General features: G+C 32.3%; 1 protein-coding gene across 1 annotated transcript; it reads right to left on the bottom strand.

The window, feature by feature from the left end:
• Positions 1-26,296: 26,296 nt before the first annotated feature.
• On the bottom strand, positions 26,297-129,165 carry Myo81F (Myosin 81F). The gene is given in 21 exon segments (XM_040727964.2): positions 26,297-27,153; positions 27,214-27,417; positions 27,470-27,709; positions 27,842-28,318; positions 28,379-28,686; positions 28,750-29,403; positions 29,472-29,799; positions 29,904-30,102; positions 30,167-30,537; positions 30,599-31,757; positions 31,850-31,891; positions 31,953-32,414; positions 32,472-32,504; positions 32,506-33,086; positions 33,148-33,273; positions 34,635-35,042; positions 36,465-36,874; positions 56,453-56,705; positions 65,301-65,363; positions 115,864-115,970; positions 128,951-129,165. Coding segments are annotated over 21 exon segments (6,561 nt in total). The 5' UTR covers positions 128,982-129,165; the 3' UTR covers positions 26,297-27,048.
• Between the last annotated feature and the right edge of the window lie 15,014 nt (positions 129,166-144,179).

The raw sequence follows: 144,179 nt of genomic DNA, 5'->3' as shown, positions 1-144,179 counted from the left end.
CCTCGATGCAAAAGTATTTTTAAGAGTTTGAAGTCGGCTCCAGCCCTGACTTGTACACACCACACTGATGGCCTTCTTCAATTAGCACTGGGAGGTCATAAGCGATGAGGCTATCTACAACGGGTGTGCAACCTTTAAGCGCCACCTTAAGGCCATTATCACTTTGAAGGGATACTGCATCGATAAATAATTGTTCTCAAGCTTTTATTATTATTATTATTCACAGTTCATTAATTCGTTCATACATAAAGCCGAAGCTAATGCGTAAAATCAGATACATGAATAAATGTTATACTAAAATTTCAGCAAAACATTAAAAAACAAACAAAAAATAACTAACCAATCAAAAACACAAAACGGACTAAATGGGTTTGTTTAATTTTGTTATTATGTTCCGTATAATCTTTTTGTATTAAAAAGCAAAAAGATTATAAAGCTATCGTCCAAGAATCGTCGTTTCCGAAGGATGGTATTTTTAGCGATAAATCTGCATATCTTGCTACAGTTGCTAGTAAAATACTCCTGAATTCGTAGGGCTGTAGCGATACGTGTGATCTTTACTGCAATAAGAGACATTGCATTGAGAATGGTGAGCTCTATTGCTTTAGCATCTGAGGTAGTTCCGCGGCCTCCGAGTCAAAAAAGGATAATACGCTTTCAAGCATTCGATGTGCATTTTGAGATGTCTTTCAGATTATACATTACAAAACGCTTTAAAATACTGACTGCTTGGCATTCCACAAACGTATGGAATGTCGAATTGACGATTTTACCACTGAGGATCTGTTGAAGAGTTATAAGTGAAATTCCTTGTTGCACTCGGACTTGAATTGAGGATCGACATCGGAGAAAGTACTCACTATGTCTTCCTTTAATCTGGAGTGGGGCTTGCATTTATTTCCTTTTTCTCATCGCTAATTGAAGTTAATATAATTAAACATCTATACAGTTAAGCAGGGGGGTCAGCAGGATTATATATATATATATATTTTGGGCCTGGAGGGGGAAGGAGGGAGGCTTAGGTTTTTTGATATTTTTGAAAAAAATATCAAAATTTATAGCTATTTAATGAAAATTTAATACAAAATTAACCACAAACTAGTTTCCTACATTTTTTATAAATTTTATTTCTGGAATTTCTATTGTATTTTAATTGACAACAAACTTTTTTTACGATTGCAGAAGTAGGATCAGGCTGGGATTCGGTGGTTTGATCAGATAGATGAGGTTTCACTAGATTTTTTAATTCGCGGAACAATTTTAATAATTAATCACGCAGTGTAATTTTATCATCTGTCCCTTCATTGTATTCAATGACATAATTAATTGCAACTAAATCAAGTACATTGCAGAATGCTTGCAATGGACAGCGTTGTAAGATAATTTGATTGTGTATAAACGTGCCTTTTAGTCTATCATATCTACTCCATATTTTGTTTGGTTGTAATATTCAATACATTCAGGCGTTTTCTTCTGGTTTTCTGAGGAAGATACAGTTCCATTTACTGTGCTCAAAAGCAAAACATTATTGAACGGCTTGAATTGATAAACTGTTTAAATTTTGGTTTTTTAGGATTATGCTGGAGTACGGCGGAGTTTTCATTGATTTTAATTCATTTGGTATATATCTCCTGATCTTGTTCATGGTTCCAACGATGCTTGTCTTCTTAGCATTCAATTGCTCTGATAATCTCAAAGAAGTAAAGAATGTGGTATCATTTCGACCTTTTTCAGCAAATGGTTTGATAAGTGTGAGAACAACAGGACTTGGCATTGATCGGTTGGCTGGGCGACGATCATCTTTTCCTAAATAAGGATATCCATTCAACCAATATGTTGTTTAGCTATCTACGGCCAACCAGAGTTTGATTCCAAATTTGTCCGGCTAATCCACAGATTGCCCTGGAATCCATACATTTTTTCGGTAGAAGTACTCCAGTCTGCGTTGCCTGTTTTGGAACGAGCCTCGACCATTTAATTATGGTATCAACAATGAATTTGTCAATAAATAAAGAAAATGTATTAACGGCATCTCTTTGTACAACAGTCCTCTTGGCGTAGGATGTAGGGGCAGGAGCATCTTTCATTACATTATGCGAAGCAGAACGTCCAATTACAATATTTGAAGAACTAACTTCCCATTTTTTATCCATATTTGCCTATGAAAACAGACTATCAGTAACTGACTTTTCTTCTGGAACATATTCCTCTTCTGATGAACTGCAATGTGGTTGGATATATTCGTCATCACTGTTCATTCCTATATATTCTTCTTTAGATCCAGAATATGGTGTAGGATGCAGAATTTTCAGTAATTCCCATTCGGATAGATGTTTCTTTCCAGACATGTTTGTTCTATTTTTCTAGTATAGAAGAACTGCAAGGCCCCATGTACATTGTTTATACATACAGGGAGCAGGGATCAAATTTTCGCCTACTTTAAACCTTGATAACTTGAAGACGGCATTATCAAATAAAAAACCGGTTACCAAATAGGAAAGCTATTCTCGTCAGCTGACGATACGTAGTTCAGTTAGCATCATGCCGACATCATATGAGGAGATGAAGAGCTATAACTGGAACGAGGAGCTTTCGAGGTCCGCCGTAGTCATGGCATTGTTTAATAATGGAGGTGAAATCTCCAAATCAACGATTGTTTCAACCTTAGTAGTGAATTTACGGACAGTTCAGCGTATCTGTAAGAAGATAGAGGACACCTGGGATGTTGATCCCACCATAAAGAGGGCACCCAAGGAGGAGGGCGCCAACAGGAAGGTCAGGGACACCGACTTTGTCGACAAGGTGAAGAAGAGGGTTGAGGATGACCCTATCAGGTCCATGAAGGCTATGGCGAGGGATCTGGGCTGCCATGAGATGTAGCAACAGGACTCAGCACCCTGCCATGTGTCCAAAATCTCCATGCAGTGGTTAACCGAGAACTGTTATGACGTCGTAACCAAGGATTTGTGGCCTCCTAACTCTCCCGAACTTAATCCTTTGGACTATTTTGTCTGGGGCTATATCGAGAGACATACCAACATACATCCCCATAGCACCAAGGCCAGCCTGATGAACTCCATCAAGGAAGTATTCGGCAACATGGACAATGAGATGGTCAGAAGAGCCTGCGGCCGGTTCAGAGGCCGTATTGAGGCTGTTATTGATGCCAACGGTGATTATATCTAATGAATGGCTACTCTTTACCTATATGCTCGTCATAGTTTTGATTTTCAATAAAAAAGTTCAAAATGTATATTTTGTGTTGTTTTTGTAGAAAAATATTTTGGCGACAATTTGATCCCCACTCCCTGTATATGGTAGACGATGCCACGAACATTTCAAGACAAGATAAGAAGTGTTGAGGGTTTATCTCTTTGACTCTGCTACGTGTTGATACTAGTATCAACTTCTGATGCATTGACATTATTTAATAATATAAGTTATGTCAAAATGACATCTCCGGCCCTTATAGTTGGTAATGTGTTTTTGCAGGATGTATAACTTCACACAAATAATTAGAGTAATCATTAAAAAAATAAGAGTAAAACAAGTACAAATTCATTGGACGATTACTTGTTTACTAATGTAATATTGAACTAGTAATCAGGATATCATTTGGACATACTCGCCAATCTAGCGTTATTTTTCTTACTCATTTGTGCTAATTCTTTTGTTTATTTTCTTATTATTTTTTTAAGATCAAACTATATGTAGATCTTAACAAAAAGTATTGTTATGAAGAATGGGGAACTAAAATGAATTGTCACCATGGTGAGAATTCCCATTTTTTACTTGTTGTTTCTATCATCACAATATATCATCATCATCTTCTGATCCTTTTTATTATTTTCATATCGTTCAATTTGAGAAACGACTTGACTTCTAAGTTACACTTATACTAGGATGTTATCCCCTTCAGAATGAAATAATAATGATAAAAACTTCAGAAAAAAAATATAAACACCGTTCGGATTGATAACACATTGACTAAAAAGTCCTGGGCTTAACAAAAATAAAACACGTTTTTTTCCCTTCAAAATTGGCTTTTAAAAAAATTAAATTATCACAGATAATATTTGTATGGAAATATGGATAAATACTTTTTTACAGGTTTAATATTGTCTTACTATTAACCATATATCTTTCTAAATTATTAGCATTTTTTTACAAACATAAATATTAATAAATTCAATTTCAAAACAGTATCATCTCAAAATCAAAGTATGCATAAATATACATCAATTTTCATATCAATTTCCCTAGACATACCAATAATTAAATTACAAACAAACCCCTAAAACCACTAAAATATATATCTAATAGTAAGAACAAAATTGTACTACCTTGCTTTTTCAAGCTCCTTATCTAGCAACCCTCGAAATTCAAATTGCACGAATATTCTCTGCCACTACGGGGTCTACTATTAGTTATATTTTTTACTAGATAACCCGTCACATTTAATAAAGGATTCTCTATCGATATAATTTTAGGAGTATGATATTTATTTTTCGATGATACGGCGAACACAATTATTGCCGTAATTTTATCAACATTATTGTCATCCAGATCCCTCAGGTTTGAACTAATAATGATCTCAGAGTGTGTAGCTGAGGGCATTCAAAAAAAGTGTCTCTAATGGCCTTGAATAATTTAACATAATCTTTAGACGGAGTGCTGAAAAATATAATTCCTGTGGCTATTTGAAATTGAGTGGTGAACATTCTTCAATCAGCTATTCGGGGAGTTGATGACATAATCTTTCATAATGTATTCAATTAATAAGTAGATTAAATTCCCTAATCCATCTATTACATATATATATATATGCTAAAAAAGAAAGTAGTAATCCAGACAATTTGAGAACGATTGAAAGAAGAGTAGCTTAGCTGTCATGAAATTTTGGTTATATAAGTTGCGAGCAGCTAAATGATGAAGGACATATATACCGTATATTTAGGTTGGACTTACTCCAAAGTCGATTCTTAATTCTACTCCGAGTCCTACACGGACTTACAGTTATGACACCCAAGTAAACCTTTCATGAGCAAACCCACTAATTATTACTTTATATTTGGATGTTTTGTGTTCAAGGATTAAATAATAATGATGGAAGCTTTGGAAAATAAAGATAAACCCCACACAGATTGACGATACCAACTAAAACTTTTGGAGCAACGAAGTTCAGTGTACAATGTGCTCGGGAGAAACTATTCTCTTGAATTCAATGTGCCTATGTTCAATTTACGATCGTTCTTAGAAAAGTAAACATACAATATATAGATAAATGAAAAATTCTGTGACCCCTTTTTTTCGAATTGGTAATCTGAAGAAGGAATTTTCTTTTGCATACTTGCTTTCATTATTATTTAATTTTCGTGTAGTAAATATCACATAAAGAAGAATTGAGGATCAACATTAGAGTAATTCAAGCCTATATGGTCTTGGTATATACGGAGTGTGATTCGTGTTAATATCAATTATCTTATAGCTGCTCACAGCTAATTTAATGAAGCTGTTCTCCTTCAAAACATTCCTCAAATTGTCAGAAGTTTTTTGTTTTGTTTTTTATTTGAAGAAAGTTTTAATGCATCCCAGTCTATCGTTATAACCATACACATAAATCCGTTGTGTTTTTAGCTGGCCCGGGAATTTGTAATTGGAAGTATAAAGAACGAATTTTCTTTTCCTTAGCAGTTGTCATTATTATTTAATTCTTGAGTAGTGGACATCCTTTTCTAAATTGATTAAATTATATTTAAACCCTGATTGAACATTCGTATTTTTCATAAAAGACGGAGCGTAACCCTCAAGATTTCTTGCAGAGTTGTAATTGTAAGTCCTACATGGACTCAAAGTAGAATTGGGGATCATCATCAGAGTAATTCTTCTCAATTTCCTTGTTTATTTCCTTCTGGCCCTCCAGCCTTGTCCTAGGATTAATTATACTTAATCTGACAAAAGACAGGTTCATTAAAAAAATATTCAACTTTGTATATTGCAAAGATATAAGCAAGAATTACTCAGTTATCGATCCTCTTTTTTACTCTGAGTCTACCACAAGCTTACACTTAGCATTACTCTCCGTGGTTCATGAGCAACCACACTCTTGATTGCACTTAATACTTAATTGTTTTCTACTCAAGAATGAAGGAATAATGATATGATAAAGGACTTAGAAAATAAAAAACATTGCTCAAGTTGCCCACAACAACAAAAACTCGCACTCCAAAAAATGTTTAAGATTGACAATCATACATTTTCTCATTGAATGTAATTTCCCTTATTCTGAACATCTTGACAAATCATTTTTGTATTCCTTGTTGAAGATGTCATTTTTGTACAGAAAAAATGAGTGCTAGGAGAAGGCGGAAGGATACTTATGGTGATGTTGCGGGGAGAAAATGAATTACTGCTAAAAAGAGTAGAACCTTCTACATTTAAAATAATTTAGTGCGGGGAAATATCATAATTCTATGTCAGTTTATATATATTAATTTTATAATAGATTTTAAAATAATTGTAAAAACATTTGTTGTCAAAAAATTCAGTTTGTGATGTCGTCGAATTCTTGATTTGCTCCACACAGGGGCCCTGTTTTGTGAGGTGGTCAATATGGCTAAGTGAACAAGTCCACTGTTTTGAGGATCAGGAAGACATTTGAGGCTAATGACACCTATGAACGGAAGCCTAGAGGAAAGAGCAACAGATTAAAGCAATTGCAGGAGTTCATCAGGGCCTTGGGAGACAGTATTGAGGCAAATCCTCGTACGTCAGTCCTCGAGATCGCAAAAAAGTACACCATTAGTGAAGGTAAGCTCAGGAATGCTGTGAAAGACATGTACCTCAAAAGCTATGTGCGGTGAAAACGCCAGCTCATTGCAAGAACGGTTAAGGACACCAAATTAAACCAAAGAAATACTAAATTGGATGAAGGAAAATTTCTGGCACTGGACATAGTGGCCTCCTTCTTCGCCAGTTCTGAACCCACTAGACTCTGGTATTAGAGGCACCATTGAGGCCAAGGCCTACACTATCCCAAAGAATCACTGTTGAGGTAAATGCCATCCATTAAGCGATAGTAGATGGTTATTTCTAATGAGTATGTCATTAAAGTATGCAGGGCCTTCCGACCTTGCTGTAGAGGCGTCAATTGAGGCTAAAGTTGGACATTTTGAGTTTTAAAGAAGGAAGATGTGGTTTTTCACTAGTTAATAAATTTTATCATATTTGAGCTCTTGATGAATTTGTTAATGTTGTCCGCTATGATGCATTTAGGCTAGCTCACACTGTAGATTGTCTTTTATATTTTGTTCAAACATTCGTACTAAAGGATAAATCTGATCATATTTGTAGATAATGTGTGTACTGTCGCTTCTAGTTTATCTCCACAGAATGTGCAATTATTACTCTAATTCGTTCAAGGTCTTCATTTGATGGTGTGGCTGGGACCCATACCGCTGTCAGAAATTTCTGTATCGGATAAAAAATTAATACTAATGATTGAATGACGTAAAAGATAATGGGACTCTCATTATGGACCACTTCTACTATCAATATTTGAATGTGAAACATTACCCTTTTATATTAGTTTGACTGATTCCCAAACTATTAATAGAAATAGGCCCTAATATAAGTAAAACTAAATTGTCCACATCAAATAAAAGAAATAGTTTTTCAAACGATGTGAACTATCAAAATATTTCACTCCTTTTATCCCACTATTAATATACAACATTAAATTCCTTCCTTTTATTTTGCATCCTTTTATTCTACGTTAAAACTGAGGCATAGTTTCAATTTGCTTTTAAAATCTTTTAGAAAACAAAGACAACATAAATGGATGTGATGGATTAGGAACTATAAAGAATGTATCTTTAAGAATCAATCTAATCCGGAAAATGTGTTATCTTTGCTTTTTAATATTGAAGATCCATCTTTGTGTCCATATTTTTTCCTTCACATAATCCGATTTCTTTTTTTGCAGATTTACCATTACGTACAACCTTAAATTGAAGGTTTTATCAATAATATACAAATATTTGCTTTGCTAAACAAATTAACAAAAGTCGAGATTGTCAACAATCAAAAAGGCTTTTGAATCAATGATGAGTGCTTGCACAACAGCAAACACTCTATGTAAAATTAACCATATACGTGACCTGAAATGAAATTTTAAATATATAGATTTTATATTGTATTTAGACACTTGATGTTTGACCGATGTGATGAGCAAATACAAAAAACAATTTTAAAGAAAAATCAAGAAAATGAGAATCTCGCAATTGATTTACTTTGCTTAATATTGGGGGAAAAGTAATTTCGTATTTTTTGCTTTATTTCAATGCTTTGATAAGAAGTGTTCTAATCATTTGATTTAAACCAAGTACTCCCTGTTCTCTTATATATCTTGTTGCCTACAAGAATCCAACTTCATAAGCCCCTTCTCGTAGAAACCCGTACAACCAATCTTCAAACCCCTATATTGAGGCCAGACTTGTACGTCCAAGCCCATTGTCCATAGGTAGGAACAGGTGGTAGTTACTAAGTAACAGGTCCGGACTGTCATGTGGATGTATAAGAACTTCCTTTCCGAGCTCCTGGAGCTTCTGTCGCGTCATCAAATATGTGTTCGGTCCAGCGTTGTCTAGATAATATCTTAATGTCTCTATTTCACCAATGTTGGCGACTTCTGTTCGATCGCCAACTTCAAATGATCAAGTTGTTCACAGTAGAGGAGAGAATTACATATAAACTTCAAAAAATATCTTATCTACACAAAACTTGGGTGTCATGACCCCTCCTCGGTCTCGACGGCCCTACAATCGATATATGACCAATGCTTAATACAGAGTGGCGGAACACAATCTTTTATGATAAAACTCGTCTGTGGCAAAAAAAAAAAAAAAAGGTTAGATTGTAATCTCAAAACAAAACTTCAAGCGAAAATAAATTTAGATTTTGGATTTGCAGTCTGGATTTAAATCCTATTTAAAACTGCTGTAGATAACTTTTCCCTAAAGTGTATGTGAGTAAACGCCAATTTGCTACAATTGCCGATCTCAAGAATCCCATAAAAAATATTGGATTAACCTTTATTTGGAGTTGCTCCATAACTTCTGGAATCAATTTATTGAAGAAAAAAAGTGTGTGACATTAAGCCCCAAGGCTAAACGGTTTTTGACATGTTGTGAGTGTGTTGTCCACTGAGTTATGTCGCTTCATTTCATAACTTTGTAAGTTAACAATGTACTGTGACAAATATTTCTTCATCTGAAATAGGAGTTATCTTTGAAGTCCTTAAACATAATTAGGAATGGGATAAAGGTTAAGTGCAAAGAAAAAGCCGGAGCGAAGCTTATTTTATAACTCAATAAAAATCCTCGTTACTATGAGCTGCATGATTTGGGGGAGAGGGGTGGGGAGAAAATGTATACTACTATAAAGAGGAGAAAATATTTTCACTTAAAATAGCATTCAATTAGTTTGTATTCATTTATCTATTTTATTATGTATTTTTATAAACAATTTACACAAAAGATTGGCGGGGATGCTGACTTTAGAGGGAGATTGTTAACACCACAACGTTCTATTAAATAATGAACTAAAAGGAAGAAAGAGTATACGGAACAACCATTTTTCTAATGACTAAACTTGGGTTCAAACCTACTCAGAGAATAATTTCTCCTGAACGCGTTGTCCGCTAAGTTACATCGCCCCATATCACAACTTTGAAATCAATAATACTTTTTGTGGAAAATAAGTTGTTGTTTTGTCTAAATTAATTGTCATATTTTATTTTTTTTTCAATTAAGAATTTGCAAAGATTCTTTAGACAAATTTTGTCTTTCGTCACTTTCCTAAAAGTTTATTTGTCAAATTTATCATTTATAAATAAAATATTAAATCAAAGATTTGTCAAAAAGCCCTTCCTCAACCTCCTAATGAAATATTCTTGTGTGTCCTTTTCTTATGGAAACATTTCAATTTTTTTTAAATGACTATTACAACCCGAATAAAACCTTAAAAGTAATTGTATCTGCTTGATAGTTTTATTCTTCATTAATTGTTTTAACAAAATACTTCTTCATTGGAAATTTTCATTTTAATACACTCTCTATTAATAATAATAATTAAGGAATGTTAAGTGCCCCTACCTTCTTGAATATATACATATAGACTTGTATAAGCATAATAGATGTGGTAACCTATCTTAAAAAGTATAATGGTAGCTACATTATTATTTTATATAGTACACGTAACCTCATCAAAAAGTGATAGGTACGAGTTTGATTCCCAAAATTCGCATAAAGTAATAAATATTTCATGAAAGTTTTCAATGAGAATGTAAATTTAACGTTTTTACTCAAATTATATCTTGCTCAAACACCAAATTCATGTTGTTTAGATGATTTTAATATAAAGATTTTTTTTTATAATATAAGTATTTTTAGCACTTTAATTGATTTTTACGAATGCAAAATAGATGGTTTAGTTAAAAAATGATACAAAATTAAAATGACATAATGATTATAAGAGTTAAACTGTTTATTATGTACATGGTTGCGCAGCAAAACGTGCACTCTCGAGGATCCTGGCCTTGATTACATATGTCAGAAAGTGACGTGGGATCCTTGTGTATGAAGACCCTCCTGATAGCCCTTGCAGCTATATTTGGTGGGAGTGTTTCTTCATCTTCGACTTCAAGGTGGACAGGAACTCAATATTTCTCTTTAAATTGTGACCTCCATTTCCTGCTTTCCTGAAAAGGTCTTCTCTATCATTCTTCATCTTGACCACCTTGAAAACCATATTTCAGAATGTCCATCATCTACGCTTCATCAACTTGAGCATCTAGGAGATCTAAGATACGCATTCTTTTGGTTTCTTGCTCATTGAAGTCTGAGACCGCGGTTTGGACCGAAATATTGGTCCAAATCGGTCTAGAAAAAATCACTTAAGGCAGAACTGAAAAAAAAATCGGTGCTGAACCCAGTTTCAACGCTAATAGCAATGTTTTCGTGTAAATCAAATATTGCAGGCGTGTTCATATAGCATCGAACGTGTATACAGGGTGCACTATATATACTGCTCCTTCATGTATTTCATACACATTTTTTTATATAAAGCGTTTAAAATATAAACGTTGGTATGTAAAAATAAATTTTATTTGGTTTTGTTAGTGAGTTATCTAAAGACTTATGTACTTATCAGTCATCCCATCGGATTATTCTTTTTTTTTCCTCAAAGTCTTTTTTTTTATTTTTTCATTCTTGAACCGAGGGAACCCTTTATATGAATTGATAAAAGTATTGAGTAGTTACATGTGAATGTGCTCATAAAAGACGCAGCGTAACACTAAGAATTTCCTGGGAAGTTATTTTCTAGGCTATTAAGGCTAAATTTGTATTTTAGTGGACTCTTAATTACTCCAGGCAATGTTGGTAAATACCGCTAGTCGATAAATAGTAATGTCTAACATTACAATTTAAACAAGATTGAACTTAAGGTGTGACGTAGCTCAGTGGACAACGCACTCAGAAGAAACTATTCACGGTAGCTTTTATAAAAGAAAATATACATTATGCATAACAAAGGGATCTTTTGCGGGAAAAAACTAAATTGAGCGATTAGAAAAGGAAACGCTAATATAGTTTTTAAAATCGTCGTGTAGTAATAACCACCTACTCAGCACTTTTTTTAATCTAATTGCATAAAAATTATTTAATATATCTAAGCCAATTTTTTTTCCGGGGCAAACTGTCAACTTCATATAAATAAAAAACGGAAAATTGTTTCAAAAATTATTCACGTGCTTGAGTTTGGTTCCGAGTTCTCATGCTTTGGGTCCAAGAAGAAATAAGTAACGTCATGACTAATGTCATTATTCACTTTCATCTTTACGATGGAATCTAAACTCTCAGAGAATATTCCAAAGATTATTGCTATAATGGACGGGACTATTCATTCCTTAACTACAAACTGTATACTTTGAATCTCATCGATAAAATCATTATTGGTGCTAAATGGATTCATGAATCAAAATCGAAATCATTGAAGCTAAATCGTCAAAGCTCAACAAGGTTTACACTTGTAAGGATGGAGGAAAATAATGTTAACTGCCACTTTGTTGAAAAGAAACGAAGATTAATGTGGTCACTAGACACTTTTATAGACAGCTTTTATATTAAGATGAAACTTCGTTTCTAGAAATGATATAGGCAGGAATTACTCCGAGCTTAACAAGGACATCTATCTATAACTTTGTAAGTATAACCAGGGATTACTTTACTTTATATGTTCTCTCTTCAAGAAAATGATAATAATAATAGCTTTGGAAATAAAAATAAAATATTTATTCAAGAGGCAACTACAAAATATTTAATCTATGCTTATAACTCCCCGAGCAAGCCCTCATTACTACTACCCATCTTTCATGAGTACATGGACTAGTGATTACTTGATAGTTAAATGTGTCTTGCTCCAAAATTAAATATTAGTCATCCCATCTTTGGAAAGTACCCTGTACAAATTGCAATGAGTAAAACCCCCTCCCACTGTCTTGGTCACGTTTAATACAACTTTGCTATTTGGTGGTTACTCATGAAAAGTGCAGGAGCATAGCTCGTAAAAACATAAGAACTCTAACTTACCTCGTTTGCTAACTAGCCCAACTAGCCCCTTATTATTCAGTCGTACCAATAAAAAAAATCAATAATAAAAGAGATAATTATTTTAATTGATTTTTGTCAGTTTATAATATATTTTTTTCATATATAGAATAAATATGGATGCATATCTTTTTTGTTCAAATATCGATGAGTACACAAACACTCTTAATGTATTTGATAAATAAACATTGTGTATACATACCCAGTACTCATATATATATTTATTTATTGATGCTTCAAGGCAAACTTTGAAGAAGTATTTGAAACCTAACTCTGAATATCTGCGTTTATTATAGTATACATTACACATAACGGGTGGTCCATCTAGCGGTTGCATTTTAAACTACCACTTTTTTGACGTCTGACAGCTGTAGTCACATTCTCATTGTGTCTAATATTTTGTAAAAGATTTCCGGTTTACGAAATAGTTCAGTTTACGCTTAAAGAAAATTGGAAAATACTGAAGACTTACTTCCAAAATGGAGAGTCTTCAAACGAAACTGCAAGAAAATTACGTCGGTCGAAATAAAGTGCCTTCCAGGTAGTTTGTGGATAAATTTGTGAAGAATGTGCGCGAAACTGGTTCGTTAATGGATAAACCAACGCGTTCCCATGTTCATCCAGTGCGCTCAATACAAAACATTGCTGATGTTGAGAAAGCGAAAAAAGGAGAAAACGAGCAAGGAGCTGCCGCTACGGTCAATGGTGAATGCTATCGGGCCATGTTCGAAGATTTTTGTTTCCCCAAATGGAAAAAGAACACATCGACGACATTTGGTTCCAACAGGATGTCGCTACGTGCCACACATCCAACGTGACAGCGGATCTTTTGCGCACTGTCTTCGACAATCGCATCATAGGCCTAAACGGCAACGTCAGCTGGCCACCTCGTAGCTGCAATTTGACTCCGTTGGACTATTTTTGTGGGGAACCGTCAAGGATAAATGTTACGCCAACAATCCAGAGACGATTGACGATTTGAAACACGAAATTGGAGTCACCATTGCATCTATTGAAGCTCACACAATCGAAAATGTATTGAAAAATTGGGTCGACAGAATGGGCTACAGTAAGGACAGCAACAGCGGCAAAATGAATAAAGTGGTACTCCATTATTAACTGGAATGTTGAGGCTTTCAAATAAATAAAAAATATTGAAAAATATCCATCGGTCTTTTTTTTTATAGCGATATCAAAAAGAAAAAGTTTTGTGGGTCACTCTTTATATTAAATTGATAGATACCGATATCAAACAGGCATCAAGTTTCTGTATCATTTAAATTATTTTATGAACCTACCCTTCTCTACATTGGAGTCATTAATTCCATAAAATAGTGGGAGATAAACCTACTTTCTGGTCGTTTTGAAAGCAGCACTGTTTTGTATCATAATTAATTCACCCAAGCAACATGTCATGTAGTTTTCTAAAGTATGCCAAACTTTGGTAAAGTAGTTAATCAACAATTTTTGTTTAAATGTTGAGCATGAACTACTAACTGTAGACACATCGTATTTATATTTTACATTGCAACCTTTCTTCCAAAAAAAAAAACTGAAAAAAATACCAAAATCAGTTCGTAATTATTGGTTAATTATTGAGAACTGTTGACTATTTATCATGAACTCATTTCTAATTCAACCACTCGACATTCAGAAATGATTCACTGATAAGTGAAAAAAGCAGAAATATCCATAGCTGACATCAAAATACACTTTACATTTTTAAACACGTGAGGAAATGTTGAACAGCATCTTTGATTACATACAATATATAATTGAGAGCGTTTGCAAGTGTAAATTGTTGAAAATCAGGGCATAGAAATAAGAGGCCTTATGAAATTTATCAAGAGCTAATTTGAAGTCAATAAATCAACGTTCAGAATACTGATTAATGTAAATAATAAAGCATAAATATTGACTATTGACAACAAATACAGTGTACATTTTTGTGTTTGTGTAATAAAACCCGTAGAAAGTATTTGTAAAAAGAAAGCAAGATAGGGGTTTAATAGTAGAATATATGTGAGACAAGTCTTGAGTGCCGAATTTGTAAAGGGTTGATATTTTTGTAGAAAAAAAACATACTTTAGCGGTTTAAAAATGAATAATGATTGGTACATATGCACTTTTTTCTTTTTGCCCGTCTGAGTGTTGATTAATGAATGAAGGGGCCCAATTCTGTTGGACTTCCTCCGTTGACACTTATAGTTACAGTTACAATAAAATTATTGTAGTATGTGTATAGTTTTATTGAAATCGTTGAACTTATTTGATGGAATCAATTTTCCACATTATTACTAAATATATTTAATAATTAATAGCATTATATTTTCAGGGCAGTTGAAGAAATATTTTTGGTTTAAAAAAATTTTGGCTTTTTCAATTTTCAACTTAAGCATTAAACAGGGCTAAGTTGGTTTAAAAAAAAATCAACTAAAAAAATCAACTGAATATATTTAATAATTAATAGCTTGAGGGGATTTAATTTTTTAGGTTCCTTAATAAATGATATTTTAAATTTAATTGTAGAATTTTTTTTTCTACAAAATTTCATATTTTGTAAATAGCTGTGAATTTTGGAGTTTTTTTGCAAAAAAAATATTGATATTTTAATTTTTTTGGTGAATAAATGTGGATTTAAAAAAAATAGTTTCAAAAAATTTAATTTTGGAATTTTTTTACTTTAATATTTTTTGAGCGGCTGTGGATTTTGATTTCCAAAAGAAAAATACAAAAACTATGCCCTTGCCCCCCTCCCCAAGGAAAAAATATAATTTTGCGGACGCCCTAAAAAAATACACATTTCTGAAAACAGGTTTTTACAAAAATGATAAGTTATCGTACAAAAAGCAGAAACAAGAGTTATTTATTGTTACACTTGTGTCTGGTTTTTTTGTGCTATAAATTATTATTTCAAATATTTACCGATGAAAATAGTAAAATATCATTAAAGTGTTTTTTCTCATACTTGCTCTTAAATGGTCGTATGTACCTTTATTCATTTTAGTAAAAAGATATTCACAAGTAACATAGTGATAATTTAACCCCCAATACATCAACTCGGCCTAAGTTTAAACTAGGAACTTATGACGCCACTGCATTTAAGGTCTCTTAATTTTCACTTACGAAAAAATTTATAGAAAAACTAAAGAAACTGGCAAGCTGATTTAGTAAACCAATAAATGATCTCAACTTTGTTTTATTAGTAGTTGTAGGAAATTCACGGATCCCTTTTAACTTATTTCCATCACAAGCGATACCATCCTTACAAATCTTGTAACTGACCAAATAAATATCTTCACACGCAAATTGGAACTTCTCTTTACTTAAGGTAATACCGTACTCCCAACATCTTAGCAAAACCTTCCAAACACTCTCCACGTGCTTCTCTAAACTTTTGTCATCCACCAGGACATCATCGGCAACTTTATGAGCGTTACTAATTCCTTCTAAGGCTAGGTTGCACAAACAATTGTATGAAACCCAGAAAGAACTCGTTTGAAACAATATCTTCGATATGGTGCTATGAACGTAGTCAACTTTTTGTTTCCTTCATAAAGAGGCATCTGTCAGTTTCCATTCACTGCATCAAATTTGGTAAACTATTTGGATTTTGGGTTAATTTCAAAGACTACTTTTTTTGGCATTTTCATTGAGTGAAATAATCTTCTTACTTGAGAGTTCAATTTTGTTCAGTCAATTGTTAAACGTATTTTTACATTAGGTTTTGGTACAACGACGATCAGTTGACACCACTTTGTCACCTCATCCTCAATCTTCTCCATCACATCCTTGTTCACTATTTCATCAAACATCCTCTTGACTTGGTCCCTGTAGCAAAAAGGGATATGTCTCGATCCATGTTCTATTCTCATCGGGGTAAACCCTCATTGTCATCACTGGTAAATACATCTGAAAACTCATCTATCAAGTCCTTGAGGTAATTTCTTTGGACTTCTTCGGATATGTTGTAATTTAAGGTACATTTAATATTTCAACAACTCTGAGTATTTCATACTGTCTTCCATTTTGTTCGGCAATTTAGCTTGGATATTTGGTTAACTTTGGCTCCCAACTTTGATTCAAGGATCCATCAAATCTTTTGATATATTTTTTTTATTTTTTCAGATTGTGTGTTGAAGGATCTTCTCTCGGCACCTTGAGATTTCCTCACAGTTGCTAACTTGGCAGTTTTCTCTTCGTCTGGCATACTCTCGCATATCTCAGGGTCTGTGGCGGGATCGATTTCTTCACCTGATATCTTACCCCTAAGCTTTAATTATAAGCTAAAATGTTTATTTGATGTACATATTTTACGTAATTGCTTCAGTATTTAAGAGTGTTACTACGTAATAATAAAAAATACAGCCCCATTTTCCCCAAAAAATTATTCTTCCAAATCAATAATTTTTTCTTGGTCAAGACAAAAATTATTTCATTTGTAGCAAGCTACAGTCCCATCCCCCCCTCTCCCTGTGGACGCCCCTACTAACACTTGTCCGACTGTCAAGTTTAGGAAAATGGCTCAGTCAAACGACGAGTTAATGGAGTGTATATACTCTCCAAATGGACAGCTGGTCCTAATTCATGTAGACTCAGTTCGTTTCGACATGTGACATAATTGTATTCTCGTGCAATCATTCGATTCTGCTATATTTGCAAAAAAATACATCGACAGCCATTATTTCCTGCTCATATTTTGCAAGAGAGGCTTGATTTTTTTGGGATACTTCCTGAAGTGATGGGTAATTCCTGGATTGGATATGTTTACGGTATAACTCATCGTGCGATTCAAATTATGTGACAAATTGGAGAAAAAAAAATGCAGAATTGACTTTTCAAGTTTTCTTATATAAGTCTGTGTCTATCTGGAAATAAGTTTACACACTGTATTTGATATATTTTCTGTAGAAGAATATTTACTTTATAAATGCATACAATTAAAAAAAGATACATATTTTTATTGGTAAAATTTCTTACTTTATAATTGTGAAAGATAAGTTAATTAAAAAAATAATTATGGAGTTTCCGTAAAGCTATTAAACACATATGTTGATTTTTACATAATAAATCATATTCCAATTACTTGATTTGGACAAACTGCACAATTTTAAAATTCTTGCATCACACCAAATCTGACTGCATCAAATTCAACTCTTTAGCATCATTATTCGTGGAGTTCTTGCAGTCAAATAATTTTTTAAATTTTATATTAGGAAAATGAATAGAAAAATCGTTTTTTGTATGTTAGAAATTGAAGCAATTAACATAAATCAAACCAATTAAAACTCAGTAGCTGAAATTTCATTGGTTTGATTTTATACAATATTCTATCAAATCGTTTTTTGTAATATTCTTTTCAACAATAAATGCACGTTCCTCAATATTTGAATGCATGATAGCGATTGACTGTAATTCCAAAAAAAACTTTCAAATAAATCTGCTAGAATAAAACCACTCCTACTATGCTAATAATTCTACAGCCTGATTGACACACATTATAAAATAGAAACATAGGCTGCTGCAGCCTATAAAAAAATAATTTTTTAAGCAACAAATTTTTAAAACCTTTTAAAAAAATATAATTTTTAAGATGCTCTTTTTTTTATTATGAAGCTGTAGATATTCACTATAAAACATATTACGATTATTATAAAAGTGAGGAATTTATTCGACTTAAAATCGACTCCGTCTCCGATTCCGAAAAAGATACCCAAATACGAGGGTCATTTGAAGAGTCCATGCAAAGTCCGAGATATAGCACTACTGGCGTGTATGGAGGTTATGTTTAGTTATAAACTGTTCTAATCGTAGGTGCAGAGTCCCATATACTGTTTATCAAGCTTCTTTTAGTCTTCTGAAGCGTTTCGTCTTTCATAAAGTAATGTTTAATCAACACACGAAATTATTTTTCGTTTATTTGTGTGGAAACATCTAATTACAAACTATATTCCATGATTTTTCTTTAATTTTAATCTTTCATGGGGACTAATAACACTAAATCATGCAGTTATTATAAAATATATATCAAATTGAAATTTGATCAAACTGTCGCCAAAATATTGTTCTACAAAAAGCAACACAAAATATACATTTTTTAACTTTTTTATTGAAAATCAAAATTATGGCGAGCATATAGGTATAGAGTAGCCATTCATTCGATATAATCACTGTTGGCATCAATAATGGTCTCAATACGGCCTCTGAACCGGCCGGAGGCTCTTCTGACCATCTCATTGTCCATGTTGCCGAATACCTCCTTGATGGAGTCCATCAGGCTGGCCTTGGTGCTATGGGGATGTCTATTGGTATGTCTCTCGACATAGCCCCCGACAAAATAGTCCAAAGGATTAAGGTCGGGAGAGTTAGGAGGCCACAAATCCTTGGATACGACGTCATAACAGTTCTCGGTTAACCACTGCATGGAGATTTTGGACACATGGCAAGGTGCTGAGTTCTGTTGCGACACCCAGGGCCTGTCTCCGGCCACCCCTTGGACCCAGGGCAGAACCACCTTCTCCATAACATCCAGGTAGACCTCTGTATTGACCTTTAGACCCGTTTCAAACATGTGGGGAGGCATAACATGACCTTCACTGCTGACCACCCCGAACACCATGACCATTGCAGGGAACTTGGTCTTCATTACCTTCCTCACATGGCTGGTGCAGGTGGCTATCCACCTGTTGTTCTACTTGTTGACCTTCTGATCTTGATAGAAATTCTTTTGATCAGAGAAAAACCACAGCATCCCGGGCTGCTTTGGGTGCTTGAGCTTGTTGAACAATTTTGTTGACTTCATCAGCCTATTGTCCTTTGCCTTCTGGGTCAAGATCTGGCCCACCTGCATCTTGTAGCTCCTGCACCTAAAATCCTCAGATACACAGTCCCTTATTATTTTCTTATGGCAGCCCAGATCCCTCGCCATGGCCTTCATGGACCTGGTAGGGTCATCTTCAACCATATTCTTCACCTTGTCAATAAAGTCGGTGTCCCTGACCTTCCTGTCGGCGCCCTCCTCCTTGGGTGCCCTCTTTATGGTGGCATCAACATTTCAGGTGTCCTCTAGCTTCTTAGGGATACGCTAAACAGTCCGTAAATTCGCTCCTAAGGTTGAAGCAATCGTTGAATTGGAGATTTCACCTCCATTATTAACCAATGCCATGACTTCGGCGGACCTCGAAAGCTCCTCGTTCCACTTATAGCTCTTTATCTCCTCATATGATGACGGCATGATGCTAACGGAACTACATATCGTCAGCTGACGAGAATAGCTTTCCTATTTGGTAACCGGTTTTTTATTTGATAATGTCGTCTTCAAGTTATCAAGGTTTAAAGTAGGCGACAATTTGATCCACGCTCCTTGTATTTATAAAAGTCACTTTAGACCACAAATGCAGAAAATTCGAGTTATAACAGTTATTCTCATGTTTTTGGAGGTAACATTAATTCGGAACACGTCCTTTCAATCAAAGAGCAACTAAGTTGCGATTTTGTTCTCTAGCAGTGCTATTCATAAAATTGTAGGTCATAAGTATTTTTGGTATGTAAAAATAAAAGAACCTAAAAATGGGCATGCCAACCTAAACCATTTGAAGAAAGTTTGAGAGGAGAGCAGCGTAGATCTCAAGATGGTTTTATTAGATCAGCTACAATCAGATGTGACGAGGGGGATAAGGAAATAAACAAGGAGTAGAAAATGGGCAAGAATTAATCTGAAGTGGATTCTCAATTCTACTCTAAATCTAACAAGAACTTACACTGTCTTCTATGTGCACACACGAATGTTTTGAATATATTTGAATGTAGTAGGAAAGGAAGTTCACTCTTCAGGAATTAAATGTTAATGATAACAAGATAGGAAAAGAAAAAAACATTATTCAGTTTAACCCTTGTCGGTAACTCTTCGTCCCAGCATTTTTGACAAGGATAGTATGATCAGTGATACCTTTTTATATTTCCTGAATTTGCTCCATCACTCTCCAGAAGCCTATTTTCCCCTCTTGGAACTCTGTCTCTCTCGATCCTGATCAACCAAGAGGTTATTTTGTCAACTTTGTTTAGATTATTGCTTATTGGAAATAAAAGCATCAACCCTGGAGGATACAATGTTTTCATTACTCTTACGTGGTGGAGTACTACTTTTTATTTCCTAATAATTAATTTATTACTTTTTATTTAACGTGATTTTGCATTTTTTATTTATGTGCCAGCTATTTATAGATAGTATATTATAAAACAGCTCACAAGGGACCGATAGTTTATCTTATGTCTAATTTTTTTAATACTCAAGTCATTAGTTATAACTAATATAAATTAAATATTTTAACAAGATTATATTTAATATCCTTCATTTTCTTTCATTTCATTTTTACATGTTAATCAAGTTGGAGCCGGATTCTGATTCTAAATTGTAATGAATGTTTATTACAAAAGGAGTTATAAATTCAAATATCATTGTATCATATAGAAAAATACACATAAAATTCGTTGAAAGAGCCTATAAATCACTTGTTATAGTTCTCATAATTTGTCTCAATATCCATTGGAAGTATAAATTCACAGTCCTTGATTTACAACTTCGAGAATTCGAGTCTTTTAGGTAATTACGTAATGCAGCTTGTTTCGTTATCTTTGCACAAGAAAGAAGGTTTATCAAGAGACAAAGACCATCGTTCTATTACAATTTCAGATTGTTCCAAATGTACTGAGCTTTCCAGTTTTCCTCGCACTCTCCAACGACTGGACCTTTGACTACCTGCCTGAATCCTCACAGTGGGTTGTCGTCCAACAGCCAACCAACTCTTCTTCTGACACATCCTGGATCCTAACGAAGTAGAAATCGCTGATTTTGCCTAGTATTATGCAAATACTTGTCCGTCAATCCAAGAGTCTTGTCCAATATTGTAATCCATCATGTCTAATGATATTATAATTGATAGCGAAGAATTAAGTGATTAAGACTTCTTCAATTGGAACATTACAAAAACGTCTAAAGCTATCAGAGTTCTCAGTCCAAAAACCCTGTTTGATAATCTCGTTTGAGGAAGACCCTTAATTTCTCTTAAAAGCAACGATGGTTGACCTAGTACTATGGTTAGTGAAAGAGCTAGTGCTAATACCAGCAGCTTCCATGCAAACTCTCAACTAGCTTGAGCTACCAGGCCCTTGCATGTATTAAAGAGGAAAGTGGCATCTTTCTTAACGGATTTTTGAAAAGATATTAGCTTTAAGATATGAGATACTGGGTTTAATCTTTCATTCTCATATTTTGGTATTGTTATCCCTCCTCTAAGATGTCTAAATTTGAGTTTTCTCTAGTCCTAAGAGTGGGATAAATAAACAACCATCTTTATTTCTTTTTACATTTGAGCCTAAAATGTTCAGTGAAGATACTCTGGAAATAAAGACTAGCGCTGTTAAACATAGAGTCTTTCTAGATAATTGTTCTAAATCTGGTAAATTTATCATATCCCAAGTTTCTAATATCTTTAAAAGAAGTCTGACATACCAAGTTATTCTGTATTTTGGTAAAGGGGGATATATATTAAATAAACCCTTCATAAATCTCTTTAAATTAGCGGAATTAGATCAGGTTCCTGAGTCTGTTTGAAATTTTACAATTGCTGCTCTATGTGATGCAACAGTAGAGAAAGATTTTCCCACGTTTACTAAACTACTTAAATAATTCATTAAGTATTCTGCAGGGACGTTAAAAGGATCTATGACAATGTCCTAATAGTAGACTATAAATCTATTAAAATTATATGAGTAAGGGTTTCGTGAAGAGACTTTAATGTCTTCTATCATGATATCAATTGATTTATCTGCTAAACCTTTTTGTTTAAAGTTGTTTTACAGATTTCCCATGCCATTAAACAATCCAGGTCTCCTGTTTGTGGATTCATTACCACCTCCTTGCCTAGATTCATAAATTCCTGGGCTAACTTCTTTATTTCTTGAACTCAGATTGACGCTACCCAACAAGGGGTTATTATTATCACCGGTCTTAGTTTCGGGTCTCTTAGTCTTATAAGTACTTTGTGAATAAGTGAAACTGGGGGAAAGAAGTAACCCTCTTTGTCCCAGTTTATCGCAAATGCATCTGCTGCAATTGCTGTGTCGTCCGGAAGCCAAGAATCATATTTTTCTATTTGATGGCATTCCCTAGCCGCAAAGTAGTCGCAATTTGCTTTGAACCAGAAACGCGTGATTTCCTGAAAAATCTGAGGCAATAGCGTGACTTTCCAGATTTTCTGACCCTGGAGTGATAGGAAATCTGCTTCCAGATTCTCTTTTGTCGGGATCCAAAAGAATCTCACTCTGTAGTTCCTTTTTATGATTTTCTTCCTGAACGTTACTGCTAAAGTTGACATGAATTCGTTCTTCGTTCCTCCCATTGCCTTGAAATAATATGAAGCTGTATATTTTCCGTAAAGAAAGTAATCGAAGTATTTTGAGATATTATATCTAAGCTATGAATAACAGTCTCATTTCCAGAATATTCATATGTTCTACTGATTCCCAATTATCCTGGATGCATCTCCGTCTGACGTAAAAAACCCATATCCGAAGAGTGAAACATCTGTGCGAATCTCCCAATCTGGATTGCTAACTCGCTGAATCGAACAAAAAAATACTGGGGCAAATTCAACGGCTACTCTAGAGCTTTTATGATTTTCTGGACGTCTTTTAGAGACCACTTATCTATTTTTCTGAGAGACGAGCACCAAGATTTTATCTGTGTTACTTTTTCCCTTGTTACTCGGACTAGATAGGTCTCGGTATCCCAAATAATTCCTAAGTGTTTTAGCGGGGATTAAGTTACATTTATGTCCACTTACATTAAAGCCAAGTTAGTGAGAAGTACAACTGTACGTCAAGCGTCTTGGATTACTGAATCTCTGGATACGCCTTATATAATAATATCATCTAGATAAATACTACATTATATATTTAAAAATGATCTAAAGTATTGAACTACGTCTCTCATTAATTTAGTGAAAATTCTGGGGGCACTGCTTAGGCCGAAACAAAGAATGTTAAATTTAAAAAAATTATCGCCCCATTTAAAAATAAGAAACCTTCTATGATCGCTATGATTAAGGAAAGAATGGTAAGCATCTGTTAGATCGATGGAACATAGAAAATAATCTCTTTTAATTCAAAGCTTCAATTTTTGAGGTGTTTCAATTTTGAACTTTGAGTGGACTATAAATCGATTTAGAGGTTTAAGATTAATAATCACTCTCCATCGTATTTTGTCTTTTCGTTTGACAGCAAAGGTGCTGGAACAAACCTTGGGACATAAGGATGAAAAATCCTAGACAGGGGTAATAGCACCTCCTTCTAAAAGAGATGAAACCTCCTTATTAATTGTTAAAGCCATGTCTTTGTCTAGAGTGGGGTTTCCATTATAATGCTCTTTTTAGGTCCCTGCCTAATAAATTGTAATTTGTAGCCTTCTTCAAATTATTCTTAATACAAATTTACTATTGCTTATTAATTTCCAATTGAACATACAAGGGTTAGTTTTTCCCGCCTTTATTGGATCATTAATTGGATTTATTTTATCAGATCAGGTAAAAGAAGAAAATAATAACTTCAAAATTTTTAACCGCGCTTAGTTTGTCACAAAAAGAGGAAAACTTTGAGAGCCAGATTGAGAATGTAAGAGAGAAACTCGTGAACCATAAAAGTAATTTAACTCACCTCTTTTGTTATAGTTAAAGCTCCAGTAATTCGGGGACTTTTGATCCCTTTGCTGGAAAGGTTTTGGACCTATGAGGTTGATGGAGCAGGTTGCCGGGGAGGATAGGGATTGAATTTGGAGTGTTTATTTTTAGGAACTGGCTTCTTCTTAGAAATTCCTTTACGCTCTTGACGGTAGAGGCGGCGTAAAGCATTTTCCTCGTCTTGTCGAAGGAGTCTTTCTTAGTGAAAACCGCCGATTTTATCTCTTGCTCTAGGGTGGCGGTTAATGCTCCTCTCCTGTAGCTGGTAATCAGGGACTCAATCCTTCTTTTGGCTTGTATGAGCTCCCAACCTCTTTTCTTACTTTCTCTGACAACCTTGTCAAGGTAAGAGATTGAATAGACACCCTTCCCAAGTCTGGCGGAGAGTTCAGCGTGTGAGCTTGCTAATAAATCCTTAGCCTCCCTTAAATCTAAGGTCAAGGAATCATTAGAGGTTTTTATGAGATTAGAAGACATTTTCAAAGCCTTGTTCAGCTCCTCATAGAGGGTAATGGAAGGTCTAAGGGGGTTCCTCCAGGTTTATGGAGGATGGCCCAACTGGTTAGGTTGGTCTCTGCCGCTAATCCAGATTAGCCTCCAGGATCTTTAACCTTTCATAATTCAATGAACTAAGGCCAAAATTGGCGATCATAAATACTTTAAAGTTGGAAGCGTTGAGTCTTGCTTCCGTTGAAAGAAGCTCTTTTTGAAAGAGTTCTAAAATCTTATCTGAAGGTGAGAAACTTAGGGGTTTCTCACCCACCCTTTCTCCAGTCTCAATTTCATTATTTGATGTTGGCGGCGGGCGTGGAGCTGTGTTTTCTTTTGATGAAAAAGCATTCACCATACCAGAATGGTAGTTGAAAAAGTTTTCCTTGTTCCAATCCATGTTTGGTAGAGCGAAGGCAAACATTGGGAAAAACATCACGGCTGGCGGAGTAGTCTGTGCCTGTGTTGATGACCCTGATGTCGATGGATTTGCGTCAGCACTTAAATTGTTCTGATTAGTCTCTGTCGATGTTCTTGGAGATACCGATTCCTGGGTAGGAGGATCCCTGATCCCCGTTGAGGTGTCATCAATAGAGCCGCAGGGATGATGTTTTTTTCTAATAAACAATCATCCACACAAAGTTGACAAGATAGCCCTCTTGATTGAGCAGGATCGAGAGAGACAGAGTTCCAAGAGTGGAAAATAAGCTTCTGGAGAGTGATAGAGCAAATTCAGTAAATATAAAAAGTAGATCACTGATTAAGAGATAGTCTAGCAAGATCACTTTACACACCATCTGGGATAGAGATAGTCTAAATTAGTTTGTCCTGATAAGATTCTTCTGTGATTTTCAGCTTCATAGGGAAGTCGAGATGGAGTCTACAAAGAATGAAAAAATCAGAAGATGTAAGATGAATTCAAGAAAGGAGCTATTCGCGAGTAATTAAATCTACTTAGAGAGTTAAAGTAGATACAGTAGAAAAATAAGAGGCTACCCACCATCTTAGGACAAGATCATCAATAAATATTCTTCTTTTTTTTTTATCGATGGAGTTTCTTCCATTTCTTCAAGCCTCAACTAAGACCAGGCCTATGATTCATAAACGTGCCACGATTCAATGAGTCCTTTCAAAATAGACTCATCATCCCAGATCCATGATTCATTTCTCCTTCTCCTAAAGTCATAATGTCTAAACAATACAAGATTCATGGACATCTCGAGACGTCCATGACAAGATTACAGATGACTTCTCTTTATCATTATTTCATCACCATTTTCTTTTTCTTCTTCTCCTAGCGATATAATTAATCTGATTGAGACACAACAGTATAGTTCGATCCGATATTTACAACCCTAGTTATTCATCATCTCAACAATAATAAATAAATAAAAAACAAGCGCATTTTCATAAATTAATTTATTTTATTTGTCTTTAAATATTTTTTTGTCAGATATTGATAAAATGAATAATAATTAATTAACGTTCATTAACTGAGATCAAAAAATACTATGATTTTTTCTTTTTTTTCTTCATAATTGTATGGAATATATGCTGTGTATATGTGGGTATGTATTTTATATATTTAGTTAAAACATTAGTTTAATCAATGGATTAAGAAAAAGGCGGCAAATAGTAAAAGGTAGTGTCAAAATAAAACAAATTTGAAAACCTATAAATTACTCAAAAATGACTTAGTCCAAATGAATAAAATAATAGGAATCAAACTTTGTTAAATAAAGTAAAAGCTATATGACTTAAGAAAGCTAATTACCAAAAATGAATTAAAAGGAAGGGAGACAAGTTGTATGTAGATTAGTGGGTTCAATTAACTTATCTCCAGTAGATACGAGGCAGTGAAATTTGCTTGAAATAATAATCTAATTTTCCACTTTTTAGAGCATTTTTAGTTTAGGTATAAATGTACATATCGTACATTGGAAATTCAAAAGGAAAAGCTTTTGGGGACTTAATAAATATGTAAAAAAAAACACGTTTTTTGCAGCTTTATACATATATAATATATATGTAAACTATTAGTAAATGAATGTGAGTAAAAAATATATATGAATGTTCATTCTTGATTATTAATAAATATCTTTCTCCGAGAGCTTAAGAATACCAATATAATTCTTGTAGTTGCTCCTACTAAATAATTATTCAATCACCATATCTACTATTTTTGGAAGTACGCCAGCAGTCTCATTTTTATGGTTTAAAACCTCAATATATTCTCTTATTAAATTAGCGATTTGGAATGCCTGAAATAATGAATTCGTAGAATATAATTACAAATTATTTGTCATATAAAATGAACATACCTGATTGGTATTTACTATTATTTTACTCTGCTTTTTATCACTCCCAGTTATAAGAAGCATGTGATTGAGCGAGGGAGTATAATCCAAGATAGATCCATATTCAAAGGATGTAAGAACATTTCTTGTTCGAAATTCCAATAAATGAACTCCTTTTTGATCTACGGCAAGCCAAAGTGTTTTGGGCCAATTGGATGTAAAAGATTGCTAGAAATTTGAATGTTAATAATGCATAATTTAGAATTACAAAAAATCTTACAGTAACATCAAATAAAGTCGCTTTGTGAAGGGGCCAACATTGAATCAGATTCAAAAACGCTTGTTTCGCCTCCTCTATGTTCATTGCTATCAAGGACTGATGATGCATGGCAACATGTTCTTTCTGAATGTTAACTAAATGACGAGGAGGAAGGCAATGTGTCATTACTTGCCGATAATCTCCTTCTCCAGAAGAATAGTCTCCTAGCTCGATTTGTGCTCGGAGCGCACAAAGCATTACCTAAAAAAAGTTATGATAATAAGAAATCAATTTATAATTAATGTTATTATTTATAGGGACAATCGAAATGTGATAATTATGTCAATTCCCCCATTTTTTAAATTATGCTACAAGTTATAATAGTTAACTTACAGCTTCCATATCTGTCACAGGGAATCGATCAGATCTCAAATCGCACAAAACTTGATAGTACAATAATTCCTTTTCAACAATATCCCTCAAGTCAATATATTCATCCAAGAAAAGATGTTTTTTGAAAAGGAACATGTGATGACGAGATTGTTTCGAAAGAGTTCCTCCTGCTGATCGATATTTTTCCCACTTAGACATAACATCTGCGACTTTTTCATCAGGAAGAAGACTACGCTCTTGAGCCCCAAGAACTTCATAAATAGCAAAACCCTGAGCTCCTTCACGAAGACCAATTTTTGCTTTGACTAGTTTCAGAACCTCTTCAGCCGTGGCACTTGGATCAAACTCAATTGCATGAAATTGTCCGTCCATAAAATGGAATCGGGCATATATGGGGCGACGATTTATTGTACATAAAATTTCCTGCTTTGAAGGAGGCCATTGGCGTCGTCGAGTTCCAAGCGTTTTGTGAAAGCACTTGAAATAAAAAATATTGATGATTATTAATGGCTGGAAGATACAAACGGAAATCTATACTTTTTCTGCAAATCTGGCATATTTTCCTTCCTCTGTAACAAAATCCGCTGAACATTTCTTGAGATGAGCCAATAAGTATTTTCTGACTAGTTTGTCCACAGGGAGAATGACAGAGCATGCCAAAGCAACCAGTGACCAATGTCTTAAATTAACCCTTGAGTTTGGTTCAGGATGATCTGTAGTTTGTTTGATGAGTTGAAGGAACAATTCGTTTACAAGACAGTCTTTCTTCATAGCTTTATCAAGCACGGATTGAATTAAAACAACATGGTCTTCCTCCTCTTTTGGTAGACCAGATAATCCTGGATCTATTCATAAAACGAAAGATTAAAAATCAAGGAATAAGATAATATCCAAAATATTTATTGCACCTTTATTGTTATTAGTTTGAGATAGCCCAGCATAAGTAAGAATCAAATTAAACACCTCGACTGCTTGAGCTTCATCACCTTCGGGCATAACCATAAGAGTTTGAGCTAATCCTGTCTTTGTAAACGCCCAATACGCATGCCCATATCCTTTGTAAATTTCTCCCTGCTCATTGGCAAGAGCTTCAGTCCTGAATTTTTCCAATTTCTTTGTACTCCATCTCCGCAATGTATTTTTAAAAAAATTATGGCCAGCGTCATCTCCCATATTGCAATACTTTTTAACAAACTCATTGTCAACAAGAGATCTTCTACAATTAACAACATTAGCATGAAGACGAAGGCGGTCTTCATTAGTTATTTGTTTAATGCGTCTTTTGTTTGCTCCAGAAGTTGCTGCCTCACGAATCCAATCAGCTAATGTTGGACAATATGCAGCAACTAGTGTTCCAATTGCAGTTTTGCGTTCAGTTTCAAAGACATAAAGTCTCTGTCTTTCAATATCAGACTTAAGAAGGTTCAAAGTAACTAAATTTTCAATAGGATCTAGAATGAGTGACTCAATTTCAGCATAAGGAAATTCGAACAGAATGAATTTGTCGTCGGGTTTTATCAAAAGAATACCGTCTGCATTTACTCCAATGACGATGTCATTACCTATGTATTTCAAAATAAAAATAAAGAAAATAGTCCCTTGGCATAGTCACAGATATAAAATAAATTACCATAAGACCAATATCCTCGATAGCAAGAAGGAAAAAATGTGCAGCCGTAGAGTGGATATTGCATAACACAGCTAAGATACCACACTTTAGCTACAACTTCTGCCTTTCCAGATCCATAATGTGTATGTGCTTCAGATAGAATAGGAATCCATTCACCGTCAGTGAGGAATCTAGCTTTTTTAATTCGTTGTGGTAAAAATCCATCAACGTCACGATACACTTCTTCTGGAGGTTGGTGGGCATATTTTTTGGGCTCTCCAAGTTGAACTTGGGCCTGGAGCCCTGCGAGTTGTAGAGCAACTTTTTCAGAAACTGGTAGATCATCGCACTATCGAAGTGATTATGAAAAAACAATTACATTATTAGTATATGATTAATATTTCACGATAAAAAGTCGTATTTTGTAAATAGTTATCTTCTCTGAGCTCTTACCTTAACAACACTATGTACAGCTTGAGCATAAAGCAAACTAACTTCGATAGGATCTGACGGAATTTCACGAGTATTAGTAAAGAGACGTTTTTTAAGAATGAATCTGTTATCTCCAGAGCCAAGATCGCGTTTCTTAAAAGAATTCCTGCGGGAAGGACTTAGTTTGTTTAGGGGCTGATTAGGCTGAGTTTGACTAGCTCTGAAATGTGAGTTAAGGAATATATTAGTAAAACATTAAATAAGGAAGAAAAGCTAAAACTTACAACTCCCATTCAGATATAATGTCATACAAATAATTATGTTGGGGAATATGAGAATCTCCATCATCAGGAAGGGATTGGTAAAGAGCCCAGCCTTCCAAAGACTGAAGACCAATTTTATCTGCTAATTTTTGTAAGACATCTTGAGCAGTGTCACAAGGATGTATGTCCAATGCTTTAGTTCTTCCATCCAGGAAAAAGAACCGGCAAACGATCGTGCCAAGACGTTTCATAGCAGTGATTTCAACAGTGGATGGAGGGTGTTTTCTCGTAGCAATTTGAATATGTCGACAATTATCAAGACACCATTCAACATACTGACGGCTTGAGCCAACAGCTTTATTAGATGAAATATTAAGAAACGACACAAAATACTGAAATGTATTATGAACAATAATATTGAGTATTTCGTTAGTTACATTATTACAAAAATACCTTAAAAAATGACTTGCTGGGAGGAAAAGCTACAACAACAAGACATAGGAGCAGCCAAATCCTTTCACACTGATCAGTATGTGGATTACCATTAATTTGTCGGACACATTGGACATAAATTTCATCTCGAAGTTCTTCTCGTTCTAGACCATGCCTGATTATGGTCTGGATCGCTGTTATCTCGTATTGGTCGCTTTTGAGGTCTCCTTTTGCTAGTTTGACTAAGTCCTTGAAAGTATTACATGCTATATTTACATTTTCTGGGTCAAACATATGAATATGAGAATTGGGAATAGAATTTCCTTTATAATACGCAATCATGCTGGATTTTGGAAGATATTCAAGGTTCTTTGATCGTTTAAGAGTTCCAACAATTGTTCCTTGAGGGGATTTTTCGTGATCATTAAAATAGTTCTCTGCAAATTCCAATAAATCATGATACTCCTCTTCGTCATGCTTATTATCAGGGCATTGACGGAAACCCCCATTTTCTTCAATTCTCTCTAGCTCTCTTCGTACTCTTTCCATTTTTCTTAGTTCTCGTTCTTCTTGTTTTGTGGTCTCTTTTTCTGAGAATCCGTACTCAGAACGTTCTTTATTTTTTTTAGGCCTATTTTCCTTGTACTCTGAATGTTCGATTAAATCGTCCTCACTACCAAGAGGCTCTGGCCGAGGCGTAATTGACTCATAGATGGGTTCTTTCGGTTTTTTATTTCTTTGTAGAGTTGACGTATTGTTATTGTTGTGAAAAGCATAGCCGTTTTGAACTGGTGGAGGTGGTGGAGGTCCCTCGGGTTCAGGTAAGGAGGGTTTGTAATTGACCATGGGATGACTAGATGCTGGAGGAGGTAATGGAGGAGGACTAGGCGTTCTACTTTCAGGTGGGGGAGGAGGTGGCGGTAATTCATCTATTTCCTCTTCCTTAATTGAGCATTGATCAATTTCGAGTTGGAGATCAGCCATTTGCTTATCGATTTCATCGAATATTATTGAGGCTCTATCTTGATTCTCAGATGATGATTTATTTGAAACAACTTCTCCTGAGAGAAAATTGAATAATTGATCGAGATCCACCACATTTTCAGAATGATTATCATGAAGTTTAGGATTAAGTTGATCTGCTAATTGAGAGAGCTTCATCATTTCATACTGAGCCTCACTAAAATCAAAAATATAAATATCATTAAAAGATGGGTAGGGAAGGAAATGAGATTTAAATTCAAACTTTGATATGAAATTCAATTATCTTACCCTTCGTCAATGTCAGCTAGAGATGCAAAACTATTCCTACGACTAAAAAGATCAAAAAATGGGGATTATGTATTTTTTTACGAAGTCATATTATAGGATTTACCTGAGAGTAAGCTCTTCACTCTTGTTGTCATTTTCTTCCATCTCTTTTCGTTTAGCTTCTTCTGCCAATGCCTTCACCTTTCGCTCTTCATCCAACTTTTCTTGCCTTCTACGCTCTTCTTCGACTCTTTTTGCCTCTCGAAGTGCCGCAGCAACTTCTCGAGCAAACATACCCCTCAAATGAGCCTGAATTATTAGAGCAGCACGACGCTTCTTAATAAATAATATTCGCAACTTCCATGTCAAATATCTCTCTTGTATTTTCTTTGCAGCATTTCGAATTTCAATATAAATCAGACGTTGTTTTTGACCTTTCCACGTCTTTTGTATCATTATAGCCCGGGTATTCAGAACCCAATTCCTTTTTTCCTCCAATGGTTCATGAACACAGCACCTCAAGAATATCTTATTTTTGCCGAGTTGCCATTCCATGGAAGGGAGCCCTTCCAATTGAATAAGTGCCCTAAAAAAAACAATTAGAAAACGTCCAGAGTTGGACTTAATGACAACTAAGACTTACTTGCAAGCATGTCGTTGATCAAGAGGTAATTTCTTTTTTTCTATGCAGACACTTATATCTTGATATAAATTCTTCAAATGGCATATGAATGGGAAATCCCTGTTTCCTTATTCTAATAATTTCCAGCATGCCCAAATATTTCAACTGGTCGAGTACAAGCTTAGAGTCATAATGATTCGACGCCTTTTCCATGTTTGGTTTGATACAACGAACATACCATGGATTTGTGGACTGTAAAACCTCCACAAGTACTTGAAGTTGAAGTCTAAAAGCATCGGAAACAGTTGGTTTAGCCTTATTGGTCATGACTCTTTTGACAGTTCCCTCAGCTTTGCTTACAGATTCTCCAAGTTGGGCTACCTTACTCAAAAGATCCTTGAATTCAACAAGCTCTTTAACGAATTCACATTTGGACTTTGCTAAAAAATCAAAAAACACATCTTGTTGGGAGTCTCTGTTTTTGTCAACAAATCCAGCAACTGAATAGGTAACTGTGCCAGCGTAGTGTCGAATTCCAAACTCTTTGTCCCATTTACGCCTATCATCACCTTTCACAAAATCTGGATGATAATCGAATTCAGATCTAATATTTGTCAGGTAAGCAGCATCACAACCCTAAAATAAACAATCATTATAGTGGTAACTTAAGCTATATTATGCCAAGTGTTCAATTTACCCCAGGCATGTGGCACTGTTCAGCTAAAAGTTTTAATATACACTTTGGAGGCTTTTCAATAAGTTCAACACAATGCGTATTATCTGTAAACGTAATGTGGGAAAATTGAATTTCTTCAACCCGGTACTGAAAGTAAAAACAAAATTAAGATTAAGTTTGGTATACAAAAATGTTTGAATGTATACACTGCAATTTAATCTAAGAGCATTACATTACAAATTAATATTTTTTACGTTCATTATAATGATCTTTGATCCATAATTTATAGGAGGCACCCGCATTATCTGGTTTCAAAACTGCGGAATTCGCATAACACGGTTTTTGGAATTATTCTGACTCACCGTATATTCCACTCATATCGCATTTTTTTTAATATGACCATAATAAATTATAAAAAACTATATATTGAGCTAAACAAGAATTTTTGTAGTTACTGATGGGTTCGTTGATACTATGCCTATATATTCATATTAAAGAAGTGTGTAATTTTCCATAGAGGGAAGGAGTGTAAGTTTTTATTTGATACCTAGACTTGAAACTTTTCACTTAACGTACAAACATCTGATTAAAAAGGTGGCCAAATAAATATTGGGTGAGTTCCGATTATTTAAATTTATTATAAATAAAATGTTTTTATCATGCTAACCATACTAAAAAAAAGAAAAAATTGTAAAAAGTAGACGGAAAAATAATTTTTCCCATTTTACGGGTTTAAGTACTAAAAGAGCCTCCATAATACGCGGGTTTTTCTTGTTCCAAAAAGCCGTGATAAGCGGGGACACCTTTATATTATTATTGTATAAAGCCTTTTCACTTGACGTCAAACTTGAGTATCTTGGAAATTTCGTGGGCCTAGACAAACAAGCTTTATAGCAATGAAAGTCATTTTTTCATCAATATTAAAGAAAATATTGAATGTTAAAATGGAACTAATAAATAAAAGGCGATTAGTTCTTGTTTTTATTAAAAATCTATGTCTCTAATGGATAGTTGCAATACGTATCAGTCACTAAAATGTGTTTAAAATATATTATTACAGCGTTATACAATCTTATTTCCTCATATAGATAAAAGTTAACTGTTAAAAAGGTAGGAATAAGATTTATTTATCTCATTATCCTACTTTTTTCGTCCCAAATGTACAAATCTAGCCATATTATGGGGATTTTCAGTAAATATTACTTTGACTTAATTAAAATCATGGTTAATCAATAATATCAAGTAGAGTTTAATGCAGGTTTTAAGTCTTTTTTTATTATTCACAAAGCCATTTGATTTAGTTGTATCAAGACTTATTGGAAATATGTCAATTTTATGTAGTAAAAATATCAATTAAGAGACCCCAAAATGGCGTCTCCTTCAATTATGAAAAAAATTATGACGTCAGTGAAAATCCTTCATAAAGGTTCATATATACATAAATGAATCAAAGATATTGTATGTAAAATAAATTATCGCGATGATACTTTGAAGATACGATTACATACCGCTTCTTGCTCTAGAGCAAATACGTAATGATTAAAGAATTTATGTAGTTTTTCATTCGTATAGTTAATGCATAATTGTTCAAAAGAGTTGGTATTGAAATTTTCAAATCCAAATATGTCTAAAATCCCAATGAACTGTGCCATATCCTTCCCAGGATTAGTACATTTATTTATGTGATTCACAAGCCATGCAAATGTTCTAGAGTAGAGAGCTTTGCTCATAGCATGACGATTTTCTCTAGCTTCTTGGTATTTTAAAGGGATTTCCGTCACATTTCCTCGTATGTTGATTTGTCTAAGAAGACTAACTTGTATAAGATCCTCTTTTAGCATTCCGAGAAGATATGCGACTTTTTCCAATATTATTCCATCCGCTTTTGTAATTTTAGCCTTCTCATTGTCGGTGTCCTAGAAAAAGAGAGCGCAATTAAAGATCGATTAATGATATGAAATAGATTTAACATAAAATATTAATTAATCAAAAATATCATGTTAACAATGAAAATCAAATATTGTTTTTAGCGATAAAGACATGTTAACACTTAAATATATTCATTTATAATTTAAGAAGTATAAATATATATTATATATATGGGTCAATCCATGCAAAATGATTACTTTTTATATATTTTTAAATCCGAATTTGATTAAACTATTATTTGAAAACTCAAAAATGGCATTTCAGATTCGTAACTCAATCTACTTCAAAGCTCCTTTTAATGATGATCTTGATCAAAAATCGTCTTGAAGACCCTTGTGCTTTGGATTGTAGTTTATAAAGCACTCATCTCTGATGAATGAATTTAGTACACCATTTGATATCTATTGAGTTATGCAACACCTTACTTTCAACAATTTTTGATTTATTCTGTTATAAAAAATTATTTGTGATCTTGATAATATTTTTTTACCTTAAATATATCTAACCTCATATACTTTGATTTTGATAAATCTTTTGTCAGAACAAGATAAAACTCATATTTGTAAAAATACAAAGTTATATCATAACGTTTTTCCGACTGATGTCTGACTTCCACCACGCTTCTTAATAGTGACGTCAAAGAGTATAATTATTGAGTAGCTATATATCACATTCATTCACTGTTACTATTAGAGTGTCGTTGGTATAATCTATGACGTCAAAATCTGTCCGTCTTGCCCCGCAGTCGGTACGTTACGTCAAATGAAAAATTCTAGCAAGTTCGATTACATGATGACATAGCCTTGTATTTCTTTTAACCTTTGATAAAAATAATAAATATCTTTAGAATAAAAGATTGAGAGAGCTAGGTCCATATGCTTGGGAGATATGTGAGGCTTAATTAGTTCATATAAATAAAATTTCATATATAACGGTTTTTAGAGTGGTAATTTATTTCTCAACCAAAGCCAATGGTTAACTTAAACCAGTTTTTTATGTAAGAAATAAATTCTAACATCAACCATTGATGTGTATGAATATTATCAAAATGTTATCAAAGGATATGATGTTTCAGATATTTTAGGTCAAATTCAACCATACTTTTTTATAAAAGAGAAAAAAATAATTATAATAAGTATTTGTTGCATAACTCTGTAGCTATCAAATGATGCATTATAATTTATATGCAATCATCAGATGAGTGGTTTATGAACTTCAATCCAAAATGCAAGGGTTTTCAACCCAATTTTTGATTAAATTAATCATGAAAAAGTGATCGATTGAGTTACAGATCTTAAATCTATTCTTTGAACTTTCAAATAATAGTTTATTTGACATACTAAATTTTATTCAATTCGAATTTTAAAAAAATAGAAATTTTCTACGTATCTAAAATAAAGATTTCTAACCTCAAATTCTAAATTTCCAAGCCAGAGTATAGCAGAAATCACAGAAAATATGCCATCAATTTTCTCCTTGGGGATTTGTACTACACCAAAGGCGAGTCTTAATGCATCAAATTTGGCAGCATCATCAACACCTTCGAGGCGAATACATCCAGAGACGTTGAGGTAGTTATACTTTGAAGCCGGTTCTATATGAAATCGAGTTGCAAGCTCAGAATCACGATAAGCTGCAGATGTCAGTTGATAAAATATATGATAGTTTCTTTCTTGTTCAGATTGAGTTGTGATTCTGGATTGTTCAAGGAGATAGTCTTGAATAACGCAACCTTTGATTTTATATTTTGAGTCAAAGCAAACTTGCATGAATCGTCCAAACCGGGAAGAATTATCATTTCGGATGGTTTTGGCATTTCCTGTAATTAATATATAGGCGTTAAACAGATGCTTTTTTAAGAAAAGGGGATTGGACAAAGTATGTATCCAATCAAATTCCTTATTATTTTGGAGTTTAAAAAAAAAAATTGTGAGGGTTTAAGCCCCCAAAGAACGCCTCCTTCTTAAAACAGCCTCTAGTGTTTGAGGTATAGTTGAATTTAGCCAAGTATATATATATTTAAACAAGTATGTATAGATGCATAACAAATAATAAAGATTATATTCATAGGCACTCAATCCAAAAAGTTAAAAAACCATTTTAGTCGTACCCTTAAGTAAATTTAATTATTTTATGAACATATTTAAAATATAGATATTATATTTAGTGCATCAACATAAAAATAACTTTTAACAAAAATACAAAAAATAAACAAAACCACATTTCGTTTTAATTAATATATACATACATACAGCCCAATATTTCATAGACATATTTGAGTCAGTTATAGGCTTAATATTCAAATTTGTGGAATTAATTAAGATGCTCAAGATTTTAGCTACAGTTTAAAACCTTTAGTTGATTGAAAATAATTATATTGGCCCCTTTCAAATCTCACAATTTATCATGCTATTATTGTGACGATAAATTCTGCTTACTTTAAGTGCAATTTGCAATATTGTTTTAAGATAAATAGTCGAAGAATATATAAGAAATACACACTCAAATCTTTGAAAAATCATTCTTGCTTGTTTTTGTGTTGACGGGCGACATATACAAACTAAGAAGATCCTTTTTATTTTAAAAAAACCATATAATGGCCTTTTTTGAAAAAAAGTTATTTAAAATCATTTTCTTAAAAAACTATAATTAAATAAAATATGGGGCAGATTGATTAAAAAAGACATTCCCCCTTTTCTAACAAGACCATAATAAAAATAAAATAAAACAATATCTCAATATATAAAACAAAGTTTGCCTGTATCAATGTATGTTTGAATAAAAAAAAACCTTTTTGATATAGTAAGTAACCATGTAGTTATATTAATGAAATCTCTCAGGGGTTTTGTATGTAGCATTGAGCGTGTATATAGTGATCCCTGGTGTATATCTTAAATATTTGTTTCATCTAAGAAATAACAAAGTAGTCATATTTATGAATTCTGGGAGGCCTTTTGTAAATAAAGCTCAGCCTGATAGTGCTCTAAAGACTAAAGAATTCATTGTCCCATCACATCATATTTTTTATTATTTTTTATCAAGCCGCTATTATTTATTATTCCCTTTTTGAAGAGAGAACATTGAGGTATTTATTCAGTAACCGTGTGATTGTGCTTATAAAAAATAAATATTAACTCATATGATTTATTGGGTAGCAATCTTCTAAATTAATACAGCAAAGTTTGTCTGTTTGACGACCCTAATAACTTCAGGCAATGCCAAGTACTAAAGAAAAAGAACATCTAAATTATCTCTAAGATCATACAAAATTTTGAATATTACTGCTAGTTTCCTATATAGAAAAGTAATTTGCTAAATATAACTAAAAATTTCATTAAAAAGACCTCCCGGTAAAAAATATATTATTTATCTCAAGAAATCAAAAAATTGTTGTGAAGAAAGAGTTTAAAATTTTTTCATTAACGTACATAACACCATGAATTACAATACTCATAGTTTATATTTTTTTTTAATATTTGAGAAGACCACCACAGAAGAAGGTTCTATGAATCAAGGTAACATTAACTTAATGGTGGAAATATATCAAATACTTTATCAAACAAACTAAACAAAGATATTTTTTAATTAATTAAATAAATATATACTGCAAAAGTTGGTTCAGTTTCAGCCTGGGATATTTTTTAAAGTCCTCTGGGTCTCTGTTTGGTCTTTTTGGAAAGAGAAATTCTTCTTTTCTAACGCTTCCGACTTCCTGATAGTATAGACGATAGTCCTGGAGACACCCAACTACTTGGAGTGCATGAATGGAAATTTGTTGAATCCCGTTCAAGTGTCATTTTCTCGACTTGAACGTAAGCTAGTTCAAGATTTTTTTTTTTTTTTAAATATATAATTTCAATAGCTCAACCTTCATTAATTATTGAATTATTAATTGTTCAGATTTCAATGGACCACCCAGGTAATAATATATTTCAATTCAAAACTTTGAATTAGAGTTTTAGGGATTATTCAACGACAAAAAACAACAACAGAGATTTGATAATTATTCTTTAATATTAAGAGTATCAAAGAAAAGAGCATTAAGAAAAGCAAAGAAAAGAAGCCATCAAAACCAATTAAAAATATTTTTAATTGCACAATGTAGTATATAGACATTTGACATAAAAAAGTTCAAAACAAACTTTATTAAACTGAATAAAAAGTCGTAGCATCGTCAAGGACCTGAGCATCGATCATAAAACCGTTTTGAACCATTTGCAGAAGGCCGGATACAAAAAGAGGAATTGTGTACCATCACAACAACACCAGGCCGCACACATCTTTGATGACGCGCCAAGAGCTCGGATGGGAAGTTCTTATGACTCCACCCTACAGTCCAGACCTGGCACCAAGTAACTAAAACTTCTTACTGTCTATGACCAACGCACTTGGGGCTACAAATTTGGCCTCAATAGAGGCCCGTGAAAAATTGGTTATCCGAGTTTTTTGCCAATAGGGACAAGGGCCTCCACAAGAAGGGCATTATGAAGTTGAATTATCATTGACAACAAGTTATTGAACAGAACAGAGTATTATACCTGGCTTAAATCGAATGAATAAAGTATTCAAATAAATCAAAAAATACGAAATTACTTTTTCCCCAACTTATTATTTAATTTATATATAATTGTATTATTTTGCTGCAAGACGGCGCCCCTCTCTGTTGCTTAGTTTGCAAACTAATATAAGTAAACAACGCTCATGGCCTATCAGAAAAGCTATTAAAATTGAATAAAATTAGTAAAGGCGTATTTTTAATAGATTTGTATCAATATTATTGTCAAAAAATGATTTTAATGAGAATTCAATATAGAATCTCTCTTAACTCTAATGGAAACAACATAAACTTTCCACGAATATACATACAGACATACAGTCAAGTGAATCATATAAATCCATTATATAATTTGTACCATACATAGATTGAGTGATTAATGATAAATGGCAGAATGAAAAGCCAAAAAATGTAATAGGCAACATAAAGAAAGTAACAGCGAAATAAAAAAATGCAAGGAGTAGTCCATTTATCAAATAGAGTAATACACACTCCATTATTTCGAGTAATATAAAAGTTGCAAAGTCATACTGTCATAAAATGCAAATAATTAGATTCATTTGGGACACATTGCCCCAAAAAAGATATACATACATATCTTCAAGAATAATGATGGCAGCTGTGGAAAATAAAACTATTCGAATAACAACTAAAAATATCTCCTCCTGTTCCAATCTCATATTTTTTTTACAAATAGAGCAAGAGCCATAATTGAAAATCACGATCAATGATACCCTGGTGATGCTAATAATACCTTGAAGAGAGAACATCTATGTATTAAGTATAACCACAAGTATGTGTGCTCATAAATGACAGAGCATAATACTGAGGATTAATTTGGAAGTTATATGTCCTAGTCGGACTCAGAGTAGAATTCAAGATCGACGAGGGAGAAATCCCCGTCTATGGTCATGCTAAATACAGATTCGAATTTTTTGTGAATTTCCTTGTTTTCATAGCCGTTGGAGTAAATTTAATGAAACGTCATAATAGCAAAGCGGCTCTCCTCCAAAAAATTCTTAAAAATATGACAATGAAAGATCGCATGCTTTTTGTAATTGCAAGCTGAATATATAGACTTTTTATTGTCCAAAGCTGTTATCATTCTTATTTTATTATTAAAGAATAAAATATATGTGTAAAGCAATCTCTGGTTCGTGAAAGTTAGGGAGTTATAAAGGGTAAGTACTTGTTGGATACGGAGTAGGATTTCTGTTTATTTCCTTCATATAATAGCTGCAAGGAGCTGATTTATTAAACGTCATGACAACTAAGCTACTCTCCTCACAAAAATTAGTAGGTTATATTATTTGAATATATTTGTTTACTATTGAAAATGAAGGTGTAAATGAAGTGATGTGGATCTGTTATTTTCTCCGAAAATAGTCAATCAAGATAATTGCTTATTTCAAATATAAAAATATATAGGTATATTTTTTTGCAAAACTATAAGATGTACCTTCACTGAATCTCATAAGATCAAGATAGACGCATGAAGGAGAAGATTAATAGTGTTCATGAATCATGCATGTAATTGTTAAAATGTTAATAAAGTAGACAAGCAATACATATACAGATATACCTATACATTTATAAGTATAGCCGTCAGCCCATATACGAGTATATGTGGGGTACAAATTGGAACCCAAATATGAGATGATGAATTTACTTGTGAGGATGATAACGTAATAATTAAATTTTTTTGGTCTAATTGGATGAAAATGAATTGATCAGTATTCTGAGACACATATAAAAGTCCAAATGCCCACGGGCATACAGGGTGAGCACTCAAAAATTAGAAAATTTTAAAATCGTTTTCATTTCTAGATATTTTTATTTTCTGCAATTTTTATAGCAAACTTTTGAAGCAAAAGTTAGTAGTTCAACAATTTTCTACACTTTTTATTTCATATGTCTCCCCTCCATTCTGAATGATGGCTTCAATACGGGGAAGAACGAAAGTACATCTGGCCTTGATGAAGTCGGAGGACAAGTTGTCCACTCCTAAGGGATCACGGCCTTCAGGGCATCGATATTCGATAGAGAAGTCTTGATCGGCTTGCCCTCCAAGTCACGCCAAACAGCAAAGTCCAAGGGACTCACATCGGGTGAGGACGAAGGACATAAGTCAGCCAGTTGGAAAGCAACTATGTTCTCCCTGCAGAAATGCTACAGCTTCCTGGACGTGAATGCCAGGGCCCCATATTAAGTAAACACATAGTTATACCTGGGGAACATGCTCATGGTACCTGACACCGACACCGACGACAATGACATGAGCTGGATATTTGGTCCTGAAGGTTCCCTCGACCTGAGGTCTTCATTCAGCCAAGAAGCGATCATTTCTCCTTTTCAGAACAGCGTTCACTGTGATCATCTTTTTTGTGGGATATCGACTTGTGCACAGAGGAGATCGCACACCCTCTGCCGTTTTGCTTGTTGCTCGGGCATTTTGGATCGCACAAAAACAACTCAAATATCAAATTGTAGCTTTTTATCAGTTCCTACAAATGGCGCCAAATACAAAATTTTAGAACTGAGGCTAGACCTCCTCGAAGAGGATTATAATTTTTGAGTCCTCACTCTGTTATACTTATAATGGATTTAATGAATCAAAATGAAATTATAATTATAAATATATTTATTACTAACGGTATTGCCCGACATTGCCCTGAGTGATCATACATCGAATAACATACAAGCTTCACTTTAATAATATAGAAGGTTAGAAATCCTTAGTGCCAATCTATTTTCATGAACACACTCACACATATTTACTTAATACTGATCAAGAATCAAATAATAATGATAACAACTAAGTAATTCATTTTGAATATTATGTGGTGAGCCAATTAGTACTTTAGTCTCTAGGCATTAAAGTACTCTCAACATATATCCTTCTTTTTTTCTTTTTAAATGGCACGCACGTTCGAGTAGACGTCGATTTACAGACAAACTTTCCATTTTAATAATGTAGAAAATAACTCCCTAACAAATCTTCAATATCACTCTCCATTTATCATGAGCAAACTCACACGTAGTTACTCAATACTCAGATGTTCTCTCCTTAAAATAACAGCTTGAGAAAATAAAAAAGATTATTCAGGTTGCCAACAACAACAAAAAAAAGGCTAAGAATTTACAACCCTAAGCATATGTTCTCCCCTTTTCTTTTCTAAATATAACGTTTGAGTAGAGATGGGATTTGAGTAAGAACACGAGGAGAAGGCTTGGGCGCAAACATATGGTATTATTAAATTAAAACCATCGTTAATATCAGCTACATGTTATATGATTTGAAGGGGAAAAATGAATTACCGTTATAAAGAGGAGAACCTTTTACATTTAAAATAGCATTAGAGCCGGAAAAATATTATAATTATATTTAAATCAATGTAAAGGGTGGCCCATCTAGCGGATAAATTTTCAACTACCACTTTTTTGACGTCTAACAACTGTAGTAACATTTTCATTGTGTCTAATATTTTGTAAAAGGTCTCCGGTTTACGAAATGATTAAGTTTACGCTCAAAGAAAATTGGGAAATACTGAAGACTTACATACAAAATGGAGTCTTCAAACCAAACTGCAAGAAAATTACGTCGGTCGAAATAAAGCACCTTCCAGGCAGTTTGTGGATAAATTTGTGAAGCATGTGCGTGAAAATGGTTCGTTAATGGATAAAACAACGCGTTACCGTGTTCGTCCAGTGCGTTCAATCGAAAACATTTCTGCTGTTGCCGAAAGCGAAAAAACGAGAAAACGAGCAAGGAGCTGCCGTTACGGTCAATGGTGAGCGCTATCGGGCCATGTTGGAAGATTTTTGTTTCCCCAAATGGAAAAGGAAGACATCGACGACATTTGGTTCCAACAGGATGGCGCTACGTGCCACACAGCCAATTTAGTAAAACTAGTCGATAGGCAACATTTGAAGCTCTACCATCCCTTTGGCCATTATAATTAGAGTATGTTCCTCCATCAACCAAAACAAAGATACATACTAAGACTAATTCGATAATTCTCAACTTCCCCTTTTTTAATTCGTATTCAATATACGTTTTCCCTTTTTCCGTTATTATAATATTTCGTTTTTTGGATTTTTAATTTCTTTGGTGCATTTTCGAATCCCATACTTTAAAAAACTTTAAGCCTCCGGGAATTGACCCTCTTCTATGAAAAAAAAATCATCTTATTTTTGAAAAAAAAAACAAAAAAACTTGCCCTCCACAGCCCTGGAATCTGGTGTGATCAGAATGAAACAAAGCTCTATGTACGTAACTCAGAACTTTGAACAACTTTTAGTTTATGTCTAAATTATTTATCTGTCTCCTTTTTTGAAATTTTGAAATTAATACCTTGTGGGTTTTTATATGCGGGCATACAATCATAATATTATATGATAGTACACACTCCTTACACTTTCCTTTTTTTTTTTTTTTTTTTTTAATATGAGCTTTAGGTACACATATTGTTGTTAAAAACAAGTTCTTAACTCTATACAGAACTATAGAGCTGTATAAAATATGATTTTACCTTGTAAAAGTTGATGCAGGCCACATGGTTGATAATAATTAAAGTTATAAATTCGGTAATCCGTAATTTGGCGGAAAACATTTAGCCGTCAGTAAATTTGATATTTCGTCTCTTGTAGATTTTTCCATACAACATATTCGCCGACTTTTTATCTTTATAAATAACTTAATATGTATAACTTGTACACAACGTAGATATATATATTAAACATGAATGTATTTATTTTTTTTCAAAAGAAACCAATAGTTATAATCAGAGTGGAATAGTGAGTCACTTTGATTTGTTTCCCTGAGTGGGTGTTTTTATCACCGATCATAAAATTCAACAATAAATAATAATACATATAGGTACTGAGTGCGTCCGTCAAAATGTCTGGTTGATTTATTTCATATTTGGTAACAAAATAGTCAAATATGTGGAGAATTTGTTAAATATTCTTTATTTAGAAACGATAAGGCTTCGTTGTTGAAAGTTTGATCTTTGACTAAAAAAAATAAACAGAAAGGAAAGGCAAAAAATGTTTGATTTTTTTTTTTTTGCAAATTTGGATATAAAGAGACAATCCCAAGATTGTTGGAGAGGAGGTATACTGTTGACCACTTTAATTCCCCAAACTTCAATTACTTGGACTATTTCTGTTTTACCGTTATTGAGGGAAATACTTATTCTGCATCTTATCCAAAAGTGGAATCCCTTTAAATATGTCATTACTAAGGAATATATCAAAAGTCCTGAGGATGCCATCATTGAGCCTACGTCAAGTATAAAACCATAGTCGAGGATTTGAGTAAAGCATTATGGACCGTCAACATAGAAGCAAGTTAGAATGATTTATTTCAAAATATGTGTATTCTTCAATAAAAATTATCGTCTATTTTCTATCCATAAATTATTGGGTGCTAAGGTACTAAACTATAGATAAGATTCTTGGGTATCTATACTTCTCCCACAAATTAGAATTTAAGTGTATAATAGACAAAAAATATGTCTATCAAATATTGGCCTGTAAGTAAAAATGCATCATGTATTAAAACTTGAATAAATTGCAAACAAATTAGCGTAGGGAAATGAAATATACATTTTTTGAAAGAGCAATCTTAAAGCCTACTTTTTACATCATACATTTTTTTGTAAACAAAGTAAGTTTTGTGATGTCGTTGAAGCAACATAGAGTGGCTAATTTTTCTACACGGGGCAGTTTCGGTCTATGAGGTTTAAAGATCAGGAAAACGTTTGATGCCGAAGCAACTATGAAATAAGCCTGGGAGTGGGTCTAAAACATTAATCGATCAGTGGAGTCAATGAGTGCCTTGGAAGACAATATTGAGGTAAATCTTCAAACCTCAATGCGTAAATTCTCAAAAAAGCACAACGTTACTGATCATAAATGCCGTGAAAGATATGGCCCTCAAATAGCAATGGTAAAGACCAAAAAATTCATAAATTCGATGAAGGATAATCTCTGGACCTGGATATTGTGACCTCCTTCCTCACCAGATCTGAACACACTTGAATATGGTATTTCGAGCGCCATTGAGGCCAAGACCTGTGTTGTCCTCCACAGAAATACTGTTGAGCTAAAGGCCTTTATTGAGTAAAATGGATGCCCATGTCTAATACGTATGTTATCAGAGCGTGAAAGGCTTCTGACCTCGTGTAGAAGGCTAAAGGTGGACATTAGAATTATAAGGAGTGAAGTTGTGCCTTTTCACTAGTTAATCAAATTCAAGGTGCTAACCTGTATCACGTTTGAGCTCTTGATGATTGTGCTAATTTTGTTCACTATCAAGCATGTTGTCTTACGCACACTCTACGTTTATAAGAAGTACAATAATAAATTGGGATTTAGGGTTTTCTTGATTTTTGTTTAAGACTGTTTTCGCGTTGACGCACCACATAAATAATAAATTTGCTTTAGAACTTATTTATTCAATTATCTTTTAACTTTCATGGTGATACGCCGATTAAATAAAAAGTTAAATGCCTTTAGGTTATATGACTGGACATTTCTGCGAACGCACTCTGTAGAGTATGAGTACATGATTTCATGGAAAAATATGTATACAATCACAAAAATTATGTTGAAAGCTGTAAAAGTATGTACACTGTACAGTTATATCCGGATTTACCTAATACAAAACAAGCATGTGTTGTTGTTGTTTTTTTCTTTGTTTTTTTGGGGAGGGGGGACTTGAATGACGAGCGAAAAAAATATCACATAATAATGGGTGTTTAAATCATTTCAAAGGTATACCTATGGGAGGTAACAAGTTACAAACAAATTATAGACATAGTATGTTGAATGATCTACAACTTACACAGTACATATATATATATATACTTATATATACAAAGGCAATGAAAAATGGGTCTCTAGGAATGACAAATCTTAGTACATACCATGTACATATTATATGGCTCGTCAACACAAAAGCAAGCTAGAGTGATTTTTCTCAAAATTAACTCTGGATTGAATTTGTGCTCTTCATCGTCCATTTTTACCAAATAATTATTCTTATTAATCCTTTGGGTGTGGCCCAAATTGCACTTAAAGTAGAAAAATTTGACAGTCATAACAAAAGAATAAGAAATTGATAGATTTTTATTTGAAAAACCACATTGGGGCCAAAATATGTCCCTTAAATCAATTATAGGTTCTAAAATATGTAAGACAACCCTCAAATTTATGAAGAAAAAAAAAAGAATATACATTTTTCTTTTATAAAAAAAAAATCATTCAATTACTGAGCAAACCCCTAATCCCAATAAAATTCGACATCCCCTATAAAGTACATATTTTATATTTGTGGCCCTTCAATACAAAAAGCAATCAAGAGGCTTTTCTGTGAATTACATTTGTATTCTTCGACGAATTAACGTCAATTTATATGAACAAATCCTTCCTTTGTACCCCTCGGCAGCGCCGCAAATTGCACTTAAAGCAACCAAAATTGATCTTCACAATGAGAAAAGGATAATTAGATTTGATTTATTTGAAAAGGACCATCATATCAGGGGCAATATAAGTCTATAAATCAAGTAAAATTCTTTGGTATCTTAACTCATCCCACAAATTTGATTAATCAGCCTATGAAATATTGGACTGTACGGGGTCGTACATTGCAATCTGAACATTTATTTACTAATCTAATAATTAATAAAGGTTGAGTGATTGAAATTAATTCATATTTTGTTATATTAAAACATAAACAATTAGCTATACAAATAAAACAAACCAAAGCTAGAGAGTTCAGCTTTGTTTTACATTCAAGTCGAGAAAATGACACTTGAACATGATCTACAAATTTTTTACATACAACCTCCAACAGTTAGGCGCCTAAAGGACTACCATCTACGCCGTCGGCAAGTCACAAATGCTGGAGAGGAAGAAGGGTTCTGTCAAAAAGGCCAAACTGGACCTGGAGGAGTATAAGAAAACAACCCAGGCCAAGCCCCTCAAGTCAATAATGTAAGCAAACTATGTAAACAATCTCGGGGTTTCACAGCCAACCGTCAAGAAAACTATCAAAAAAGTGTGTGAGAGGAGCCTTGTGATGGAGGAGAGCCTACTTACTTTTGATACCAACAATGAAAGAACCCTATCTCCTCCGTTGCAAGGCTCTTTTGAATGAGTCTTTTTAATTTATCTTTTATGTCAATTTTTGCCCCCCTCCCTAAAGTCCTGACACCAACCCCCTTGACTACACCTTTTTGGTGCATGTCGAGGGGAAGGCTTGTAGTCTCCGTCATCCAAACACCAAGGCCCTTAAAGTCACTGTCAGTCAGTACTCAACGACATGACTAAAGACTACATTTGGAGCGGTTATTAAGAGAGCTCATGCACACATCTATTTGTAGCATTAATTTTGTTGAAATTATATTATTAATTAATAAATTATATCTGGTTGAAGTTTAAAATTCAAAGTATTTAGATTTTAATGGACCACCCGGTATATATAGCAAAAAAACATATTAGGATTTTCTTCTTTTCTTGACTTTTGTTAAAACTGTTTTTATGGTGAAGTACCACATATGTCTGAATAAAAAGGTATAAGGGGGGAAGGGGACTTTTTTTTTTTTTTTTTTTCAATAGATAATAACATAAGAGCTTTAAAATTAGACAAACTATAAGTACGATTTAAACTAACGTCCATTAAAGTAACGGGGGGAAAAACACTGCTATGTATGTATGTAAATATAAAATAAAAATGCTGACAAAGAAAAAGTAACCATTTACAAGTTATTTCAATATTGAAATCCTCATCATTTTTTATAATTGCTTCTACATTATTAAATATACACAGTTGTGTTAGGGTTCGGTCGAAGTTTCCAAGACCGGTCTGAACCCGTTAAGATTTTTAACGAACCAAACTAATTCAGTTTAGATAAGTTTTGAAGAAAAATTTGCTGTGGATAGGTTTATTTAAAATTCAGGCTAGATCAATTCTATATATGGATTGATGATTATGTCAGTTGTGTTTCAAAATTGTAAACTTCCACATATGATAACGTTATATGAATTTGACAAATCAGGATAGGGAAAAAATTAACCTACATCGTGCGGTCGTTGTTTAACAACAAACTTTGTTGCTTTGGAGCTAGTCAGAAATGTTTGGGAGTCATTTTTTAAAAAATGACATCGATTCATCATGTATTTATTCCGCAATCGTGGAAAGGTAGAGTGCCTTCTTATAATCCACAAAGGACGATACAATGTTGAATATTGTATACTTATTAAACCATGTCATTTGTTTGGAGAGACAGGGAGGAACTAAAAGAGTCTGGAGGTGAAAAAGAATCTGTTCCATGCCAAAAAACAAAGAAAACGTTAATCTGGTTGTCAGAATTATTTTTTTTAAATAATTGAACCCATTATTTTGCCTCCAAGCTCACCGCCCCTCAACCCTTTAGACTTCTTTGAATGGGGTGCAGTTGAGCAACACGGCAACATATCCTCCTGCAATACAAAACCCGAGCTCATGTTCAGTATCCGGGAGGAATTACGGAATCTGCCAAAAGAAAACTGCTATACAAATCTGCTCCCGTTTCTGAGGTCGAGTTAAGTCTGTTATTGACGCCAAAGGCGATGGATATTGGAAAATATTTAGAAAAAAAAATGACTCAGCTTTCATTTGGCATTAGTTTTTCATTAGCAAATCGGATGATTAGTTTAGGAGAAAATCAATTTAAAAAAACAAAAACATGTGTTGGTAGTTAAATAGAGGTCGCATCCTGTATATATTGATACCAAAAAATCGGCTCACGATTTGAAAACGATTACATTTCAGTCTCCAGCAACAAGAAGCTGTGATGAGGGTGGAGGGTTAGAAAGGAAACAAACAAGGACATTGGCAAGATTGACTCCAATGTCGATCCTCAAGCCCAACAAGGATAACTCCGCAACAAAAAATCAGGGTTTCTCTCCGTCTTTTATGGGTACAAAAAAATGTTGTCTCCGGTTTTGTATATAATTTGATGACAATTCAGTAGATGAGGAATTAAATAACAAGTTTAAAAAAAGAAAATAACACTTTACAGTTCGCCAACTAGAAAAAACAGGCACTTGACTACATACAACTATAATCAGAGGTATAAAATATATCCTAGAACGCGGAACTGGCTTTTTCTAGTTGGGAATATGAGCAGGGCTTTTTTTTTTTATTTTCCAAAGCTGTTATAATTATAATTAAATTCTTGTAGGCAGAACATGTAAATATAAAGTAATAACCAGTGATAGATGATGATAGATGGAGAATAACAAGGATCCAGAGAGCGAAATATCGGTCCAAATCTCTATAGAAAATAATCTCTTAAGACCTTAGACCGAGTCTCAACACTAATACAAACATATAAAGAAATTATATTTTGTGTATTCAGTAAGGGAACATGATATTATGCAAGGAGTTTGTTATATGATACATCTATTGGGCATATACTCTTTTATTAAAGTGCAAACATGTGTATATAATTAGTTTATATTAGTAATTATAATGGGCGAGACAGAGAAATATGCTGACTTAAAGTTGTTATTATTCACCCATTGTGGAAGCTTAGTTGAATATTATTATTATCAAGAATCAACACATAAAACAAACTTTCACCTATTTTTTTGTCAAAACTGAGCAGGGTTATATTCAGATATTCTTAAAATATGTTTGAGAGGAAAACAGCTTAACTGTCATGGCGTTGTATAAGCTACAAGAAGCCGTGAGAGGAAGGAAATAAATACAAATTCCAACGAGTTTGGAATTACTAGGATATCGATCTTTAGTTCTACTCCAACTGCTGCAAAAACAGACCTATTGAAGAAGGTTGGTACACCAGCGTACACGATTCTTGTATTGGAGATAACCAAAAGTGAAAATCTAGTTTGGAATAGGCATGTTAAAAAAAAAGGAAGCCGAAATCAACATGTTAAGCCTAACAATTCGAAGAATGTTTTGGAGGAGAGAAAGAATAACGCTCATGACGTTTAATTAGATCAGCTGTGACAAGAGCGGAGGGAAAAAATGATATAAAAAAGGGCATTTGCTAGAATTACTCCGATGTCGATCCCCAATTATACTCTGAGTCCAACAAAGACTTACAATAATAACACTGCAACAAATCCACAGGATTACGCTACGTCTTTTATGAGTACACACTAACGTTCAATCAGGTTTTGAATATAATTTAATGTATTTAGAAAAGGATGTCCACTACTCAGGAATTAAATAATAATGACAACTGGTAAGGAAAAAAAAATTCGTTCTTTATACTTCCAATTACGAATTAACGGGCCTGCTAAAAAACACGACGGATTTATGTGTACGGTTATAACGATAGACTGGGATGCATTAAAACTTTCTTCAAATAAAAGCAACCAAAAATGAAGTTAGAACTTCTGACAATTTCAGGAATGTTTGGAAAGGAGAACATCTTCATTAAATTAGCAGCGAGCAGCTATAAGATAAAGGAAATTAACCCAAATCACACTCCGTATATACAAAGAACATATAGTGTGGAATTACACTAATCTTCATATCCAACAAGGACTTACACTTCTATCTACCGAACAAACCCTCATAGTTACTTTCCGTCTTTCATGAGCACGAGTACTAGTTACTACTTTATACTTCGATATTTTGTCTTTAATAATTAAATAATAATCATAACAACTTTGGAAAATAAAAATAAAAACCTGTCAGATTCCCAATTAGAAAAAACCGCTCCCGCTTCCTAGGACATATTTTTTACACCTCTGATTATAATTGTATGTAGTTATGATAATCGGTAGCATTTTTAACTCGCCCGTTTTTTGGTGTTGGCGAACTGAAGAGCTTTTCTTAAGCTATTAGAATTATTATTTAATTCCTGAGGAGTGAACTTACATTTCTACTACATTCAATTATTTTAAAAGTCTGATTGAACATTTCTGTATTTTCATAAAAGACGAAAGGGCACCATGAGGTTGTATTGCAGAGTTATAAACATAAGTCACAGTTGGACTCAGAGTCAAATTGAGAGATCGAAATCCAGGACATATTTTATAACTTCTGTTTATTTCTTCATTTTTGAGGAGAGAATATTTACGTATCAAGCGTTGGCACGAATTTATGCCCTTATGAATGACGGAGAGTAACACTGAGGAGCTGTTGGGGAGTTATATGTAGATATGAACATCGGGAGCATTTAATAGGTCGTCCGTTGCTTTGGACTTGGAGAACTGAAAAGTAAATTTCTTTTCCTAAGCTGTTGTCATTATTATTCTATTCCTGAGGATTGAACTTCCTCTTCTACTTCGTACAATTATTTACATTTGTGTGTAACCACAAAAGATAGAGAGATTGACGATGCTGATTTGTTGCAGAGTTATAATTAGAAGCCCTTATTGGACTCAGATCAATATTGAGGATCGAGATCGGAGAAATTCTCGCCTACGTCCTTGTTTATTTCCTTATACCCCTTGTGACAGCTCTCCCCAAACAGATTCTTCAAATTGTCAGGGTTACCATGTTACTTTTGGGTTACTTTTTTTTATAAGTCAAAAATCCTACCGTTTATATATTTTCTTCTGATTTACAGCTGAGTTATGCATAAAATATGTCTTTGTGTCTTTTTCTTTTCTTTGTGGATTATAATATGAGGTTGAAAGGTAGAAAATGACATTCCTAGTATACAAATATTTATTTAGTGTATGCGTGAGAGCAAACAAAATGATAATTAAGTTTTGCAAAATTGCGTCTTTTATCGCAAATTTATTTGCTCCTTCCGTAATAATATTTGTCACTGTTGGGTTTCAGTCGGAAAACCTTAGACCGGACTAATGATTTTTAGTGTTCCGAACTAATTTGCCCCTTTAAAAAAGTTTGGTTTGGAGCGCTCTCAAAGAAAAATTCCTTCTAGATCGGGCTTACCCAAAAGCCGGTTTATACCGATTCTATAACTGAGTATTTCTAGTTGAGTTATGTTCTAAATTATTAAACCTTAATGTGTCTGTTCGTCGGCGTCTTATAACACGGATAATAGTGTGTACTACACCCGTATACAAATATATATACAAACATCCAGATAAACTGGACTTTATAATCAAGATTAAACCTTCATTGCACATGACACTGTTGTCGAATTATAAATACAAGAGAATGCTAAAATGGACAGTCTTTAGAGTGCAAACCTTTCCATAAAATCAAATGGAGTTATTGTCTATCTCATTTTTTTACAAAGTTATGGTTGAATTTTTTATGTTTGGTATTACATTGACCTCTCAAAATGTACTAACCATATATAACCTTCGTACGAAGTTTGAGGAAAATCGACCCATAACGTTTGCCGTAATCCTTATGACTGACAAACAAACAGGGGGAAGAACATGACCTCTGTTCAATTTTATTGGCGGAGGAAATTACAAATGATTATTGTTGTGACAGCCCTTATTTATTCGATCCATTCCAGTCTTACGGCCAGTTTTTAAGACTCGGACTTCGGACTCTCAATACTAGAGCTTATGAATAAAATAAAGTGGAGTAAAGTCATGAAGGTCCAAACTTTATCAGTTTTAGAACTGATATGCAGGACTCAACTAAACAGGCCTGCAGGCTTCTGTCCTAAATAAGGACTCACACAACATTATTTATTCTTAAATTTCCTAGTAAAATGTATTAAGTAATAAAGAACTGGTGTTTGAGATCCTTTTATAATTGAGTTTCAAGCATAATAATTAGTATTTCTTTAGTATATGGAATTATAAGAAATTATTCCTTCAAGGGAAATATTAATAATGGAATAATTTGATAAAACACGTACACTTCCACACTTCCGTTACTTGGGTTGTTTCGTCCTAACTACAAGGACTTGAATTTAATAAGTATCGCTTATATGCAAAGAAAATAATATGTTGTTTATATGTATATTTTCTTTGTGTGTTGACTAGGGTGGCTCAAATTGCGTACTTATAAAATTAATGTTATTATTTGCGGTCTCTCAACGAAACAATTGGTTCTAATGGCAAGAAAAAAACATGTACCCAAAATTGTAAACTTTGAGCAGCATATCGAGATGGCCGTTCTTTGGTCTTCAATGTTTGACTAAAATGGTAAATTTATCAACATATGCACCCATTTTTATTTTTAATACAAGTGAAACTCTAACACGTCCGAAACGAGAAGAATGCACCAAATAATAGAGTTTGTAATTTATAAATGAAAATTAGTGAATTGCTTCAGTTTCTAAGATACAAAAAAAAAAAATTTTTTAATTCATTTCCATAATTTGAAATTGGCAAAATATTTTGAAGCCAAGTAACTCTACGGATAATGATACACGAGAGCTCAAATTTATGACAACAACTTGAAACGGGATTTATTTCGGAAAATCTAACATTTTTAAGAAGTAAATGAAATCGCCAATAATTAATTTTCTAATCAACCAATCATACAGAACCATACAATTAGATATGTGCCAATTAAATTTTCCATTTATTTGTATAAAATTAACTATCCCAAAAAAGAACTATCAATGAAAAGTTATTTAAAGAGAAACAAAACAAAAATGAAAAAATCACTAGGTAGTAAACTACCCAAGTACTTGTATATTCAGTATTTAGACAATGAAAACTGTGTACAACAAAACTTCAAAGGTGTACTATCATTAAAAAACAAAAATAAAACTTTTTTGATTTATAAAACTTGTATTTTTGCAAGGTCCACTATTAAATATGATATATATTCAAAAATATTTTTCTTAGCAAAGTTTTTTTTTTTTTTTAATGAAAGGAAGAAAAAGGATGAGACAAGTTCAAGTACAACATTGATTTTTAAGGGCCGCCCTATTGTAGACCCAAGAATAAGAACGTGCTTGAAAGAAAATATTTTAAATAATGAACAAAGAAAGGAGAATATATGTAACATGCATAAAAGTAGTTTAACTTCTTACTGTTTGTTTTATTCATGATACAAATGTGAATTCATAAAAAAGTTAAATTAAAAATTAAGTATGTATGTGAAAAAAGAGGAGATAAAACGTCCGGTGATGATATCATTTTGTAACAAATTAGACTGTAACATTAACAGCAGCGATGTCACAAGAACAAAATATACTTATTTTATAAGGATTTGATCTTCCAATTCCAAATATTCCCTTATTTGGTCTCTATTAGCCTCAGAGCCTTCAATAAAGGACCATTAAGTGACAACAATATAGAGCGTTTTTGAAGGATTTTTTAGCAATAGTTTATAGCCTGTATTTGATTTAAGAGACTTAATTTGACACCCATATCGCATTTTCAAATAAAATTTATCCATTTCAAATTCTTTTATTGTGACGGTCAAATTCGGCTACTTAAAGTGCCATTTGCAACATATACAAAGAGTTAATAAGAATAATTTGTTGATCGTAGTGAAGCTTCAAGTATTAATTCAAATATCAGTTATGTACATAAAGTACTATTTTATATGAGTCAGTGTCCCAGGGCCTCTAAAATGCCGGTATACCGCACCACAGTAGTAAATACATATTTGATCGTTTGCTATGATAACATCCACTGGTAAATTGGGGTATAATGTAAAAGCTGTCTCGAGTATTACAAAATGCTAAACAAAAAAAAAATGAATAATTAATCATTTTTTCTATTGTATATAACACATTTCTATGTTATAATAATCTCTATTTTTTTTTTTAAATAAAAGTAAACTGCACTCCTGACAACTTATAATTACATACACTCTTGCTTCCTTCGAGCATTCCTTAATGTTCCATTAATGAAGTTAAGGCATTTCATTAAGAGACTGTGAGATACAATTTTAGTATTCAGTGAGTAAACTGTGTTCTTCTGCAAATAAAATCTTACTAATTGTCGTAAAAAGTAACATTGATTCAACTAGAGAGTAAAACGTAACTTCAAAGCTTCCTTATTTTGGACTGATATTTCTTTTAATTTAAATGAATCTACGAGTCTCAAAATTTGTACATATGAATATACAATATAACATTTTTGTTTTAAAGGTAAAAAATGCCGAATTTTTGAACTTGCTCCACTGAGTATAGCTATAAATATTTATTTTGTGTTAATTCTATATTTCAAAAATTCGGCCGAGTAGATTTCAAATATCTCTCAACCAAATGGGCGAGTATCCAAATGAAGAAGCCGCGTTCATGTTCCAGAACAGGGAGTTTTAACTTTTTTTTTTTTAGTGATCAACCACTTGTACAATATTTATTTAACGCAAGTACCCCCTTACCAGCACAAACCATTTTTAACTTCAGTGACAGGGGCTTCTCCAGGATTATATTTTGGAGAGATGGATTTTTTTGGAAAAAAATCCAAAAATTAAATTTTTTAGGAAAAAATTTAAACAAAAAAATCAAAATACTAATTTTTTTCGAAATAAAAATCAAAAATCCTCAGCTACTCACAAAAAAACAAATTATTTGGGGGAAAAAAATCAAAAATCCATAGCGGTACACACAAAATTCAATTTTTGGGGAAAAAATTCAAATGTAAAAATTTTTGCAAAAAAAAAATTATTATTAGAAAAATTTATTGATTGAAAATCTTACGTATTCACAGAAAATTAAGTTAAATTTCAAATATTGGAATTTTTTTTTCCAAAAGTTCAAATATTAAATTTAATAAAAAACAAAAATTCCTTCATTGGGGGGGGGGCTGCAACCTCTCTTTCCCACTTCCTGCGGACGCCCTTGAGTTATGTACAACTTGTAAAATATTATTTTAAAGTCTCAAGTTCCCTGTGCTGTGGCTTTAAAGGGTACACGTTCCCCGTTCGTGAACCACTAGAAAGGAATACAAAGTTATAATTATAAAATATCTTACCGAATGACTCCAAAATTGTATTAGCTTCAAGGATTTGTTGTTGGACCCAAGTGGATATATTTGCAGTTACAGAGCATAGGTATTCCAGAATGAATTTTGTTGTTTCAGTTTTACCAGCGCCGGACTCACCGGATATGACTAGACTTTGATCCACACAATCTGCTTGAAGGTTCTTGTATGCAGCCTGAGCGATGGCGAAAACATGAGGAGGAAGGGCTCCTATTTTGGCTAGATGATATGAAAAGACACATGCCTGTAATAAATAAATAAAAATAATTATATAAACAGCTAAACAATCAAAACTCTTTTTTCCATTCATATTTAGAAAAATAGTAAACTATTAGATGTCAAAATTTGACCAACAAATAAAAGGATTTAAAACTTACTGTTTATCAAGAATAAATATATTCCTCTATTGCCAAGTTTTATTATTATATCTGATACCAATACTATCTATTAGATCGTTATACAATCTTATTTTCAATATGTAAGTATATAAAATTAACTATTCCAATGGAAAGAATAATATATTTTCCCTAATTAACCAGCTTTTCTCGTACCAAATCGATTTAATTTTTTTTTCGAAATTTAGCCATTTTTAGTGAATATTACTTTCACTTAATTCATATATCAGTGTTGGAACATATTCCAAACTTGTGTTAATGAAATTGAACGGATTTTAAATTTTCCCCCCTGTTTGTACGTTAACTTGTTAGTTTGACTATCTTTTGGTCACCAGGATTATGGCAATAGTTACAGATTGATTTTTACCTAACTTGGTAATATATGGTTATATATGTGCACAATCAGAGGCCATGCAATTATAAGAGGTCATGGTAATACAAAATGTTAAAAATACATAATCTAACGTAACTTTGGAACATATTGAGGTATAGAGCTCAAATTGGTGTCATTATGTAGGTTTAAAAAAGATGCTTCATTTAACGAAAATATCCAATTCAAGCATTGCACGCTTCTTGATGCAGGAAATATAATCTGAAAGATCCAGTGGATTCGGCCTATCTTCTCGTGCTCCTGCAACAAGACGGCGCTCCTGTGTACGCCTTTTGGTCGCGTGTAAAGTCATTAGGAAAGAGAACATACATCAGATGTGTCAAGCCTTCAAGAAGCGTCATGAGGTCATCGCGGACGCCAATGGGGGTACATCGAAGTTTGGAAGAGACAATATAGCCTTGCAGCTTATCTCTAAATATTTTTAGACCATGTCCAATGGCTACGGAAACATATCTCGTTAAAGTTGAAACTATTGATTATTCCTATTTCAACGACGCACTCGCTACAGTACTGACACAAAATAAACAAGAAAATCGTGAAGGGAGGATAACCCCTTTCCAGACAATATGTTATTGTAATATGTACTTTGTACATATATTGTCACTATTTTTGTCCCTTCTCCTCCCCCTTGACATACAAATATTGTATGTAGGTGTATGAAAGCAGTTTTGAAGTCATCAAAATTATGTCTACCTTACAATCACATTTATACTGTATTCTAGATATGAAACAATACAAGTGATATTCTTGTTTCCACTGATAGAACCTTTACACTGACGTCATAAATTGTATCATAATTATTGAAGGAGACACCATTTTGGAAGGCTCCTCAAAGTTGATACATATACTTAGTATTGCATTGGTCCTTATTTATTCGGTTCAGTCCAGTTTTAGAACCGGTCCTTAGGACTGTCAGTACTAGAACTGATTCAAAAAAGAATAAATACAGTTGAGTGACGTCATCAAAGACCAAACTTTATTACTTTTAGAACTGATAGGCAGGACTGAAATGAACTGGACTACCACCGTCTTCATTCAAATATCTATAATACAATAAAATTGACAGATTTCCTATCAATCTTGATTAAACTCCAATAAATGTCTTTATGAAGACTGGATTTTTGAATTATAAATGAACGCAAAGTGAAGAATATATTATACACCTTCCATCTAATTTTGTGAAGAATGATTGAGGTTTGGAGATTATAATATGAAAAGTCCTTAAAACTACATAGTCTATTGGCCTGTTCCAAACTTATACATGTATATTTACAAAATCTTAACAGATGTGCCCTTTATATTTATAATCATGAGCATTACTTCTTCAAGAAAAAGACTACTGTGGTTGAGAAACTATGTAATTTGTAAATGAATTAACAACAACAAAAAAAAAAAAGATGTACCACACCCGTGGAGTCGTATCAAATCATATTATGATGGACTCACTCCAAGTAATGTGTACTATTCAGAGAGAATAAGATTTTTATTATTAATATCAATTATAATAAAGCGTCCACGAAGGAGGAAAATTCTCTGTATTGTTACATTTATAATAATTTGATATTTTTATAGTGGATACACACAAACTATAAATTGGAATAACTTTCCTCCATGGACCCTCGTTCTCTCTTTTTTTTCTCCCACAAAAAATTTCCTCTTTTATACACTTTTTGAGTGATTTTATCATTTCTATATCATATAATATCCACCCTCCTCTACTCCTTATTCTTCATCTATATACCCATCATTCAACTCATCCAAAATTAGTGAAATGTAACAGACTATCGTCCTCTTTTCAAAGATGTATGTACCTAACCAAAATCTGAGCAAATGTTAGAACGATAATATTTGATCATACATCTCAAGAACAATCCAAAGGATTTTTTTTTTTTTTTTTTGGCTTGGCTAACAGAATTTTAAAAAAACAAGTTTTTTGAGAAAAAAAGTTTCAAATATTTAATTTTATTGAAATATTTTTTCAAAAATTTAGATTAAAAATATAAAACTTTTTAGGGAAAAATTTCAAAATCCATAGCTGCTCAGAAAAGACTTAAATTTTTGGAAAAAAATATCTCAAATCTATAGCTATTCACAGAAAATTAAATTTTTTTTTTGTTTACACAAAAATTTTTTTTAAAATAAAAAATTCAGAGCCGTTCAAAAATGTTTGAAAAAAATTCAAAAAAAACTTTTTTTCTAAAAATTTTAAAAGTAAATTTTTTTTTTTTAATATAAAAAAAATCTATAGCTATTCAGAAAAAATTTAATTTTTTGGAATTTTTTTAAAAAATCCAGGGCTGTTTACACAAAAATTATGGAAAAAAATTTAATTTTAAAATAAAAATTTTTTGGACAAAAATTTCAAAAATCAATGGCTATTCTCAAAAAAATGTTTGAAAATTAAATTCAAAATATTAAATTTTTTTCAGAAAATCTCAAAAACCCATAGCTATTCACAGACAATTAAATTTTTTACAAAAAAAATAATTTCTTTTCAAATATTAAATTTTGAAATAAGAATAAAAAATTCGTTACTTTTGGGGGGAGCCCTACAACTGCAAACGCCCCTGACAATAATAGATATAAACTTTAAATTTTACAAACTATTAAAGTTAAAGGTTTACGTCAAGGCTCAAGGAGAATAACTTATTCCCCTTGCTGAAGTTTTGTGTTTTCATGTCTGTATAGGGCTGTAATTAACTTCTTGATATTGTAGGAAGTTCGAATGCTTCAGAGCCTTCTTGACACTGACACCAGAGTGGAGGAGATTTGTTTTGTTTTTTGTTATTTCGGCGTCATTTTTACAAATAGAGACATGGGATAAAAACAAAACTTTTTTATTTTAGTTTCAGACTTTGGTTTCATAATAATTTTCAAATATAATTAATCATTTTTGTTTTCTTTAGTCGTGACTGGGATCTTTTTAGAAATTTAAGTTCAAAGATTAATCACAAAAATTTATTAATTTAAATAGTTTAAAATGTATGAAATTCAGTCAGATGATTCAAAAAGCAATTCATTGTCCATATGTTTGCATTTTTTACAACAATACCAAGTAAATAATTTATAAATTTTCTCATTTTTATTTTATGGTTATTTTAAGATATGAATTGATTTATTGATATCGATTTACGAATCCCTGAAGCGAAATAAACTACGGATTCTCAAGTTATCATTATTTATGGATATTATAAAATATGTATTTTCGATTCTGGAGCGTGATTTATAAGTATTACTATTTCAATTACCCGTTGTTGGGGGAAGAAGTATACATTGTATAACTTTTTAATTTATTTCATTTTTATTTTACCGATATTGAATCTGGTTATTGCATATCTCCAAGTTGACCAGTCAGATTCGTCACATTAGCATTTTTTAGCCTCCATCAACTTTTATCATCTTTTGACTCGAGAAACGGTCACTTTTATTCTGATTTGCAATATTGGAGATACTTAAGTCCGTACAAAGCAAACCTGGTATCTGTTGACACTTCCTAACTCTTGTTCTGTTCTTTAACAAATAAAAAAAACACTTATTTTAAAACTTTTTTCCTAATTGATAGAGGTAAAATTTTATCGCACCCTCACTAAAACTTTCAAATACTATTTTCAGAATACATACTTTTTTAACAACACCCGGTATTTATCTTAGATATCAGTTCATTCGTTCTATATAAATAAATTAGTATTAACAACATACAATATGACTAATTTTGCATTAATTAGCAATAAACAAAAGATGGCAACAAAAATATTAAATGCATTTTTGATTAAAATATAAAAAGATTCGTCAACTGAGAAACACTTTTTATATACTTATATTATTTCAATTAGTGGAGGATTCAATTTAAAACAATCGAGTTTGATCAAGTTCGATGTAATTGAATATCAAGTCGAAATTGAATTACAATATAAAATTATTAGTTATTATTAGGGATGTGCTAAATGCAGAGAAAAATAACAGTTTGAAGATTCGAAAAGATAAAACGGTTGATGATAATGTCTCTATTTTCTTCCTTGCTCCTTCTTTAATAGGATTCCCGCCTACTCTTGCTATGATTTAAAAAAATAAATCATAGTACAATATTAACGTATAATGTTTGAATATAATTTTACAATATTGTACATACACTAATGTTAGTTCAAATGTTGAAGGTTCTCCTTTATATATCAGTTATACATTTTATCTCTCAAATATTATATAAGAGACAGCTGATTTTAACAAGGGTCTTAACTCTGAAAAACTATAAGTATCTCTCACGCCTTCTCTGCTAAATCCCCACCCCTATCAATAGTAAGTTTCAAGGCCCGTTTCATTGTTCTTGAAACTATGCTTTCATGTATAAGGTTCGTTTTATGACCACTAAGCTGTCGTGAGCCGAACTAAATAAATGGGTTACCCTATTTTGGATACAAGCCCTAGTTTGGAGATCCATGATAAACAATAATATATTATGAAAGCTAAAAATGAGGGTGATATTTTTTTTTCTAAAATAACAAAGCAGAAAAACTAGGCGGCAATTAGACAAAAGAAAAATTGTCCTGTCAAAAATATGAGAATGAAATTTATTAAAAATGCCATACTCAATAAAAATGTAGGAACAACTGGAAAGATTTGATTACTCAACATCGAGTTTAGAGTAGTTATACAAATTTTATATATATTGTCCACTTTACTAAGATCGAGTTTTTTCGAGTTTGAGTAATGTTCGAGTCCAATAATATTTTTTCTCAAAAGAGACAAAATAAAATAACATTCTGTAAAGAAATAAAGATTTGTAAGAAGGAGAGAGATGGTGCTTCAACATTAAAATAATCTGAATAAAAAAAATGAGAAAATCCCAATTTTTATTTTTTTTACTTCTTTCATACAGACAGATCCTTATTTCATAGGCATATTTGAGTCAATTATAGGCTTTTTATCCAAATTTGTGGGATGAATTGATATACTCAAGAATTTTCGCTCTACATTAGTACTTTTATTTTGATTAAAAAGACTAATATTGGCCCTCATAGGACCCCTTTCATATAAAATAGATCCATTTCTTATTCTTTTATTGTGACGATTAATTTTTGCTACTTTAAGTGCAATTTACAGCACATTCAGAGGGTTAATAATGATAATCTGTAGATAGAAATGAAGAATTATTCGTAAAAGAATACAAATGTGATCCACAATCAATTTTGAGAAAAATCATTCAAGCTTACTTTTGTGTTGACAGGCTATGTGTGTATACTATATATGTTATCTTCATTTACGTATTAATGGACATGATCTTGAGTTTACATGTATATGTGTTATTTTTAATTAGAGGCATGTTAAATAAGTAGGCTATAATGTGAGAAGTCACTAAGCATAATGAAACTAAAGAGACTCTTAGGAAAGAGACCACAAACTAATCAATGGAGACAAAAAACAATCAAATTTAAAATTGTCTATTCTGCTATATAGGTCCCTGATAATGAAGAGAGTGTAGTGTGTCTTTTTGATAAATTATTCACATTTTAAAGGAAAGTTGTTTTTATGATTTTTTTTTTTTTTTTTTTTTTTTGAAGAGCGAAATTGGACAAAAAACCTTGACAACAAGATATCAATCACAGGGTGTACCCCATCCCCCAGTGACTGCACTAAGTTCATCTTTTGCTTCGCGTCATTGATAATATTTTTTGTAAAGCAACATTACAGTTTATTCTCCTCGCGCTCTACACAAGTCATATTCCTTGTCATTTTTTGATCGAGTGTGTGTAAATGAGTTAACATAATATAGATAGATGATTTTTTTTTATGTGCGCTAAATCACTATTCAGCAGTGTTTCTAGTCTGCCGTTAGAGTATCTTTAAATAACACAATATTGAACAAGACTATAATATGTTCAAGAATGCATCAAAAAGAATAAGGATTGATATCATGGTAGGAATAAATATATTTAGAGCAACATTCTATTGATTAATATTATTATGAATGTAATAGGAATTCCTGCAAATGTTATTAGATTAAATATCGTGGGCTTAGAGCCAAAATGGAAAAAGTCATTTTTTTAAATCTCCAACAAGTACTAATAGCCCCATGACTATTCAATTGAGCAGCTTACTATAAATGCAAACTAAACTGTTGCAACCTTACAGTATACGGGCTCCAAACTAAAGAGGATTCTGTTACATCGGGTATGAGGGAGAAGCATCTCGACGAACCAATGAGATTTCAAGCTGATTGCTGAAATATTTAAACAGATTGACAGCGAGGGAGGTGTGGCGAAGGCGATAATGTATAAACAGCGATACAAAGTGGAGGATAGAACCGCAACAAGATATTCTGCACCTCCATGATTCATTTCCTGACAACATCCACCAATATAAATGCCATAGAACATAAATGTTTTGAGTCCGGCCAGGGATGAGTAATGAAATAGGAGGAATATTGAGACAAATTTCTTAAGAGAAAAAGAGGAGGGAAACATGCTCTGAATGTGTTTTATAAATCATACTCAGAATCCATTCCACTGAACAAGGAAAAAAAAACTAACATCCTTTTGTTATTACCCATCTGCACTTCCAGACAGATGGCAACCCTGTTTTACAACAGTTTAAAATGTGACAATTGAAAAATTCAAGACTGTTCTCAAAATAAAAATATTCGAACTGCCCTTTGATAATTATTTTAGAGGCAAATTGTAACAATACCTCTACATGTAACGCTTTGCTTCTAATATCTTTTTTCTTCAAAATTGTGACCAGTGACATTTTGCCCAAGTGAACCCAATGACCTTATTTACAATTACTCTTTTATAGTGTGAATGAAAACTAGTAGTCAAAGATTTCTAATCCAGTGTGTTGAACTCAAGATTCAGAACATAAACTCAAACTTTCATTTACCTTTTACTCATATATGATCAATTGAGACTTGTTACATTTTGGCTCTAAGCCATTCCATGAGAAATTTTTGACGAGGAAACGAATTTGACTAAAATTTGGAATCTTTATTATTGACAATATACCATTGAATATCCATTGAAATATGAACATTTTGACAAAATTGTATTTTTAAATAATAAATTATATCTTGTTGAAGCTTAAAATTTAAAGTGTTTAGACTATAATGGACCACTCGCCACCAGTTTAAAATTTAAATTTCGGAAATGTAACTCAAACCAAATCTGAGTTCTGATGCCTTAAAGATGAAGAAATCAGCATTTTGACCACTATTTCATAATCTATAAGTCATAAATTTTTTACAACACAAATTTAACTTTTTCCTCTCTTTTTTTTGGTATCAACTTCATAGAAATTAATATGTGTCATGGAAAAACTTGGAATGAAAAATTTCCATGAGGATTTTTCCTTTTTTATGGGTACAAACTCTCAGCTCTTGCCAACATTTGTGTTCCGTATGTTTATTTTAAGATATATTTACCTCTGCTTTTCAATCATTACAGATTCATTTCGTGAGTGCCCCCCAAAAAAAAAAAAAAAAAAAAAACACTTGCTGAAAGATAAACTAAAATTCCTTGATGATCTTTCCAAAAAAGGATCCTATAAAACACAAGTTGCCTCAAAATTGGGAGTTTTAAAATCATTATAATTTACATAAGTATGCAAAAAAAAAATGCGGGTTTATATATATACATACTTCAGATATTTAAAAAAAACCTGGGTATTCAACTTTTCACTAAAAAAAAAAGCTGTTTCCTTTATCCGGATTTGAATGTATATGCTTTTTTTTTTAATTTTCTAAAGCTCTTAAGATATTTATAAATCACATTCAGCTAAATAAATTAACATCCTTTTTATCAAACTAACTGATAGCTTTTTAATTATATTTGCATACGAATCAAATATTCTTCAAAATCCAAATTTCTTCATATTTAAGGTCTCAAAACTCAGAATTGTATTAAGTTATAGATAAAAAAAAACTTTATTTATAAGTTCCTGTACTGTCAACAATACCAGATAGTAAATTTTAGTCAAGTCCGTAAAAATCCTTAAAAAAGTTATCATCCAATAAACCCACATTTATAATTTTTAAGGAAAGAAAGTAAATATAAAAATGCCTTACCGAATCATAGATTGGAAGTTCCTTGTACGGATTGACTGCGACGAGGATAGTTCCAGTATAAGTCTGTAAAAAAATGAAAACAAACAAATTAAACACATGTTTTAATATTTACTTAAGGTACACTATACACACACTATTCTGCTCAAGGGGATAAGGAAACAATATATGTAAACTAACAATGTTTTTTTAGAGAAAAAGAACCAACTTATTTCATCTATGAAATTAAGTTAAGAAATAGGTAACATCTGGAATTGTATAAAACATGACTTTTCTGTATGTTTCAAAAAAGAAACCAAAAATTAACAAGGTCAGTGTTGACTCATACAATTTGAAGAAAGTTTGGGAGAAAAGTAGCATAAAATGTCATTTCGTTTTATTAAATCAGCTACAAGCAGTTGTGAGATACGGAAATTGAGAGGGAATTACTCTAATGCTAATACTTCATTCTACTCTGAGTCCAATGGGGACTTGCACTAATAACAAGGGATGCAGATCGGGAGCTTTTTGGGCGTGCTAAAAATGAAATCGAAAATCAAAATGGTTACCGGACCATTTGAATAATGTTTGAGAGGAGGGTGGCAGCTTAGTTGTCATAGTAGTTCGTTAAATTAGCTACAATCAGCTGTAAGGGAGATGGAGAGGGAAATGAGGAAGGGCAAACGGATGAATGCCTTCGATGAAGCTCTTTAATAATACTCTGACTGCTACAAGGACTCACAATTATAAATCCTCAACAAATCCTTAGGGTGACTCTCCTTCTTTAATGAGCATATACAAAAGTTTTTTTTTATATATCAATGATATGGTGTTTCTAGTAGAAAAGGAAGACTTTAATTAATAATGAAAACATCTTAGGTAAATTAAATTCCCTCTACAGTTTGCCAAATTATAAAAACCCGGGTGAGCTTCAAAATCCACCCGATTTTCATCCCTAGTTATAATTCCTCAACTTAAAATTTATTTTCCAATATCTCACAGCTAATTTAATGAAAGATAATGACAGATAAGCTGATCTCTTTTCAAGCATTCCTTAAATTGTTTGAGTGCCAATGTTTAATTTCGGGTTTTTTTCTTTTACTTAACGAAAAGGCTTACAATTTGCTATCTTATCTGCCGGTCTGTAAAAATAAAAGACACCGAAAATTCCATGGTAGCCCATATATAATATATATTGAGACCGAAATAATCGGTCCTCGATTTAAAAAATAATTACATTTCAGGGTCTAGGATCGTGGATCGAATTTTTTGGTCAGGATGAAAAAAAAATCATGCAAAATGTGGGTAATTTTTTTTTTTTTTTTTTTTTTTTTTTTTTTTTTTTTAAACATTTATTTTCTTAGAAAAAAGGTCATGGGGTCAAATTATGTAGCAGAGCAATAAATTTAATATTTGAAAATTTAATTTATTGTAAATAGCTATGGATTTTTGTAGTTTTTTTCCAATAAATTTTATATTTGAAATTGTTTTTCAACTAATGTAAAATTTGTTATTTAATTTTTGCAATTTTTTTTCTAAAAATTATAATTTTTGAAATTAGATTCAACCAAAATAATGATATAATCATGCAGATGCCCTGATACTATTACTAAAACTAAAGGTATTTGATAAAGGATATAAATTATATTGATGCTAAGGTTTCCAATTTAATGGACCTTCAGATGTAAATACTAATGGAGTGTATAATTCAATTAGTTTTCAATGCGTGAAAAAATAATTGATTATCAAGTAATATCCACTATAGCTTCTGTTATTTTCTTAAGAAAGGATACTTTGTGAGAGTCTGTAGGTATGTAGGAGTCAAACGATTATTATTCAAAAGAACACTTAAATGCCTCTCGTATCATTAAATACACTATTTAGGGGGTTCCATCATTACTTCATTTATGGAGATTATAATTGAGCGTTTTCACGCGACGTCAGGAATGTTGAAATCACCATTTTGAATTTAAAAAAATAAATAACCATTTTTCAGTAATACTAGAAAAAATAGTAAACTATTACTATATATTATGTATGTTGTCACTTCTATTGTACCACGGAACCTTTCCTCCAAAAAGAACCAGAAAAAATGCCCACAATCACCTAATAATCATAAAATAAGTCAACCATACCAACTGTTATTTATTTCTTAAGTATTCCCAGACTATTATTGCCATATTATTTTTCCAGAATTTTTTAAGTGAATTAAATAACATACATGTATTTTATGATATTAATCCCTAAATGTTTTTTTTTCTTTTTTTTGCTCTGGAAATAATATTATCAGGTGAAAAACGGTTCATATAAGTAGGAAAACTTGAAAAAAAATATTCTTGGACTTTTATTTCCTAATATCTAATTACCTACTTAGCGTGTTTTACAATGAAAAAGTATACTAAAGTCTACTCACACTTAACAACAGAATTGTATGAGATGAACAAAAAAGTTGCAATTTGACACATTTTTGTTAAATATTATATGAAAATGTGTTTTTTCGGTACGTTGCAAGTGTGCAAACAAAAAGCAGTTACGGGTTAAAATCCTACAATGTACTTTATTCGATACTGTATTAAAATATGACTGATTAATAATTTAATAAAAGTGTAGACATTCCATTCGTATTTGTATAGATAGCAAAAATTACTTCATAGAAACAAAAGACGGCCTATACATATATATTTATATACAACGAAGAATCAACAATAAATTGTATTCCTGTCCTTTTGGAAACAGAGCATACATAAATATAATATTATAATTTATAACTTACTACTTTTTTATTTATCAAAAATAATAAATTATGAAATAGCCATTACGTATCATTGGAAGAAGTGGGAATCGACTGCAGACAACGAAATACATAGGGTATTTTTGAGTTCGCGAGGTAACGTCGTGATATAAGCCGATGGATCAACAAGAAACTGAGTTCCCTTCCATTTGGAAACGGAGCATAATTATAATAGATAGGCCTAACTTATTACTTTGTTTATTTATCAAAAAGATTACATTATGAAATAGCCATGACGTATCAAGTTAGATGAGGGAATCAACAGCGCACAACAAAATATATAAGGTATTTTTGAGTTCGCGAGGTAACGCCGCATTGGATGCCAAAATGGCACCTCCAAATAAAAAGAGCTAAAAGAGTTCATTTGAAGCGTAAATACTACGGGGTTTATTAACAAAATATTTGGAAATTTATCGAGGTTAAGTGCTAAAAATTTAAAAAATCCCGTGATACAGAATAACATTGAAATTAATCAATTCACAATTAAATAGGTAATTATTAGAGTTTTAATATATAATTTTATCAACCTTAATTCTTTTTTCAATTAAATTGAAAACAAATGATTCTTCTTTACCAAATTACCAAATAAAATAAATCGTTTCCGTCATTTACCTAGTTATATTATATTTCATACCTTAAAATGTATTAAAAATATGTAATTACATCGTTTCCATATTGTACCTAAAAATTGACTATTACAATGGCATGCATAGGATTTGTATTTGTAAAATTGTACAAATTTATACATTTCCTTGGGATTTTCAGTACATATTACTTTGATTTAATTCAAATATCCCGATTTATTATAGGCATAAAGAAGTATTCAATTAAGATACAGGTGTGCGCATCTAAAACTGAACACTCCTTTAACTTTTACGCCATGCACATATTCGTGATTTTATTGAGTTAACACCGGTTTATACTTCGAGGCAAGGGTCTTGACTAGTTATTAACTAAACTCCAGCAAAATCTAAATAGTAACAGTGAAACAACAGCCGATAATATGGAGAGACGTCGAGTCGCAATTTTGAAAAATCTCCCACTGAAATTGCCAAGGTTCTGAACTACAGCCGCACCACCGTTTACAGCGTGGTAGCCAAAGGGACTCCTGAGGCCACCACAAGATCTAAGTCAAGGCATCGAAGGTTGGACGAAATGTTTGCTGCCGTGAAAAAGTATGTCGAGGACAAGAGAGGCAGGGTCACCGTACGCAGCCTCTACAGGGAGTTTAACGTCAGCAGAAGGACCATGGACCGGCTAGTTAAGAAAGATCTTGGCCTTAAGGTCGTCAAGAGAACCCCTCGGCAAGCTCTCAAGCCTGTAGATAAGGAAAAACGCTTAAAATTTGAAGGAGTGTTCAGTTTTAGACGCGCACACCTGTATTAAGTCCATTTTTATTTTTCAAGCCATTTGAGGAAGTTTCATAAGGATTTATTGGAAATTTGTCCATTTGATGTAGTAAAAATATCAACTATGTATCCCTAAGATGGCGTCTCCTTCAATTATAATGTAATTTATGAAGACAGTAACAAACCTCTATAGAAACTATATTCCTTCCAAAATAATAGTGTCTATAATTGGATCCATTAATTAATACTTTAATTAAAACTAATTACGGATTCAATGTATCTACAAAATACCACTGTGTTGTTCCGTATTTATTCTTTAATTATATGAAATAAATTACAAATTAAATAATGAAGTTTCCTCCTTTACAAACAAATATTATCAAATATCATTATATATTTTTTTAAAGAACAGTGGGAGGATCACGGTATTTAAGCAAATTCAGTATGTAAAAAAAATCAAATATAGAGAACAAATTAATTCACAATTCATTACAATATCTGCAAAATAGAGATTAGTGTAATTTGGGATTATAAACTGATATTGGAATGGGTGGATGTAGCTCTCTTACGTCATAAAACAATTGGCCCGTCAATGACGTAAGCCTCAAAATTTCTAAGCCACTCCAAACACAATTGTCCATACAAAAGCAAATATTTTGCTTTTGTATAAAAACTCATCAATTATCTGAACTAGCCTTTATCTTTAATAAAATTTTTTTAAACGCCCCTAAAAATGTTTTTTAATTCCTAGAGTAGTAGAAACCATGATTTGCTGCTTTGCTATAAACAAAGAAACTGATCATCGATATGGTAATTAGTGTTGTGTCGGTCCTTATTTAGGGCCAAGGGCTGTGGTCCAGTCCACCCCACTTATTGGTCCTTAAAGAAGGTAAAATCGATCCCCCGTGACGTCAATGAGGGTGTTTTTCCTTCTTTTAATTATTCTGTTTTTTAATAGAATTAATTATATAACCAAGTAACAATATAATATCCTCGAATTATATTGTATTATCATGAAAAATATAATATTCCTTGCAAGATATATGCAATAATCTTAATGTATATTTAATATACCTTATTTGTCTTAATAATCCATCAATATTTTTGTAAAAAAAATCCAAGGACCGAGAGTTAAGTATCGGTACCGATGATAAACAGTTCTAGGTTACATAGGACCAGTCCTAAGGCTGGACTGACTGGCCCGAATAAATAAGTACCCACACAACCCTAATGGTAATCATGACAATTTGAAGAATTGACAAGGAAGAGGGGAGAATAACTGTCATGACGTTACATTAAATTAGCTTCAAGCAGCCGTGATAGAAAAGAAATCCGTATCTAACAATGACATAGGCAGTAATTACACCAATGTTGATTCTTAATTCTACTCTGAGTCCAACAAAGTATATTACTTATAACTCCACAATAAATGTTACTCTTCGTCATTCCTGCACTAGTGATTCCTTTATATTTATATTTACTCTCTTCAAGAATAAAATAATAATAAGAGCTTTGGTAAATAAAACCTTCGGAAGATGACCAACAAGAAAAAAAAATCAATTAAGTTTTTCGGTCATATTTATATTTATACAACTCTATGACTAACAAACTCTACATCTAATATTCATATTTAGCGTTGTAAATTCTAAGTATCCTTTAGCTCGTGAGTTTTTTGCTGTTGGCAAATGTTGAATAATATTTTTTCTATTTTTTCTAAAGTTGTTATAATTACCAATTCTTTCATGGCTAAGGAGATATAAGTGCAAGTCCAGGGGCGTCCATAGGACTATATATTTTTTTTTTGTGTGTGTGAGAGAGGGGTTGTTTTTTGAAGAAGAAAAAATCCAAAATTAAAAAAAAAAAAAAAAAAAATTTAACTTTTTTTTCAACAATCCAATAACAAAGAATAAAATTTATACTAAAAGAATTTAAAATGTTAATTTTTTTGGAAAAAATTATTACAAAGTCCGTTGTTATCCTCAAAAATTTCAAAAATTCAGAGCTTTTTACAAAAAATCAAATTTATTGGGAAAACTTCGAATATTAAATTTTTTTGGAGAGAAAATTGTAAAATCTACATCTATTTACAAAAAATTAATTTTTTTGGGAAGAAAATTTCAAAAATTCACAGCTTTTTACCAAAAATTGTATTTCAGATATAATTTTTTTTTTTTTAAACAATTTTAACTTCAACTTTTTGAGGAAAAATGTAAAAAATCCATAGCTTTTCTTCATTAGTTTTTTTCTTTTAATGGGGGTGCTATTACACCCGCCCCACACCCTGCAGACGCCCTTGAAGTCCTTTGTTGGACCCAGAGTAAAATTCAGAATCGAAATCATTCCTGGCAATAAAACACTATTCAGGTTGCAACTACAAAAATAACCGCACTCATTTTTCTACAACCATACAAATTCCATTAACGAAATTTTTGATTTATATTTGAAGTGTAACAAGTATTTAAAAGTACCAAAATACCAATACTCACAGTGATACTGAAACCTCAACAACAATATTGGTCTCTTGACAACATGAATAGATCAAATATATACTGCATTAATTATTGACGTTACGTATGTTAATGAACCAAATACGTAATATTTGCACTGTTTTGCAAACAGTAATATATCTGAAAAATACTAGGACTTATAATGTAATCAAAAATAACTAGCATATTTACAAACAATATGTAAATAAAATAAAAATTATGCAATTTTGTTTTGGAATGACAAATTTACATAAGTTTACCATATCCAAGTGTTGTTTAAAATATGATTTTAACGCGTGCAAGATGTTATTCTAGTTAGTTATATGAATAGTATTTTACAAAGCTGACATCAATAATTATTTAATTCTTGAAAACAGAGCAGCATTTAAATATGAAACAATCACTAATGCTTGTACTTAAGAAGACAGAGAGTAACAATGAGGGGTTGCTACTCGGGAGTTATAAGTGTAAGTACTTGTTGGAATCGGAGTAGAATAAAGGATCGATGTCGGAGTTATACCAGCCTATAAGTCCTGACTAGGGCTGTGAACTCGGACTCACGTATTTGCTGTTTTCTTAGGACTCACAGGGTAGGGTTGCAGGGCTATATAACATCCCCCCAAAAAAAAAAAAAAAATAAGGATTTTTTTATTCTTACAACAAAATTTAATATTTGAAAAAAAATTTAATTTTTCAATTTCTTTTCCAAAAACTTTAATTGTCTGTGAATAGCTTTGTATTTTTAAAATTTATCTCCGAAAAATGTAATATCCAAAATAAATTATATTTGAAATTTAATTTTTGAAATTTTTTTCCCCCTTTCATGTGAACAGCTCTTGCTTTTTGAATTTTTTTCGAAAAAAATTATTGTTTGGTGAATAGCTGTGGATTTTCGAAAAAAATTCCGAAAAAATTTAATTTTTGAAATTTTTTCCCAAAAAATTTAATTTTTCAATTATTTTTCAGAAAATTGTTGTTTTTCAATTTTTTTGCCAAAAATTGTTATTTTTATTTTTTTAGATATTTTTTTTTCCCAAAAAAAATCCAAAAACCCAGTCACACCACAAAAAAAAAATACTGCAGACTCCCCTGATTCGGATTCGCAATTGCACTAAAAGTATATAATCCTATCAGTGTTCTGAAATATTATTAATACAAAATAAGGGGAACCTAGCGTCGAATAGTCCATATTTATTTACAAATAATTTATATTTGGAAACTAAAGGGCATTGGCTTGGATAAAGTAATTTTAATCTATTATTTTCACATTAATTAGCGGTGTAGACCACTGAAAGTATATAATCCAATTAGATTTCTGAAAACAAAAACAATAGCAAAATTCCGGTTAGACTCGGAACTCCGCCTCGAAATTCAAGTCGGACTCAGACTCGCTCGGAAATGTAAGCGAGTCCAGAGCCTTGCTCCTGATTATTTGTGTTGATTTCCTTCGTTTCAAGCTACTTGCATTTAATTTAATAAAACGTCATGACGGCTAAGAAGCTCGTTATTTTTGGGTTTATTCATTGAAACATACCCCCAAGTCATATTTTTTTCAAATATGTACAAATGTATACCTATGTTCATGGTAGTAAATACTAACAATTTCTCAGCATGCAACTTGATTTGTTCTACAGAACCAGAACAGTGTTTTTGTTTGTCTTCTAAAGCTATTATAATTATTCTTTTATTCGTCAGGGCATCAAATTTTAGGTATAAAATGAAACCATGATTGTGTGTGACGTAGACTAAAGCTGTAAAATTATAGGTGCAAGTCCATTTTGGACTCATAGTAGAATTGAGGATCAAAAACAGTGTAATTCCTGTCTAGGTATATTGTTAGACAAGGAGTGGGATTTATGTTTATTGCCTTACTCTGAGAGCTGCTTGCAGCTGATCTAATAAAATATAATGACTTCTAAGATCCTCACCTCCAACAAACATTCTGCAAATTGTCAGGATTACCACTGAATGTACGGTTCATTTTATTTTTACAAAGGAGCAACATATATTTCATAAAACTTTTGTATAAACAAATGTTCCCTCTTATATTATAATTCAAATAGATGGATGAACATTAATATGATTGGATAAAGATCACTAATTAAAGGTGAGATCATAATTTATGTTTATTGATTGGTTTTCAAGGGCATACATGTATTATGCCCTTGAATTCTGTGTAATATATATACAAAGGGGCTACAAGAGAGCTTGTCCATTCCAATAATTATCTCCATTTGATTACACATACTATGATATGAGAAGGGACCTTATTGGGATTACGTGTATCCACCACATAAAGGATGGAAATTTTATATTTTACGCATACACATAATTTATTACAAACTCCGTTGAAATCATATATGTTCTCAAAGATGCCCATAAAGAATAAGAATTAGATACGTCATTTGTATCTAGAATCCTGGTATAACAATACGTAGGGAGAGGGCGAACTCGTGTATGTCACAAATATTCCTTTTTCTTGAATATCAAAAAAGCTACAGCCAAAGTAAATTAAATCACTGTTTTTGAGGGGTCAAAGTAGTTTTTGTTTTTGTGAAGCATTATTTCTGTGGTTCAGTTTTTCATTGTTTTTAAAGAAAATTATATTATTAATGTCATATCAGACTAATATCTACTCACATTTACCAACAGGGTTACTGTAGAGATTTTAAAAAAGGTGGAATTTGACACATATTCGTTGAATATAATATAAAAAGGCATTTTTGTAATATGTTGCATATGTGCCATAAGAAAATGTAAGTGTATTATGTATTGCATAAATCATATTTGCACAATTCTCAAATCAGACGGATAAGGGAGACAATCAGTGGACCATAAATTGAGACCGAAAAAAAAATGGTTCATAATTTAAAAACGATGTAATTTCAATGGAACGACGTAGCTCAATGGACACTGTGCTTGGAAGAAATTCTTCTATTAAACACAAAGTGCGTAGGTTCGAAACTAAATGGTTCCTGGAGAAGGAATAGGTAATAAGGGAGAAAATATGTGGTACAAGGAGTAAGATCGAAAAAATCGGTCTATGCATTGAGACCAAAAAAAAATCAGTCCACTTTTTAAAAACAATTAAATTTTGTTCTACAGTCTAAGATTACACTCTGGTCCATATTGGTTAATAAATATCACTTAAGGTTGAATGGGGAAAAAATACTCGGTTTCGGACCGAGTTCTAACACTAATACATATATATATCAAATAATATATTTTAATTCTATTACATCTTTAGTTATTTATAAGCATATTAAGCAGATGTGTATATTTTTTGAAAGGGTTGAGATTGCTTTCTAAAAATAAAGGCCATTCATTTCCGACTTCAATCCAGAAAGATCTAAAGTTCTTCCTTCAGCAACTGACCTCATTTGTAATCGTATTGTTTCTTTTTTTTCAAATATAAGGGGGCAAGAATAGGGGGGTTAATATTACTACATTTCATATTCTCGCGGGAATAAAACAAAGGAATTGAAAGTTCATAAAACGATTTTAGAGTCATTTTTTATTTAGAGGGGAAATTTATTTCTATGAACATACACTCTTTTTTGTCTTTCCCTTTTTTGACCCACTAGGGGCGATATGTTTTCTTTATTTTTCACTTAGTAGAATAAAGGGGGTCCGCGGTTATCGCGGTTTTGGGGAACAAATAGAAAAATCCGTGTTGTTTTTTTAGTAATATAACCCGTAAAAGGGAAAAATAATTTTTCAAACTCCCATTTTTACTATTTTTCCATTGTTTTTTATTATGTTTAGGACAATAAAAACATTTTATACATCATAAATTATTTAAAATAATATATGTTAGACAAAAAATTTGTAAAGTAATTGTAAAATTTTATCTTAATCGGGTATTTACTGAATTTTTAATCCCGTCATTTCAATAACATAACATTTTAAGAATTAGAGCTAAACCAATATTTATTCTGCATAATTTTTAATTGCAGGTTTGTATAATAACCAAAAGTTTTAAGTCTAGATATTAAATCAAAAAGTTTAAGGACACTCCCCCATATATGAAATTATAAACTTTTATTATATGAAAATATAGGCTGAGTATGAACGAACTTATTAACAACTTCAAAAATTCTTGCTTAGGTCAATATGTAGTTAAAAATGCGATATGACGGGAAAATGCCAAATTATATGGGGAGTTAGAATAATTCCAAGCACCGTGTTATGGGAAATCTGCGGTGTTTGAAACTGTGTTATGTATTTTAATTATTTTGCACAAAGGTAGGCGGCAATCAATAAAATTCTATATTATAGGGAAATGTTATCCCAACAATGATTTGCCAAAGAATGAAAAAAAAAACTAAAAAACAGCTCATACAATAACACTTTTTTCCCCCCTTTCTTTAATCTCAAAACAGTTATTTATCCATACTTTTTGCTCAGCTGTAAAAAAAAAGTAGTCCTTGCTTTATTCGTAACACTGATTTCAGAAAGTTTTATACAATATATACCTAAAAATATATGTATGTAACAAATATCATAATGTAAATATATATATAGGGCAGTAATAACTCATTTATTAGGTATCATAAAGACGTTATAGATGAAAAATAAGGCAATAAATGGTAATATTCCGATATAAATGTATATTTAATTTAAGGTAATTGTGTTCTTTGTTTTGTTTTGTAGGTATAGTGTACATAGGAAAGGTATTTTAATTAAGAGAGAGATAGAGAGAAGTTTCTCCTTCCTGAAAATAAAAGCATCTTTCTATATCAATAATTTAATTTTCTAGGAGCAGTGATAGGAAATATAGGGATTCGAAAAAGGAAAAACTGTTGTTGCGTGTGCTCTTTTTTCTTTTTTGTTCATTATTTATTCAATCGTGCAGGTGTGAACAACTTCCTCTAAAAGAAGAATTCGTGCCCATCTTTGGTGTAAATTGATTTAAAAATGAATAATAAAACAAATATATATTAATTGAAATATAATTATAACATTTTACCTGCACTATTGCTATTTTAAACGTAGAAGGTTATCCCCTTCAAAATCATATAAAAGGCAGCTGATATTAACAAGGGACCTAATTCAGATGTACCATATGTCTCACTCCCCCCCCCCCTTCTTGTTGCACTCTTACAAAAAAAACATCTCTAATTATGTGTTTGAGAAATAGTTATCAAACTATTATACGCAAAGACTTGAGTTCAACACGTATATCTCTTATAAAAGAAGATCATCACTAAAAATATTCAAAATATTGCCTTACATTCTGTCAAAAATTCCCAAATTTTTAAAGTAGTAAATAGTGTACATGGATATCTTAATAGTTTTTCAAGTGTTAGGCAATGTAAAAAGTTTGAAAAGCATTCTATTAGAGTATTCTGCTTTCAAATACCATAATAGTTTTTGGCTGTACTAAGGTATTTTCTGATAAAAGATATTTAAAAAAGCTATTTGCAAAATTTATAATCCCTCAACAATAAACTTGTACACTAAAAAATGATTAAGATTTACAACCAAATCAATATGTACTCCCTTTTTATTTTTTAGCACACATGCGTTTGTTGCTCACGTCGTTACATCTATTAAATTACGAAGCCTTTCATTCTAAAAGAAACTAAATAAACGCCCAAAGTCAACTGATACTTATCCAATTCTTCTCAACTACAATTGTTGTCAAGTGATCACTTCTTAATAAGAGATCACTCTAATTTAACCAATCAACGTTCAAAAAAAGACAAAGAGAAAAGAAATAGACAGCTGACAACGAAATACACGGTATAATTTTGTGTTAATAAGGTGACCCAGTGTGCTGAGCCTCACCTAAAGTACCACTCATTATTTTTATCTTTATAATGTAAAAAAGCTTCTGCCACACACACTTGTTGTTAAAAATGAGTGATTTTCAGACAATCCAGGAAACAAACAGACAGATAAACTTTGCTTTAACAATATAGATTAGAACATCTGCGCCATATTGCAAATATTTATGTTTTAAAAGAACAACTAATCAGTCTTTTCAAAAGATCCTAAAATAGTTCAATTTTGAGGGATGGAGCAGGAGAGGTATTCAGTATTATAACCGACCCTCGACAAGAAATAAATTCTCAAATGTAGGAGCTAAGTACGAACCACAACTCGGACTAACGGTTCATGGTATGTAAACATTCATAATTGGTTTTCTAATTGGTGGTCTTAAAAAAATAAAGAAAATACTTAACATTTAATAATATATCATTATAATTTATTTTTCTTCTATAATAAAATAATAATCAACGTGAAGCATAAAATATAAATTTCATAAATAGATCTACATCTTACTATATAGAATATCGTAATGCAGGTTTCCAGCCCTACTCAAAGGACACTTGTGAGTAAAGCGTCCAGCTTTTTGTTGATCCTAACAATGGAATTGTAGTTGATTTGTATTTAAGTCTGCCAGTCACACATTGAAAAATTATGATGATAACTATAGTTGTAAAAAATATGACCTTCCAGTATGTTTAAAAAAAAAAGAAACGGAAAATGGCCGTGTGTATCCTGAAAATTTGAAAAATGATTAGAAGAAGAACAGCATAGCTGTGATAACGTTTCATTAAATAGGACATGATGAAACAAACAAACAAAAATATTGTCCGCAAGGTGGTTTGACAGTCTGTAGCTTGCTGTTCAAAAAAATGCTGCAAACCGAGAACTACTTTCACAGCATCCTCTATGTGAATAACATCTTATAGTAAATCATATTACCATTCAAGGAGTTGTATTATTTTTGCGGAAGATCTAAATCCCCTCTAAATCGCTCTGATCACAAACCGATGTATTATCAAACAACACTCATGCTCAATTACCTGTGAGTAAATATGAGATAAATAAAATAAAAACGCGCCCCACTCCACATCTAGCAATGATATAGGCATACATGACTGAAACTGTATAAAACGTATTCTAGAAAGTCGGAGCGGTTTTTTTAGTTGGTATCTGACCAAATATATTTATATATATATTTTTTTTTTTCAAAGGTGTTATTATTTAATTCTTGAAGACAGAACATCTAGTTATTGAGTAATAACTAGTGGGTGTGCCATTCAAAGACGAATAGTAACAATTAGGGATTGCTCAGGAGTTATAATTGGACTAATAATTAGTAATCCCAGCCTATATCTCCTAGCTATATAGAGAGCAGGATCTGTGTTTATTTACTTCCTCTTACAACTACTTGAAACTGATCTAATAAAACGTCAAGACAGCCAAGTTGATCTCCTCTCAAGTATTTTACAAATTGACAGGTGACCCTGGTCATTTTCGATTTCTTTTATTTTTACATACAGGCAGGAGATAAATTATGCATCCCCGTGAATTAGTCAGATGTTGATCATTCATAATATTTCGAGTTCAAGAAAATGCGAATTTTAAAAGTATCACGCTCGTCAAAAGTCATATTTTTTACAACTATAACCATGATAAATCCAAGGTATTAATAAAAATTAAGTTTGATGTAATCAATTCCTACTTTGGTATTTGACCATTTAAAACAATAAGAGTGTTATTGTAATGAACAATAATTTAAAAACTGAGCTTTTGAATCTTTATTCTAACATATTTTTCCGCATTTCTGGTGTTTGATCAAACAGAAACGTCATGGGTAAAAAAATAAAAACATATTATACTTCCTTGCAAGGGAATCGAGGTCAAAGATATGTTGAGGATTTATTTTAATTCTTAAATTCATTACTTCCTTTGTCGAAAGATTTAAAAATGCCCCCATATTGTAAAATTAGTAGTTACTATGTTTCAAGAGTCTCTGCATATATTTTGAAACAATATACGTGGCTTTGTTATGTTGGTTAATATGTAAAAGAAGAAGGCTTAATCTAAATGGAGAGGTCATCATTAGAGTGGCTCGAAATAACATTTTTTTTTTTTAATTATGAGAATGGCGACCTATCAAATGTTGTTTCCAGCTACTAAAACATACTCTGCAAAATCTCACTCCCATGGAGAACCCACATCACAATTAAAATCATGAACTTTCCTATTTTCCGAAAATGATATCATTATGTCTTTTAATCGCATGAATTCAAAAACTACCATTGAATTATAAAAACAAAACAAATGTGTGGCGATAACATACAAGCAAGTTGGGTTAAATTTTCTCAATATCGCGACAGTTTGATAAGCGTATCTGTTGATATGAGTACTATAATTCATATTAATTTAAAAAAGTGATAAAGTCCTAAGGAGCCGCAGTTTTTAAGGTACACTGAACCTGATAAAAATCGGTTATTTGCTAACACTGATCATAAAAGATACTGAGACGTCATGACGTGAAAATTATTTTTAAAGAAGATTGTCTAAGTATTCACGTTGCAAGAATAACGAAAAGAAGAAAGGGATTAGCTGATTAAGAACAAGGCTCACCCACTGAAATTGATTAGATTGATGATATTAAAATTTGATTTAAAGTTCAAATACAGCACAATCAAACTGACTGAACTTATATATAATATATTCATGTAAAAATTGAAACAAATATCCATCATATTAATAACTTGTTAGACAGCTTTTCAGTGGTTTAATATTTTATTTGACTCTTTAAAAAATCCTCTTCGTGTTTTCATTGAAATAAAGAACTTATAATGCGTTTTTCTAAGGTTCATTAAAAAAAAACCCAGCTTGCTTTTATGTTATCGCCACACAAATAGTAAATAAGGGTCATGTTACTTCAAATTATATGAAGCTTTTAAATATCTTTTAATAGATGGTTTTTTGAGGGATTAGAATTGATTTTTGTGGTTTTAGGACAATTAGCCGAAAACATAATATTCATATATATAATGATCAATAATGAATATCCCTAATTAATAAAAAAGTATTTTCTGGAAAAGAACACTAATTAATTTACTTATATGACATATGAACAATAAAAATTTAATCGTTTTCAATTATTGGACCCATTTTTTTGGGTCTCACTCTTTGGACCATATATTTTCACAGTTTTGTAACAAAACTGACGTCATCTACAGAGTTATCTTATGTAGTGGTATAGTTAATTTAAAGTTTAATATATCGGAATTTTATTCGACAATTGTTTTCAAATTTGGTGAAAGAAAGGTTGTGTGACTCAAGATTATTTATGTAAAGTTTCGACTAAATTAAAAACAAACGAGAACGAGTAAAATGGAGCAAAAAGAGTGAAAATTTGAAGCTTATCTCATGCAGCATGTCCCCCATGGCCATATTCAAGGGGATACCCGTGTACCACCAACTGTTTATCGTTCCAGGGACTTAATCATTAACACAATGGTCTTGGAGGTTGTGGTCAACACAGGCGAAGTCTGCCCTCTCCTTTTGGCGGAGAGGAAGGAGCGGTGCGATGCAGATACTTACATTGAGCTTCTGGATAAGAAAGTCCTACCTAGGGCCACAGAAAAAGTTCGGGGACAACTTTATTTTTACTCAAAACGAAGCTCTGTGGCATCGCACTGCTAAATGGCCCCTCCTCTCCACACCCAAAACCCTTGGACTAATCTATCTAGGCGCATCTGGAGGAGGAGAGGGTATGTGCTACCCCTCACAGGATTGTCCAGCCTCTAGCGACTTCCATCAAGAAGGAATGGATCAAGCTCGAGTCTGACTACATAGTCAAGGCCTGCAAAGGATTTAGACCTAGTATTGAGGTAATTATTAAAGCTGAGAACTCACATATTGAATAAAAGTTGTAGCAAGCACTATTTTCAGATGATTTTTTTCTGACCAGTACGGTCTCAGACCGGTCTTGGATGTTTCAACCCAACACTAATAATTAGCCATTGGGGTAAAAAATATTTGTTGAAGAAATATTACTAAAATAATCAAAATCAAACAATTACTTTTAGACATTCAATTCTGTATTTGTGGTCCGTTAACTCTTAAACCAGCAAGACTAATTTGTCTCCGAATTGAGACTGAGTTTCATTTATTTTCTTAGGGATATTTTTGTCAAATTCTCTCAATAAATCAATCTTATAAGTCTTTGAGTGTGCAAAAATTGCACATTTAAAGTAGCCAAAATTCATGGGCACATTAAAAGAATGAGAAATGTATTGGTTTTATTTGTTGATAGGGGCTATATTAGGAGCAATATAAGTGTCTTAAATTAAATAAAAGTTTCAAAATATGGCTACAATTCTTAGATATCTTAAGTCACCCACAAATTTGAATAATAAGCCTACAAATTGCTTTAAATATGTCCATGATATATCAGGACAAATATGTATATAAATATTATAGCTGAAATATGAGTGTGAGAATCCTAGACCAGTCTGAGAACGTTAAAATTTATATTGAACCAAAGTCCCAAAAGAAAAATTAGGTCTGGTTCGATCTCATTTAAAGTTCCGTCTGAGCAAGTAATCGGGCTTACCATGACTTGATGCAAACTACCGAATGCTGAGCAAAACAAGATAGATTTTGACGTCATAGTGTATAACAGCAGTACTCTAACAGTCAAGGAAGGCGATATATAGTTACTTTTGGTTTTTTTCATGTCAAAATTGAAAAGTGTGGGTGGAAGTCAACATCAGTCGGAAAAGTCTTGTATTTTTATTAACCTAGAGGCTGGATAGATTTTATATTTAAACTATTGATGATGTCAGTTGTATTTTTCAAAAATGTGAACATCGACTAAATATAGCGTCATAGGTAGTGTAAAGAGACGCATAAATTGCGATTTTCTCATTTTCTTGGATTTTTCTTGCATTTTGGTATTATATTGAGGCACCAAATTTTTATAAAATATTTTTTGTGGCTAAAACCAGCCAATCTAGTCATCATTTATATTGTAGTTATTAGTCATTGAATTAAATCCTCGTTGCTTCTTCTACGAGTATAAAAATGTTGTATTCAACCCACATATTACATATAATATCCTGTCCAACAAGCAACTGTCTCATGATGAATAAGTTGAAAAGAAAGTGAAACACATAAAGAATATTTCATCTTCAAAAGGAAATAAGGGCAAAAATGGACGCAAAGCACATAGGTACATACTGATAATATACCTAACACAATCAACGAAGAAAGGAAGAAGTTCCAAGCAAGCAGAGTTCCAGGTAACTCATCAATGTATACCTACATATATTTTTTATAGCTCTGCCTTCTTCTGTGTTCTCCTCATATTTTACCCATAATTTCTTTTGGGTATTTAATAAATATACTCACAATAGAAACACATAGTGAGTTCCACAAATGTGTTTGTTCCTATATTGCAAATTTTCCCTTTAAAAAAAATAGATAAACCAAGGCAACGGCAGCAGGTAAACCAAAAGCGTTTTACATTATTGAATCTTGTTGGTAAGGTTTTTTTATGAGTAATGAGATTGAGCTACGGGTTTCTTTTGTTCATTTTTAATCATATATACATATACATATACGAGGGTGTCTGAAAAGTAGCCGACCTAACAAACATACAGTCATTTTTTTTATTTTCATTTTTTAACACACGTCTCCCAGTGATGCTTCCATCTCTTTAACCCCTTCAAATAATACTCAGTGTTTTTCTCATCAAAATAGTCGTTCAAGAAGATGATGATTGACTCTTCATTTGACGAAAATCCTTGCAGTCCACTGTATTTTTGTTTCGGGTGCATAATGTTGTGTCCAAGTTTCATTTAACGTAATTAATCGACATCTAAACTTGGATGTATTGCACCTAAACAGCGCCAATAGAGCGATACTCGATTTGTCCATATTCACAAAAACACTAGCATTTGTTTACGAGTGCTGCCATCTTCACTTTGAGGTTAGAAACTTTTCTGACCACCTTCTTATAAATAGATATATGGGGTGTACAAGTTGCAATCTCGTACAATCTGCAATTTGTTAATTTGTAAATTGACACATCAATTATTACATGATCCTCATCTTGAACAAATTTGAAAAATAACCCTATAATTGACACAAATATGTCTGATATATTGGAATGAATGTATTTATAAAATAAAAATACATTGATCCTTCCCTTGATTTTTGATCAAAATCATGTTTTTGTTGATGGGACATATTTGAACTGTATAATGTGCCACAGAATATGTATTAATTATCAATAATTAAAAGTCAAAAATTACACTATTAATAAATGGAAAAACCATCAATTGTTTTATCCTCAAAGCAAGTGTCTACTCTAAATTATTCATTATATTAAGCTATTCATCTCAATTTCATCTTGCAACTCGATCAATTTGACTATGCAAGGTAAAACTACATATTTTTTTCTATTCGTTTTCCTTCTTTCTTGAACTACAATGGAAAGATTTGACCCGGATTTAACAGAGAAGAAGAAGAAGAAGAGTGAGAACTAGTCTGTCCTTCTACACACATAGAAGTTGGATAGCTGCTAGTCCATTTAATTTAATTTTAAATGCGTAATCTTTTTTTTAAAGGGCACTTGATAGGTTTAGAAGTCAAGTAACTTTTCTATATACAACAAGAGCCGTCACATGACATTGAAACGACAATCAAGGGCATTCTTGTTACTTATTATCCGGTGGTATAACCACTTCTTATGTTTTATCGGACGAAACCCATATGTGGCCCATCAAGACAAAAGCAAGCTGGAATGATTTTTCTCCAAAATGAGTGTCGATTACATTTGTATTCTTCAACAAATTATCATCAATTTCTATCAACAAGTAATTCATAAAAACCGTTTGAGTGTGCTGCAAATTGCACTTTAAGTAGACAAAGTTGATCGTCTCGATTAAAGAATGAGAAATAGAAATATTTTATGTTTGAAAGTGGTCATATCGGGGTCAATAGAAGTTTCTTTAATCAAATAAAGGTTCTAAAATGTAGCTAACATTCTTGGGTATCTTAAGTCATCCCACAAATTTTTGAATCATAAGCCTCTAATTGACTCATTTGAAATTTGAAGTACTATACCGACTACTGGGCAAAATAGACGGATTTTGACATCATAGAGTAAATCAACGGTACTCTAACAGTAACAGTCAATGAAGGTAATATATAGTCTTCTCTTGGTAGCAGTTACACTCTTGAACGTCACTATTAAAAAGCGTGGTGGAAGTCAAACATAAGTCGGAAGAGCGTAATGATATAGCCTTGTGTTTAGACCGATTTTATATATAAACTATTGATGATGTCAGTTGTATTTTTCAAAATTGTGCGCTTAGAACTACAAGAACGTCATATGAAGTATAATGTATTCTATGACACACTACATATTTAGTCCCAAAAAAATGACAGCAGATTCTTTAATTGTAGTAATGGTAAAATGAATGCGCTGCAAATTTAGGCTAAATACGAATTAAGCGTTATCGTATTTAAAGAGAAGATGAAAAATATTTTTATTTATTTTTTTTTTTTTTCAAATCGTTATTTTTTTTACTTTAAGCATAAATATATTTAAATTGAATAAATAATATATGTGGGTCGTCAGCACAAAAGCAAGTTTAATTAAAATTGAGTATGGGTTAAACCTTGCATTCTTTGACGAATTATCGTACATTTTATCAACAAATCTTTCGTATTAACACTCTTGGTGTACTGCAAATTTGCACTTTGATTTGCCAAAATTCATCGTTACAATAAAAAAATGCGATATTGCCAGATTTTATAGTTGAAAGGGTCATATCGGGAACAATATAAGCTTCTTAAATCAAATAAAGATTCTAAAATATAGCTACCATTCTTAGGTATCTTAAGTCGACCCACAATTTTTTGAATAATAATCCTCTAATTGACTACAATAAGTTTATGAAATATGTGGCTGTATGTATTTATTAAGTAAAAAAATTAATGGGGATTTTTTTCATTTTTTGAATTGATTCACGATTGTTTTTATATTGACACAATCCATGTACCTATGTATAACTCTTCTTGATTGCTAATGAATTGTATTATACATTAGAAAAAGAGATGTGGAAGTAAACAAGAAACATGGGAAACTCGAATAAAGGTCATTGTCGTTACGCGATGAACAAAGCTTCAACGATTGATATATAATTATTAGTGTTGTTGGCTTTTTTGATTAAAGTATCCGAACTAATTTATATAAATATTTACATAAATGCATTTGACTCTCAACAAAGAGTTTCAGACTCAATAAAATTGTCTTTACCGGCGCATATCAACGTATTGCATTTTAGAAAAGGCATTGTTTACTCTTAATCCCCCGCTCCTTATCATGTATACTGTGCACATTAGACAGTCACGATTCTTCTGTAAATACTTTTTTTAGCCCAGCACAAAGACCTTCCCTGATGGAAACGATGAAGAAACTAACTTTTGTCAAGGTTCAATCCTTTCAAGCCATTTAAGTTTATAATTTTTTTAAGGTCAAAATTGGCTATTTTGATACCTCTTGTATCTCCGTCCTAAATAGGATGTCTTAATACATAGGCTGTCAAGTACAGGGCTAATGGCAATAACTGCTTTAGTTTGTGAGTTATTGTACTAAGTGTGACGCTACTTGAGTTATTTTCAAAACAATGGATCAAAAACAATTTTGTGTTTTAAATCTACACTACTACTTGATCGGAAAAAAATACCATTTAAGCTAAGCAATGACTTGTAAAGTATTGTAGGGAATCCATTCAATAACGCGAATAATAATTTATTTTCAAAAAATTATTTTTGAACGAAAAAAAAACCACCGTGTGTTTCCTTTGTTAAGCACAGGACTTTTAAGCTCAAGTGTTATGAATTGGGGGTGTTTCTCTGCTAAAGGGAAAGGCAGACGACTTCACTACATCAAAGAGAAAATGAACAGGGCCATGTGCACAGGGAATCTAGGGCAACAACCTCCTTCTCTTAGGGCAGGTTGTGTAATGGGTCCTCCAGTCAACCATCTCCAAAATATATACGAAGGTGTCAACCCTGTTGATAGTTATTCACCAAAGTTTCAGCCATTTTGGACGAGCATATGTTATGTTACAGTCGTTGGAGTGATTTAATGTGAGTCTGTTTGTGAAAATGGAAAAAAAATATCGAGTATCGAGCTGTCATTGAATATTTGTTGAGGAAAATGTCTTAAAACATGGTGAGTAACAGATGCATGATAGATGTGACTAGCTTTTATTTACGAGTACTCCCATCTTCAAGTTGAGGTCGGAAACTTTACAGACCACTCTCGTTCCTGCTAGAGCAACAAAGTAGTGGCTCAAGAATAAGCACATTAAGGTGATAATTGAGTGGCTTATCCAGTCTTTGGACCTCAATCCTATGGAAAATCTTTATTACATGGCAAAGTTACAAAACCCGAGGGGGATCAAATACTTATTTCTTCCCCTGTAAATAATAATATGAGATATGTATGAACTTTGAGCGAACTAATAAGAACCAAATAAAGCGTGCATATATATCATTATAATATGTATATGTATAAAACAGATGGAATAATACGTGAATATTTTGAAGAGAGAGAAAGCATTGCAGGGGTTTAATTTAATTGGAGTGATAAGTATGCTGCATTTCACGAATGGAATTCCTTGTTTTACGTCATTAATAAAGCAATGTTAACAACTGAGTAGATGAGAATACATTAAAGCAGCTTCTCCAACAGATGCTGCTGATTTAAATTTCATTTATCAATGTTGTCTCAGACGTTATATATTAATCCCTCTACTCACTCCTACCATTGGTTTGGTTTGGTTTTACGTAGCAGGTGTTATGTTTTTGTTTTTCATTTTTTTTAAGAAGAAGAAGAAACTTCCCCCCCCCCCTCCCATTCATATTATCCATTTCTATACTAAACAGATGGACATTATTTCCCCTATGTCAAAAACATTCTGGATCTATGATATTTCAAAACATATTCAGTTATGCATAGGTAGAAATGTATACCACCTATGTTTTCCAAGCAATACCAATTCAAAATGAAATAAAATTTGTACAATATACTAGACATGTTGCGGTTCGCGAGTTCGAACCGGTTTACAAAACAGTACACGTCAAAATATGCGAGAAGACTCAGTTTTTGCAAAATGAACCTAACCGTAATCTATAACGGAAGTAGCATTTTGGGCATGTTAATAAAGATAAACCACAAATCAACATGGTAACCCTGATAATTTGAAGAATGCTTTGGAGGAGAGCAGCTTAGCTGACATGGCGTTTTATTTTATCCTCTAGAATCAGCTGTCATGGAGGGAAGGAAGGAGAGATGGAAATAAATAACTATATAGGCAAGAATTACTTCCATGTCCATGTGCAATTCTAACCTGAATGCAATAAGGCCATACAATTATAACTCCACTCAAATCATAAGGCTTACTCTCCTTTTTTGAGAATCAAAGCTCTTATTGCATATAAGTTGAAATGTGGAGAGCCAATTTATCAAGAAACATTGATATAAATAGTTTTATTCTCTGTAGCTAGATATGCTGATTTTTCTTTTTGAAAGTACAAAGGATGGACAGTGATTCCTAGGATGACATTGTCAAATACACACTGTCAGATTCAGCTAAATAGATGAATAGTTTTAAAGTAATTGTTCGGAGCTAGGAGGGTTTTCATCAAAGAAGAAAAATAGATTGATAACTATATTTTGAAATATTTAGTATGTGATATACAATTTTGAGTTCGTTTTTTTGAAATGTTTGATTGTTTTTAGGTGTAGGTCATGACTAGGAAGTCTAACTCAAGCTCAAATGCATATACCTGTTAGTCTAACGCATTTCCTCCTTGCGTTTCATATAATACATATTAATTTTAATTTGTATATATATCTACATATATGATATAAATAAAGATTTAAAAAAATATTTAGACCGATTTGAACCGATATTTCGGTGTGGGCGCGATCATAGAACGTATTTTAAATTTAAACGTTTTGAAATCCTGATCAATTTTTTTGGGGCTCACACAATGGACCAGATAATTTCTCCCCTATCCTGATTTATGAGTAAAACAACCATGATTAATGCAACACTTTTTGAAACACACATGACGTCATCAACGATTCATCTATGGAACCGGTCTAGATTACATTTTAAGTGCGATCGATCTAGACAAAACTTCTAAGAAGAACCGAATTAGTTAGGTACATTAAAAATAATACCAATTCCAGACCGGTCTATGATTTTCAGACCGAACCCCATCACTAATAGATAATATTAGTTACACCGAATAGGATAAGTAAGAAATTGATATCCAGCCTAAAATGGTAGAAAAACCTGATAAGAACCGCTAAAATTTAGATGACAGCCGTTATGAGCCGAGAACCGTTTCAGTAAATAATTAGATTGAACCCCAAGTCAAATTTAAGGATCTGCTACATCACTAATACATACAAAATGATAATAAACGAATATTAATATATCTATCTACAAGCAAAATGACCTCCTAGTGCGTATAACAGTTGCATTATGGAATACCTTGACCTTGAAATTAATATGCACTCATATGATATGTCATGGGGTCTCAATTGCTTCATATTTTCTCTTCAAAGAATGTGAGATTTTACATAGATTTACATAATACATATTAGTATTCGATCCCTTGCCGATTTTTTAAGTCTTCACACTGACAAGATATTCTATGGGATTGAGGTCCGGAGACTGGTAAGGTCACTCCATTATCTTAAAGTGCTTCTGCTTGAGCCACTCTTTGTTGCTTTGACCGTATGTTTTGGGACATTGTCGTGCTTTTTTGTTTATATAATGTATCTCACTATTAAAATAAAACTAGAATTGAAAATTACAGACCCGTTTTCTCATTGTCAGGGGTCAAACTTACAAAACCGGCAAGGGATCAAATAGTTATTTTGATCCCTATATGTAACATTCAAAGATATCCATCTACTTTAACAAATAGTGGGGTTAAGTCCATGATTTTTTTAACCTGAGGAACTGAATGGGAGACAAAAGTTTCAAAAGAGTCATGCAACTGAGGAGATGGGGTTCTTTCATTGCTGTTGTCAAAAGTAGCCTCTCCACCCTCACAAGGCTCTTTCACCTACTTTTTTGATAGCTCTCTGGACATTCTCGTATGACACCCCAGGATATCTTGCAAGTGCCCTCATAGATGTGAGGAGATCGGCCTGGACTGTTTCCTTCACCTTCTCCCGGCAGTTAGGCCTTTTGACAGAACCCTTCTTCCTTTCCAATGTTACGGACTCTTTGACGGCGTAGATGGTAGTCCTGGAGACGCCAAACTGCTTGGAGTGTACAAATGGAAATTCGTACATCACGTGTCAAGTATAATTTCCCGGAGTTGTACGTAAGCTAGCGCTCAGGTTAGTTTTATTGATGATATACCCAAATATGAATGAAATTCAATCACTCGACCTTAATTAATTATTGAATTAATAATTGTTCAGATTTCCATGGAACATCCGGTAATATTTTATATATTTAATAAATATAATGTAACCTTTGTTCGTGAACAATAACAATATAATTAGTTATAAATAGTATGTTCATTGAAACCATGAAATGAAGGAATGACCAAAAAGTGAAAAGATATCTATGAAACAAACAAACAGAACATTTATGCTTAAAAATGGAAATTAAATTACCATTTTATCAGTATCACGGACCCTAATAAATAAACTTTTTTTTAGTGCTGAGCGTGGGCCGTTATTACTTATAAGATAACTGATAAGTGAACTTCTTTTGAACGACTTCAAGGGGTAGTAATAATAACCTTCTTTTTTTTTATCAGAACCAATTACTCTAACCAAAGGTGGAAGATAGTGAAAAGGGGGAGAAGAAAGGAAACCAACTGCATATAAAATAAGCAGATGCTAAAAACTAGCTAGCTACATATTTCAGCCTCACTAACATCAACAGATGCAACTTTATATATTTATTTATTTATGGAAATATCAAAATGTATCTTATATAGTTGCAGAGTCTAACAACAAAATCCGGTGCTTCGGATTTCCGGATTTTTCCGACATATATGATGATACAATTGTGGAGTATTTTTTGTTTTTTTGTGGTAAAATATACATATTAACGTTTCGCATACTAGCCAAAACACCGCCATGGAGTCAACAACAAAAGATTTAAACTGAAGTACATTATCAGAGGAAGAACACACAGGATCGATGATGTGATGACATCCCCAATACCGAGGTATCAAAGATGACATGGAATGACCGAATAAAGGATTGTATAGTTAAAGAAGGCCAGTTGGAGACCAAGGGCCCCAGGGAAGTGCTCCTGGAGCACTGTTACGACTATGATGTCCAAAAGCTATTTCACCTCCTTGCTCCCCGGCCTAAATCTGATGGAATTATTTGTCAAATAATACCTTGATTCAATGGCCAACAGACACCACCAAGAAGTCCCTCATCGAATTTAGAACTTCTTCTAGTTTCCCGGGTCTGTTCGCGGTTCACGACCCGAATCGAGGCCGTTATTGATGCCAACAGAGTCTACATTGAGTAATATGGATTCTGAATAATTGTATCTGCTTCTCAGTTTTTGTGTTTTGAATAAATCTTTAAAAAATGACCATTTTTTGGTAATTTAAAGTAAATAAATCAAAATCGCAGGATTTTGTTGTTTCACATTATATTTTTTCTCTCGGGATACCGGAATGCCTCAGGGTTTTATATCTACGAAAAATCCCGCATTTAATTATATAAATTCATTAAATTAAAAAATTATATATATTAGTGTTGGGTTTCGGTCTGAAAATCCATTACCCTTATGGTTTTTATTGGATTGAATTAAATTGAACCCCTAACCCGGTTTTAAAGATGTTTTACAAATAAATCGGTAAAGACAATTCTATATATGAATTGTTGATTACGTCAGTAGTGTTAGTAAATTGTGAGCATAGACTGCAATAACGTCGTTTGAAGACTAATCAATTTTTAGTCATCTTCATAAGGAGAGTCAAAAACTACACCATTTAAAGGATATTCAATTCTTCACAACCTATTTTTTGATTGTAACTTGTACAATTTTATTTAGAAGCACCAAATTATACAAAATCGTGACACATAAATATACCAGATGTCATATAATCATTGCAATTCTAACCTTGTGAGCCTGATTTGTAATAGAGAAAACAATGCATACATATAAATATATAACACAAACTCTTTTCAATGGCTTTGAAACGTGAATGTTTTTCGTATGTCTTTTTATTACTGTTATTTGTTGGAGCTTGCAGTCATTGAAAAAACAGGCAGGGTGAGAAGGAAAGAGGGATATGTACTTAGTTTTAATTATATATGCAGATCAAGTTTTAAATCGGGTCATAAATAAAGGCTCATTAACATTATAATATATCACATATACTTTTACATAAAACACCCTAGAGTTGTAAAAAATATGTCCTATAAAGGTGGGTCACTTTTTTTAGTTGCAGCCTGAAGCAGATTTTTATTTTCTAAAGCTAGTAAATATTATTAATAGGATTCTTGAGAAACAAATTTTATTAAATAAACCAGTCTGGACCAAAGTTAAAATTTTAACGTCTCAGAACGAAATCCAATACCAATATACACACGTACGAGTAAGTACTCAATATGCAACTCTCAAATTCAAAATACATATTGAAATATGAGCTTTTCTTCATATTTCAATTTTAATCCATTCTACAAAAAAAAAAAAAAAAAAAAGTGTTCACATGCAGTGAAATAACATCCACAATATCATTATAAATTCAGAGATTATTCGTATGAAGGTTATTATATATTTCCCATCATGAATACACAAGGTGGGGATTTGAAACACGGTGCAATTTTAGACCTCAATATATTGGCAAGCCTGAGATTCATGTTTATAAAAGTATGGCCATCAGATTTAACTGATAAAATTGAAATAAAAAAATACAAAATCCTTGAGGCGTCCTCCGAATACGAACCCTGTACGGCCATTATTGTGTGCCTACGTATCTCTTAGATCAAAATTACCTTTATTTGGTTCAAAGATTCAGAATATAAACTTTGCTTTATTAATATAGATTTCATACAAAGATATATACATTATTTTTTGATCGCTAGATGACCCGAAAGTCGAATTACTAAAGACTTTTTCACTAAAAATATCTATGTTTCTTGCAAAATACCTCAATTCAGTTAAATTGTAGTTCATGGTCACATAATGAAGTGCACAAATTCCCATAGTGGATCATCCTTGTAGATTGAAGGAAGACAGAGTTGCTGTTGTTATATAAATGCCCAGTAGTAAAACTGTGTTTTATTCATTAAGATTTATTTAATTTTTGTCAAAAATAAATGTTAAGAATAATATATGGAATGGAAAAAATTTGAGAAAGACTAAATTTTGTAAATTGACGTTTTAGAAATGTTAAAAACAATGTTATATTCATTAGTTATTTTATTCTTATTTGTTACATAAAATATAACTGACTCATATGGGAAAAAGGGAATTTGTTATCTTTACTCCATAAATCTAGAGTTCAATGATGAGAAGAGAAAGGGAAAAAAATCATTCGTCATCACATTTCCAATTTTGAGATAATGATATGTCAAAATAACGCTCTACAATGGTGGATTAAGAAAACCAAAGATAACAATTGCCGTGCTATATTCTGATTTCCATACGAGGACAAGTAGTCCTATCAGTGACGATTTCAGGGGTGAAGGTTTTATTAATATTTTGACATTAATAACTGTTTGTTTTGGATCTTGTTTTTCATTTTGGGCATTGAAATGAAAATCAAATATATCATGAGTTTATAAAAAGTCCCAGACACTCCGGCCAGGACGTCAAAAGAGGACATGTCTGAGGAAAGTAAACGGTTGGTCACCCCAATATATTGTATGGGTCTTAATCAATCAAAGCGGAATATAATTGGTTCAAATATGCTTATAAAAATTAAATACAGACAAAATGACTCACAATTTTTCAATTAAAGAGATAATTTTATTATTATAAGGAATTATAATTATCATTGAAAGGGCATATAGGTTAAAAAATATGACAATGGAAGATCGCGCTCTTTTTGTAATTGCAACCTGAAAAGGGATTTTTATTTCCAAAGCTGTAATCATTTTTTCTTTTATTCTTGTAGAGAGAACGTCTAAGTATATAGTCATCACTAGCGTGTGAAAGACGAAGATTAACACTGATGGTTTATTGTTGGACTCGATTGAGGATCGACATTGGAGTAATTACTGACTATGGCATTTCTTGATACGGAATATAATTTTCGTTTATACATTTCATCTCATAGCTGCTCACAGCTGATATAATAAAACGTCATGACAGCTAAGCTTCTCTCCTCCAAAGTATTCTTCAAATTGTTAGAGTGACCACGTGAATTTACGGTTTTTTCTTTTATCATATTGACAGGTCATATTATTTGAATCTATGTGTGTATAGGGTGGTCCAGATAAATTGGAAAAATCTTAAAGGCTTATAATGAACGAACTTTTTAATATTTGAAAGCTACATTTAATGAAATTCAATTATTCATAATGAGATCCACCTCTCTTGATAACCTCAGTCATACGGTGCCGGAAGCTTTAGCAGGTTCGGGTGACTTCGTACGGATCCAGCTTTTCCATGGTACTGGTTTTTATTTACATTCCTTGGATGGATGAAGTAGGCCTTCCAACAAGACAGTGTACCGGCCCAAAAAGCCAAAAAAAAATGTCTTGGCCACAAAATATCCTCAGTTTTAGAGCCAGGACCAGCAAACAGCCCGGGCCTGAACACATGCAATTTCCATCTCTAGAAGAGTGTCGAGCAGAAGGCATGTGCCAATTATTATTCGTCTGGAGAGGCCCTGAAGAAGTTCAGTACCCGTAGAATGAAAAGCTGGATCTGCACAAGGTCGCTCAGGCAAAGCTTCCGACCCCGTGTGACATAGATTATCGAGAGAGACGGATCTCATTATAAATTATTGAATGCCATTAAATGTAGGTTTCAAGTAGTAAAAATAATATGGTTCTAACCCCCCACTAGTTCGTTTGTTAGAAGCCTTTAAATATTGTCCCAATTGAGTTCTAAATTCAAAACACTGCTGGAATGCTAAAAATAGAAGGGGGGAAAATGACATTGTACCCCTAACAATTTCAAGAATGTTAAGGAGGATATCCACTCAGCTGTCATGACATTTCATTAGATACTCGATAAGAAGAAGGTACTCAACACAAATCCCACTACGTATCTAGTAAAGACATCGATAACAATTTACTCGGATGACGATCCTCAATTCTACTCTCTCTCTCTCTAATAAGGTCTACTATAAATCAGCTTTTTCATTACTTCCCCTCAGGAAAGAATAGAGTAAAATTTGTCATTGACTCTTTTCCCCTGTTATTTAACCAATTACTCGTTTGATATTCCCCTCATATCGGAATAAAAATTATGCTTGATTATTTCAGGTCTCAAAAATTCCATGATCATGTGCATTATATACATTTTAAAGAAAAAATCAAGGAAATACACCAAACACCATATATTGTTTTGATCGGTTATTACTATTACAAAAAATAACTCAAATAAATTTGGGATCTTTAATAATATGAATCAATATACAGAGGTATACATATTATGTATTAGAATGATGACAATTTATCTGATCTAAGCTACGACCGACCGTATGTACCTACAAAGTATGTAACACCGAAATGTATTAATTAAATCCAAGGTTAACTTTCTACATACATAGGATATATAGTAAATATATATGAGCGACTCCATTATTTAGCGCTATTCATAGGTTCTTTTGTTGAGCTTACTTGACAAAACTTGGAAACATAAAGAAATGAGCCCTTGGAACCAAAAGACTCTTATCATTGAAGTACCATTAAAATAAACAAAGCAATGTCAACCCCTTTCTTTAAAATATATATGTACACATGTCTTCTTTTTTTAATAATGTCAATTTTTTTGATTTGAAATAAATTTAAAAACTTAAGAACTCATTTTATGTTTAAATGTATAGAAATGGATACATCATTGTCTAATTCCTTCATTTTAGTATCAAAACTATTGCACTAACCAGAATATAGGCACATATTTTTTTAATTTAAAGCCTCCATGTGCGCACAAGACAAAAAAAAGCGGTAACAGTTGGCAAAATACTTAACTTAATTATAAAAACAAAATTCCTAAATAATGACACCATTTACAAAGTATGCATGCAAGCTTTTGACATTTATTAAACCTCTACCATGTACACATTTGATACACATATTGCCCGTACTTAATTACCTCTCCCTACGAAGTTAAATGGAGGTAATGTAATCGCCTCCGGTTGTTTGTATGTCCGTTTGTAAGCAGGATTACGGAAAAAGCTACAAACCGATTTTAGTCAAACGGGAAGATTATATGTTAACAATAACAGGCAATTAAATTTTAGGAGATCAATGCCACATAGAAAGGTTTTTATTTGGAGCAAGATTACGGAAAAAGTTACAAATCGATTTTGGTGAAACTTTGTCGATCAGAACCTATTAAATTTATTTCATAATCGAAGGTCATGGTCACACAACACGTTAATTTTTATATTTAATGTCGGATTACGGTTAAATTTACAAATCAATTCTGATGAATTTTTGTAGGAAGATAATATATTTTAATAGTAAAAACCTTTTAAATTTTGAAAGGTCAAAATCGACGCTCAATGACGCACATCATAAAAATGATTTTAGGTGGAGGTTTGGGTTTTAGTTTGTTAGTCTTTATGCACGATTGCAGAAAAAGTTACAGACCGATTTTGGTCCAATATTGTAGGAAGATTCAAAATATTTTAACTCTTCACAATTTAAAAACCATCCTACCTGTGTACATACTTTGTGCATAGCCCTTATGCATAATTGAAGCACTTTTATGTTTTTAAAAATGGCTCAGTAACAAAGAAGATACATCTAGATTTGCAACAAGACATTTCAATTAAAATAATGAATAAAAACAAGACTCGTATTAATAGAGTAGTCAAAATTTGCAAAAAAAAACAACTTTACTTATTGTTAGTTTATTTTTATCTAAACTATATATGTGGTGCGTCAACATCAAAACAATTAAGAACAAAAAACAAGATTTTTTTTATTTTTTTTACTTTCTAAATATAGGTAGTGGAGGATATAGGAGAGTATTTTCGACCCAGCCGATTTTGTAATTTTGCCCATTGACAAAGAAAAAAACAGTCTATCATTTGAATAATAAGTTTATTTTAAGAGTAAGATACATTATATGAACAAAAAAAAATGTTATAATAATAAAAAATATGCAAAGAATAACCCAAAAAACACCATCCCCACCGTCATCAAAGGGAGGATAGACAGCATCATGTACCCAGGAATTTTAGGGAAGAACCTCCTTCCTACATGATGGGGGACTAAAAATGGGTCGAGATATGAGTCTTCTAGGACGAATAAGACCCAAAAAATACGGTCAAAATAACAAAAGAGTGACTCAAGAAGAAGCACATTAAGGTCATAGAGTGCCTAGTCAGTCTTCAGACCTAAATCCCATTGAAAATCTTTATCAGAGGGTAAACTTACAAAAACGGGAAGGGATCAAATACAAATACACTGTACAGAGTACATTTATCACAATAGAGACAGACATATTTGAGTCAAATATAGACTTATTATTCAAATTTGTGGGATGACAGTGTCGTCCACCGAGACGAGCTGGAGGGGCTGTAGCCCCCCTCCCCCCACACAAAAAAAAGGAAATTAAAGAATTTTTGCTTATTAATATAAAACTGAATATTTCAAATTAATTTTAATTTTTTGGAAAAAAATTCCATAAAATTAAAATTTTCAAATTTTTGGGGAAAAAGTTTAATTTTTCATGAATAGGTATGGTTTTTTTGAAATATTTTTGGGGAAAAGCTTAATATTTGAAAAAAATTCTTAAAAAAATTTATATTTAAAATTTAATTTTCGCAATTTTTGGAAAATAGTTTAACTTTTTGGAATAACCATGGATTTTTTTAAAAAATGTGAAAAATTTAATTTTTCGTAAACAGCTGTGGATTTTTAAATTTTTTGGAAAAAGTTTAATTTTTTTTAACAGCTGCGTATTTTTTAAATTTTTTTGGGAAAAATTTAATATTTGAAAAAAATTCTTATAAAAAATATATTTTTCAAATTTAATTTTCGCAATTTTTTGGGAAATAATTTAGCTTGTGGGGAATAACCATGGATTTTGGAAAAAAAATGTGGAAAAATTTAATTTTTCGTCAACAGCTGTGAATTTTTGAAATTTTTCGGGATTTTAATTTTTTTTTAATACTGCGTATTTTAGAAATTTTTGGGGGAAAAATTTAATTTTTGAGAATGTTTATATACCTAAAAAATTTATAATATAAAATGAAATTTTCAAAAACAAAAATTCAAAAAAATTATTCAAATAAATTCCAAAAACCGAGCCCCCCCCCAAAAAAAAAAATAATAATAATAATATATATATATATATTTATAATCCTGCAGACGCCTTGGATGAGTTAAGATACTCAAGAATAGTTTATTCATAGACATTGACGATAATTCGTCGTTGAAGCATAAAATGTACTCCATCCTCAATATCGAGGAAAGCATCCTAGCTTGCCTTTGTGTTGTCTCATGTTGAATTGTAACTTTTCTATGCAAACTCTAACATACCATGAGTCAAGAAAGCAATAGTTAAAATACAATCATCATTAAAACTGATGAGTTCTAAAAACAGATAAAGTGTGCTAAGAAATTGGGAAAATATATGAATAAAAAGTGAGTCATGGGGAAACATGGAATGCTTCCCCATGAGAAAGCAGTGAATGGGAAGGAAGAAGAAGGGAGAAGAGGAAGGAACAATGGAACCACGAGGACCAACAGCGATTTTTCAGTTGAATATTATTTATCAATATATTCAGATCTACGAGTACAAAGTAATCATTTTATCTTACATAAATCATAAAGCTCTTTTTTTATAACTAAGTAATTTCCTTAGCATATTCTCTCTTTCCCCCCTTCCACTTCAGAAGTACTTATTCATCTGCTGGATAGAAAGAGGAAGGGAATGAGGAAGTAAGTTGGAGAGACTAGCAAGTGTGAAAGACATTAATTTATTTTGTACGTGACATTTTTAAATTTTATGTACGTACGGGGTTGGGCGTAAAATGTGGACTCGAGAGGTTGCTTTAAAAATACTTTATATATTTTTTCCTCAAAAAAATAAAAATCGCCCTTCACGGCCCTTTTGATGATCCTAGCAGCCACATAGAAGTTGTTGATTCATGGATTTGGTGGGATCCTCCTAGATTTTCTTCACCATACAGGAGAGGAACTACGGATTCATATTTATATTGTGCCTTCCTCCTCTCCTGAAATTGGCAATTTAAAAACCAGGCTTCTAGAGCACTTCAAGTTCATAATCCTCGCCACCTCAGCTGAGGCATCTAGGAGATCTGAGATGCACTGCCTTTTGGCTTTTTTCTCACTCATGAAGACGAAATGTGTATTATAGTATGTTTATGCACAAAAGATGGCTGAACCAGAATGTTAAAAAATAATAACTAAACATTCCCTTATTAATGAGAAAACTATCATAGATTAACAGTCCACGTTTTTCTGCCCAACCCCGTAGATATTAGTTATGGGTTTTGGTCTGAAAATCTGACAGGTCTGAGAAAGTTATGATTTTTAGTGAATAAAACTAATTCGAACCTTGATAGAAGTTTGTTCTAGACCGTTCTCAAAGAAAATGAAGTGTGTATCAGTACAAAAAAATATGTGAGGATCGGTCTCTTTTAAAATTTGATCTAGACAGATTCCATAGATGTATTGCTGATGACGTCAGTTGTTTTTGTAAATCGTGAATATTGACCTACAATAACACCAAAAGAAGTTGAATGTGTTACATTAAACATATTTGTACAGGTCATAAATCAGTTTAGGGCAGTAAATCTGTCTAAATTTATTGTGACTAGAAAATCGGTCCACGATTGGAATACGTGATCCACGCCTAATATGCCACTTTCGACCGAAATATAGCTCCATATCGGCCTTTTGTTACGCACAATTTCTGAAGTAGTTGGCAATCTGAGCAGTGTTTTATATTTTCCAATAAAACACTCTCCAAATTATGTAATTCTTGAAGAAAGAATATACAAGTATAAAGTAATGATGTGTGTGCTCATGAATGACGTAGAGTAACACGGATGTTTTTTCGGGAAGTTATAAGTGTAAGTCCTTGTTGGACACAGAGTGGAATTTGTGTTTATTTTTGCAAAGCTGTCACGACATTTTACTAGACAAATCCCCCTTTGTATCTTCCAATGAAATAGGTAGGAACTACTCCAATATCAATCATTCATTCTACTCTGAGCACAACAAGGACTTAAAGTCGGCTACCAAATTTATCAGGAGAAGAGTTGCTCAAAAAAACTCTTAATCAACCAACAAGAGTTAATATATACATACACGTATAGGTACGATATATGTGGTAACCCACCTTTACACTTATAACTTCGCAACAAATCTTCATCTCCAATGCTAATCTTCGTCAGTCACTCACTAGGGATTACCTTATACTATATGTCCTCTCTTCAAAAAAAAAAAAATACAAATAATGATAACAGCTTTAGAAAATATAAAATCCTGTTAGGGTTGTAAAGAAAAAATGAACACGATAGTCATTTGTTTTAAACTTATAGCCATACATAGCCATTCAATGAGAGAAATTAATTCCTTATAATAACATAAATAATCGAGTAGGAACCCTTCTCATTTGTTACACGCTATTGTGTGATTCAAGACATCATGAAAGAGTAGTACGTACATAATTGTTCTTATTTTCCAACCAGTAAAACCCACAATTATATAAAAATGCTATTTACAACAACAAAATGACGAAGAAGTGTGGATAAGAGGTCATCAACCTATACTAACAATACTCATAAGCTAAAAAAAATTCTGAAGGTCTCCCATGATTTTAAGTGAATAATAAATGTATATTAATAATAGTCTTATTTATTTATCCAGTAGTGGACCGGGCATAACAACACAATTGAGTTTTGTATTCAAAACTTATGTATCTACCAGGTAGTGAATAAATCTCTCACTACCCTTCCATGCTGTACTTCATTTTAATATGATTGAAGTCCAAATGAACTCTGACATCGTAAATAGCAAAGGGAGATTCCTTCAATTTATATACCAGGTGTGTAGTTGAAATCAGGACACTTATATAAGAGATAAATAAGACAAATACATCAGAGGAATTGGCTATTCATTGCGTTTGCTGACGAACTGTGTCTATCGACACCCCCTCCAAGAATTAAGCTGAATGCATCAAAAAATGCCATTACATAGAGACAAAAGAATCGAGATTGCTGATCACCTTCGTGCGCAACACATACCATCAGAGATCCGAAACTTGACTGAGGCAAGCAGGTAGACAATTTACAGCATCAAGAAGGCCATTAATGACGGTATTGTCATCTAGAGGAAGCCTGGAAGGGGTGCCCAACCCAAAATAAATCCAGAGGCTGCTCAAACAGCTCAGAAAAATCCATGTGAGCTAACATCTAAGATTTCAACGTTTCTGAAGGTACCATTTGGAATACGTTGGAGAAGGTATGTTAAATATCAAATTGATCCCTTGGATCCAAGAGAAGTTTCCGGGAGGGAATGTGGTACTTCAACAAGATGGTAAACCGGTTTACACAGCAAAGGTTAAACAATTATTTAAGGATACTAACATAATACTCTGTCCGAAAACAATCTTGTACGGGGGAAAAAAAAAAAAAACGAAACTTGTACGGGAGGCCAGGTCCTCCCGTACAAGGGAGCCGAATTTGGAAGCTCTAAAGGCTTCCGTTGATGAGGATTGGAAATCCGAGAGTCTCAATTACATTATTTCAATCTGTCAGAGTTTCCTGGGCGTATCAAAGCCATTGTATGAGTCACTGGAGGCCACATTGAAGATTAAAAATGGAAACAGATTTGCCAACATTTGTACAAGGTTTAGTTAATGTAGATTCATCTAGCTACCAAAAAAAAGTAACTTATAAAAATTCCATATTCAAAGTTTCTAGTTTTCAATTACGCACGGGTACATGAGCAATATTTGTGAACTTGTCTGTCATTGGCGGCAATACCAGGATCCAAGTGGCACCAGTAGGCCGCGAATACACCATCATCTTCTTCCACTCCTCATTCACGGAGGACTTAAGTTCGACAACGTTGTAGTGGCGGGCTCTTGAATGCTTTGGACTCCATTTGCACTAAAGAATGCATGTTCAAATGTATAAAGTATTAATATGGGTATGTTATGAGTTTACAGATCAATTGTTGTAAATATTTGCAATATTACTCCTTAAAGGGTTAATTTGAAATAAATAGGCTGATTAATTGGTAATGCGGTCTTGACAGCTAAACTCTTTTCCTCCAAAACATTCTTCAAATTGTCATGGTTTCCATGTTAATATTCGGTTTTCTATTTATTAACTCTTGTTCTAAATCATTGGTACAGTAACCTGACGGTTGAGGCTGACATTTCGGATCAGTGCTCCTTCACAAAGATATTCAGGGTGGTGATACTTTGGTGGTAGTTTGAGCATAGCCTTTATTCTCAATGGCCCTCCATACATCAAGGGGGATTCAGTTTTGATGATGACAGAGACCAAAGTTCTTTTGAATAAAATCCTGCTAGCCCTTGTTCTATCTTTAGGTAGGATTGAGTGGCCCTGGATGCGTGGCATGGAGCGTATCTTTAGTCCATAACCAATTCCCAGCCCCATAGGAGATGTTGATAACAGGAAAAACATTGTGGGCCAAAAAACTTTTTTATTGTATGCATTTTTCATTTGACATTAACTGTTTTCCATCAATTGTAATTGGCAATTACTCCTGACATCATGGCTGATTGAAGATACTCTAACCTTCCCATATATTTAACACTTGGAGCAACATCCTTTGTATTCCTGGCGATGTAACTGGTACTTCTGGAATTGCCAACAAAGACCACAGTAAATATTTTATATATAAAATAGACACTAAATAATCGGTGTGTACACTTGCTTCAAACATTTAAAATAAGTTTAACATTAAATTGATATCTTCTACTTTTATAAAAGTGTGTCTGTATGTAAATGAAATTTCTCAGGGGTTTAGCTTGTAGTATCGAGTCTGTGTAGCTAAGGCTCTGCCTGGGAGCGTTCCAGAGACTAAAGTACTCTCTGGCTCATCAGTAATAACGTCTTGTTAATTCTTATTTGTAAAGCTGATATTATTTTCCTTTTATTCTTTAGCAGAGAAGTATTGAGTAACTACGTGTGAGTGTGCTCATAAAAAATGAGCGTTTCTTGAATGGTGGCTTCTATATTTTTTAGAGAAAAGTATGTCTGTTCGACGATGTCTATAACTCCGGCAATTCCAAATACTACCACTGGTAGTATCATAATTAGAGCAAATTATAAAAGCTCTTGAGTCAACAACACATCTTTAAATGTTTTATCGTAAACAGATGAAAGAATAAGGAAGTTAAATTGTTGCTTCAAAAAGTGTCCAAGTGATCATGAGACATACTGTATATGTCTCAATACAATATTCTTAAGAAAAAGAGAAATAAATATGTTTATATATATATATACATACTTTTTTCTACGCAATTAGATTAAAGGATTCATGAATCTCTCAATGAGTATATAATAAAATAATTGCTACATAAAAAGAAACGATGGAGTGAATGACCCAAAATAAGAGGGGGGAGGGGGTGCACTCAACGGACATACACTATGTTAAGTTGCTCTTTTCTTTTAACAAGCAACTTTTACGGCGCGGAAAGTAGAAATGTACACAGTTTATATATTAATCTTGTATTAATATACAATTGCTAACGACGACGGTTTTATAAATTTAACCAAACTCTACATATCTCCGGTGAAAATAATGATAGGCACTTGAAATTTTCTGAGGATATTTACTAAGCTTAATAATAAAAAAGGCGGGACCAGATACTGGCTCAGGCGCTCACAGGATCGGTCCTTAACAGTCCGTCCTTATAATTTTTCCAAATAATGGCAATTGTTTATTAAGCCAGATAGAATATTTGAGATATGTATTAAGTTTTTACACATATCTTGCAAAAAATATTCTTATTTTCATTATTATGAGTTGTCCATTAACTTCTAAGCACTTTGAATATTAAACTTCAACAAGAGAAAGACATTAATTAACAATAGAATTTCAACAAAATTTATACTCTCTTAATCATTAATGTAACCACCCTCAGTGGCTATGATGGTTTCCAGGCACCCTCTGTGGATATAATCCTCTATCATGGTGTCCCAGCCTGGCTGACATTGGCTTTCAGGGCATCGGTGTTTGGATGACGGACACTGGAGTACTTCTCATCGACACGCTCAAAAGACGTAGTCGCGAAGGTTGGCATCAGGGCAGTAGGGGGTCCAAAATGAGCCACAAAGAGTCTTGCAACGGAGGAGATGCCTTTTCTTTTCCATTGTCGGTGTCAAAAGTGGTCTCTCCATCCTCCTAAGGCTCTTTCCACCCACTTTTTTCTTATTTCTCTAGACAGTCTAGAGTGAAACCCTGAGATCTATTACAAGTGCCCTCATGGACTTGAGGAGATTGGGCTGGGCTGTTTTCTTTAACTCCTCCGGCTCCAGTTTGGCCTTTTTGACAGAGCCTTTCTTCCTCTCGAACTTTTTAGACTAGCTGATGGCTTTGAAATTTCAGTTGGGTTATGACCCACACGAATTTTAGTTGTGATCTTTAGATTCGTACTTTGATGCAATATTAAATTCAATTAAAAAATAAGAAAGTATTTGGTGACAGCTGATTTATCATGGATACTATCTAGTACCAACATTTTTAAAGTCAGTCACTAACAACCTCAGAATTGAATGAGTGTGTCATTTTTTTAGTGCACACCCTCTACATTAAGTAATGACTTTAATAGTTGAATGCATAACGAAAATGAATGCTTGAATTAAGGGCGATAAAAACTGAAATATAATTTTTGTTAATTATATTGAAAGTTTTGTTATAATATTATGTATGATATACATTACATAGTGGTTGGGTGATAAACCAAGGTGGAGAAAATAAGTGACTCATTTGAAAAGACTTTATTTGATAAGAGTGAGTCATTTTTATTGACTCATGCGAACCAATTCCCTCACATAAAACGTCTTTTTATGATGAAATTACTATTAAAAATGAAATTGATCGAATGAAATTTATTAATAATGATTGCTAAGTCATGTTCTAAAGATTATGAAACATTCATTATGTAAGGGACAAAGCGCAAATTGACGAATAGTTTGAGTAGATGAAACGTAGGATCCATTGCATATCGTCATATATTTTTATAAATAACTCCTTATCAAATAAACAGCTGTCATTGATCAAGAACTATGATCACATCCCTCATTTTTGGATGTTTTGAAGAAGAAAAAATCCACCACCTGTCATGTCAAATAAGCGTTACAAATGATATGGGCTGATATATCGGATCGAAATGGAACAACCAATATAACGGGCTAAGTAACCAATATCTATATCGTATCTGTGGATTGGAGAAAATTCTTAGAAACATCCATATTTGCTTCGATTTACTATAGTAGCGGTATTACCCAGTTTAATTAGGCGATGGCTAACATACAAATTTTGCTTTAATAATATATGTATAAGATAACTTCCCAAGAAATCATCAGTCTTACGAATATTAATACACAGAGTACTTACTCACACTCAAATGGATAAATCCATCTGTTATGAGTTTTGCACTTCTTAAAAAGAGTGCGACACACAAATTCACCTCCCTAATACATTAGGTAAAAAATGAAAGAGTAGATTTATTCTTTACCACGGCTTCTCAAGTTTGTCTTCCATAGAAATTGTTCAATTTTTTCTTTTCTTTTTTTGAACGGTCATTTTACTAACAGTTTAACTCACACTATTTTGGGGCTCAAAAATGATATCTTTACGTAATAAAATGTACAAATTTTCAATAAATCTCAATTTAACTCCATCAAATGAGTTTATGCATTCATAAAAAAGACATAGCACCTGCATTGAAGACTACTTGTTGTAAATAATAAACACTGATATTTGAATTCAATCAAAGTAATATATTCTAAAATGGCTATAATTGAACTTTTTTATTTATTTGATCGATTAGCGTCGAAGAAAACATCTTCAATATGGAAATAAGATTGTATAACGATGCAACATCATGTTTTAATACATACATTAATTATATATATATATATATATTAAAACAAGGCAATAGTGAAGTGGGAGTCCAAAAGTTTTTGTCTCAAATTTGTACCATAGAGACACTTTTGCATTTAATTTGCTTTATGGACCGTTGTTTCATCCTGCCATTGCAATATTTCTCACTTGAGTAAGGAAATCTCTACATACAATGCACTTAATTGAATTAGATTCAAGTGGATGGAACTCTAACTATAAACCACCCTGTGCATATGTTGAAAAAGCATTCATATTAATATGTATATTATTGTTCAACAAGTATCATTACTATAATTAAATATTCATGGACAAAGGCAATCACGATTTTTCCACCGTCAAAATAACCGCAATTACATGATTGTCTTCATAATTGTTTGACAAATTTATAGGGGGTGTACAATACGTGTATGTTATGTAGATAGATGAAAATACCTTGTTTTCACTGACGTCGCAAAATGAATTGTACATAAACTATCTTGATAATCAATAGAGGCTTTACCGTTTATCTGCAGCCGACCATTGCCAATCATACACATGCATTTCTTGAATAAATCAGTATATTAATTTAGGGTGTTTTTATTTTAAAATCTTGGGGTTTAAATAGTCTAGGGTTTTGTTGAAAAGTTTACTGGCAGCCCTGTCCAAGACCTTGGTGTGTTCCTTCTTGAACTACTCCTTTGTTGTGTTGGCCTTAGGTTTTGGGGCATTGTCGTGCTAGAAGACCCATGCACAGCGCACTTTTTTCCTGAGGGAATGAAGTTTTCCCTAAGAGTTCCCCTGGTACATGAACCGTACATCCCTCTTCAATGTAGTGAAGTTGCCCATCCTTTCCCCTTAGCAGAGAAAAAAAACCAATAAATAATGTGTCCACCCTCATACTGGACGGCGGGGAGTGTGTTCTTGGGGTTATACTCAGCATATTTCTTCCTTCAAACACTTTTTTGTTTCTTCATATTCTGCCTCCCACTGTTAAAATAAGCCTACCATGAAAATAATAGACCGCTTTTTTCTTTGTCAGTGGGAAAACGTACATCATCGGCAAGGGATCAAATACTTATTACCTACACTACACTGTATATATGATGTGTTGAAGTGTCACACTTTTAGACAAAAATGTATTTAATTACTCAAAATTACATCAGTTTCATAGTAAGGGATTCATCCCATTATATCCCCTTAAGGCCTAGACAATCATGCACCAACATTATGTACATAATTAATATAAGCAAAAGAAATTATATAAAATACTGCATGGAGAGAATTATATCGTCTGGGACTCGCATAACACATGAAAAAAAAATACAGATTTCGTTTTTTTTTCTTATTTCTTTACTTTCCTTCAGTAACAATGAATATTAAACACATACAAACTTACACAACTGCAACCATTATTGTCTTTCGCATTGACCACTCAACTATGAAGATAAGCTGTTCAAAAATATACACTTAATAATGTTGAAACTCGATCCGAAACCGAGTTTTTTTTAATCTTTAAGTGATTTTTTTCTAAGACAATCATTGTATCGCAAAATTGAAATCAATGACTGAAATTTCCTTTTCTAAAAATAAAATGATGTTTTACAAAAACATCATTTTATTCCTCAAATTCCTTATCTAAAATAAAATAAAAAAACACGACGTGGGAGCAAATCAATACCCTTTTTTTGTAGACCGAATTCTATCTTGTCTGACCTTCCAGCACACACAAATTGTTTTGTTTTTTTGGGTCAGGTTAAACCCAATTCATGCAAACCCAGTTCGTTAAGATATGTGACTCAGTTGTATTATCGTATTATCATTGGATTCCCCTTTATTTTTAACAATTTTATATCGACAGCCATTCTTTACACAGAATTTGAATAATATAAATTTTGAATATAATTAACCATATCTTTACAGATATTAAAACCAATTTACAAAATCATATTTTTTTTTTGTTTCAGACTAATTGCATAAAGTACGATAAGGTTGAATACGTTAACAACAGTGTATAAAAAATTATTTACATAAAAATTCAACCCATAATCAAATCAGTTAATTACAGATTGATAATAATTGTCAAAACAATATTTTTAAGGATTATAACTCCCTCTGAAGTAGTATTGGATCAGTCCTTATTTACTCTGTCCTGTCCAGTGTTAGGACCGGTCCTATCAGTCCTTAGGAATGGTCCTTAAGACCATCGGTCCTTCGGACTGGCATAACTAGAACTAGTTAAAACAGTAAGTCCTTATTTATTCGTTCCAGTACAGTCTGAAGACAGATTCTATCATTCCTTAGGACCGTCAGTACTAAAACTGATTTAAAAAAGAAGAAGAAATATTGATTGAAGTCATGAAGGACCGAACTTTATAAGTTTTAGAACTGTTATACAGAACTAAACTGGACGGGACTGTAATCTTCAGTCTGGTATAAGGATCTACAGAAGACTACTCTCAAGTAAATTAGGACAGTTATGAAAAACATTAATCTAAAGCACTGGAATTCGTTCAAATTACTGGAAATATTTATTCTACAAAAAGATAAGGAAAGAGGTTAATGAAATATGAATGAGGGAGGTTATTAGAAGTGAGGATTTAAATTATAGTAATAAGCGGTTATTTAGTAGTAGAAGAAAAATAACATAAAATTTTCCCTGTGGAACGTGCTCAACCATTTTTATTTTTTGAAGGAAGGATAATAAAATACATAGATGTATTAAAGGAATGTAGACCACACGCTGGCCTTATTAAAACTCTCAATTCCAAAGAGCATGTTTCTTTGCTCAACAAAGTTTGTAAAAGAGTAGTCATACAACTTCAACACCAAAACAGCTCTCTCTCTCTCCATAGATATAAATTGTGTACAAGTTGCAATTTGTATAAGAAAATTGTACAAGTTGCAATTTTTGCGTTTTCAAATGCATTATCTAATTACAACAATGGTAGGTCTAACTACCAACTATACATTAAAACTATCATTTCATTTTGATCCATTCAAATACCATGGTCATTATGGAAGGTTAATAGAAATACAAGGTTATACCACAACGCGTCACCCACTGGATGTTAAACTTCCACCATGCTTTTTAATACTGACGTCATAGTGTATGAGTAGTTGCGTGTTTAGTCAAAATCTTTATTTCTTGCCTAGCAGTCGGTACGATACATCAAATTGAAAATTCTAGCAATAGTAAGGTCATAGATCTAACACTTGATGATTTAACCTACAATTTTTATCTTACAATATTTTTATAAAATAAAAATATTGTAAGATAAAAATTTTACTTTACATTTTATGTTTTTTAGGTTCCTTTATTTTATTATTTTACTGTTTGTATTTTAGGTTTTAAGTGTTGTGAACTTCAAATAATAATAAAAAAAAGATACTAAGAAATAAAAAATTTCTTATATCCATCTCCCAACACTTCCCCATTCCCTGATTTCAATCTATTTCGAAATAACCTCTTCCTTAAGTAGATAAATATATATTACGTATATATCTTCTCAATTTTAATGTGATAACAAGCGTTCACAAAGGCAGGAATGTCATGACTACATGTAATCTATGTACATTCATTGGCATCCACTCCATCAAATAGAAAATTGTGGATGATTATTTGTAGTTAAATACACAAAGTACATATTCTCTAACTGGTTATTAAATGGTTTAAAAATATATTTTTTTAATCAGATAGCAATAATAAAAAAAATAAAGAGGTGAGGAATTGAAACTAAAAATAGGACGGACCCAGATCCGAAACCAAAATTAGACTATACATTTCTTGAATTTTATGAACATTTTACGCAAAGTTTGGATCTCAATAAAATGGGATCTAAAAACACTACATTTTTACTGATTACTGATGCCGAAATAATGGATAGCCCAATGTTATAACTATTGCCTCCACAATGAAGTTTAACGGAGGTTATATTTTTCCCTCAGTTTTTTTTATTATTATTAACTATTACATTTTACTACAATTAATAATTAAATAAAATACCTGGAGGATTAGAACAATATATATAAACATTTTAGTTTAAAATTAGACCTCTGGAGATAGACCAACCAATTCTTCCGTTCTTTTTTGTTAGGTCTCAATTTCAAAAATTAGATTAAAGTTTTACGTGTTCACTTAATAATGTTGGAAGCAAAAATGAAAAAGATTATCAAAAATATTGCAAAAATGAACACAAATACTAAGAAAATGTTAAAAGTGATAATAAAAAGTATCTGGTTGTGACATATATTGAAATTCCTCTTAAGTTTGTACTCTGATCCGCTCTCTCAAATTGAGTTTTTTTGGCAGTATATGCCTTGGTTTTAGGAGGCAAATTCCTTCTCACAGATAATCCAAGAGGAATAATGGCCGATAGATAACTTGACTTTGTATTTAATTACCCTTCATATTTAGAGATACACATAGTCTAAGTATTTCCAGACGGAGACACTTAGCGAATCCGTGGATGATCCAGTTATATATTTCCCCACAGTCTTTACACGGTTCATAAAAGGAAATACATACTGCCAAGATCTGTAACTGCGCCGTAAATTTACGAACGTCCAAGATTCCAAATGTGGAGGTTACTCCGTTTGTTTGTAGTCACTAAGATTATGACAAAAGTTACGGGTTCCGATCAAACTTAGTCTGAAGATTATATAACGTATTCGAGTACTTCGGATCCGGATCCAAGATCTGACTTATCTTTATAAAGCAATACTATAAGTTTTTTAATATAAGATCTTTTTTAAGATCGAGTACCTGAAGACGATTCAGGTCTCTGATCCTTTCAGATAATACAAGTTTACTTATAGCATACTCGTGTAATTTGAATCCGGATCGAAGATCCGTCATATTTCTAATTGAAACAAGAGAAAATGTTTTGTTTGACTCGTACTTTTTAAGTTATAAGGAATTATGTAAAAATACCACCATAAAAATAAAAAAGTTATCATCATACTTTGTCATAAATAACATATGTTTAAAAAAAACTGAAGGTTTTTGCAAGCATCTAAATTATGGGTCTATTTTCTTCAAAAAAACAACAACACAACTATGCATGTATTTATGTACATATGAAGGACACGCTTCAATGCCAAAAAAGACTCTGAAAGATTTTAAGGAACAATAATTTACAAATCAATTCCACATGTCAACAACAAAAATATTTCTAGTTCCATATATAATATTAATGCCCTATACTATGCGTCGATCACGAATTTGTTATAAGTTTTTTTTCTCGTATCAAATCTTAGTTATTAAGTATATTTACTCTTGTTTAGGTTTGAGCTGACTTATAAGGTTGAGAAAAATTAGTAATCAACATGAACGTAAAATTATTTTCTGCAAATATATATTGTTGATTTCAAATACTTAATGTGGGATTATCCCATTCGCAAAAAATACAATTCAAAAGGTCAAAAAATCATATTTTTAAATGGTTGGGTTTGGAAAGAAATAACGCCTCACTTTTTTCAAATATATATTATTTTTTTCTTCATTATCAAATATGTTCATTTGAGGGTCTTTTATTTACAAAAGAGTATTTGCTGCTAAATGGTCTAATTTTTTTGTAATATTGATTTATTTTCAATTTTTTTGATATATTTTTTCTTTCTTTTTACCTCACTAAAAACAAAAATTGTCGAAGTTTTTACTTTTTTTCCCCTATACAGTTTATTGAACGTTGATTGGTTGAATTAGCTCATTTTAAGTTGTGAACAATCCCCAAAAATTATTTTATTATATAATTCTATAGTTACAAAGAATTGGTAACTGATTTAGGGTCTTTTTTCGAAGGAACGTTGATGTGATTTCTTTGCTTCAAAGTTGGGATAAATCCATGGAAAAGAATCGAACGAGTGTTTCAAATCAGTCTAAAGATTGATTTTTTTACTCTTTTCTAGATCAATTTTGAAGCGTTATTTCGATCCTAACAGCGATTTGAAGACGTGGAACGAAATTCAACTGGTTTTTTTTATTATTTTTTCATTGTATAAAAATTTTACAACCAATTTTACTGAGTTTGGACCAAAGCAGTCAAAAATATAACAATTTTAGACCAATCTAAAATTACCAGACCGAAACCAAATACTTGTAAAACCTTCAAAAAACCAAATTTTTACAGAAAACAAAAAACTAGTTATAAATTAGTGATCTTCAGACACTGTCAAGAATTATTGTGTCGGTCCTCCTTTAATCTGTCGAATGGAGTCTTAAAATCGGTCCAAACGGTCCTTACAACTGTCGTTCCTTCAATGTCTACTAAAAATCGTCGATGGTTTATTCAACAACCAAATAAGATATATGATGATTGCATTAAAAGCATTTTAATTCTGCAAAAAAATATCCCTGTTTTCATTTTAATGCAAAATATTACAAATATATTTTATTTTCATTTTTAGTTATATAATTTATTCTATTAAATAAATGAATAATTACACAAAGGAACAAATACTCTAAATGACGTCACAAGGGATCGATTTTACCTTTTTTGAGGACCTACACAACACTATGTTCAAGTTGAAATATAATTAGATATAAAGCCTATGATTTTAGAATTAAGTAAAAATGTACTGGTTTCTGATATTATCAATGCGTCATACCTATATGCTTGGATTATACAACAATTATGTGCATATATCCGATAATGTTGTTGACTTAAATTCCACATAATATACTGATAGAAATGCATAATTTAATACGTGAATTCAAGACTTGTGAACACAATCAAAAATAATCATTGGAGTAAGTAAACCAGGAAATAGGTTGAAAAAATACGATGATTCTTAAATGAAGCATGTGGTTCTTGAAGATTCACTTGATTCTTATCTATTTCCATGTTTTTAATAAAAAGAAACTTAATACACGAAGACATTTAAAACCGTATATATATATATATAAAGTAATGATAATTTATGAGACTCTCAAATTAGGCACAGTCAAATTATATATGGTATGTATTGCTAACAACACAACAAATAGGCTGAGAGTGTCTTTTGATTTCATGATTATAAAATCCAATCAAAAGACACCCCAACACTTAACACACAACCGATTTCAAAAGAAGAAATTCCAAGTAAAAAAACGGAAAATGAACAATGTTTTGAAGCTTTCATTAAGCTTACAAAAATCCCACTTGGGATATCTAGGAATAATATAGCCAGGAATAACAGTATATAGTATGGAAAGGAAAACAGAAACATCCCTTTGATTACTTGTATCCTTGTAGTTTATATTTACACGCATTAACTCATGGTATCAGTCTGTTAAGTAGTTTAAGATGGAGTCCAAGAGACAGCACGTGTCAGATTTTCTCGACGCACAACTCGCAACTGGAGATACTTCAATATAATTCCGGTTGATCCAGGAAACTTGTGGCTACTATCAAGAATCTTAAGGAGGGTGGAGGAGACTGTAACAGGAAGTCTGTAACAAAATACACACTTGTAAACAAAATCGAGAAGCATGCAAATTTTTCCAATTTGGTTCCCCCACACTATACAGGGTGGTCCAAATAAATTGGGAAAAGCTTGAAAGGCTTTTAACGAACAAACTAAATGAGGTATAACTACTTTTTTATTTGAAAGCTACATTTAATCACATTCCATTATCTATAATGAGAGCCGCCTTTCTGTATAACCTCTGCCACACGGCGTTGGAAGCATTGACAGGCCCAAGGAGATCTCGTGCGGGTCCAGCTTTGTCATTATATTGGTAATGGGCTTTTTCAGGGTCTCCATAGATGAATGATACTTGGCACAGACTTCATGCTCGACCCTCCCCCAGAGATAAAAATAGGATGGCCTTAGGAAAGGGCTGTTTGCAGGCTTCAAAAGTGAGGACATTTTGTGGACAAGATACCCTGCACTTTTTTGGCCTTATGGACCGGTGTACCGTCTTGTTGTAAGGTTTAATTTCTTCTTTGGCTACTCCATTCGTCCAGAAAGCTAGATTTCTCAACTTACGCAAGAGAACTCAGGTTTTTTTTTTTTTTTTTTTTTTAAACTAATTGTTTTTGCCTCAATATATCGAAATATGAATTAATTTCAATTACTCAAACTTAATTAATTATTGAATTATTATGTGTTGATATTTCAATGAACCACCCGTTATAAGAAAAAGTGTAAGACGTACAAAGAATGGTAATAAACATAAAACCACATACCAATATATTAAAAACCTACAGACATATCATTGTGGTTTTGATAATAAAGTTATTTTCTTTGTAAAAACCGAATCATTGAATTCAATGGCCTGCATAATTACATACTTGCTTTAAAGTCATTAGGACTTAAGCAACAATTGAGAACACAACTCAAGACATTTGCAGCTTGTAGCCGTAGTTTAACAATGAACTTTGAACACCAATAACAGGTGCATATTCGTAGGTAGGATGATTGTCTGTTGTTTTGGCGGCAAGCCAGAAGTGTTTGGCGTCGGTTAAAAAACCCCGGTATCGAACAACGAAGTATTTATTTCACAATCGTGGGAAATACAGTGTCCTTTTCGCGATCCAAGGCGGTTGAAAGAATGTTGAGAATGCAAACTTCTTAAAACTGAAAAGGGCCTTTATGTGAAGAGTCAAGAGGTGATTATGACTCTGCTCCAAGCCACACTGCAAAGAAAAATTTAACTTGGTTGTCAGATTTTTTTTGACTTTGTGGGAAAACATGTTTGGCCTCCAAGCTCACCAAACCTCGCCCTCGTGGAATTCTTTATGTAGGGCGCAGTTGAGTGAGACATATACAAATCCTCCTATAAAACAAAATCCGAGCTGATGTTCAGGATCCGGGAGGAATTCTGGAGTCACCCAAAGGATACTCTCATTAAGCTTTGCTCCCTTGTCTGTTTAATAGAGGTTGTTGCACACTGTACGTATTATATTAATTCAAAAAAATTCATTTGACAAAATATAGGCAATAAAACACCATTTATACAAAAAGTACCAATCATTAAAGAATTTACTGTCAGCATGGACGTAAACCTATCATACATATATGGTGCATTTATAAACCAATGGTTTTTACTAACAAGAATAGACTCAGTGCAAAATTGCAAGCCAACATATTTATTGACAATGGAGATATGAGCATTTAAAGATTGGAAAATTTAAGTCAAAGATCCGAGTAAAAATCTCCTCCTAAAAAGCAGTCTCACTTGAAAATCCCTATAAATTTGAAAAAATTGAGTAATAATAATAAAGAATACTCATATAAAATGCTAATTGGTAGCATTTTGGGTAAGTTAAAAGAACAAGCGAAAATGAACCTGGTAACATTGACAGTTTGGAAGGGGAGCGCCTTAGCTGTCGTGACGTTTCATTAGATCAGCTACAATCAGCTCTGATTAGGTGGAAGAAGAAATAAAAAAGGACATTGGCAAGAATTACTCAGATGTTGATCCTTAATTCTACTGTAAGTCCAACAACTACTTACAATGATAAATCCATATAGTTAATCTCCGTCTTTCTTGAACTCACACAAATGTTCAATCCAGTTGTGAATAAATCAATGATAGCTTATATGTTGTAGAAAAAGAGGTTTTCATTATTTGTTTTTTTACATGCCCAAAATACAAACGATTTTTATTACTAAATATAGTTTATAAACAGTGATCTCTGTCAACAGATTTGTCGTTTCTCAAAGTTATCATTTTTTTTTTTATGAAATTTCCTCAGATGTGGTTTTACATTCACCACAATGTAGCCAATATTCACATCCCTAATTATAATAACCTACACAGTAAACACTATATTCTAGCGTGAAGAATGGAAATGTTTGTAGGGAACTCTATGTTTCAGCCCAAGAGCAAATGTTAGATATAAAAGAGAAATCAAAGTAAAAGAGAGAATATTAATAAAAAAAAGTGTCCTACGTAAATATTGTCGTTTTCATATCTAACTTGAAGATTCTCATTGATCCCATGTTCATCGATATTCGAAATGACCGTCATGTCCGGAACACCATCTTGAGGCCTGCATCCTGGAATGAAGCATAATAATACAATTTATTAAACATATCATAAGCTCATTAATACTTTTTTAATACATTAATATTATTCATACTATACATATATTAAGGTGACCCACAAAAATCAGTCATTTGTAATTCTACTATATTTATAGTGATTAATCTACAGTTTGGTTTGACCCAGGATATGTTTATATTGTCAGGTCTAGGTAATTTTGCCGCGAACATTTTCGTATGACAAATTCGTCGCTTTAATTGTTTTTATAGCAACATTCCTTTCATTCTATGCAAAGAGTTTTTTATACATTCCTTCTAGCATCAAAGTAAGGTGCCACTAGTCAATGAATCCTTTCAAAATGGATACATGATCCAGGATCAGCGACTCCTTTTCCCTTATAACCCCTTCTCCTTCATTATTGCCTCACTATTTTCGATTTTTATTCTTCTTTAGAACTACATATAGCTAAGTCACAACAGTAAAGACTAAAAGTAAAGTTCGAACCAGATATATAAATAGTAAAAAGGTGGTGAATATTTCATGCGGCAAAATCTCTATGAAGCGAAATAGCTGGAGGCAAAAATGCATGCAGCAAAATTACTGTAGGCAAAAGTGTTAACAGTAAATTTACCGGTTACTTATATAGCCGCCCATCTTCAGATAACCGCTAGAGCAAGAGGTTGTGCAGTATAAACCTGGGGACCTCAAGGCAATCTTTTTTTTTTTTACGTTAATAAATGGCAGTTCCGACGGCCTCTATATATGTTGTTAAACGGTGTTTCTGCAGATGAGAAAACTATCTACGGATACGATACCAAATTTCAAAAATTAAGGATTTTACACTGCTGCATTATTTGGTGGAATGGGGGGAGTATGGGGGACCTTTAATTTTTTTAGAAAAAAATTCCTTAAAAAATATTTTGGGACCCTATCTTTGCGCAAAATTTTTCATCCCGACGATATTTTTTTGTAGGGAAAAAAAAATTACTTGATTTTTTTGGTGGGTAGTGCTACAGCCCCTCCAACATCCCTCCCGTAGACACCCCTTCAGATATTGCCGCCTATTGGCGCATGGCTGCAAATAAAACAACCTTTCAGATTTCCCAAATTTGACCCCAGACACACAAAAATGTATTAAATAATCCAGTGACTTCGATAGAGGTTAAAAACACTTCTAGGAACTTCCTATACAATCCCCTTTGCTCCAGGTGAACCCCTGCCGCTTCAAGAACCATAAAGGATATATCTTTATTTTCCCATATTTCTTTACAATGGCAACTCCCACGGCCCCTATCTATATTCTACGTTTTTTCTGCAGATGGGAAAACTAATTATCCTTAGAAGAGACAGATCGATCAGTACATAAAGAGTATAATTGCGGGCAATCTTCCTAGAACCAGTTCTAACATCTCTCTATTCCAAAGGTTATGGGATAATTAATTCTTTATTAAATGCTTAATGTACTTAAAATTTCAATAAGATACACGTGCTTGACTTATGTGCCTTGAAATGTCCTTGGTCCAATACCTAATAGGGACACTCTAATAGGTATTTATATATATTAATTCAATCATCAGATATGGTAGGATGACGGATTCAAGGTTTTGATATTAAAAAAGTGATAGAAAATAAGAAGGTAGTAGCAGACTTATTGTTATAATTCTTTCTCCTTATACTAATCAATTTTCACAACCTATTTGAAGCAAGAAAATTGGAGAAAAGAAGGCCTATCTCCCTTTCCTTTCTTTTATCTTATTTCTTTTTTAGAGAGATTCTAGGGTTTTAGTGAAAAAGCTTAAAATCAAAAGGGTAAGCATCTACAGTGTACATAAGCAAATCGTAGTACGCAAATTAGAGCTCTATTAACCCATTATTATTTGCAATGGAGGTTGGGTTATTTAAAAGAAACTGTTCAAAAATATATCAGCTTTCATACGCTGTATTATTGGTTGCAATACTTAATTAAACAACAGTGCAGGGAAAAAACAAACAAATTACAGATCATCTCCGTACCCATTAGGCTATAAATGAGATTGCGGACATTGTGAATTGTTCTATTGAGGTCGTCCGTGAGGCAGGAGGCTCATTAACAGTGACAAGAAGACAGGGATTGTCACTGAAGATTTCTTAAACATTGGAATTGAAGCCAAGGAGTATAAGGAGGGGATGAATTTCTGGTTAGATACCAACTACCTCTAAGGGTATTACTCTTCACAACAAGAATCACCACCTCAAGCTTGGTGCAAGGAACACTAACCGATTTCTGGCATCAAAAATTGTAGCCCCCTCATAATAGGGTTGCTTGCCACTGGACTATAGAACATGGGGCATTGTGGAGAACAATGCCTGCAAAGTATCTCACCGCAATGTTGATTACCTGAAGGCCTTTGTTGGGAAATCGTGGGCTGACATGTACAATGACTACGTCATGAAGGTGTGTAAGACCTTCATGCCCAGACTGGAGACCATTGTGGTCACAGAAAGAGAAGATACATGAGAAACAACTGTTGACATAATAAGCTATCATTATAATCAAACATATACTCTTGATGCTATGTGCATGATGTGGTTCTTAATGAAGTTGATTTAAATCTGACTATCAAAAACGGTATGATTTACTTACGCACATTGTAATTTAAGTACAAATACAAAGAAAATAAATGGAAGAAACTAAACCATTAGTTTTTGTTGCAAGAAGGCATCGTGGAGTTGTCAAGGAGGAGTTCATATAAAATGAAGCTTTCCTTTTTGTTTTGTTTTTATTCTTAAAGAAAAAACTATCTACATATACATTAGAGTGTTCTTTTTTTGGCTTCATATTTTTAAATATTATAATACTTCTTAAACCTGGAAAAAGTTTCCGAAGCCCCCTCCTCTTTTTAAGTCTGTTTTAGGTGATATCGGATATGGAATACAAAATGGTCGAACAGGTAGTAAATGCATAATTCCTTTATAATCGTAACTAATTTTCATCAATGAAATGTGATAAAAATCAGACGTATTTTTTTGCTCACCGCTAATGAATTTTCTTTTCTTTAGGTGTTGTCATTATCCTTTCATTCTTGAGGAGTGAACTTCCTTTTCTACTACAATCAATTATAGTCAAAACCTGATTGAACATATGGGCGTACTCATAAAAGACGGAGAGTAAACCTAAGGATTAGTTGAGGAGCTATAATAGTGAGTCTTTGTTTGACCAGGAGTAGAATTAAAGATCGACATCGGAGTCATTCTTGTCAATACCCTCCTTTAGTTCTTTGCACCCCTCCTCTCTTGTCACGGCTGATTGTAGCTGATCTCCTCCAAAACATTCTTCAAATTCTCTGGGTTAAAATACTTTATTTTCAGTTTCTTTTTGTTTGACATGCCCATTCTACACACGATTTTTATCACTAGTGATAAGGACCAACGGTATAAAAGACTGATTGTAAGACTGGACTAAACCGACACAGCACTGCTCATAGCATCATATTTGGAACAAGATTACAAGAGGCCAAAAAATGCCCAATTTGGACACAAAAGCAGATATTTTTCCAAACTAAAATGACCTATACAATCCCGAAAATGGCCTGACCGCCCTCAAACTTTGTCAAAGACAGTTTTTTATTGTTCCCAGCCGAAAAGGTAATTGGACCGTCGGATACAAATAATAGCTCAAAAACGAGACATTCTAATATACATATATTATGTACAAAATACACAATACATAAATGGCATTTTTTTGAATATAAAGTAGTTTGTAGTCTGTATTCTATTATGTAATAAAAAGGAAGTTGGAAGAATGATAAATGTAAAGTAAAATAAAACGGGAAGAAGAAGAAGACATTTCAACAAGAGCAACAAAAAGCATAAGTAGGTCAAGACATGACAGAGAATTTAACCGCAAGAGGGGTCAAAAAACATTAGAAAAACAATCTCTAGTTTTACAACTACATAGATATAAAGTAGAAATTAATTTTAATCCAGGTAATGGAAAAATATATATAATACACCTGATAATAATTCATATTAATGAAGCAAGGTTTGTCTGCAGAGGACTCAATTTTAACAACGAGTGTGTGTAGCTAAAGCTCAGTGCGTCACATGAAAAAAGAAAAGAAAAGGGGGAGCACATTATATATTACTGGTGTCCCCATATTTGAGGCACACTCAAGCAATCACAAAACTGTTTACAAGATTTTTTAATACAAGATCTTATCTTTCTAACGCCATCCAGCGTAAACCGATTACACTTATAAAATGTAAGATACAAATGACTAAAGACACTTACTAGAAAAATACACCAATTTACTACACCTATTATTTAGGGTTGTAAATTATAAGCATTTTTTATCACGTGAGTCTTTTGTTGCCTTTTTTTGTTTGTTGCTCGCTCAGGATTATGAAATGACTAAAATAATTAGTATAGTTTGTTTTTGTAAAAAGGACAGTGGAAACGGAAATTCAAAAAATAATCACTAAATCTTTTCATAGTAATGAGAAAATAAAGATTAACTAACAGTCCCCCTTTTGGTGCCCTACCCTGTACAAATAACGCAGCTTAATGAGTAGGGTTGTAAATCGTAAGCATTTACTGTATATAAATAAAAAATGAAAGTGACAATTTGACCAATGTTTGGAAGGAGAGGAGCTTCGTTGGCAAGACGTTTCATTCGATTATGTGAGTCAGTTTGTATTGATCCTCAACTCTACTCAGAGTCCCTCAAGGACTTGCACTTGTAAACCACCAACAAATCCTCAACGTTGCTCTCAAAAAAACATAACTCACAACTCTAATTATGGGTCCTAAGAATAAACAATGTTATCGTCGACATCAAAAGCTTCCTTCATCAAATAATTCATAAATTATCACCTTAGAATGTCCTATTCTAGAAAAGCATTCGTCGGCATTTCGTACAAATTTATGTCCATTTTTTCTTTGTTAAAAAAAGTTAATCCTTTTTTTGAGTTTTATTTAATCTCTTATTAGTGTATATATTTACAAATTCCCTGCGCAGTATCTCCGATCAATAGGTATGGGAAACCCTAGAGAAAAATAATAGTTTCATGGTTATAATTTGATTTGGTGTAATTTTTTTAAATGCATGAATTGGATTGGAGGTTTTCCCGATCCCAGATGAAATAATAATAAGGTTTAAACAAACTGCAGTGATTAGTGATGCTGTCTTACAAAAGTCAAATACATCAGAAATACTCAAATCAAATCATAAAGTGGCATTACTAATTAGGTGGTTTAAAGATTAAATTTTCGGTTTTACGGTTGCTATATATTTGAATCGGGGATAAAATTCTAGTGAGTAGATGGCTCGAGAAGTGAAATACTAGAGGTTTAAAGGGCGGAAGTAGGAGCCCTAGAGCCAATAATGATATATATGTTAAAATAAATTTCCGGCACTAAAGTTTTTAAATGTTGAAGGTTATTTCTCCAAAATAATTTAACAACATCCCATTCATGTTAAGAATGGTCTTAATTACCATCAATACTGTTCCCCTCTTATCCCCTTCTCTAGGAAACGTATTTCCCTACTAATCAAGAACAGGGCATGGGCCCCTCGAAAACTAGTTCTAGACTCAGTGAATCAAGTTAAAGATCGTAAAACTTTGAGATGCTCTAACTAAAGATGCGTCTACCATCAATATCTTTAATATTCTCAACACTACGCAAAGGTAAAAAAAAAAGTAAGTTGATATAACTTAGATAAGATATCAACAAATAGATATATGATGATATAAGAACATGTTCAAAAGAAGAAGTTTGTAGTACCTATGTACATATATTTGAAATACTGGGGCAGAAGGGAAGTCTAGACAGAGATAAAATTCTTAAAGATGAAATAGAAGAAAGAATGTTCTAGCTCAAAGGATATAAAAACATCATAGACCTTTATACGCTAATATGTGTACATAGTTTTTTTGTAATCCTTTTCAAATTAGAGCGTTTTCACGCATTGTTGATGTTGACGATTTTGAGATACTGACCAAGCATGTTTTAGTACAATGAAAACCTTCTTCTTTTTTTTCATGAATAGAATGGAAAATAGTGAACCATTGGGGGTCAAAATGGGACCAACAAATTTAAGTACATAAACTTTATTCTCAATCAAAATCTATTTCTCTATTGCCTAGTTTTATTATATATCTAACACTAAAATATATACGCATACAATCTTATTTCCATGGTGTGGATAACCAATTAACTATAACAATGGAAAGAAATATATATTTTAATCAAATTTTTCTACAAGTCTTGTCCCTAAATTATCAAAACGTTAATTAATTGTAAAATTCTAGTCATGTTATAAGGATTTTTAGTACAAATTACTTAGATTGAATTTAAAAATCACTGTGAGGCATTAGCATCAATTCAATACATTTTTGTATGAAGGTATGACACTTCAACACATCATACGTTTAAAATAGTATTTTCTTGTGACCTCAGCATTGTTGATGTGGGTCATTTTAGGAGACTAAACAACCAAGTTTTATAAGAACAAAAATCATTTTTGCATTCATATTAAGAAAATTAGTGAACTATTGGATGTCAAACTGTAGTGGTGTTCACAGGATTATATATGTTTTTCTTTGTTTTTTTTGGCGGGGGAAGGGGAGGGGATTTGGAGAAAAAAAATGAAACATTAAGTTAAACATAAATGAAATTTTAAATATTAAACTTTTTGCAAAAAAAATCCAAAATCCACAGCTATTCATAGAATATATATATATATTTTTTTTTTGAAACAAAAAAATTTATAAAATACTTAAGTATTTCCAAAAAAAAAAATTTTTTTTTTTATTTCAAATATATTTTTACAAAACAAAAATTAAATATTAAATTTGTTCACAAAAAAAATCAAAAATACACACTTTTTTACAAAAAATTATTTTTCTTGTGATAAAAAATTGAAAAATACATAGCTACTCACAAAAAAATATATATTTTTTGGAAAATCATTTCAAATATTGAATCCATCAAAATCAAGTACTATAGTCTTTTCAAAGACATATAAATTAAGATCTAAATACTTTCCACAATTCTGCTGCATAATTTGACACAATTACTTTTGCTTTTAAGAAATCATAAATAAAAAATTTACATCTATTTTTGTGCAAATTTTTTTCATTCTAACCAAAAAAAATTCTAGTAAGAAGCAAACATTGAAATGGTAACAACAAATAAAAGGACTTAAACCATACTTTCTACCAATAATGTATCTCTAGACTGCCTCATTTTAATATATATTAAAATATAAAATTGATTTAAAATATGTTACTACATCATTGTACAATCATATTTCCATAGTGTGGACAATAAATTAACAATTACAATGGAAAAATACGACATTTGTCTTTAATTATCTTACTTTTCTTGTCCTAATACCAAAATAATAATAATAATTGTACAAATATTACTAAATTTAGACAAATTTAAACATACCACTTTGATTATATTCAAATGTCAGTGTTTATCATTGGCATCAAGTAGTATGCAATGCAAGTGTGAAGTCTTTTTATATTTATAAACCCATTTGATGTAGTTTGAAAAAAAAATATTGTAAATTTGTCAATTTGATGTAGTGAAAATATCAATTTTGAGCCCTTAAGAGAAAACGCTCCTTTGGATTATGAATTCATTAAAAAATGTCATGAATATAATTAGTGACGTCACGATACCAACATTTAGTATGGTACACAGCTATATTAATAAAGCAAAGCTTGTCTGTCTGTTGATTTATTTTTCTGTCGGATAAAGATGCATTTTTTAACAACAAACTCATCAAAATAAAAGACTAAATGACTGACAGTGAGTGCTCTAGAGACAAAATTACTCCCTGGCTCATCACATCATATTAAAAAATAATTCTCAAGCTCTTACTATTATTTTGTCATTCTTGAGGAGAGAAAATCTGTGTAATGAGTAACTATGACTGAGTGTGCTCAGGAAAAAAAGATGATTGTTTGGAGAGTTATCTTCTAGAATATTAAAGCAAGGGTTGTCCATTAGTCGCGTCTAATTACACAGGGCTATGGCGGTACAACCGCTAGAAATATTATAATATTGAACTTGAAATGAGATATAATGACGACGTTAACTGTACTCCATAAAAACTCACAGAAAATATTTAAGGAATTGGACTTGTAAGCAAAGACTTGAGTGGAACTTGCAGTATGAGAACTTTTACCCACCTCTGTTGAGAAGTAAAGCCTCTAATATCTATAAATTAAAACCCTATTGTTCTAATATCAAGGAATTAATTCTTTTATCCATTATTCCTTCTGCCAAATAAAATCCTGATATCTCATTTTAAGCATCATATTTATAAATAGGTGTATGCCCAATCTATTTTATAAAGTATAGGGTTATTTGAAGGTTCCTAATATAGATACATGGATATATTTGTGATAAGTATTGACACACGCATCTGACTTAACAACTCCATCCTTCAGGATGTAATATATATATTTTTTGAGGAGGTCACAGGGGTAGGGGAATAGGTAGGATTCCAAAATTAGTAGTGCGTAGAACCACCTAGATAATCATTGAAGGACATAGGTACAATAATACTAACGACACAATAGTGGATTAAATCAACTTTAATCTCTTTTAAACACAAAAGAGACAAAAAAAAATGAAATCCATATAATCCTTATTAGTAGGAAATGTCTGGAATATAAGTATATGTATATAGTGCTATGAAAAGGTATTAGCTTTCAACAGAATTCATGAAATAATACTTACAAAATGACCTGAAAAGGGATCCAAAAAATGTTTCTTCACGGCTAAAGTTCTTATTAGGGATCTGATTAACCTGAGAATCAATCTTTGTTGTGTTTTTTGATATTTTAACCCTTCGTTACTGAACATTCTTTTTTAACATAGGGTAAAACTGTGGTAAAAGGTTACCCCAAAAATAAAATAAAAATTATTGCACTATCCAGGGAGGAACGACAAAATTGTCACCCTAGAGAAGACGACATATTTCCATTTCAGTTTGATGAAAAATAGTGTTATTTTTTGTAGCAGACAATCTACTAATTCATCAGTTGTGCATGACTCTTAAGAGCAATAGGAGCCTTCTATCATGTCTGAAAGTGACGCAATGTTGAACGAGCGAGATCGGGGATGCACCGCTGAACAATCCAAACTTCTGCCAGGAACCTTTTGCTTAAAATCCAGAACCATCACTGCACTACCATGAATAAAAATGAAGTACTCAGTGTGATAAAGACAAAGTTTCCAGCCACGATTAGGGTCTCTGATGTGGTTCTAAGTGAGGGCAACATCTTGCCACATCACATGTTCGAAGTATGCTTCAATACCAAAAGTGTGACTGGACGTGCTGAAGAGTGTGGCGATCCCCTGGGGAAATCAGTTGGCCACTGGCAGACCCTGGATGTGGTAGCAGGATTAAGCACCAACCACAATTCTAAAGAGACCCAGGCTTGGATTCAATGGGAGAGTAACCTTCTCTCATTTGGCCCCACCTCCCTTGACTTAAACTCACTCGACTACTTCATGTGTTCATCTATCATGAATATCACAAAAGCCATCCTGAGTCGGCACTTGTGAAAAAGACCTCCTCTCGGTTACAGACCCGAATTCGATGCAGTGATTGAGGCTAAAGGCGGCTATATTTAATTTATGTCATCTCTACTACATAATCAAGTTACCTGAATTTATTTGTTGAATAAAAGCTTAAAAATAAAGCTATGTTGGTTTTCTTTAGGGCAACAATTTGATTACTTCACCTTGTACACTGCTGGGCTTTTTCGACATAATGTTTTTCTTTTTGATATATACCAAATTTGGCTTTCTTTTTTTTTAAATTTAGAGTTCAATTTTTTGAAAGGGATCAAATTTGAAGGAATAACTTTTTTTAGAAGATAAAACTGCTAGAACAAGCTTACACAGGTCATGGGCTATTCCTGGCTCACTTTAGTAAATGGAAAAAAATAAATGGAATGCCTGTATGTAAGTATCACAGTACAGACCATCTTATAAACAGATATCCTGCACTCTTGCATGAAAGATATCAAGTTATGCAAGAAGAAGATGAAGAAGTTTGTGCTCTGAAATTTATAAATGTACAAAAAGAAAAGAAAAAGTTGATAGCAATATCAATGCCTAAGTAGAAATCCGGATCTACTGTAGTAGTATCAATACCCCAATGTGTGGTAGTGTTCTTTGCCTCAGTATTTGTATATTCTAATCACGTGTATGTCCATGGTAAACAATAATAAATTTTAACTAATCTTTCCTTGTGTATAAGACAAATTGAAGCAAAAAATAGATAGTTTTGACATTACAATTTTTTTAGATAATACGATTTTTTTTATAGGTATAAGTATAAAATTCACCAAAATTGGGGGGGGGGGCTCTGGCTAGTGTTGCATCAGTCCTTATTTAGGACAGAGGACCGCGGTCTAGTCTGGTCCCACTGGTCGGTCCTTAAAGAAGGTAAATCGATCATTCATGACGTCAATGAGGGTTTCTCCTCTTTTTAATTATTCCGTTTTATAATGGAATAGATTATATAACTAATTAACAATATAATATCCTCGAATTATATTGTATTATCATGAAAAATATAATATTCCTTGCAAGATATATGCAATAATCTTAATACATCTGATTTGCCTTAATAAACCATCGATATATTATGAAAAGTTCCAAGGGTCGGACCTAAGACTGGACCGAATGAATATGGAACAACAGAAAACTACATCTATCATCTTGCGTGACAATGCAATATTTTTCAACAAACTTTATATATTATAATCTTCAAAACATAAAAAAAACTCTCCCAATCAAAATGAAGAGGTGATGTGATTTAAAAAGTGTCTTGTTCGTACGGAATAATAATATCATGATAAATTACATTTTGGGAGTACAAATATTAATAATGTAGCATCTTTTAACAAGACATATTTTAAATCCCATCACCTCTTTATTTTGAAAGAAAGAGCTCTTTAGAAATAAATAGTTGTACACGTATTTCGTCTACACGTATGATATCTATGGTAATCAGCCTATTTTCGATTAAAAATGTCATTCAGTGCAATTAAAATGTAATGGAGGAGGGGTCAAACTCAGAAATTTGAAGACGTTATAAAAGAAAATGTTTATTTTTGCTTTGTTAGATAATGGACAATTTTCTAGCTCGGAAATTTGGAAGTTATGTCATTGGCAAGACAATTTGTTTATGCAGTAATGGCGTTGCAAATACCAGTTCCAATATCTATATGGGGAAGGTATTTTCTTAAATATAATAATATAATGCCTTCATTGTTGACGACCAGGGGTCTCAACAAATAATTTTTCAAACACAGTGGAATCCGCTTAAGGGGGACACAATTAATAAAGAAAATTCATTTACAGTGGACATTTATGACCATCAAACAATATCCATTCATTTTTTCTTCTTTTATTGGGAAAATCCATTTTGGCTACTTTAAGAAATGCAATGTGTGGATCCTTTAAAAGGGTTAATTATAATAATTTATAGATAGAAATTGACTGATATTTGTCAAAAATAGAAATGTAATCTACACTCAATTTTGAGAAAAGACATTCTAGCTTGCTTTAGTGTGGTTCATTATTCAAATTTGTGGGATGAGTGTAGATATCATAGAATTTAGGCTATTGTTTAGAACCTTTATTTGATATAGGATACTTATATTGGCCCTGATATAAGCACTTTCAAATAGAATTTGTCAATTGATCATTGTTAATTGTGGCGATCCATTTTGGCTACTTGAAAGTTCAATCTGTGGTTCACCCAAAAGGCTATTAAGAATAATTTATTGAAAGAAATTAACGAATATTCATCGAAGAAAACAAATTTAACCCACATTCAATTGTGAGAAAAATCATTCTAGCTTTCTTTCGTGAAAACAGACCATATATTAGAGTCAATGATAGGCTTATTATTCAAATTTGTGGGATGAGTGTAGATATCCAAGTATTTAGCTTTATTTTAGAACCTTATTTGATTTAAAAGACTTATATATAACTCATTCAAGTAAAGTATGTCCCTTTCTCATTCTTTAATTGTGGCGATCCATTTTGGCTACTTGAAAGTACAATTTCTGATACACCCAAAGGGTAATTAAGAATAATTTGCTGATTGAAAAGGACGATAATTCGTATTAGAATAAAAATATAATCCACACTCAATTTTGAGAAAATCATTCTAGCTTGCATATTAGTTACATATTCAAGTCAGTTATAGGCTTTGCATTCTAATTTGTGAAATGCGTTTAGATATACACTAATTTTAGCTATATTTACAAACCTTTATTTGATTTTAAAGACTCATAGTGGCACCAACATGGCTCCTTTCAACCATTAAATCTATCAATTTATCATTTGAGACCGATACAATGGATTATTAAGAATAGTTTGCTAATATAAATTGACGACAATATATAAAAAATACAAATGTAATTCAGATTCAATTTTGAGACAAATTAATCTTCTGTTATTTGTTCCCGAAACAAAGGTTTTATTCTATTAATTTCTGTGAATAATTTAATATTCCTAAAATAAAAGAAACAGGGGTACACAAAAAAAAAAAAGAGTATGAAAGAACTAGAGAAGAGCCGGTATAGATTTTTGTTTTATGTTGTATTTTTATTATTATATTTCCCCCTCTCCCCCCTCCCATGTCACAACCCCGCCTCAGGAATAATAACTAGCTAGACGCCATTTCTTTCTTTTTTCATAATTTCCAAACACTATATACAACAAGGAAGAATCACTATCCACATTTTATATTTATTGATATAAAACTATCATCTAAAGTTGTGAATAAGAATAATACTTTTTAAAATCCGGGGAAAAACACAGGGATTTTTCTTTTCTTAGATGAATTTAAAAAGCATCGGAGGAGGGGGAAAGGATCAATAAGAGACAACCACAGCCCGGCGGGCCATTGAAAAAAAGAGTTGAAATGATAGAAAGGACATAAAATTTACTTCAGTTGATTCCACATACCTATTTGACCCTGAGCTCCTGGCAGCACCATTCTTTGAATTAACTAATTCATCCGTATAAAAAGGAAATAATAATACATATAAAAAATACAGACACAGAGGCTGTAACTTAAAACTTCATTTCACAATATAATATGTAATTTTATTTAAAAGCATCACTCTTAATAGTAATTCTCACTGAGTACACGGGGTCTCCCCGACACATGGATTGAAACTAAAGCAAAAGAGAAATAACTGCAGGAGGAGCACACTTTTTTCCTCTTTTTTTTTTCTCTCTCTCTCTCCCTGTACATAGTTCTACTACAACTACTATAAAAACGCGCTCGCCCAAAAAAAGCTCTCTCTTTCATATTAATAATATTTTGCGCATGGATGTTGTAAGGGATGAAAGATGCGCGAGGTGGTGGTGGTGGTGGTAGTTAGTGATACTATTGATATTATATGTTTGAATTATAAATAAATTGGAGTTGTATTTATGAATGATAATTATTTTCCTTATTCGAACTTTAATACTTTTTGAATAGACATGTGAAATAGGATCTATTTTAGAATGTAGTTCTGAATGGAGGACAGTGAGGATTGTATTATCATAGTTTATGAACATAGAGGCTTGCTTGCAGATGTACGATCATAGCAAGCACGGCAAAACTCAATAGAATTGTAAAAGATACTTATAACACGAAAACATTATGAAATGTGAAAAATCCATACTCAAAGTAAAGTTGATATCACTAGAAAATGATGGCTCGGAGTGATTTGAATTTATTGATCAAAATTTGACTTCTTTTTTGTATTTAAAATTTGAGATTTTGTCAGATTTTAACTGGATAGAGGGTGTCCTATTAGCTATTTCTGAACATCCAATAGCCCCTACAGGCATAGAGTATGAGAGGTAAAATCGTAGATTTGACTTTAAATCAATCTAGATTACTTTAAGGGTGGATATTTTAAAAAGCTACTCAATTGAGTTATGAAAGGTAGGGACTATTCTGGTTAATAAACAATAAATAAAACTTTCATAAAATAACATTTGTCAGCATAGAACCAAAAAGGAAAATGGATTTGCTACAAGCCCAAAAGACTGTCAAGGTGATCATGAAGGTCTTACGGTGCTACCAGACTCTTGCTTACAAGGCTAAAAGCATGGTGGCTTCAGATACGAGCCTTGAGAGATCCCTTGGTAGAAGTAAACACCAAAAAATAGGGATCATGGAAGTCGTAGACACCTCCAGAAGTCCCACCAATTCAATGATGCAGCTTGCAAAGCCTCTCAATATCAGGCATAAAGCCTCAATGTTGTACTCATTTTCATTTTTGCAAAAGTTTACACTATTTATTCGTTATCAAAAAGTCCAAGATTATAACTTGCTCACTGTATAAGTACTGGGATTTGACTCTCATTAACGGGTCAACTCCCACGTATAGAGAAATTACTTTATAAAAACATACATAATTTGATATTTTATTTTATGTAAGTCAAGACGGAACTTCCTCCTCCCTCCTAGCTCTATTTCTTTAATAACAAGCTGTACATATATAAATGTCGAATGCAATTAGACTCCTCAAATTTTATGTCAAAGGTTATAAGATTTCCAATGCATTTTTCCGCTAACTTAGGCCCCGTTTACAAGACAATGTTTTTAAAAAGTAGACATTGTATTTCTTTAACTCGGATTCAAAAAGTTTGACGCCCACACGAGGAAGAAATATGTTTCATTCGAGTCGGTTAAGAATGTTGAGGTATCTAAGGGTAATCTTTAGTGATGCCAAAAGGGAACATTTTGGGCTCGTTAAAAATAAAGAAACTGTAAATCAACATTCTAACCTTGGCATTTTGAAGAATGTTTTAGAAGCGAGTAGTTGTTATGAGGTGTCATTAGATTATCTACAAGCAGCTGTGATGAGGAGGAAGAGGAGAAGGAAAAGACCAGGACATTGGCAAGAATTACTCCGACGTCGAATCCCGATTCTACTCTGAGTCTAACTAGTACTTACAATCAAAACTCTGCAATAATTCCTCATGGTTAACTTAATTTATACAATTTGCTTACACAAGTTAGAATTTGGGCAAGATAATTACGTATCATGGAATCGATGTAGGTCATAGACAAGTCGCTCGGGATAGATTCTTCTTTTGAACTCAATGTGTGTAGGTCCGTGCCCAGGTCATTCCTAGAGAAAGAAATATACTTGATGTATATGGGTTTTATACAAGGTCCCTAGGTTAGATGGTAAAAAATGTAAAACAATAATATTTAATTCAACAAATGTATCTAAATAGAAACCACGCTCGATGAAATTTGAAGATATATATATTTACTCAAAGACATATTCTCTTCCAAAAAAAATTTGACACTATTTTTAAAAAAAAACCCATAAGAAAAAAACGTCATTCAGAAAAGATTTCTTAAAGTCAAAATATTTTTAAAATTTAACAAATTGGATCTAAAAAAGAAATAGACCCCTACATTTATTTCTGCCCCAGGCATTTCTTACTTTAAAAAGGCCCCTGATACATGCATAACAAAATCTAAAACATTCACATAATCTATGGCCGCTGTGTCTGAACAATAGCTTCCCAGTTTTTAGACTAAATGTACATTTTTATAATAAAATTGTAGGTTGTGTGACTATGACGTCACTAATATATTATATGGCTCCCCACTTACAAATTCGGCGGGACTTATTTAGAGTAAGAGTTGTCAACCTACAGAGCTCTGGCCACAAGTGGGCCGTGAATATCTTTAGTGTGGTCCTCAGTAAAACATAAATTGAGAATTGTGTACTCTTATTAAATCATATTGATATGATTTATATTAAAATATGGGGTCCTCATATCTTATTAAAAACACCAATGTGGCCCTTTCCTTTAGAAATCTTGAAAACCTTTGTAATGTAGGTTTCACTCACTTTCCTCTTTTCTCTGGACATGTCTTCTTTTTATATCCTGTTGGGTTACTTTGTTATAATCCCTTGAATTTCCGGTTTTTTACAGGACAAACAGTTGGAGATCAACTTATCATAAGAGTAAAATTAAAATAAATAATTCAAAAAAAAAGTATATATATTTTTTAAACAAGATCCGAAACAAATGAGACAAATTTATCCTTAAAAAATTATAATTTACCTTCAAAATTTTACCCTTTGCCCCCTCCCTAAAACAATACCAAATGGAATTTAGTATCTTTTGTTTGGAAATTAAAATATCTGATATATTGCTTAATTGTGCTGTTATAATTTTATCATCGAACTCTAAACAATGAAATGTTCAATTTTTTTTTTCACAGTCTTGGATGAGGTCATTGCCCCTAGATTAAATTAACTTTATCCTATCAAATTTTATAGACATATAAATATTGTTTGATAGGAGAACTGATGAAATTTATTGTTTAGAAGTAATCAACACCCCTGCAACTTATTTTTTGGGAGGGAAACAACCCTTGTTAGTCCACATGGGAGGAGTGGGTCAGAATTATGTGAAAAATCTATAAATGCCCCTTTCTTCAATTTTCAGTCAAGAAGCTGTTAAAATAAAGATAAGTGAGTATTTTTTTCAAATCATAACTCAAAAGAACCTAAAAAAAAGAAGCAAATTACAAAAACAAAGACGTTATAATGTATCTGAATTTGTACCAGATGCTCTGAACTTTTGCTGTAATAAAATCATTTTTTTTATATATTAGGCCAATATAAAAATATGTAAAATCTTTAGTATTGACTAATATTTTAAAATAAAAATAAAAAACACACCTTAAGTGATCCTAGATATTTGCTTTTTGCTCATATTGAAATAAAAAAATGCCTAGTCGTTTCCCTTGAGGCCTTCAAAAAGGATACACATTCTCTCTTCGTTAGTCTTCTCATACACAATACCCATTGACAAGGTGTTGGTAATTATTGTATTACAGGTGTGCGTGTCTAAAACTGAACACTCCTTTAAATTTTACGCCATGCACATATTCGTAATTTTATTGAGTTGAAACCGGTTTATACTTCGAGGCAAGGGTCTTGACTAGTTATTAACAAAACTCCAGCCAAATCTAAAATGCAATAGTGAAACAACAGCCGATAATATGGAGAGATGTCGAGTCGCAATTTTGGAACTTTCCGAGCGGGGAAAAACTCCCACTGAAATTGCCAAGGCTCTGTACTGCAGCCGCACCATCGTTTACAGCGTGGTAGCCAAAGGGACTCCTGAGGCGACCACAAGATCTAAGTCAAGGCCTCGAATGTCGGACGAAATGGTTGCTGCCGTGAAAAAATCTGTCGAGGACAAGAGAGGCAAGGTCACTGTCGTCGGCCTCTCCAGGGAGTTCAATGTCAGCAGAAGGACCATGGACCGGCTAGTTAGGAAAGCTCTTGGCCTTAAGGTCTACAAGAGAACCCCTCTTCAAGCCTTCAAGTAGTAAAATTTAAAGGAGTGTTCAGTTTTAGACGTGCACACCTATATTATTTTATTCAAAATTGTGAATGATCGAGCAAAGGGTTCTCCAGACCTTTCACTATATTTTGAGCTATGGATTTCTCCTTTCTATTTGATTTAAAAAGTGTGGTCGTTTTCGTATCTCTAATAGTAAATATCTGAAATTTTTATTTTTAACCAAGGTCAACAAATTTAAAAAAAAACAGTCCCTCAGTCCTGTTCTTTTTTTTAACTTCTCTTTTTTTTCAAAATTATATCTCTGTCAAAAATCTCATTTTGTGAAAAACAATCTTTTCTTGGAGATTTCGATATGAAAACCAATCTTTCTTTTATTTGACGTGTCTGTTAAATATGTTATCTTTTGTTCTCAGGGACGGGTTCCTGCCATTTAATTATTTCTTATTATTATTATAATTTTTTAAATGCATTTTCACCAGAAAATTTTAGATAATTCTAATTTTTATAAATTATTTGTTGTCTAAATAAAGGTTTAAAAAAATCTTAATTTACAATAATCCTAGACGACTGAGTTCTCGAGAAGCTTTTGAAATATAGATAAATGAGTATTGTTTAAGTCATAGCTCAAAAGATCCAAGTAAAATGGTGCATTATACAAAAAAAAAAATGTATTGATTGATTTAAGTATAACATTTTTTTTTTTTTTTTTTTTTTGATAATTACCTTTTCCTGATTTAAATCATTATTAAGTTTTTAAATAAATTTTCTGGCATTATATTGAACATTTGAATAGTAATGTGATTATTATATAACCATTGCAACATTTATGGTCTCCATGAATATTTTCATAGTTAATTCTAATTGAAAAAATACACTTATAAGATTTTAGCACAAAAAAAAAAATAGATTTGAAATTTCTGTCTTCGTAATAAGGTAATGGGAAACCGTTTGAATCTTCACGTTGGTCATAACAGTAGGTGCACTTACATCTCGAGGACTGGGATTTGGATATATACCCCGAAAAAATGCATGAAATACTATATTACTTGAATCCAAATCCATACATAACGATTCTTCTAGTAAGTTAAATATTATTTCACCTATGGTTGCTATCTTTTCTGGATGAATTTTCTCATTATTTTCTGTATGAATATTTTGTATTTCATTCATGTCTAAGCCATCAAACTTTTCAAGCGAAAATATTTTCGCTTGTATTTTTTTTATGTGTCCAAAAATCGACGTATTCACACGAAATAGTTAGCACCTGAAAATTGGACGATACATATTTTATACGAATATCGATGCCATTTAGAATGTGGATTATGCTGTCTCGAGTAGGAAGTGAATGAACATTTTTCATATGAGCAAGAATATTGTGAAGGCTGCTTATTGAGGTAATTTTCTAATCTGTTGTGATGTGTTGGACTAGCTTGGAACATTGTACTTGGTAGTTCTTAAGAACCAGAACGAAAAAAAAAATCTACTTTAACGTTCACAAAGAAATTTATCTCATTAAATCTGAAAATGTATCAAATAACCAGTAAAACTGTATATAGACTAATGTCCTTTGGAAGTGCACATTATGTTAATCAATTTTCATGCATAAATCAATGATGTCCTCAATAGTATCCTTTTGAAAAAAGCTTCATCTCCTTGAATAATAGCTGCATTTTCATTTGATATCCTAGCAGATGAAGTGGCTTTGAACGTTGAGCTTTTACAATTATGAGTGATATTTAGGAAGTTTTAGAAATACACAAGGATCTATTGAATGCAAAAAATATGACTTCTCAAGTAGATTATCGAGTAATTTATATTTTTGAAGCTATCTCTCTTTGTTATCACTCTCCCTCACTAAATCATCCTACTGAAAGTGGATTGAGCACACTCTTGAATACTTTGAAGGTGTCTAGACCTACTTTGACTGGCCGTGGAATGCTCTTAGCCTAACTTCTTTTTGAGTAAGAATTCATTTTGAGGGAATTAATGATGATGAGAGTACAATGGAGGTTGGTCAATATAAAGAGTTGTAGTTAGGAATACAATATTTATTGGGTATAATGAGGGATGAGAAAAAAAGTTGAAGTACCGAAATCTGAAATAAAAGTAACCCTGTTATAACTAATTAGTTCTTTGGCTGGATGTTATCAATTATCATGCATCAGCTTTTAGTGTTGGAATAACAATTATTAATCAAATACATTTCATAGATCGTAGGATATACTATTCAAAGTATTTTAACTTCTAAGATGGATATAGAGATGGACAAATCAATAATTATAAACTGTCAGTCTCTTTACAAAAACGAAATTAAAATTTTATCTGATAAATGAGCTCTTTCTTCTTTTCTATGCCTAGGCAGCTGAAATCGTCTAAATCCTTTTCTTCATTTTTGTTTAAAGAAGGGATATTAAAATAATGAATACTATCACTTCACACATCGTTACTTTTATTGTATCACGCAATCTTACCCAATAAAATCTACCGAGGCCTAAATTCAGTTGTTAGCTGTAAGTAAATTCTTACTAACTATGGAATTATTATCCAATAATTGTGTAGAATTCTTTGCAGCATAACAAGAGTTATTTCAATTATAACCAATCAACGTTCAGAACATTGATTAGAAGGAATACAATATACAATGTTAATTTTTGTATTAGGGAGGACACGCGGTGATCATCCAGAATAGATTAGTTCCATTTTTTCAATTGGGTGAGAGTTTCATATGAATGGGACTGGGCATATAGATGGGTGTAAGGAAAGGGCGGGAGCGAAATATGTGGTACTATTGTAGTATGTATGAATTTTATATGATCAAAGAAAGGGCCTGTGTAGGGAAAAACTACCTTTAAAAATTTGAAAAGAAAAAACGGTTGTTGCATAGATTCTTTCTTCTTTTTTCCCTATTATTCAATATATCATTGGGGTGTTAACTTCTCCCTCTGAAGTAAGCATTCTTGCCTATCTTTGATGTAAATTGTTTTGGAATGTAATTATTATAATCCTTGCACTTAAATTTGTTTTAAATGCAAAAATTCATCCTCTTTATAGTAGTAATTCATTTTTTCCTCCAAAACCTTCCAATGGGCAGATTATAATAACAAGATGTCTTGCTCCCACCTTTCTCTTAAACACTTACAGAAATCCCATTTCTAGATATGATATAAAATTCAGTGCATTTTATTTCAGAACCAAAACGTAGTAAGTAACAATTTTATGAATCAGAGAAAAATGTTTTTGATATTTTAATCGCACTTATTGAATATATCTTTTTCTCTGCAAGTCTACTCTTTCAAGTGAGAATTCAGAAGTAAACTGTCTCAAGTGATGTTTACTATAAATTGGCTTTAATTTTTTTATTAATTAGCTGTAACGACTGTTTCCATGACTGTTTAAGACACATATGGGTTCATTGAAGCAATTAAACTAGTGAAAGTTAGTGAATCTATTGCGTGTTTGTAGTTTAAGATACAATTGAAAAATATGTATGTGAAGAATAAATACGAGGGAGTTTTTCCGCCTTGAAGATCTAGAGCAAGTATAATAGCCGATATATGGATATGAACTCTAAATTTCCAGTCAAGGAGAACGGGTCAAGGATCTGATTAGAAGCCATGGCGTGATAAACGAACAATAAATTCATCAATTGCAATATAACTACATGTATAAACTACTCTGATAAAAAATAAGCTATTACTTTTAAATTCTGAATTCAAATTTTATTCGATTCTCAAATTTATTTTTGTATTATATTGTTACCTATATCTAAAAAATATGTTGACAATATCAGCCATTTTGCTGTTTGATTTTTTTTGTGACGGATAAAAAGGTTAGAAGTCTTTTGATGTGCTCCCTAACTTTTTCTACAATTGAATAAAATTGAAAGAAAAAATAAATTAAAGGGAAAATTTTTGAAACACTTTTGAAAGATGATTAATTTTTCTACAATATATATTTCCTTCTAAATACTACATTTTGAATAATATACCATCTTTCAAAAGTATTGAAAATTTTTCCCTTTAATAGATTTTTAATTTAATTTTTTTCAATAGTAGAAATTCCCAAATTCCAGAAAAAAGGGTTCTCGGACAAATGGCCAAAACATTTTTGCTGAAGGATAATTTCCCGAAAGAAAAATTTGCTGAAGGACAATTTCACAAATGTACATTTTGCCGCAATATCCCAAATGGTCCTTCGGCGAAATGTACGTTCGGCAAATTGTTCTTCTGCAAAATGCACTGTCGGCAAATTGTCCTTCGCTAAATGTCCTACTACAAAAATGTTTTGTCTGTCTAAACAAACCAACAATCAGGGGGGGCGTCCATAGGATCATATTTGGAGGACTTGATTTTTCAAATATTAAATTTTTTTCTCCTCCTATGAATTTGATCGAATGATATTTTTTCTAGGAAATAAATCCTTTAGAAAATTGTTACTCCACTTTTCTAATTAACTTTTTTTGTTTGATTTAAGTACAAATTCCTTTTAACTTGAGTGGGGGGAGGTGGGTTACAGTCCCCGTTCCTGGAAACGCCCCTGACAATGCAAATATTCTGGACAAGTGTATCAACATAGTAATAATAGAGTGATAATAGAATTTGGAATAAGAAAATAATTGTTTCTTCTTGATCATACGTTGTACATCTAATAAAACATCTCAAATCAAAGGAGTAAGTAATAATGCAACCAATCATACATTTGAACTAAACCAATGATTGAGAAAGACGGAAATCTCACTCTAAAAGTTATTATCATTATAATTGTTTCAGATAATAATTTAAAATTAAAGAAACATAAAGTTCATGAGTCACACTTATTGCCATTTTCGGTTGAGCAAAATGCATTGAAATGATTACTACAAATCCCTGTATTATGTATTTGTCCATGGATTTGACCTATTTCAAGTAATTAAACAATAAGTTCTATTTTTGGAACTTATGTTATATATTTATTCAATAAAGTTCATTTTTTTACCCCAGGATCTATATTATTTTTGGTTATAGTTGCGAAATAGAAAGTTTCTATCCTCAAGTCAAATATAACACTTTTATAGAGTAAATATTTAAAATAAGTCAGTTCGCACCTTTTTTCAAATAAAGATAACAATATATTGCATGTAGATTAGAAGCCTACATATGTGGGCATACTTACCTAAATATGTAAATACTATTATCTGCTTTACATAAAAGGTTCTTTTAAAAGCTTCTTTGAATCTAGGGACGGTTATAGATAACTTCTTTACAGAAGTACAATAGTAGACAAATTATCTATGTATTTTATCAGTTTCAAGTAGGGTTGCCAACCGTTCCTGGAAAAACAGAATCGTCCCGTATTTAGACAAACATAACACCCGTCCTGTATTGACTTGAAACTCTACGGAATTTGTTCCGTAACACTCTGAGTTTTAAAAAATGTTCAGTAAAATACCATTGGAAAATGAATAACAATGCGCTTTATATGAAATTTTACTGTAGACGTGTTCACAGGCCATATCTTACTCTAGGACCAATTAGGTGAAAGCATATTCACACACGTGTACGATGACACAGAATATGCTCATCATATTAGTCGAGGAGGTACTGTTGGACGCATAGAAGAGGACAGCATGGCTGACAGTCACTCAGATGACGACACTCCCCTAATCTGGGGCTCCAGTTTCAAACACCCATTCCACTTTCATTCCTCTGGGAAAAAATGGAACGGATGCAAAAGTACGAGGAGGAATGGGAGAAAACTAACGCCTTGGTAGAAAATGTGTGTGAAAACATCCATAAAGTGCACTACAATCATGTTGGGATGATGTACCTCATGCAAGATGCTTCCACTGCACATGCGAAGCATAAGAGACAATATAATTAGATAAACCTTAGATCAATTTGGTGTCCACCAGGCAAAACTATTGACATTGTCAAATATAAATTGTCAGAGTCAACTAGATTTAGAATTACTTTAAAAACAATTGTCCGGAGGTATGAACACTTTCAGCGAGGGAGACCATTTGATTGGTTTTTATGTTGTATATTATATAGTGTGTAATTTTTTTGTATGATTATTTGATTGTTGGAATGTTTAATTGTCATTAGGTGTAGGTCTTCTGCTAGGACTACTAATTTTAAGCTACAATGATTATTTAAATTAATACAACGCAATCCTTCCTAGGAAAAAAAAATCAGACTTATCTATACGAGCATTTTGGATTCTATGTGAGATAACACCAAAAAAAAAATATGATACTTTTTTTGGAAGAGTTTTAGAAACTTTTAGGGGCTCAAGCCCTTCCACCTCCAAAAGGGTATAGCAACGCCACTGACTCCAAGTATGAACTCAAGGCCAAGCAACGAAGGCGTAGGAGATGATATTTTTTAAATGGGGAAATCTCAATTTTACCCCTATATTAATAATTAATGTAATAAAAAATTTGAAATATAAAGCTTCTTTTGAAAGGGGTCTCATAATTGGGGTTGTAAATCATAAGCATTTTCGCTATGTAAAAAAACCCCCAAAAATTAGCATGGTGACTCTGAAAATTTGAAGATATTTGATAGGGACAGCTTATCTGTCATGATCCTTCATTAAATTAGTCGGAAGCAACTGTTAGATGAAGGAAATAAACTCAAGTCCCACTCTGTATCAAGTAAGAACTGGGCAGGGATTTCTTCATTATCATTCTTTCAATCTACTCTGAGTACAACTTGGCCTTACACGTATTACCCCTACAACAAATCTTCAATATTGTTCTTCTCGAACATTTTCGCAGCCAGTAATTTTGCCGCATACATTTTCGCCTTTGGAAATTTTGACGTATTACATATCCGCCGCAACTTTTTATGTTTTTATATTATAGGTTCGAATTTTACTTTTAGTCTTTAGTATCAAAAAATTCCTGTCTTTCTATCGATGGAAATTATTACATTTTTTAAGCAAGAACTAATATCATGTACCTATGAATAATATTTGTACAACACATATATCAGAAGAAGTCGGGAGAAAATCGGTCCATAGGTTGAGAAAGAAACAGGGGCGTATATATTAAGTGCCGCCTTTTTTTTTAGATGGGGGGGGACTTGGTTCTTGGAATCTTTTTTTAAAGAATCTATAAATTTTTGTAGAGAATTTGAAAAACCAAATTTTTGGAAAAAAAAAAATCCAAATATTACATTTCTTCTAATTTTTTGGAAAAAAATTCAAAAATTTACAGCTGTTCACAAAAGTTTTTATTTTTTTAGAAACAAATTTCAAAAGTTTAGTTACAAATATTAAATGTTTTAGAGCTTTGAAAAATTAAATTTTTTGAAAATTTTAATATTTTTTTTTTTAAATATTACCTTTTTTCGAAAAAAGTTCAAAAATTCACAGCAATTTACAAAGATTAAATTTTTGTAAAAATATATCAAGTTTTTATTTTTTCGGACAATAAATTTCATAAATTTAGTTCTATATATTAAACAATTGGGAGGAAAATTTCAAAAATCCATACCTATTCAAGGAAAATTTAATTTTTGGAAAATAAATGTATAAAATTCTATAGCCCTTTAGCCCACTCTCTGAGGATGTCCTGGCAAAAAATGGAAACACTTTTTGAAGATGATTAAATTTCGGTCTACGGTGTGAGATCACGGTCTAATACAAATTGGTCTAAAAAAAAATAACTTAAGAATGAATAAATAAAAAAACAACTGATTTTGCACGGAGTCTCATCTTTCGTACATTCATATGAGTACACCAATTGGAAATATTCCCATTCTCTCAAGAACGTAATTTTCTCCTTCAGCAATGAACAAGTTTATATTTTTAATACAAATATTTTTTTTTGTCCATAAAACCCTCAAAAACACTAATTATAACTAACTTTAATGACTAGAGGGGTAAGTGGGATAATATCTAGGGCATTCCCTCCCTCCTTCCCACTCTCTCTCTCTTTCCACTAATGAAACAAGTCTACATGTACTTTATCAAGTACTTATTGACTCCCTAGCCATCATAACAAAAGAATAATCAGAAGATAGATGGTAAATAATGAAGATGACATACGCTGTATGTAAGTATTTCAAAAATGATTCTGAGAATATTCTTCTTTATTAATATAGCAAAGTTTATCTTTGTCTTTTTGTTTAGTTGATTTCTTGATTGTCTGATAAGAACTCAATTTAACAACGAGCGTACGTAGTAGCTTTTTCTCATCGTGACATATAAAAACATTAAATAAAATGGAAATATGTAAGGGTCATTCTAAGCCTAATCAATCCCTCAAAAACAGCACCACCCTCTTTGATTTTTTAGCAAATATTAGTTAAAAACTCAAAAATCCTAATTTTTTGTTCTCTGGTAGGATTTAGTGGCTTCTAAATTTTTGGCCTCAAAGCCACCTACCCTATTTTTAAATCACTGTTTTTGAATGTTTTTGAATTTCGATCTACTTTAAAAAAACATTTAATAAAAAATTGTTTTACCCTTGTGTTGTGTTTTATTGTACAAGCCAACAAAATGAGCATTTACCCATAGGGTCACAAGGTCAATATTTTGAGCTCAAAAAAAAGAGAAAAAGAAACATGTCCATTTTCAATTACACTCAAATTTTTATATGTTAATTTGTAATATATCATATACAATAAGTTTTTAGAGATGCATTCGATTCCACTTAATTGCTACAAACTAAAAAAAAGCATATATATTCTAAAATCTCGAGTATATTCCTTAGTATACATATATATATTCAGAAATTTGCTCTACCTAAAAAAATAGAAGATGTTGCTGTGAAAAATGTCCTTTTTTTTAATTGATTTCACTTAGAATAATCCCTATATACAGGAAGCACTCTATAAATTGCTTTCTGATGTATATCATATAGTTGACCCGGGTAGTTCTGTATCAAAGGCTCAAGAGTACACGATACGTTCTACATCAAATAATGTATATACATAAGAGTCGACGGCATTAAAATTAATCCAAGCTATCTCTGTGTAAACTTTGTAGGACGTCACTGTACTTATGATGTCATGTTATAAACAATTTATCTGTAAAATCGAGTTTTTTGGGACCGGTCTAAACAGAACTTTTCCTTTGGACCGATCAAGACAGAACTTTTCCCTTAGACCGATCAAGACCGAATTTTAATTTGAGACCTGTTCAGACCAAGGTTTTTGTTGGACCGAATTAATTCAGTCCTAAATTTCAATTCTGAGTTGGTCTACTCTCAACAATGGGGATTTTTTTTCAAGAAAAACCAAATAGTAAATTTGAGTCAAATCTGTTTCTTCGTGAAAATTTCATAACGCAGGATCATCCATGATATGATCAAAATAGGGGGGTTATGCTACATCAGTTGTGATGGATCATCACGAATGAACGATGGTAGAAATGTGCATTTTAAATATTTAATATATAAGCTAGATTGATCTCATATACTGTTTTCAAACTCATTCAAGGTGTGTACTTTTATTCAATGTATACATATTTTAAGCGCATTAAATCATAGTTTTTAATACAATAATGCTCATTTTCATCAAATTATTTCTTTGGAACTAAAAAAAAATTTCTTGGAAGAATGATATTTCAGTTTTCAATGTTCAAAATTTAAAATATATAATGAATAAAAAGTATAATTCTATTATCGCGGTAAAAAAAAAAGTATAATATCATGTGCAATATGATTTGGAAAACTATATTCAACAATTAATAAATTGTTGGAATTTGTTGATTATCAACTCAAATAGATGATTTAGTGACACACTTCAAACCTTTAATGGCTTAATAAATAATTTTTAAATAAAACCACTTTTTAGCACAATTATATTGACATCAATTAATAGATTATTGCCCTCTGGAATATTTTTATCGAAAATCGCCAAGAATATAAAATTGCCGGGAATTATAGTATGGATAAATGCAGTACTTAATTTATGGCGCTGTCGGTCCTTATTTATTCCCTCCATATCATAGGACCGTTCTTATCCATCTTTCATAGCAGTCCTTAGGAGGTCTGTAATTACTTGAACTGATTAAAAAAAGAAAACATAATGTTGAGTGACATCATCAAGAACGGAACTTGACAAGTTCTTGGAACTTATATCCACGAGTGAAAAAAAATATAAAGTGTTCATTTGACTTTTACAACTTCAATCTTCAATACAAATATTTTCTTTATTATAAAAGAAGTGTATTTTTGGTTATAAGAATGTTTCATTTACTTATTGAAAAATAGAATTTGAGACTGATCTCGATAGGACCGCAGTCTTCAGTCATAAATAAAAACACACACAGCAATAGTGATCCATCTACCTATTTGTCCATTCTGTTGAAAAGACTGACAAATTTAAGGATCCGTAGATAGTTTTTCCGTCTGAAAAAAAATTTGAACATTTATAGTGGTCGTCGTAACTGCCAATGTAAAAAAAAATTATTAGGAAATTTGAAGGGGCCTTTGCGGTTTTGGAAGTGATGGGGGTGGTATAATCTGGTTCTAGGCGCCAAATTTATACTGCACAACCTATTGACCTGGAGCATAGGTTATTCTATAAGAGGATATTTGACGATGCAGCGGTGGTTTTCAATCCGTCTCAAGGTGAATAATAAAAGGACCGGCCAGGCTTTTTGTAGTTGCTACCTAAATATATATTTTTCTCATTTTCTACAGCTGTTCTTATTATTCTTTCATTCTTGAGGAGAGAACATGATATACGTATAAACTATCAAGTATAACACCAAATGTGTTTTGCTCATGAATGACGTTATGTGCATAAGAGTGCATGAGTTATGTGCATAAGTCTTTGTTGGACTTGGAGTAGAATTGAAGATCGACATGTGAGTCATCCTATTTATATCATTGCCAAATACGGAGTGGGATTTGTGT

Source organism: Lepeophtheirus salmonis, chromosome 2 (genome assembly GCF_016086655.4).
Source record: "Lepeophtheirus salmonis chromosome 2, UVic_Lsal_1.4, whole genome shotgun sequence".
In the NCBI taxonomy this organism is placed as follows: Eukaryota; Metazoa; Arthropoda; class Copepoda; order Siphonostomatoida; family Caligidae; genus Lepeophtheirus; species Lepeophtheirus salmonis.
The sequence above is the reverse complement of the archived record's forward strand: the minus strand, read 5'-3'. Positions and strand labels throughout refer to the sequence as shown.